This window comes from Leiobunum rupestre, chromosome 9, assembly GCF_980474605.1.
Source record: "Leiobunum rupestre chromosome 9, qqLeiRupe1.1.hap1, whole genome shotgun sequence".
NCBI lineage: Eukaryota > Metazoa > Arthropoda > Arachnida > Opiliones > Sclerosomatidae > Leiobunum > Leiobunum rupestre.
This window is the reverse complement of record NC_143392.1, coordinates 6,405,687-6,548,486: the sequence shown is the minus strand read 5'-3', so window position 1 is coordinate 6,548,486 and position 142,800 is coordinate 6,405,687. Positions and strand designations below refer to the sequence as shown.

The window sequence follows — 142,800 nt, the reverse complement described above, 5'->3', positions numbered from 1 at the left end:
GAACGCAACCCGTCAAAAGTCGTGGATTTTCTTGCGTACAGCTATCATTGGTTGGATACTTTAGCGCCTGCTGCCGTCGGAAGGGGAAAATTCGGAAATTGTCTTCCCCCCAGCCCGTAAAACGTTCAGCATAAAGGTTCGTCCAATGAAATTTGTACACATTACTGCGTAAGCATGTTTAAAGGCTAGCTGCGTTCTCCTTAAGTGGGGTGCTGTGTTTGTTACTCCTAGCTGAAAAGGAGGTGTAAAGGAATAAATCGAATTTTGACGTGTGCTAACCTAAATTTATCCACTTAAAAGGCCACAGGCAGCCATTTTGGAAGAACGTTTTTACTCCGATTCAAACTATTCGCCAGCACAGAATCGGAGTAAAATGACGTCATAGCCTTACTCTTCTTACCTTATTCCGAAATCCCGGAACAAGCGAAAAGAAACGACCTATTGTTGGCCGACCGAGCGAGGCGAGCCAGGACTATTCGAGCTTTTTGCGTCTTGCCGTGAAGCGACCACCGAGGTGGGAAGTCACTCGTAAACATTTCGTACTCCTAACTACTGATTTTTAAAAAAATTCTTGGGATTTCCAGGGATTTAACACAATTTTTATTGAGTTTCTTGAGGTTACTTAAGTAACTTTACGACCTATTCGATAAATAACATTTTAGCAATACCTCAATTGATACATTCGTTTTCTGTTGTATAGCTTTGGTGAAATTCCCAAAATAAATCTGTAGCGTTAAAATTAAATAAAACAATTTAATTGATATTTAATAGTTAGCTTCTTCGTCATTTGTCTAATATAAAAGTGTAGTATTATTCAATCGCAAGCAAAATAGATGACTTAACAAAATATTATTTTAAATTTAATAATAATATTCGTCATTCTTTAAGATCAAAATGTGGTATATTTTCGCAACGACCAAATACATGTAGATGAATTCGTACAAAACAATAGTTGATTTTATAAAATAAAAAGTGGTCTTGCCCAACTTGTTAAAATGTTGCTCTTACGTCACAAGACCCAGCTTAATTAGTGTATTCCTCGCACGAGCGATTTGCACGCGCTCTAGAAAAAGCTATATTCCTCGCGACTGTAGCGCGCGCTCGTAGGCTTGTCAAAGTAAGAGACTGTGACGTAAGAGCAACATTTCAACAAGAAGGCCACGTTAGTTTATAAAAAGAACTATTGGTTTCAAAAGAAATTAATAACCTTCTTCTTCATTTGTCTAAGTTCGAAGTGTAGTATCTTTTCGTTTCGAGTAAAATAAATAACCAACTAAATTAATAAGCTTCTTCGCTATTTGGCTATGACCATAGTGAATAATATCTTATCGAATTACCCCCGAGCTCTTCGGTTTCCCCTTCCATAAAAACTTGTTGAGGTTAACGGTAATAGTTAATGGCTCGATCGCGTGGCATGCAGGGCTTGCCACCACCCTCCTACGAAGTGTAACCCGGCCACTCAAACTCGGGGATTGGTAGACCTTTATGTAACTTGAAAAATCCTAAAGGGAATTTATTCAATGGGCAACCATTTTGCCATGGCAACGAAAAATGTTTTTCACAACAACAAATGGAAATTTTCCCAACAACAAATGGAAATTTTCCCATTGAAAATAACATGGGATTCTGACCGATTCCTAGGAACCCCCTGTGAAAAATTTTAACAAATTTCAAAATTTCGAAAATGCCCAAAATAGAAAAAAATAGATAACAATTGACAAAATAACATCAAAATTGATCAACTTTTGATCAATTTGAGGTCAAAATCCCATGTTATTTTCAATGGGAAAATTTAATATTTTGTGTTGTCAAAAACTTTTTTCGTTGCCATGGCAAAACGGTTGCCCATTGAATAAATTCCCTTTAGGATTATTCATGATACATGAAGGTCTACCAATCCCCGAGTTTGAACAAAATCGGTGGGTTACACTTCGGGATGTCTCCTTGTAAGTTCATCTTTTCGTTTCGAGCAAAATAAATAACCAACTAAATTAATAAGCTTCTTTGTCATTTGGCTATGAGCATAGTGAAATATTACCTGTGAAACGTTGATGTAAATATTTTTCTGACTAGATTCCTGTAAACAAATTTAGACGGAGCGACGAAAAATGATTTTAAGCTTACTCAACTTGTTTCGGGAGCGGCATTCCAGCGGGTTTGAATTGCCATATATTCACGCGCGGTGTATGGAAAAGAATTAGGTGTTTGGGTATTACGAAGTAACCCGTCGTAAAGGTCGCTTCCGAAGTCACTCTTTTCTCTCTCCGGTAAGAAAATAGTTTTAAGGATTCTATCCGCGTCCGCTGCTGCCACGAAATTGATATTCTCTCCTTTCATTTACTTTTCCGCGCTCCCGTGTGAGTCTTCGCCCGCCTAATCCGACGATTTCTGCCCTTTCTATTAGTATGCGACAAAGCGAACCAAAGTTTCATTTTATTCTTTACTCTACAAGAACGTAAATCGTCTTTTACTCACACGACAAAATCTGTGGAACTTTTATCTCTGGTTCGACCTTTACCGAAGCTTATTTTTTGCCTAATCTGTAGGGTTACCGTACACGGCTGTCTTTTGCCATTAAAATATAATATATTAACAAGATTTTATTTTATTCTACTTAGGGAGAATAACAGACCATTTTTAGCGAGGCTCAGTAAACCCATTCCTTCTAAAACAAATGACATCAGCAGGACGGTGGGATGGCGGAGTGGTTAGCACCTTCGCCTCGCGGCAAGAGGAGCCGGGTTCGATCCCAACTTGTGGCACTGGGTGAAAACTCGGAACTACTCCTCCCGGTTTGAGTTTGCAAGTTCTCTCCCCACTCGTTTAAGGGGTTTTCCCCCGAATTGTTCGGTTTCCCCTTCCATAAACATTTGTTGAAGTTGGCTGTTGGCTCGCGTGGCGTAAAGGGCTTGCCACCACCCTCCTACGCATTGTAACCCGGCCACCTGAACTAATGCTTTAAAATTCGCTTGATGACTTAGGACTAAGTTGGTGCCTTGGGTATTATCCTAGATGATGATGATGATTATTATTATCAAAAGTAGCATAAGTCCCAAAAGTGTGTCAGCTGTACCTTCGCGCCTATTAAAATTTCTAGTGAGACCTAATCTCACTATAGACTACATAACCTACTAGTTGGAATAGTACTAGCAACATTATATTTAGTCTATGGTCTGGCGTGATTTTCTCTCTTCGATTTACTCGCCCGTAGACATACGTTCTAAAACACCTCACTAGGCGGCGCTGGAGTACCTCAATTTTGATGACGAATTTTCCGACCCCCCTTCGTTTCCCTTTTTTACTTTGCGACAAACTCTCATTAACTCCTATATCCTTCTGGGTCTTATGCTACTTTTGTGATTATATAATATATTAACATGATTTTATTTAATTCTACTTAGGGAGAATAACTGAGACCATTTTTAGCGTGGCTCAGTAAACCCCTTCCTTCTAAAACAAATCAAATCAGCACGATATCTCGCGGGTGCGACGACGAATAAATATATTCTTGATATTATCTCATACTTTTATTTATCCCTCGTGTAAGTGACAAATTTTTAAAACATTTTGAAATACTGATAAATTCTTTTCAGTATATTTGTGAAGTTAAACTAATTGAATTATCACTGTCTGGGGGGTCTATAGGCGTTACGTTTTAAATTAAAATTTAGAATTTGATACTTTTAAATTTATGGCCTGTTGAGGGGCGTATTTGGATGTCTTTCGAAATCTCGCCTTGACTCGGAGCTAAAGTCAAACAAATACTAAAATAAGCAATTAGGCTTTTCAGACTTTATACATTTTCGTTTTCTAAACAAACTTTTGGTGATTTAAAATATCAAAGTTCGTGCCGATAATCCAGCAGCTAAGTAAGCTATAATCAGCTAGGCTAATACCCAAGGCACCACCTTAGGCCAAAATCATCTAGAGACTTTTAATACCTTAAACCAAGAATGTATTGAAGTTACTAAGAATATTTCAGCATAGCATTAACCCCTGGTACCATCCTCACAGCTTTTGTTCAGAAAGTTCGTCTGCATTTAAGGCGCATTCAAGGTCATACCATATAGCAAACTTGAATGGGAAAGCGGACGAATTTAAGCTACAAAGGCTGCGAGGATGGGAATCAGAATCCTGTAGTTCAATATTCTTAGTCACTTCAATACATTCTTGCTTAAACCGGTGGCCGGGTTACAATGAGGGTGGGGGCAAGCCCTTCATGCCACGCGAGCCAACAGCTCGCAACACTAACTATTACCTTGTACCTTTATGGAAAGGGGAAACTAAAGGACTCTGGGGAAAACCCCTTTAACCAGTGGGGAGAGAACTTGCAAACTCTACGCAGAAAGAGTGGTTCCGAGTTTTCACATAGTGAAAAACTATAAGACTATATATGTCACCCATACTTTTTATTACAGATAAAAAACGCGTCTAATACGGCGGCCATGATCGAAGATACGAAGTCGTAAATTAAATAATAAATAAAGCCATAAATTTATAAATAGTGGATACAATAACTCAGCTGTCTGTTAATTTTGTAACCCGCGCAGGTAAAACACACAAAATGATCCCTAACTTGGTTATTTCCGTACATCTATAGAACGACCTCAACAATAGATCCATTAACCTTCATTCCCGCAGAAAGCCTTTTGTTTAAACCGTCATATTTTCAAATTATCTTTAAAATATTGTAGGTCTCTTACGGGTAAGGATGTTAAATTTCTGCAAAACAAAGACTTCATTTTCGAAGTACTCCCATGTTCGTCGGCATTTTCCGAACGGTATCCCTCCGCCCTTTTCGTCATACAACCGTGAACTCATTTGCTGTAGTATCCCCGTCCTTACAGCGACCGATTCGCAGAAGTGGCACGAGCACAACATATATTCTAAAGTCCTTTTGGAACAAAAAATATAAACTATTCTAGTCCAGACTGGTTTTTTAGGAAACACTATTCTCTTTCCATTAGAAAATATTGCTAGCGTGGCTAAGATTAATGAGGCTTGCAGGGGATGTTCGTAGGAACCAGCATTCGCCGCAGTAGGTCTGTTATGACTTCCTACCCAAATATTTTCTCGAAAAACACGCGAGCTTATATATCTTGACTTGTTGGTAGACGTTTAGAGATTTGTAACCTTCGCGAAATTTTAACGATTTGTAACTGAGAAAGCTTTTACCTCTTTTATTTGGTGAATATACCGTTTCGCAAAAGATTTCGTAAACAGGACATTACCTTTGATATAAATTCTTTCCATGGACATTACTGGTTTTTTTGAGCTGTATTTCTCAACGTCGTAATGTGTGGCCCTTGAGATCCGATTTTTACCATCAGTTCTTCTTTGACTTGGGTGGTAGCCTCAAGAACGCATAGAAGTAAATAAGAACTATGCAGTGGCGTAAATAGCGCCCCCGCAGACCCCGTGGCGCGGGGGGGCCCCCGAGAACTATGATTGAAATTGGTGCTATTTAAAAGGGCCCCGAGTCGTTTTTCGTGGGGGGGCCCCGGAGTTCCTAGTTACGCCACTGGAACTATGAAAATTTTAAATGCTGGCACCTAGGAGCAACCACACAAGGAGAACGCAACCCGTCAAAAGTCGTGCATTTCCTTGTGTACAATTTTCATTGGTTAGACGCTTTAGCACTTGCTGCCGTCGGAAGGGGAAAATTCGGAAATTGTGTTCCCCCCGCCCGTAAAACGTGCAGCGTAAAGGTTCGCCAAATGAAATTTGTACACAACACTGCATTAGCGTGTTTAAAGGCTAGCTGCGTTCTCCTTGTGTTTGTTGCTCCTGCCTGCAGGCTGCAACCATGAAGTTATACTTCTCAAACTCATTATTATTATTATTATTATTATTTCATAATTATAAATTATAGGGAATCTTTTCATATTTGAATCTTCTAGCAGCTCTAGGGGGAAAAGATACTACTTTTGCATTGTCTAGATGGAGCCACAGACAATTTTTAAAGCGTTGCTATTGTGAGAAGAATAACATCATGGCCACAGGGGACAATGTTATCGTTCTTAGTTACTTCTATGCGTTCTTGGTAGACTCGATATAGTGTTCTTCTGTTTAGAAATAACTGTTACGTTTTCTGCCACCAGATGGAGTAAGGACTCCCTTAGCATCGTGCTGTATTGACTATAATTAGGCTAAAATAAATAGTATCGAATAACGCTTCGATACTTTTAAGTAATTCATATCTTGGTCGCAAAGTAAGAAAATTAAACTAATTGTTATTTACTGAGCGTTGATACTGTAATAAATAATAATATAGAATGATATAGAATGATATAGAATGATATAGAATGATATAGAATGATATAGAATGATATAGAATGATATAGAATGATATAGAATGATATAGAATGATATAGAATGATATAGAATGATATAGAATGATATAGAATGATATAGAATGATATAGAATGATATAGAATGATATAGAATGATATAGAATGATATAGAATGATATAGAATGATATAGAATGATATAGAATGATATAGAATGATATATAATGATATAGAATGATATAGAATGATATAGAATGATATAGAATGATATAGAATGATATATAATGATATATAATGATATATAATGATATATAATGATATATAATGATATATAATGATATATAATGATATATAATGATATATAATGATATAGAATAATATAGAAACATCAGCTATCAGGCGCCATGAATAAGTTTGTATTAAACCGCCAATTTAAAAAATAATAATTAAACGTCTAAATTGGAAATGCGCTCTGAACAGAATTGAAATCAATACCTACTTTACAAATGCATCAATAGTTGACAAAATGTATGGTTTTGAGTTGGTTCTTCATGATTAAAATTAAAAAAAAATTACTAATTAGAATTTCGAGAAAACATTTCATAGTTCTATCCCCGGAATAAAAATACTTATTCCATCAAAAACAAAATGTCATAAAAACTGATCCAAAAATATCTTAAATTTGTGACATTTCCCTTAAAGCAAACATTTACTTCTAAAATATTTTGTTTTGTACAAAATTGATGATTTGGAATGGAAATTAGTTTTTTTGAAATTTAATCATTTCGATGCTTGGTTGAGATTAAAGTGTAATATTTATCAGATAACAAACAGACAGTCCAGTATTAAAAGTGGATCTATATAGACGATGAAGAACAGATCGAGGCCGCCGAGAACAAACAAACATAATATTGGGGTGTTGTGACATGATCTGCTACTATTATTCAGGCCTCGCCTACTAAACATTTCGTGGTGCCCTCTGTTGGCAAAAATTGAACTAAAATGTTTTTTACAATTTTAGATATTAAATATTAATATATAATATTAAATGTTTAGTATAAATAATAATTATGTTAAATATTAAGATTTACATAAATAACATTCTAAATATTAATAGATAATATTAAATGTTTAGTATAAATAATAATTATGTTAAATATTAAGATTTACATAAATAACATACTAAATATTAATATATAATATTAAATGTTTAGTATAAATAATAATTATGTTAAATATTAAGATTTACATAAATAACATACTAAATATTAATATATAATATTAAATGTTTAGTATAAATAATAATTATGTTAAATATTAAGATTTACATAAATAACATACTAAATATTAATTATATCACTATTATAATTGTTATTATAAATATTAAAAAAATATATAGTACTTAAAATGTATACTAATTTAAAATATAAATCATATTACTGACTGTTTGAAAATTTCGCGGTTTTATTGGCTCCCAGATGGCGACTATGACGTATTGCTGAATGAAGAGCGTATCGTTTGTTCTCAGTCGCTTCGATGTGTTCTTGACACGATACATACTAGCTCGGAGATTCAACCAAATCCTGGTTTCAGCAACTGAGTGAATTGTATTGAATATAAAGTGAATTTCTCTTATAAATTCCGGCTATTCTATGTTTGAAGTAAGCTTGGGCAAGATTTACTTGAAATTGGAAAAACTGTCTCTTTCGATTCTACAAATCACTGCACCTGCGGACGGACACAAATTGTAAATGCGAGTGGAGGCAATTTAAATTTTTGGAGATGCTCGCCAGGATGTTTATTGATTATACGCGTTGACTTGTTTCGGAGTTCTAGGAAATTAATTTTGAAGCCCTTGTCAATGTTGTTGTCATTCGGTCATTATGAAATTCACTTCTAATTCACTTCAAATATTGACGAAATTTAACTTCATAATTTTCTCGTTGGGAAGACCTTTATATTTGGTCAAGAATTTATTAATTTAGGGAGAGTGACCTATAGGAGCAACAAACACAGCACCCCACACAAGGAGAACGCAACCCGTCAAAAGTCGTGCATTTTCTTGCGTACAGTTTTCATTGGTTAGACGCTTTAGTGCCTGCTGCCGTCGGAAGGGGAAAATTCAGAAATTGTCTTCCCCCCGCCCGTAAAATGTGCAGCCTAAAGGCTCGTCCAATGAAATTTGTACACAACACTGCGTTAGCTTGTTTAAAGGCTAGCGGCGTTCTCCTTGTGTTGGGTGCTGTGTCACTGTGTTTGTTGCTCCTAGGTAGAGACCATACGTGGGAGTCATTGTCTTGGAAATACGTCACTGTTTGGTGCTTCAAACGAATCAGAACCAATAACATAATGATTTGTTTTTTTTTTATTATTCGAGCCTGAGAATTTGGAGAAATATTAAAAATCCTCTCAACATTTTCATTATCCCTAAGTAGAAATAAATAAATTCTTGAAAATTAAAAAATTTAAAAATAGGTTCTAAAATAGTTTCAATTTCGAAAAAATCTAAGCAACCTAAATTTTAAATTTAATTTAGTTAAGATTACATCTAATTTTAGATTATCTAACTGATATTAGCCTGGTATCCATTAGACTCTCGAAAAAAAACATTAATTGTTTAATAATCCACTGAATGTTTCTTTTTGTGATAAGTAAGGTTGAAATTTTAGTATTACACCAATTGATACACCTTTCTTGGCTAAATAGCTTAGGTATATAAATAAAAAAATCAAAATTTAATAACACTCTTATCCAATTTTCTTAATTATATCAGAAGTATACAGAGTGTTTCAAAAGGTTATGCAAAAATTATAAGGAGTTGTAGGTGGTGAGTTGAGAAGTATGCCTGCTTTTTCCCATCTTCCTACGATGAGTTAAAAGAGCGCCAGAGAGCTTCAAAGTGTGGCTTACTAGCCCCTGGAAGTTGACTGCAACCAGCTCGAAACCAAGCAGCAGGGAAATGCAATTTCAGGGGTACGATGAATTTACGAATACGTGGGAATTGAGATAGGCTAAATACAAAAAAAAAACAAATGAGAAAATAAGAAACGTGCAATGAGTTTAATTAAACAAAGTGGGAAAATGTGTATTTTGTACAAGTTTAGTTTTTTACGCGGGTTACCTCGATTTGTTTACAAAGTCCTTTTTTACCTATCACACGAACCCAAACCTTAATGTTTGCATTTCCCTCCTTTTTGATTTTGCGCTTGTTGCAACCTACTTCCAGGGGCTAGTAGGCCCCATTTTTAAGCTCTCTGGCGCTCTTTTAACTCATCGTAGGAAAATGGGGAAAAAACAGGCATACTTCTCAACTCACCCCGTACAACTCCTTTAAGATTTTGCATAACCTTTCGAAACACCCGGTATATTAGCACGGCTCGAGACAAATTCCCGCATATCGGCTTAAATTAAAAATACCACATTGCCTTGGGATATTTACTTATTTATAAGCCTGATTTTTCCGGCGAAATAGTTTTAGAAAATCAATTATTTAAATCCTATTTTGAAAAACAAATCAGCGAGGGTATATGTTTCAAGAGAATAACTATAACAGTTTAGGTAGATAAATACTTATTACTCAGAGTTATAATAGATAGAGGGCTGGCTAAGCCTCTCTATTTTATACTACCCGTTACATTTATACGTATAATAAAAATAATTAGGTTGCATTAGTTGTTAATTTTCAGGAAAAATAAAATGCCGAAAAATTTCCAGAAAATTTTCCGCAAATCGGTAAAATAAAATAATTTAAACATAAATTACTTTCTAAGGGTTTTCAATGTTTTTATGATAAAACTAGTCTAGCGGTTTAGTTTTACTTTTAGATTCGAAAAATGAGGCGAAAATTCCGTTTTATTTAAATTTTCAAACAATGTTAGACTAATCGGTAATAGTTAGTGTAGGGAGCTTTTGGCTCGATCGCGTGGCATGAAGGGCTTGCCACCACTCTCCTATGCATTGTAACCCGGCCACTTGAATTAATGGCTTCAAAAGTCGCTTGATGACTTAGGCCTAAGGTGGTGCCTGGGGTATTAGCCTAGCTTATTATTATTATTATTATTATTGTTATTGTTATTGTTATTATTATTGTTATTGTTATTGTTATTGTTATTATTATTGTTATTGTTATTATTATTGTTATTATTATTATTATTATTATTATTATTATTATTATTATTATTATTATTATTATTATTATTATTATTATTATTAATGAAAACTTTTTTTATTATTTCTTTCGAAAAAATACGGAAAGTTTTCCAGGGAAAAAGGCCTCGGTCATTTACTGGAAAATTTTCCGACTTACAACTCTAGTTTTAAACAACAATAAATTATTCTCAAGTTTACGCGAAAATACGCAACTTCAAATTAAGGAACTTAATTATTAATGAACGTTCGGGTACGTATAAGAGCTATAAGCCTAAGCTTAGCGAACTTGTGATTTCCGCGCGAAAGCGACTCAATTCCCATTAGGATCGCCGAGGACGGAAAGGCACCCGTGTTGAAACGTTTTAGGCAACTATAGTCGAGTGCACGTATCACTTCGCGACAAGAACGAAGGAAGACTGAAATTCACGCGGGCATAAATCCGCGTCCATATCGTAAACAAGGCGTTATTTTCGAGGGTCTGTCGAGTGGAAGCTAGACTGGGCGAGCGAAATTACGAGCATCTCCGGAGTCATCCCTCCTTCGTTGCTTACATTTGGGGAATTGAACGACAAATAAACCGAAGCTTGAAAGCAAGCCGCCCGCTCTTCCGCCCTGGACCCTCGAAAGCGAGAGCGATGCCTCGACCTCGCCTGGTGACCCCCCGGCCCGATGCTGGCCGCGTTTTTTTAGGGGCTAGGAAGCGATCAAAAGCGCCCTCCTAATGTAACGTATTCCGAGAACTACGTCGAAGAGTGCCTAGAGGAAAGATGCAGTTTTTTACCATCCTCGAGGTTGAGATCTTTTAGCCGGCCGCTTACTTAGAATCCCATTGATGGTGGAAATCTATGGATTTCTTTTTCACTTTGCCGGGGCTATTTTGACATGTATACGAGCTGCTCGATTCATGGTTGACCTTTTCGTATCGCGGGGTCAACTCTCCCGGTTTCGTTTTCGTGGCGTCCTACTTCCTCCTTTCAAGCTCTGACTGCTGTTGGTTCTGGTGTAAGAGAACATTCCATTTCGCGTGTAAGATCCGCGCTTCCTAATCTGCCATTTGTTGCTGATGGCCGGATTAATGCGTTACATTTTTTTATGGGAAAAGATGAGTCGTTTAAATGCGTATGTGAAATGAGGAGATTGTGTTCCTGTTTGTGGTTTTAGGGAGATGTTCGCTAGTTTCTGTACATAGGCGCGTCTTAACTGAATTTTTCGCCCTCAAGCATCGAACTTTAGACTTGGGTGCAAAATGGTTTAAAAACTAGTCCCACCGCACCGGCTTCAAAATTAATCCCACCACCCGATTTAATAGCTAGTCCCACCGCACCGGTTTAAAATTTAATCCCACCGCACCGGTTTAAAATTTAATCCCACCGCACCGGTTTAAAATTTAATCCCACCGCACCGGTTTAAAATTTAATCCCACCGCACCGGTTTAAAAATTAATCCAACAACACCGGTTTAAAAATTAATCTTACAACACCGGTTTAAAAATTAATCTTACAACACCGGTTATAAAATGAATCCCAACACACTGGTTTAAAAACTAGTCCCATCGCACCGGCTTATAAACTAGTCCCACCACACCTGTTTTAAAACTGGTTCCATCGCTTCGGTTTAAAAACTAGTCACACACGCACCGGCTTAAAAACTAGTTCCACCGCACCGGTTCTAAAATTAATCCCACCGCACCGGTTCTAAAATTAATCCCACCGCACCGGTTCTAAAATTAATCCCACCGCACCGGTTTTAAAATTAATCCCACCGCACCGGTTTTAAAATTAATCCCACCGCACCGGTTTTAAAATTAATCCCACCGCACCGGTTCTAAAATTAATCCCACCGCACCGGTTTTAAAATTAATCCCACCGCACCGGTTTTAAAATTAATCCCACCGCACCGGTTTTAAAATTAATCCCACCGCACCAGTTTAAAAACTAGTTCCATCGTGCACACGTTTAAAAACTAGTTTCATCACACCAGTTTAAAACTATTAAACTGAACGGGTTTAATATAGACTAGAAGATCAGATTTATTTTTCAATAAGAAAAGTTATATAAACCCGGTTTTAGCAGTGTAAGCCTCATCTGCAAAGTGCATAATAAAAAGACATTTTAAAATGCTTGTTTACATTTGCAACGCTTCGAGCGATATATATCCGTATTTTTAGAACTTTCTTCGATCTGGAATCTGCAAATTTAAGGCTTCATTCAGCGGCTATTTTCAGGGTCAAGCATTGTCATGCTAATAGGCTCTATAGAAATTTCTCTTCACGAGTTCCTACCGAGTTTTCAATACACTTGGTGACAGAATTGACCTATTTAAGTTTTCACCGCACCGGAAGTGGAATCTATTTCCTTCCCAAATCGAGAGCGGAAGTAACCGGAAACGGGTTAATGTAACTTTCCCAATGCTTCGGAGACATTCTTTAGAATAGACATCAACGAATCTTTTACCCACTGAACTGGAAAGCCGTACAAATTTAGACTTCTACATCGATCCTGTCCGCTTGAACACGTTCCCCTTTTGACGAATTTGACCTTGCCACGGATGGAAAACAGATGAAGGTCGAGTGGTATGGTCACCATTTTCCCTAAATTCATCTCGTGGTTACCATTGGCGCCTACTCCCCGAAAGAGCTCTTTTCAGCTTCTGAATCAATACATTCCGTAATTCGAACCTTTCGCCGCGTTTCCTGTAACTCGAGATAGATGGATGATCGAGTCAAACAGTCCTGATATTTCCACGCGGACTCTACCCTATCCCTCACCTTATCTACACTGAAAACTATCCTTTGCGTAAATAAAATCCTTAGATTTGTTATTGGCAAACAAAATAAGATTCGTGGAAAGTGCGTCGCATATTTTTCGCCATTAATATTCCTTTATATTCCTTATTTGCACCCAATGTGTTTTTTTCTATTTTTGCTATCATAATGAAGTATTTCTTTGAAATTTACAGTGTTGATACTGAGTCACAATTTTTATTAAAAAGGAAATGTTTTGAAAATCGGTTACTAAAAAGGAAATGTTTTGAAAATCGGTTTCTAAAAAGGAAATGTTTTTGAAAATCTGTTAGTTTGTCTAATTTGGTTACTAAAAGTCACTATATTTGAAATTTGTTAATTCAAGTTATTGTTTTCGAAATTTGTTAATAATAGTTATTGTTTTTGAAATTTGTTAATAAAAGATATTGTTTTTGAAATTTGTTAATAAAAGTTATTGTTTTTAAAATTTGTTAATAAAAGTTACTATTTTTGAAATTTGTCAATAAAAGTTACTATTTTTGAAATCAGTTACTAAAGGTTACTATTTTGAAATCAGTTACCAAAAATTAAAATTTTGAAATCAGTTACTAAAGATTACTATTTTGAAATCAGTTACTAAAGATTACTATTTTGAAATGAGTTACTAAAGATTACTATTTTGAAATGAGTTACTAAAGATTACTATTTTGAAATGAGTTACTAAAGATTACTATTTTGAAATGAGTTACTAAAGATTACTATTTTGAAATCAGTTACTAAAGATTACTATTTTGAAATCAGTTACTAAAGATTACTATTGGGAAATCAGTTACTAAAGATTACTATTGGGAAATCAGTTACTAAAGATTACTATTGGGAAATCAGTTACTAAAGATTACTATTTTGAAATCAGTTACTAAAGATTACTATTTTGAAATCAGTTACTTAAATTTACTATCTTTGAAAGTTACTATTTATAAAATCGGTTATAAAAAATACTATGTCTAAATTTGTTATTAAAAATTATGATTTATCTACTTTGGTTACTACAAGATAATATATTTTAAATTATTGGATTATTTGTACAGAATGTTTTTCCCCAATTCAAGTTAAATTAATATTTATTATTCTAATGTAATTTGTTATTTTAACTCAAAAATATGGTAACTCGTAGGATCTAAGTTAATTTGGCTACCTTTGAGCTAAGCCTATCTAAAATTAATTTGAATTGTTGACTTAACCTAAATTCTACTCAAATCCAGCTGTTCACGGAAGCTGATAAGAACACACAGAGATAAATTAAAAATAAGATATGTTATCTTCAATTCGGCTATGGTTTTCTTTTGCTTTGGCCAATCTATTTCGTGGAGGAAAGCCAAGAACGCTGTCGTTGTATATAGTCCCAGCATTTGTGTCTCAATTTTGTACCGTCTTAGATTTGGAACGCAAGTTTACGTTTAGTCACCCAGTTTTTGCGTGTTCAGCCTGGCCATTAGATTCTATACTTTTTAGACTTCCGAACCCTTTTCACTTCCGAGTTCCTTCCTCCGAACGCATCGTCAAAATTGCTATAACTCTATCTTGAGCTTCCAGAATAAAATAAACTCAAAGTACAAATAAACATTGATGGGGCTTTGGGGAAAAAGAACTGTATAAAAGGTTGTTTTGAATTTACACACTAAGAAAAAAAGCTGCTTAAGACGCATTAAGGCGTTACGCTGCTGTAGTTACATTAGTCTATAATTATGTTTCACGTAAGTGTGGTAATTTCCTAAATTAATTGCGTGTGAATTTGTTACTGGGAGCCATTCCTAGAATTACCACATTTTTGGTGGTCTTCAGACTAAATCCTTCGGCTTAATACACACTCTTTGCCTCGTAGTCATAATGAGCTATCAGTAATTATTTCGAATCACTAAGACACAGGGCCGTGCTTAGGGGGTGGCGAGCCGGGCGGTCGCCCAGGGCATCTAAAGTTTTACCATAGGGATGTATATACCGGAGGGCCGCTACAATCAGTTTCGCCCATGCATTTCGCCCGGGGCCGCGAGACCTCTAAGCACGGCCCTGCTAAGACACTTATTATATAACGTATTTATACACTTTTGGAACATATTCATACACCTATGGAACATATTCATACACCTATGGAACATATTTATACACCTTTGGAACATATTTATACACCTTTGGAACATATTTATACACCCACGGAACATATTTATACACCCACGGAACATATTTATACACCCACGGAACATATTTATACACCCACGGAACATATTTATACACCCACGGAACATATTTATACACCCACGGAACATATTTATACACCCACGGAACATATTTATACACCCACGGAACATATTTATACACCCACGGAACATATTTATACACCCACGGAACATATTTATACACCCACGGAACATATTTATACACCCACGGAACATATTTATACACCCACGGAACATATTTATACACCCACGGAACATATTTATACACCCACGGAACATATTTATACACCTATTGAACATATTTATACACCTATAAAACTAGGGAACATATTTATAAAACTAGGGAACATATTTATAAAACTAGGGAACATATTTATACACCTATGGAACATATTTTAATTTTACACCTATGGAACATATTTTATTTTTACACCTATGGAACATATTTTATTTACACACCGGTATAGAACATACAGTCATGAAACACACGCATATACAGTCACGAAACACACGCATATACAGTCACGAAACACACGCATATACAGTCACGAAACACACGCATATACAGTCACGAAACACACGCATATACAGTCACGAAACACACGCATATACAGTCACGAAACACACGCATATACAGTCACGAAACACACGCATATACAGTCACGAAACACACGCATATACAGTCACGAAACACACGCATATACAGTCACGAAACCGACGCATACAGTCACGAAACCGACGCATACAGTCACGAAACCGACGCATACAGTCACGAAACCGACGCATACAGTCACGAAACCGACGCATACAGTCACGAAACCGACGCATACAGTCACGAAACCGACGCATACAGTCACGAAACCGACGCATACAGTCACGAAACCGACGCATACAGTCACGAAACACACGCATACAGTCACGAAACACACGCATACACCAAAGAATATAAAGCCCCAGGAATGGAAAGTGTAGCTCCGTCTAGTGGAACTTTGGCGCCTCTCGTTTTTAAAGAGAGACCGGGTTGCGTGAACTGTTTCCGGTTACTCTGATTTGCTCTGCCGGAAGTTTCTAAAGCAACCAAAACACGCGGCCAATAATATCAATCCTTCCATTCCTGGGGCTTTATATTCTTTGCATACACTCGCGGAACATTTAGATACACTTATGGAACATACGCGTACGCTTATGCGCTCTCTGGTTTTTCCTATCCAAGATATTTGTTGGCATACTCTCAACACCAATTAGTTTCTACTTTAATGTATTACTTACGTCAATTACGTCTATAGGACGGAGGTTAAATAAGAATCGTAAAGAGAGGCAGAACGGTGGTATATATTTTCCTTAAATTTAAAGACCTCAAGATGCGGCTAAAAATAAATATGCTCCCGAACAATGAAGAAAGTGACGAGGGATGGGAAATAATAAAACAGATTTTGATGGCTTAGGAGACCTTTAGGCGTATTTCGTTTGCGCTCTCGGAGCACATTTTGAGTACCCATTTGTTATTCAAATTGCGTTACTAGATTCACCTTACAGGGTTCTGGAAAAGGCATGGAATTTCAATTTAATTCAAGGGAAAGTCTAGCGATTTTAGGAAGTAGTCAGGGAAAAGTTATGGAACTTTATTAAATAATCAGATCAAAGTTAGGGAATTTTAAGGAAGTAGTCAGGGAAAAATCAGGGGAATTTTTTAAGGAAGTAGTCAGGGAAAAATCAGGGGAATTTTAAGGAAGTAGTCAGGGAAAAATCAGGGGAATTTTTTTAAGGAAGTAGTCAGGGAAAAACAGGGGAATTTTAAGGAAGTAGTCAGGGGAAAACAGGGGAATTTTAGGGAAGTAGTCAGGGGGAAATCAGGAGAATTTTAAGAAAGTAGTCAGGGGAAAATCAGGGGAATTTTAATAAAGTAGTAAGGGAAAAATCAGGGGAATTTTAAGAAAGTAGTCAGGGGAAAATCAGGGAATTTTAAGAAAGTAGTCAGGGAAAAATCAGGGGAATTTTAGGGAAGTATCCAGGGAAAAATCAGGGGAATTTTAAGAAAGTAGTCAGGGGAAAATCAGGGAATTTTAAGAAAGTAGTCAGGGAAAAATCAGGGGAATTTTAGGGAAGTATCCAGGGAAAAATCAGGGGAATTTTAAGAAAGTAGTCGGGGAAAAATCAGGGGAATTTTAGGGAAGTAGTCGGGGAAAAATCAGGGGAATTTTAGGGAAGTAGTCGGGGAAAAATCAGGGGAATTTTAGGGAAGTAGTCGGGGAAAAATCAGGGGAATTTTAAGAAGTAGGCAAGGAAAAGTCAATTAATTTTAAGAAGTAGTCAGGGAAAAGTCAGGGAATATTATGAAGTATTCATAGAATTTAATTTTAGTTCAAAATAGATAACATTTTCTGAAATATAGCAAAAAACTCGATAAATTTTTCCTTAAAAAAAAGTCTAGGGAATTTGAATCTGGAAAACTGTGGCCAAAGATAAACCATAGCGTTACAAATTCAAAATATAACTCTTTAGTTTTTTGTTTGTAATGTCAGTAAGCTACTGCCTCGGTAGTAATGGATTTTTGGAGTCTGTACATTCTACGCGCTCTTAAACCGCAAAATGTTGTATCAGTGCCAGTATTTTTGAGCGTAGACATTCGTGAGTTTTAAAATAAAAGCAGCCATTCAGAAAATGAAGATGCATAGCTGTGGTGGGAAACACCCTTCCGTCCAACGGCCATCAATGGATGCCATCACTCCTACGGGACAAAAAAAAAGAATAAAAAACGCCTCTTTAAGAGTTAAAAGAATGTAACGTTCGTTTATTCTTAACAGATGCGTAATGTCATAAGTCTATAATATTGTTCCATAAGTTTGTCACTTAGGGGAATATTTTACTGACCTTGTGAGAGCAAGTAACGGAGTGACGTCATCACAATAATAAAATCTCCCCCTAGCGAGGCGCTGTCAAAGGCTACGTGTGACGCGTTAGTAGGCGGACGCAAAACGCCGACGAAGCTCGTAATGCAGTCTGTCTTGTGAATAGCTCTCACAAGGAGACTTCCCCTAGGTGGTTATCTCCGATTTCGTTCAAACTCGGGTGGTAAGTAGACCTTCATGTAACTTAAAAAATCCTAAAGGGAATTTATGCAATGGGCAACGGTTTTGCCATGGCAACGAAAAATGTTTTTGACAACATAAAATAGAAATTTTCCCATTGAAAATAACATGAGATTTGGACCGATAAAAAAAAATGTAAAAAATTGACGAAAAAAATCAAAATTGATCAATTTGAACCAAATGGGTGAAAATGAACCGATATGGCTTAAATAGGAAAAATTTCCATTTTATGTTGTCAAAAACATTTTTCGTTGCCATGGCTAAACCGTTGCAAATTGCATAAATTCCCTTTAGGATTTTTTAAGTTACATGAAGGTCTACTTACCACCAGAGCTTGAACCAAATCGGAGATAACCACCTCGGGTAGTCTCCTTGTCAGTAAAACTTTTCCATGTGAAGAATAGGAAGTGTCACACTTATGTAACAATATTATACACTTATGGTAATGTCTAAAGGTCTTTTCACACCAGCCAACATTTTAACCCCATTTTGTTGGTGCTTGGGCCATGGATTAAATTATTTAAATCAACTTAATTTAAAAAAAGATTTAAATCACCAATTTTACGTTAACGTATTTAGGGAAGTGTACAAAATTAGGCTCTCTAGCAATTTCAATTCAGAAAAAATTAAATTAATTTAATTTTTTAAATTAAATTAATTTGAAATTTAGTTTACTGCCGAATTTATGTTATTAATCATTTTGTCAAGAAAAATAGGCATAACACGTTATAAATTAATGAAAAAAAAAACAATCAGTGCAATTCAGATTTAAATTAAATCGATTTTTTTCGTTTTTATATATAAAAAGAAATCGACAAAACTGGCTGGGACTAATTAATCCAGGGATGTTTAGGGCTTCCCTAAAACCTAGAACACTCTTCTTCCTCCCGAATAAAATATGCGTAACTCGCTTTGCGCATGTGCTAAGATATCGCTACAAGAGGCCATGTTTAAAGGGAGTGTAAACCAAATCAAAAAATCGTTACAGCCGTTTTATGTTATATTAATCACAGGGTTCCTACAGACCTGAAAAACATGTAAATATTAGGGAATTAGATTGTTGATAGAAAAATCTTGGAAATATCAGCGAAATTCCAATTTATTTGAAAAAATCAGGGAAATTTATGATTTTTTAGAAGGTTTGCCTTAGAGAGTACAATTTTACATAAATATTTTTTCTTAATAAATATTTAACTTTATTACTTAAGAAATAAAGTTAAATGGTTCAATATTTTAATATACAGGGTGTTTTAAAATGTTATGGTTTTGTGCTTGTTGCAGCCTACTTCCAGGGGCTAGTAGGCCACGCATTGAAGCTCTATGGCGCTCTTTTATCTCATCGTAGGAAATTGGGAAAAAACAGGCATACTTCTCAACGATTGTAGACCATTGGACCGAAATCCCATTCGTCCGAATGTACCATTCAACCGAATTCCAATCGACCGAAAACCGCATTTTGTGCGGTTTTCATTAAATATACCGTTAGTGATACATATTTATATATCGTAGGTTACGTGACGATAGTATATCTAATTTGGACTAAACTATGTCTTAAATATTTATTATTTCGTACCGACGTGTATTTTTAGACCTTTTTCCCTTGAAATTTGATATTTTCCGGGTTTAATTTTGGTAAATAACCTTGATAAGACCCGACGTTAAAGAGTTGCCTACCATATCTAACCTAACCTAACCTAACCACCCCAACCCAACCCAACCTGAACTAACCTGAACTAACCTAACCTAACCTAACCCAATCTGAACTAACCTACCCGAAGTGAAAACGAACCAGATTTAAATTTCCCATTCAACTGAATCCCGCCATGTTGGGCTATAAACGAAAATACTTTTCGGTTCAATGGGATTCGGTCAAACGGGATTCGGTCCAATAGTATACAACCCTTCTCAACTCACCCTCTACAACTCCTTGAAATTTTTGAATAACCTTTTGAAACACCCTGTATAAAACAATTGTTTTATATATTTTAATACATGTATAATATGGAACCGTGTCAATCATAAAACGAGTAACCCTTACCTCTTAGTTTTAATTGAGGTTAACTATCACACTGAAAAATCAGGGAAATACCAGTGGGAAATCCTGGAAATATCACGAAAATCGGTTTGCCAATAGTTTGTATGAACCCTGAATTAGTCCAAGGTTGGTGAATATACATTTCCACTAGTGCTCGTAAAACTCGATCACCGAAACATGCTAAGATTATAATTATTAAAACAATACATCTCTTTCTATAAAATATGTAAATTTACATTAATAAGGGTATGTAATAATAATATTATTAAGTTTTGCCTAATTAAAAACGTTTGTGCGAAAATTATTAGATTTAAATATTAGAGCTAAGCCTCGGTCAGAAAAACTTGAGGATGTATTTACATGGAGTATCTCGGTTTGCCAAAAAGGTTGTGTCGTGTGAATAGGCCTTTGCATTTGAGGCCAGACAAAGTTCGCTCGCGTGAAATGATTTAAAACAAGCGGGTAAACGGGGTAATATATCGTAGCGTTTACGACTTGAAAGGAAGAAGTGTGGGAGGACGAAACCAATTACGCGTTTTCCCGATTCGTAAATCTCACGCGATTTTTAAATATTGTCTTATAAATATTCATAACCGTCATTTACAACTTTTACGTCCTCTAAGCCCCCGTTTCGCAATGTTTAAAAATATTCTTTTTATACCTCCCTGGTAATTGTAATTGTTGGGGTTTTTCGCATAAATTATGTCTAGTCGTTAAGGCGCTTTTTAGCTCCTCGTGGCTGTGTTGGGCAATTTGACGAACGAGTGGCTTAACTCGCACTCACTAGCTTGATAATCACTCACGCTCTCGAAATTGGTGCTCCTCTCTTTTCGGGCTCATTTTGAGTTACAAAATTGGCACACTTCTTATTTAGCGCTCATTGAGAGACCGAATTGGCGCACCTCTTATTTAGCGCTCATTGAGAGACCGAATTGGCGTACCTCTTATTTAGCGCTCATTGAGAGACCAAATTGGCGCACCTCTTATTTAGCGCTCATTGAGAGACCGAATTGGCGCACCTCTTATTTAGCGCTCATTGAGAGACCGAATTGGCGCACCTCTTATTTAGCGCTCATTGAGAGACCAAATTGGCGCACCTCTTATTTAGCGCTCATCTGAGAGACGAAATTGGTGGTCCTCTTATTTAACGCTCATTTGAGAGACGAAATTGGCGCTCCTATCATTTCGGGCTCAGTTGAGAGCGAGGCGGTCGAGAGCTAAAATCTACACTAATTTATTTTCTATTTATTTTTAAAAAACAGTATTATTAGCTCCATTTAACTTAAAATATCGAACTCCCAAATGAGCTGAACAATGCCCATCACTTTCTTCATCGAATATTTAAAATCGGGTATTCGAGTGTTATTCAAGTAGACAAATTACATAATTGTTTTTTTTTAAATAATAAAAATAATTGAAATAAAAAAATAATGCCTGCTCGATATAATCGCCTTTACAATAGATTCTTGTTACGGTTAATGTTGACGCTTAAGTAGAAAATATTTTTGAAGGGAAATTTATCCGGTTCTTATCGTTATCCGCAGTTCGAGGGGTTTTATATTACGGCATTTCCACGGTAGGAGGCTGCTGAAACGAATTTGGCTAATAGCTCGTACAGCTGGGAGGTGCCTCACAAATTAAGGCTAGATAGGCAGACCAGTTTGATATAAAAATAAAATACTGGTCCGTGATAAGTTTTAGACATGTCAAAGCTAATCAGACACGTATAATGGGAATCGGCGTGGCAGACGATATACGGGACGCCGAAATGTAAACACTCTCTCCGCTGGTAACTGGTATTTCCCATTTTGGGGCCGATTTAAGGGTGCCCGTATTTAACTTCCATTTACTCTCGCAGTAAACACGAATTAAATTACTTTACAGACGGGATACTCTGCCGTATAATGCTTGTTCACATTGCACCCTGGTGACCAAAATAGTCTACACCGGAAATTTTCTGTATTATTGATATACGCGGATGTAAAATAATATTATATACCAGGGTTCGAACAACAAATGGAAACCCGATTTCCCTGATATTTCCCGGTTTTTCCACGGATATTTCCCTGATATTCCCGGTTTTTCAACGAATATTACCCTGATATTACCCGGTTTTTTCACGGATATTTCCTTGTTTTTCAATGGATATTACCCTGATATGTCCCGGTTTTTCCACGGATATTTCCCTGATATTCCCGGTTTTTCAACGGATATTACCCTGATATTTCCCGGTTTTTTCACGGATATTTCCTGGTTTTTCAATGGATATTACCCTGATATTACCCGGTTTTTCCATGGATATTTCCCTGATATTTCCCGTTTTTTCACGGATATTTCCCTGATATTTCCCGGTTTCTTCACGGATATTTCCATGATATTCCCGGTTTTTTCACGGATATTTCCCTGATATTTCCAGGTTTTTCAATGGATATTACCCTGATATTTCTCGGTTTTTCCATGGATATTTCCCTAATTTTTGAAGGTACAAGATAGCCACAATAGACGCTTCAATAAATCCTCCTTCCAGGAAATCGACAAAAATAATGTTTCCGAGAGCCAGGACCTGCAAGTTTGTCTGTTTGTTGACGGGCTAACTCGTACGTTCTCGGTAATCTAAACACGTTCTTTGTCTGTATTTTAATTTCCTGATTTGCATCGGGTAGAAATGGAAATATAATTATCTCTGGCTGTCTGGTTAGAATCAAACTACTGTTAAGATAAAATGTAAGTTAAGATCGATCCCTGTGAGATTGTTCAATCCAGGCCGAAAATTACTTTCCGGATGTTTGCTGGAATATCGAATCTTTTATTGTAAAATTAATACCAGCCAATCATTTCAAAATTGAATTTCTTTTTTAATTCCCAAAATTTCAGAGATTCTCTGTTCCAAATTAGTCGTACCAAAAGTAACATAATTACCAAAAGTGTGTCAACCGGACCTATTTCTTAATGAATGTTACGAGCGAAATACAAGTTGGGAGGGGAGAAAGGAAAGTATACCTTGGGGAGGGAAGGAAGTTTAAACCAACAAATAACGCCTCGTAGTGAGGAACGGAGGAACTAAGTTGCACTGGTCAAAGTTGGTGTATTTTTTGATTTTTCGTCGTTCTGTGGAGATATTATCGCCATCTACCTACGATATAATACCATAGACTAAAAAAATATTAAGAAAGGCGACAATAAAGTCTTTAATAATAATAATAATAATCAGCTAGGCTAATACCCAAAGCACCACCTTAGGCCTAAGTCATCAAGCGACTTTTTGAAGCCTTCAATTCAGGTGGTCGATCTCGAGTCGAGCTTTCATTAAACCTTTAGCATACGAAAGTACAGGGTTTGTCACACTTTTGGTAATTATGTCACTTTTGGTCGTACCTATAGGCAAACCCGATACGCTAAATCGTTAATTTCGTGAAAAAAATTAATTCGGCAATTGATGGTAGCCAGCCTAAGTCAATTTTATTTTTCTCACCAGGATGGTTGTACACGAGGAAACGTTCGATCGTGTGCAGGTTGCATCATCCATTTATCATGGCTGGCTCACGATCAATCGTGGCTTAGCTCGGCGAGAGTACAAGTACAAGAATATATTCGAGTGAACAAAGGATATGCAGCCGCAACTACAACATCTGTGAGGGAAGATATAATAGATATTAGCCGCCTACATGAATTGAGGGCTTGTGATCAAACCGGAATGTCTTCCCCCCTTACCAGTAGAAAAGGGGAAAAGATTACTGGAGAAAAGGTGGAGGGGCGTGGTTATTATCTCGGGAATCATGAGGCAAAACTGCCCACTGCCTGCATATTCTCGGTTCAACATTCTTACCCAATAATGATACGTGAACGGCAAAGGCTTAAATATTTGAAAATCCTCAACGGGCACCACAGTGAAAGGGCGAGATGGAGGGTGAAGTCTATCCCATTTTACGCCGTTGTTATTTTCACTTAGCGCGTAAATGATTGAGAGCTTGAATATTTGAAAATGATCCCCTCGCTTTATTGCAACGCGTATAATGCATTTTACGGGAATTTCTACTACGAATTAAATTTTAAAAGCGCGTGTTTCTGATCTCGTCGGAAAAGGTAGTACCTGGAATTAAATAATTAAGGTTGCCGTTACGCGAGATAGCTTACGCCTTTGGCTAATTATTGAGAAGATTGATAACTTCTTGCAATTCCCGCCACTCTGGGCAGGTGTCTTTGTCCTGCCTGTTAGGACATCCCCGGGATAAAGTCTAAACAGATCTACGCCTAATTACGACCATTTCGAAGTTTAGAAGTCCACGTTATCCACATTCCGGTATCGTATCGCACGCCCATAGAGCCGTTGCTGGGAAGTTGATCACGTACGCCACGCCGTTTAAATTTACATAATTGTTGCGCTGATGCTTCCAGTTGGTTTACAATCGATTTAGTTGGTGCCTACGCCCATAAGTAACGCAAAAACAATAAGTAGGGAATCTTCTATGGTTCTAATGCTAATTTCCTGACCGAACTGACCAAACAATATTTCGACACTGACATTCTTGTCAAGCTCCGACTTGGACTCGCACTCGAATTGAGTAGCGCGCTATAGTCCTTGGTGTATTCCCTTAGGCATACTTAGACACTAGGGGGCTCTGTGCTTTGAAAGTCAGTTCTGGGATAATTTGTTACCACCTTCCTACGTATTGGAACCCGACCACCTGTTTGAGGCATTAAACGATCGCTCGATGACTTGGGACTAAGGTGGTGCCAAGGGTATTAGCCTAGCTGATTATTATTATTATTATTATTATTATTATTATTATTATTATTATTATTATAAGTTGGAAAATTTTCCGTATTTTCTAATATTCCATGATTAGTCTAATATATTATTTGCAAATTTAAATAAAGCGGCATTTTCGCCTCATTTTTTCGAATCTAAAAGTAAAACTAAACCTCTAGACTAGTTTAAACTGATTAACAGTGTAACACTATTAATGTTTTGTAGTATGTTTACTGATATTAGATATTTTATATCGATAAAAAGTTAAAAACCTTTAAAAAGTAATTTGTGTTTCAATTTTATTTTATTTTTCCGGAAAATTAACAACACTAATTATTATTATTATTATCAGGAAACTATATAGGTATACACTTGGAATACCCAAGGAAGATTTTTGGCCGTGATGAAGCTCGTAGAAATGGGCGTGTCTTAAAGCGGCAAAACTCACGAGAAAAACTCTCGCGCCTAGCTACCCTAATTCGACGAAAACTCGTCATTAAGCCTAGTCATGGTTATTATATTATTAGCTTACCTGGTTATCTTTTTTATAACCTTACAAATACCTGAAATTAGGTATCACTACACTTCTTTTGCGAAGAACATTATAATTACTTTAAAATATTAAGTACGATAACAAATTGAGGTTTTTAAATCCATTGTTTTATAAGCCTATTTTGCGCGGGAAGATCGCCTATTTGTTACCATGACAACGCATTCTTTTCGCGTCAAACCTCGAGCCATTGAATTTGAAATGTCGTGTTACGTCTTACACTTGACGTAGTTAAGCCCCGCCTTTTTCTCGACGCGCTTTCGTATCACCGTCCCAATGGAACCTTAGACATTCCAAGTGTATACCTCTATAGTTTCCTGTTATTATTATTGTTATTGCGTTACTTATGCTACGCACCTAATCTGCTTAATATAATAATAAGTACGTTCTATAGAGTGCTTTCGTCTGATAAGATTTTGAAAACTTGTAACGTCACAGCTGTAGTGTTAATAGTGGCCGCCATGACAGTTACCGTTTTTTTATCAATAGGCAAATTACATTGGTGACGTCGTGAGTTTGAAAACACTCTGGTCTCCTAACCCAAATTTCGTAAATGTTAGTCTTTTTAAATTTTTCTTTGGAACTGCCAGGTAACAAATGAGGTTTCGGAGTGGCTAACACCAAAAGAGACTTAAGACCCAAAAGTGTGTCAACTCTACCTTTGAGCCCTTTGAAATATATACTGAGAACTAGTCTCGCAATAGACTACATAGCCTACTAGATGGAATAGTACTAGCAACGATATATTTAGTCTAGGGTTTGGCGCAATTTGCTCTCTGTAGACCCGTTCTAAAACGCCTCACTCGGCGGCGCTGAAGTAGAGAAAATTTCGAATATTGATGAAGTATTTTTAAGCTCTCATTAAAAATACCGTACTGACACACTTTTGGGTCTTATGTCGCTTTTGCTAGAACTTTATCTTCGCAGCCAGGCTCGATCCGAACTTGTACCACAGTGTGAAAACTCCTGAACCGCGGTGAGTTTGCAAGTTATCTCCTCGGTTCTTCGGTTTCCCTTGATGAGCAAATTAAGGGAACTGTTGAAGAGCTTTCCACCCCCTCCTACGCGGTATAACCCTTCCACCTGAATTAATGGCTTTAAACGTCGCTTGATGACGTAGGCCTAAGGTGGCGCCAAGGGTATTAGCCTAGATGTTTATTATTTTTTATTTAATCTGCCAAGGCGAAGTGAAACGCTTTCAAAAGTAAAAATAACTTTAACTTTTATTTCTAGCCATAAAACTAACCGGGTAGTAATGAAATATGGTAGTTCATCGGTAGTGAAAACATTTCTGTGGGGGCACGAGCAATTAATTTTTTATCCAAAAATCCACATACTTAAAACTTAAGCAAGAAAATGTACAGCTCAAAATTTTCGTACTATATATATATATTATTTAAAGTGTTCTTTCTAATATCTCATCCGTCAATGATTACATTGATAACAAAAGTAAGGTTGATATCTTTAGAAAAATATCTGTGTACATGGATAGATAATTAAGCCTTTCTTGGCCAAATTCATTACGAAGGTATTTTAGGTAAAAAAGGGCACACGACGGGGCGATTTTTTGTTAGGACGAATCTAATTATTTGTGGACGGACTTCCTGTACATAAACTAATTTAAAATAAATTTAACCACTATTGCACAGTCAAAACATATTTATTTAATGGCTACTACAGCTGTTTCGGCTCCCTTACCGGAGCCGTCGTCAGGTAAGTGAGCCGAAACAGCTGTAGTAGCCATTAAATAAATATGTTTTGACTGTGCAATAGTGGTTAAATTTATTTTAAATTTGGACGAATCTATCGAAATCAATTTTACGGTTATATCATCTTAATGCTACTCAATCTCAAAATAACTTCTGTAAAAAGACTAAATTCGGACCCAAATAAAGGCAGTGAAATAATAAAATTTTTCCCTGATTGCTATTTTCCTCAATTTTATTTCTGTGGGGGCTCGACCACGGGATCGCCGTCACTGGTCATAACAAGAATTCAACTCTAGGGAAATTATCTATGTTGAGCGTTGCTCCTACAATCCACCTCGCTCGTGACAAGGGGTCCATGTAGCCTAGGGGCCTGTGTAGTTTACGGCCCCATGTATCCTAGGGGTCCGTGTAGCCTAGGGGTCCGTGTAACCTAGGGGTCCGTGTAGCCTAGGGGTCCGTGTAGCCTAGGGGTCCGGGTAACCTAGGGGTCCGGGAATCCTAGGGCCCCGTGTAGCCTAGGGGCCCGGAATTTAACGAAAGAGGTATACTTCTTCCGCGTGTTTCTCTCCGAAAAAGTATCACTATCTCCCGTATTTACGGTTCTTTTGGGGCCCGGATTTTACATTTTTCGGGGCCCGGACCCGATCTCTGACCCATAAGTATACACAAATGCATTCTTGGTATTACACAATGCTTTTAAAAATGGTAAAAAAATCGATAATTTTGAAAATATACGAGCTTTATTTTTCATATTTTAATAACATTCTTGTTCATACTTATGCTTATTACGTTACTTACGATATAACATGGTGAGGTATAGGAGCGCTTTTACGACGCTGCAAGACTTGACGACGCAATCTCTAACAGGAAACGAAGTTTTACCCAGCACTCGTATTATCCTGTCACTTTTCATCTCGCTTATTTCGGCCGTACCTCCCTCCCACCTTCGTTATGAAATCCACCTCACTTTTATACGCACTCACTTTACCCGGTTCCCGCGTTTTTACAAACAGTCTTCTAAAATGTCACAGCGCTAAAATAGCAGTCTATTTTCTGACCTTTAGTTACGCGCAAATATTACTTTACGAAACGCGAAATAACCATCCTGTCAGCTTAACCCAATTTTTAGAGCTTAACTAGATATTAAATTAATTTCAAACATAGCGAAGTATCTCGACCTATATTTTGAATACCTCATATTTTAAATTAAAATTATTCGAAGTTGACCACTTTTAGAGCTCTATAACGTCCATCTTACCTTCATAATTAAATTTATATAAGTTTATTTTTTTATCCTAAAACTAGATATCAAAATGCAATTTCTATATAACGACGCAATGAATGTGGATAGTATAAAGGTCAACATTTTAGCGTAAAATATTGGCCACACAAACGCAAAATTGTTGTTCAAGTATGTGTCTGCACAACTGTTTTTTTTTTCTCAAGAGGTAGTATTTGAAAAATTTAGGATTAATTTCTGTAGACGGTTAACGGGTTGAATCAGTGGGAATGATTGAACGTTGTTAATTAAATTGTTTGAGCGATTTTACTGTTTTGTTTCATATTGGGTATTGATTTGATTGTGAAATATTTTATTTGTAATAATTTTTTTTTTTAAATTGTTGATTGGCTATAATCAGAAGTAAATGAACCGTAGATATTGAAATAGCGCTCAGAATCGGAGGGCTTTTTCCTTATGAAAATGATGAAAAAATCGAGTTAAATCCCTGTCTATGGTTAAATCAAAGCTAATTTCCATCCCCGTCTTTTGACGTGATAAATTGCAAAATTGTGAATTGTTGGTATAGCTATTTATATGTATAAAAAATGGTTTCATAAAAACCAAAACGTTTTTATTTCGGCCGAGGAGCGCGCAAAATTTCAAATTAGAGGTCAAAATATAACTTCATTAGGAAAATGCCTCGAACATGGGGAGTATAGCAGTCTGATAACTTCGGTTCATTTACTTCTGGTATAATGTGATTGTAATTAAGTTGCGAACCAGAGTTGAAACTGTACGCCTATATTCAAAGGTGGGTAAAATTACCGGCTGACCCAGCAAAATTTGAATTTATATGAAACTTCTATTTCGTTACAAGTCGTCTGAAACGCAGACGACTTGTAACGAAAACACGAAACTTCACCAGACACGAAATTCGTCTTCATATAAATCCAAATTTCGTAGGCTGGGTCAACCTTTTTCTCAAACTAAAAGTGTAGTCTTTTTACGATAAAAACGTGTTATTGGCCCGTTCCGGGGCATACCTGAACCATGGATTAAATAACCTTACATAATAATTTAATCCATGCCTGAATGGTCTCGGGCGCACTCTGTCACTCAGTGTTACTCTTCTTACTAGAGTTGCGAGCTGTTGCTGTTGTGAGTCGGAAAATTTCCCGGAAAATGACCGAGGCACTTTTTCCGGGAAATTTTCCACATTTTTCCGAAAAAAAAATAAAGCAGCATTTTCGCCTGATTTTTTCGAATCTAAAAGTAAAACTAAACCTCTAGACTAGTTTTATCATAAAAACATTAAAAACTCTTTAATTTATGTTTCAATTTTTCATTTTTCCGCAATATTTTCTGGAAATTTTTCCGCATTTTATTTTTCCGGAAAATTAACAACTCTACTTCTTTCCTTACTCCAATATCCCAGATCAGGCAGGGCCGTGCAGAGTCATTTTGGGTACGGGGGCAAGTAGGTATAGGGTGGCGGAGGGATTAGCGCTTTTGCCTCGCAGCAAGAGGAGCCGAGTTCGATCCCAACTTGTGGCACTGGGTGAAAACTCGAAACAAGTTCTGCGTAGAGCTTACAAGTTCTCTCCCCACTGGTTAAAGGGGGTTTCCCCCGAATTGTTCGGTTTCCCCTTCCATAAAAACTTGTTGAGGTTAACGGTAATAGTTAGTGTAGGGAGCTGTTGGCTCGCGTGGCATGAAGGGCTTGCCACCACCTTCCTACGCATTGTAACCCGGCCACCTGAATTAATGGCTTCAAAAGTAGCTTGATGACTTGGGCCTAGCTGATTATGATGTAGCGACCCACGGGGATTTTGCCCCCACTGGTAAAATTGTTGGCTCGTGTGAATGCGGCGTTGATACCGCCGATTTGCCTCGTTCCGCCACAGTGACTGAAAACGCCTTTCGTTTCCCTCTTTTAACCCATTTCATAAACAAATCGTAGATCTTACGGTGCTAAATTTTCTCCCAAAACTTCAGGTATATTGTAAACACTGGAAAGTCCCTGTTAATTCTCCGCGCGTCTTCTCATACGTCTAAAAATAGAAGTTGTTTTAGAAATAAATTTTCGAAGGCTAAAGGAAACCTTAGAGAATTGAGTATATTTGGGGTTATTTTGAATCCGCCACGTCATACCAGCGCGCTTTTTTTATCCTGTAAGCCAGCTTTGCATATGTTAAGTTTTTGGGATTTTTTACTCACGCTAGTTCATTTTTCAGTCTTTTAAATTACGGTAGAGAAATAGTCATAAATCTTGGAGCTTTCATGTTCCACTTTCCTTTGTAAATAAAGTTTTAAAATAGTGGAGCCTTTTAAGTGCTCCTAAATAACATTAACTTGGATAATTTTATAAATTATCTATAGCATTAGTTATTATTTTTATGGATATAAATTTTAGATCAGTATCAGCAGGATAGTTTAAATTAAAACCACGTTATTTAAATCGTTATTAAAATCAAATTATTTTAAATATCGACTCTGCTTCTTCAACGAATTTGGTAAAACTGTACGAAAATAGTTTCTGTACCAATGTCAATTACGATCATATTAAATTACAAGTACTAATTAAATTTAATCGAAATAGAGTTAAATTTTAGTTAGTGAACACGTTAAATATTAATCAATTTGTCAAGAAAAATACATAAATGTTTAATCAATTTGTCAAGAAAAATACCTAAATGTTTAATCAATGTCAAGAAAAATATAGAAATGTTTAATCAATATGTCAAGAAAAATACATAAATGTTTAATCAATTAGTCCAGAAAAATACATAAATGTTTAATCAATTTGTAAAGAAAAATACATATATGTTTAATCAATTTGTAAAGAAAAATACATATATGTTTAATCAATTAGTCCAGAAAAATACATATATGTTTAATCAATTAGTCAAGAAAAATATATAAATGTTTAATCAATTGAAATCCCAAAATCATATTTAAATCAAATATATTTTATTCAACAAAATCAACAAACTTTCTAGCACAGTTTAATCATGGACGTAATGTAAGCTTATATTACGTCCATGGTTTAATATACCTGACTACCTGGATAACCTGAAAAACTCAAAATTTCCAAATGGTTCTAAATTTCATTGAATTTTAAGAATAAGTAAATTTAGATTATAAGTAAATATGTCAGGGAAATGTCAGGAAATTTAGTTTTCATAATTATATATTTTATTTCTATTTCTAAACCCATTTTATGGGTAAAATGGTAGCCACGCAGAAAGTATTTATATTATAAATTGATTAGGGTAACTCTGGAAAAGTCGGGGAATTTAAATCTGTGGCAAATTTGAGCTATCGCGGTTATCCGCGGTGAACTTCAACTCGAGAAGTTAATGTTCTTTGATACAATTAATGATCGCTATGTCATCATCTCGTTTTAAATCGGTGTACGACACTGTTTGTAATGTTTTGTTCTTGGGGAGAGCTCCACTCTTCGCCTATGTCTTGTTTTTATTTATAACTCCCGAGAGTTAGCTACCGTGAAAATGCTTTTGTCTAGAGTATTTTTTCGTTGGGCCTCTAAAGGTTTGGTAGGCCCCCCTGCAAGCCGAGTTTATGCCAAAAAAGAATCGCCATGCTCGTGACTCGAAGGGGACGTTTTAAGATGCACTTTCAACCTTTCATTTTGTTGGTACGCGGGAGACAGAATGGAAGAGGAAGACACGGAAGATGATTCTTTACGCCTGAACGCTGTCAGTGTCTCTCTCTCTCGCTCGCAGCATTCACAAAGACATTCTCAGTCTCGTAGTTAACGTATTTCACTCTGGCGCGGAGTTGGATGTATCGCGACCTACCCTCTAGGTTTTACCAAGAATGCATTTGAGTTAACTGAGAATAAGTAACAGCGACTATAGCCTTTGTTTTCATGATACCCGGGATATGTTCCCCGCCCACACGATGAGAAAGCACGCGACTGTACCGTAGTGTCTTCCCCCATTCACGGTAGAAAGGGGGAAAGATTACACTGGGGAAGGCGGAGGGGCGTGGCTTTTCTTCGCGGGGATCACGAGACTAGCAGGGAGCAGGCAGTACATTCTCTGTTCACCCGAGTACATTCATGGTTTCCCATATTGAGTGATCATCCGAGCTATAATACGCCTTCTGTTTGTTAAATTGATAGGCAGGCGGGCGTTTAAAGATATATAGCCCTCTGTCGAGTCGGTGGCGTCATTTTTAGACGATGGGTTAATACGACGTTATTATCCGACGGAGACGCGCTCAAAACAAAGTGCTTTTGCTTTTTATTCAATTTATAAACTGAGACGATGATCCTTTGACGTCTACGATGACGACAATTTTCATGATTGGTTACTACTACCATATGTAACATAATTACTCATAAGTATGCCTCTGTACATCATTTCGATAGTTCACAACATTTCCATAGAAAAAATTTCAATGTTTCACCATGAGCATACAATAGACCCTTCAATAAAACATCCTTAAAGAATAATATTTCCGAGAGCCAGGACCTGCAAGTCACTTTTTATAACTTTTTCTATAATGCTTAGTTGTGGGATTCTTTTTTTTTAATAATCAACTAGGCTAATACCTTAGGCACCACCTTAGGCCTAAGTCATCATTCGACTTTTGAAGCCCTTAATTCAGGTGGCCGGGTTACAATGCGTAGGAGGGTGGTGGCAAGCCCTGCATGCCACGAGATCGAGCCAACAGCTCCCTACACTAACTATTACCGTTAACCTAGACAAGTTTTTATGGAAGGGGAAACCGAAGAACTCGGGGGAAAACCCCTTTAACCAGTGGGGAGAGAACTTGCAAACTCAACGCGGAAGGAGTTGTTCCGAGTTTTCACCCAGTGCCACAAGCTGGGATCGAACCCGGCTCCTCTTGCTGCGAGGCGAAAGTGCTAACCACTCCGCCACCCCACTATTCCTCGACTCATAATATTTTTGGACAATTTCAGAAGTAATACGCGGCACATCTTTTATCGTACGTTTATATCCAATTTCATCATCCATTGCAGCGTTAACATTCATTTTAAATAAAATATACCCGATCAAAACTTCAAAAGGCTAACGAACTAGCAAGTCTTAAACTTTCAGAGCGTCTGCTTAAAAAAAACAGTAAACTTTCAAATCATTGACGTCAGCCACTACTAGCGCCATCTCTTAACAACTTGTGGCATTAAAAAAATTCCGAATAGAATCCTGCCCCTTTGGCTTACTTCCCTGTTAGACTCAAGTAAACTTTCCTATTTATATAACCAGGTAGCTTTTTTGACATAATAAGGTTTAGCAAAAACACGTGTTCTGTTTAGTGTTTGCAGGTGAGAATTTTCCATTATTTCAACAAGCACTATATAAACAGTCCTTGTTGGTCCTGGCAAAAATTCCATAATTATCATAATCCTTGTGATATTGAAAAGGTTACCTTGTAGTCGAAATCACTTGATCGCGTGGCACGAGCCAAACTTTAGATTACAACAAACGCTCGAGAAATTCAATATCTGCTTCACTAACTTCTGTTTCTCTGTTTTCTCATCAGAAAAGCGTTATTCATCACGGAGTTGGAGACATGAATTACGTTATATCCCGTGAACAAGGTTTCATTAAAGAAAATGCCTTTATGGAATATTTATGAACGATGTTACATATATGCTACGACATAAGCACGTATTTTAAGTATGTATTTTGAAACGAAAAATCTGGATTTTAAAATAATAATAATAATAATAATAATAATAATAATTATAATAATAGATGACGCTACAAATCGTATCCAGTGCCTTAATTGGAACCAGGTTGCTCTAGTGCAGAATCTGGATCTATCAAGTACCTTGAGATGTTAGCCGTTGGAACATCCTTTAGCGAAGCTTCTACCGATAAATTTTGAATATTCCTTACATAAAAATTTTCTTAGTAGTTCGTACAAGGCCCCAATTTTAAGTTTCCCGAATTGTCAGCCCTGATTTGACTTTTTGGAAAATGTTACCATGTGTGCCCTTTTTGGTAACAGTGGAAATTGGCAAAGAAAACTGCGAATTGAATCCCGAAAACAGTTTTTATTTCTGTGAATATATTTTTAAGCGTTGTTATATTTTAAATTCGCTAAATTACTTTATGACCACTTTGAACTGGTAATGCCATATGGGGTCTAGTTTGTGCCGATGGTTGGAAATAAGTGGGCGTACTCACAGGGGCGTAGCAAAGTACTTCGCATGGGGGGAGAAGATCAATTTTTGCTAACTCAGAGCATAAAAATTGCTAATTTCATGGAATATATTTTTTACTATCAACCGTCTATATTCATAATAATTTCACCAAAAATAAAAAATCTAATGGATTACGGTAAATATTTGGCTCAGTTTTATCAAAAGTGACATAATTACTACAGCTACTATCTAATAGAGTCAAATTTACTTTGCTTAGAGATCGTAGATACGACCAAAAACAGTTTCAACGATGGCATCTAGGAGCAACAAACACAAGGAGAACGCAGCTAGCCTTTAAACACGCTAACGCAGTGTCGTGTACAAATTTCATTGGACGAACTTTTACGCTGAACGTTTTACGGAAAGGGGGAAGACAATTTCCGAATTTTCCCCTTCCGACGGCAGCAGGCGCTAGAAAATCCACGACTTTTGACGTCTTGCGTTTTCCTTGTGTTTGTTGCTCCTAGATGGCACTACTTCGTCTATGGAAATTAAATTAAACAGCGTTGGGAATTTAGTCGAATAGAGTTGGAAAAAGGCTAAATATATGTTGGGATTTTGGGACCAATGCATCTGGAGGAGCGACACATAATTTAACAACAATTTATATTATATCGTTTTAAATATATTTGAACGAATTGAAGTTTCTTTGAATAACAAAGCAAATACCATATTACTTCGAAATATAGAAATTCTAAGTTTGCCAACTTTAAGATCGAAATGCCTAGTTTGCCAACTCTGAAAAAAGTTGGGGAGGGGGGGGGGGCTGCCTATGACTTATTTTTTTAAGTTATAAAATTAAATACATTTATTAATTTATTTATTTTTATAAGTTATTATAAGTTATTACTTATTTCTTTCGGGAGCTTCTGTTTACCTAAAACAGAGGGCGCTGTTGACAAATGCATGCAAAATCCCTCCTTAACAAAGGTGAGGGGGGGATAAAGTTTGACTTAATTACTGGTATATCGTAGTAATCCAGCCTGGTAGTTCTAAATAACAGTGAAAAAAATTTAAATATTATATAATGGAGTCAGCTTTGTTATTACCAATTTATCTCAAAAGTAACGAGCATTTGGACTTGCTTAACTATCGCTGTTAGACATCGAAATAACGTACTATATTTGAGGGAAAAGGTTGGGGAAATTACCGTGGGTTTTATGTAAAAAATCCAATAGCGGCGTGTGATTCACGCGCCTAATCTAGAATCCCTAGCTACCTGAATTCCCGTTGAAAGGCAACGAAAAGGTACAGCTGACCCCACTCTATCAACAACTTGCAGAATGCGGTTAGGTAAGAGTGGATTCTCTAGACGTTCCCTTTTACGGGCCCATAAATTCGGAGATTTCCCGCTTCCTCGCGCCAAAAGGCCAGCGAACGGAGCCCTTTGAACTTATACGTCCTTTCCTGTAAGAGCCTTGTAAGTGCCTATCCAAAGCCTTCCCTATTGATCTCGCCGTAACGTCTTTTCAAAGTCTCTTTTTATGTTACTGTTCCACTGTTCTTTTTACAAAGAACGTAAACAAAAGAAATTTCTTTCGAAAAACGCTTTTTCTCATCAATTTATTCATTGTAAGTCGTAGCAGTATTGAACAGGCAAATATATTAAAATTTTCTACTTTTTAATTTGTTTTTTAGTGTTTTTAATTCATTCTATTTACGAAGCTTTTAGTCTGAAAGGAGATTATACGTGCCTGCAAATTAATTTCCCTGGTGGTTTAAAATATCCAAATGTTTATCCGCAAAATGTTTACTCAATGGCGTATTAATCAATAGGCGGGATAGGTTTAAGTCTTTGGGAGGGTGAAGTAAAATGTATCCCAATGGTGTAAGAGTGGAGAGCGGATAATACTTACTTTAAACTCGATCTAAAGGCCCGTAATGTCAAATTTTGATCGTTAGTTTAGAGGGCCCGTTTACAAATTACGTAACGCAAAACCAAAACCTGTTTTTCGACGCATTATCCCCAAGACTAACTATACGCTGAAACAAAAATCCATTCCTCTACTTGGCAGATTTTCGTCTCGATGTGGCTAACGGGTTTTTTGACGTCACTATGTTAACTTAACAAACAACAACGTCAGAGGGGAGCGCGCGCAGAGGGGATTTTTTCTCTCGTAGGCGGGGTCAAAGGCGTCAGAGTGATCTTACCATACGCTATACGGCAGGATAAGCATTCCAAGTAGAGGTATGGATTCTGGCTGAAACGAAAAGGCCCACCAAAAGCCGGGGCCCATGTACCAAATGGTACACGAAGCCTAGGGGCCCTGCCATGGGTTAATACGGCACTGTACAACCCACATCCTAACGAAGAGTAACAAATGAAAAGACCCAACCAAATAAATTACATCACAAATAATTTGACCCACTCAATTATTTTAAAAATACCTATAAATACCTATAAACCCTAAAATTAAATTAAATTCAAAATTATGTTAAACATTTATTGAATATAAATCATGCTAAATGAGAAAACAAGTATTAAATTGTTAAAGTCCTTAATAATTTAGATTATATTATAGAATTATGACTATGAAAAATGTGGACGCATTTACTAAAATTACTCCAGAAAAAAATATTTTGTGAAAAGTAAATGATAAAATTTTTGTACTTTTAATTTTTTCGAAACATCTTGGTGCCCCTTGTAGGCTTGGTGCCCTAGGCTCAGGCCTAGTCGGCCTGTTAAAGGGAGTAGAGCCCTCCTTGTTTGGTCGGGTGCGCCATAGCTTCTCTCTTTTCTCGCTCATGACGCTAGTCTAGAACGAGAGTAGAAACGCCTAATTCTTCTATTAGAGGAAGCGTGCCCGCCCTGAAGAGGTTTCCTCAATTGAAACCTTTATTGTTTCATATTTAGTGTTTATTTTTTAAATGCACCCTTAATTAACATATAAACAACAATATCCGAGCTATACATTAATTATTTTCATTATAGTTTGGATATTTATTCAAATGTAATTTCTTAATTATGAGGTACGTGGTTTTAGATTAATGAAACGCTTTCTAGTAGATATGAAAAATTTAAGCACTACCAAAGCGGGAATACTTTTAGTGGAATAATTCCTCGAAAACCACTGTATTTCACACTACACGGGGTTTGAAAAATGAGGGGAGGGAATTATGTATTGCCCCAAATTCCTGAAAAGGTTATACTCCCTTTAAGTTATCCGACCCTGCTCGTCCTAGGGACCATTAAATATTATCCTTAATGCTATAGGAGCAGAAGGGGCGAGGTAATTTCCATTATTTCAACAAGCACTAAATAAACAGTAACTTGCAGGTCCTGGCTTGAAGATGTTTTATTGAAGCGCCTATTAGATTAGGTTTTCTATATTCGTTGACCTGTTTGATGAGACGAGCCGAATTTATTATATTTTCCTTGAGCAGTATTCAATTCGAAAATGAGCGAATGAGGGAGCAGTCACTTTCCTTACGAAAATTGAGATAAGAAAATAGATGAGCTATCAGTATACGCGTTTGATATGTGATATGAGCGGATATGAGAGAGAGATATATTATCTAAACTGCTTTTGAGAAGAGCTTGAGATACAAATATGTCAGGTCAGCAAAATGTACGAGCGCATGGAAAACACATTAAACCTATAATGAATTTAATGACATTTTTAGACATAAATCGGTTTTAATGACATTTTTAGACATAAATCGGTTTTAATGACATTTTTAGACATCGGTTTTATTGACATTTTTAGACAAAAATCTGTTTTATTGACATTTTTAGACGTATATCGGTTTTAATGACATTTTTAGACGTATATCGGTTTTAATGACATTTTTAGACGTATATCGGTTTTAATGACATTTTTAGACGTATATCGATTTTAATGACATTTTTAGACATAAATCGATTTTAATGACATTTTTAGATATAAATCGATTTTAATGACATTTTTAGACGTCAATCGGTTTTAATGACATATTTAGACAAATCGGTTTTAATGACATTTTTAGACATAAATCGGTTTAATGACATTTTTAGACGTCAATCGGTTTTAATGACATATTTAGACATAAATCGGTTTTAATGACATTTTTAGACATAAATCGGTTTTAATGACATTTTTAGACATAAATCGGTTTTAAAGAAATTTTTAGACATAAATCGGTTTTATTGACATTTTTAGACATAAATCGGTTTTATTGACATTTTTAGACAAAAATCTGTTTTATTGACATTTTTAGACAAAAATCTGTTTTATTGACATTTTTAGACAAAAACCGGTTTTATTGACTTTTTAGACATTAAAATAAACCAACCATTTCTAGGAACTTTAAAATTGGATCTGTGGTCTGAAGTATTCGAAGCTATAATAGATTCCACTGAAAAAGCTTCAAATAAGGTGATGTTACTTGACACCACGAGCAATGAAGTAAAAAGATCATGAAAGTAGTTTTGGGAAAACTCAATCATACCAATGTTGTTTGCATTTCGGCTTCAGTGACCTCTAGCTTCAAACTTTGGAACTTAATAAGGGGATTTTAAATCCGACGTTTTAATCAATAAAATATCGAAGTTCCTTTGAACTGTGTTTATTTCAAAACGCATTAATATTTCGCAACGAACAAAAAACAAGCTAATTTTGCACTCCAAATGAGTAAATATTTTATATTAATTTGGAAAATTAATAGGATGAACCGTTACTTTTCCTGTGAAGCTCCAGTTACCAAAAAACTGTATTAAAATTCAATACATTTAGAAGAATTTCTTGAAAGACTAGACCAATAAAGTAATTATTTATTTTCACGAGTCGGAAGGCCTACGTTTTAGGGAAACAATGAATTACCTGGCTAATTTGATATGGATTTGAGATGGATTGAAGATGGATTTTGAGATGGATTTTGAGATGGATTTGATCATTTGAGAAGGATTTGTGATGGATTTCAGATGGATTTGAGATGGATTTTAGATGGATTTGATCATTTGAGATGGATTTGAGATGGATTTGATCATTTGAGATGGATTTGAGATGGATTTGATCATTTGAGATGGATTTGATCATTTGAGATGGATTTGATCATTTGAGATGGATTTGATCATTTGAGATGGATTTGATCATTTGAGATGGATTTGATCATTTGAGATGGATTTGATCATTTGAGATGGATTTGATCATTTGAGATGGATTTGATCATTTGAGATGGATTTGATCATTTGAGATGGATTTGATCATTTGAGATGGATTTGATCATTTGAGATGGATTTGATCATTTGAGATGGATTTGATCATTTGAGATGGATTTGATCATTTGAGATGGATTTGATCATTTGAGATGAATTTGAGATGGATTTGATCATTTGAGATGAATTTGAGATGGATTTGATCATTTGAGATGAATTTGAGATGGATTTGATCATTTGAGATGGATTGGGATCAACAACGATTTAACATGCAAAAATAATCGGTTTTTTCGTATATTTTTTGGATAATTTGCGGTTATGAATAAAAATAAATAATTGGATAATTTGTGGTTATGAATAAAAATAAATAATTGGATAATTTGCGGTTATGAATAAAAATAAATAATTGGATAATTTGCGGTTATGAATAAAAATAAATAATTGGATAATTTGCGGTTATGAATAAAAATAAATAATTGGATAATTTGCGGTTATGAATAAAAATAAATAACTGGATAATTTGCGGTTATGAATAAAAATAAATAATTGGATAATTTGCGGTTATGAATAAAAATAAATAATTGGATAATTTGCGGTTATGAATAAAAATAAATAATTGGATAATTTGCGGTTATGAATAAAAATAAATAATTGGATAATTTGCGGTTATGAATAAAAATAAATAATTGGATAATTTGCGGTTATGAATAAAAATAAATAATTGGATAATTTGCGGTTATGAATAAAAATAAATATTTGGATAATTTGCGGTTATGAATAAAAATAAATAATTGGATAATTTGCGGTTATGAATAAAAATAAATAATTGGATAATTTCTTATTCAAACGCCGACCTCTAGTATAAATAAATTCATTATTTATTTATATGTAATAATAATAATAGTAATAGTAATAATCAGCTAAAATAATACCCAAGAATCACACACGACTAAGTCAACTAGTGACTTGTGAAGCCAATTATCGGTGGCCGGGTTAAATTGCGTAAGAAGGAGGTGGCAAGCCCTTCAAGCCACGCGAACCAACAGCTCCCTACACTTACTATTACCGCTAATCTCAACAAGTTTTTATGGAAAGGGGATACTGAATTGCTCGTGGAAAAACCCCTCTAACCAATAGGGAGAAAACTTACCAATTCAACGCGGAATGAGTGGTATTGCAAGTAAATAAATCTACTTGTAAAACTTCATAAATTGAGCAAAATTGAAAAGTGCAAAAGCATTGACCAAAATTCGTCTCGTCTATAGAGATATTTCAACTCAGATTTTTAAAACGTCATATTGCTGCCATCTAGGGAATTTTTAATATTTCTTTGGGTGCCGCCATATTGTGCAGGTGCACTCGACATTTTTTACTATTAAAAATGAGAAAACATCGCCAGTGTTACATTATTAGGCTCAGCACCTTTGATGATATTAACAATGTAAAAATATGTTCGAGACATTTTTGCTCTGGTATATTGGGAGTTATCATCACTTTCAAAGTCAGATGATAACTGTTTTACCGTATTCATATTTCAACAAACATTAACATGTATTAACCTAATACATAAACACGAGCGAAATAACCAGCACAAAACTGTAGACCGTAAAGAGTAAACTGCTTTTTTATATGTCAAGTACTGCCAACCTTTGCCAGATCAAAGCTGGCCATATATAAGCAGCCAACAAATTTGATACCCCTTTTTCCCCCACTGAAATATCTCTATTGGCTCAAATGGGAGAAAAATGCTTTTCTGTATTTTTCGCGAAAATTTCAAATAATACCATATCTCATGAAAGGAAAGATATAGATTTGATATAAGTGCGGCAGTCGCGTTCAAAAGGTCTTATAGCAAGAACATAACTTGCCTTTTACTGCTAATATTTTACCGCTGTCTTAATGATATATAAAGAAGTTTAGTAAGATGACACTTAGGCCATTAAATTTCACGTGTAATTCAGTTCGAACACGGATTTTGCCTGAACCAAAATATTAGTCTGGGAAATTCCTTAATGAAAGAATCTTATATTTCTATCTAGTGTTGTAAGTCGGAAAATTTCCCACTTGGAAAATTTTCCGGAAAATGACCGTATTTTTCCGAAAAAAATAAAAAGTTTTCATTCCATGATTAGTCTAATATATTGTTCGCAAATTTAAATAAAGCGGCATTTTCGCCTCATTTTTTCGAATCTGAAAGTAAAACTAAACCTCTAGACTAGCTTTAAACTGATTAACAATGTAACACTATATATATTAATGTTTTGTAGTATGTTTACTGTTATTAGACATTTTATATCGATAAAAAGTTAAAAACATTAAAAACTCTTAAAAAGTAATTTATATTTCAATTTTTTATTTTTCTGATTTGCGGAAAATTTTACGGAAATTTTTCCGCATTTCATTTTTCCGCATTTTATTTTTCCGCATTTTATTTTTCCGCATTTCATTTTTCCGCATTTCATTTTTCCGCATTTTATTTTTCCGGAAAACTAACAACACTATTTCTTTAACGCTATAGTGCGACTGCGAGTTTGGACTGGACTGAAATGGCAGTTGGAACCTTCCAGCGTCTGCTCTGGCTGTCGCTCATGGTCTGTCTGAGTGGAGCAGTGACCTACGAACCTCACCTGTCCAACTACGACGAACACGACGAAGACGACACTTTCTTCTTCCATAATTTCCGGCAAGAAATCTTCGACGACAACAAAGTCATCCCGGAAAACGTCGAAGTTAAAGTTTTCGTCTTCAAGGACCAAGTTAAAAGGTAAGTTTTTCTTTCAATTGTGCCTTTTTTTTTGGGACCTGCTTCAGTGGGTTGCCTTATTTACATAATAAAACCAACGTAGTATCAGAAGTATATAGTAACGCTTGCGAGAGAAGTACCAATCTAGGACTCTTCATTATTATGATTATTTAGACACTCACAAAAGATTTAATCGTAATTAAATTCATAGAATCATGAATAAATGAGTAAATCGTGATTATATAATGAAATCGAGATTGAAATGAATAAATGATGAAATCGAGATTGAAATGAATAAATGGTGAAATCGAGATTGAAATGAATAAATGAGGAAATCGAGATTGAAATGAATAAATGATGAAATCGAGATAGAAATGAATAAACGATGAAATCGAGATTGAAATGAATAAATGATGAAATCGAGACTGAAGTGAATAAATGGTGAAATCGAGATTGAAATGAATAAATGGTGAAATCGAGATTGAAATGAATAAATGATGAAATTCAGATTGAAATGAATAAATGATGAAATCGAGATTGAAATGAATAAATGATGAAATCGAGATTGAAATGAATAAATGATGAAATCGAGATTGAAATGAAGAAATGATGAAATCGAGATTGAAATGAATAAATTATTAAATTGAGATTGAAATTTAAATAATTTAATCATGATTATTAGGGTACCCTTCAGTATAGTATCACGTCTCATTACTACACGAAATCGCGTATTTAAATATTTAAAAGTGAGGAGTAATTACTTCCGTATTAACATAAGTCTATAATATTGTTACATAAGTTTGTCACTTTGGGGAATATTTTACTGAGAGCTAGTAACAAAGTGACGTCATCACAAGAAGGAAATATCCCCCTAGCGAGAGGCACTGTCAAAGGCTACGTGTGACGCGGGAGCAAGCGGACGCAAAATGGCGACGAAAGGCGGATGCACACATTAATCTCGCGAGTGAAATTTGAGCGCGCACGTACGCGTCGTATCAAAAACCAAGCTCGCGCACGAGCAAGCGAAGCGTGTGCGAAACTAGGATTTTGTTTAATTTCGCGTCTCATGTGTGCAGCCTTGGACCCGAAACAAATGGCGCGCTTGGTGCTCTTACGGCAGCGCCGCTTGTAGCGCCATGGTGTCAAGAATCGGAAAGATTTATATCCAAATAATAAATACGTGCCCAATATTAGCGGACGACGTTAGGCCTAGCGTTCTTAGCCCGTCACTGTCGTCAAAGCTCACACCTTTATTTCCATTATGACTAGGCATTTTTAAATTAATAATCTAATTAAACTTTCACACAAACTATATATGCAAAAACATGAAAGCGAACTTCCTATTTAAATTAATTAAATCATTACCCTTTCATTTTTATTCCAATACAATTATTACTGAATAATCTAAAGCCTATTAAAATTCCAAAAGCCTCACTTCTATTAAAAACAGCAGAGCAGACGACGGAATGCGGGCTATCTGACATTTTTACGCGCGTGTTTTGTATTTGGATAGAAATATTTCGCGATTCTCTCGGTAGGAGCGCTGACGGGTGATGCTAATTGTTGAACAGGGGATTTTGCTTAGGCTTCGAGTTCATTAATTATTCGTCCAAGGTGCAGCAGCCTGATGCCGGTAATGCAGTCTGTCAGTAAAATTTTTGCTCTTATGTAACAATATTATACACTTATGGTATTAACTATATTTTCCATCTCTATGCTACATATATCTAGAATATTTATAGGGAAAAATATTTATCATATACTTAGAATTGAAGACCAACAGCGGCTATAGTTTATCGTACGCGTATTGCACGAAGCTTTGGAGTTTTTCAAACGAAACGTGACCCTAAAATAGATGCCGTATCTCCCATGGGTGTTTCTTCGTCAAATCCCGGTTCGCGTGGCTCTCATCCGCTGACGTGGCATATTTTTGTCTTCCGTCGAATTTAATTCGCATTTCATTACGCAGGGTCTTCTTTCTGCTGGAGAAGGGTCAGAGCCCTGTGTCCTTGACTGTGACTCCCTGCTTCTCTCCCATCGAATGGAGGCTCCTGATGAGGAACTTTCCCTCGGCGCACAATGACGATGGTATATTCTTTGCTCTGATTTCAGTGGCGTTGCCAGGATATTTATACTCGTAGGCTGAATAATCATAACCCCCTCCTTGACAAAAATGCAACAAAACCTGTTGTCATAAGAATCAAAATTTTGAATTAGGTTAAACAGTAAGTTACCAGAATTTTAACGTTTTTCAAAGTAACAATATTTAGACGAAATAAATTAAATATAACAACTTTATTTACGCAATGATTTACCAACTATAATCAGCACCACCTTAGGCCTTTAAACGACTAGTTTCGCGTCTATTCTAGACATTTTAAATTTTTATATATTTTTAAATTATTGCGTAAATAAAGTTATTTTTGATTTCATTCGTATGATTTTATACGTAAGTAGCTTAATAACCATATTTCATTGAAATATTTTATTAATGTTATCAAAATAGAAAAATTTTATTAATGTTATCAAAATAGAAATATTTTATTAATGTTATCAAAATAGAAATATTTTATTAATGTTATCAAAATAGAAATATTTTATTAATGTTATCAAAATAGAAATATTTTATTAATGTTTTCAAAATAGAAATATTTTATTAATGTTTTCAAAATAGAAATATTTTATTTATGTTTTCAAAATAGAAATATTTTATTAATGTTATCAAAATATCAATATTTTTTTAATGTTTTCAAAATATCAATATTTTTTTAATGTTTTCAAAATATCAATATTTTATTAATGTTTTCAAAATATCAATATTTTATTAATGTTTTCAAAATATCAATATTTTATTAATGTTTTCAAAATATCAATATTTTATTAATGTTTTCAAAATATCAATATTTCATTGAAATATTTTTTTAAATTAAAAATATAAATTACATTCATTATCGCACTTTTACCTTTAATTTAAATATGAAAAATAATTCAATAATTAATTCAATAATTTCAATAAAAAATTAAATATAAAAAAATACTATACGAATTTTCAATATGACTGTTTGTAAGTTTAGTAATATTATTGACCTACAGGAGGGATCTATGACACATTTCCCAATTAAGCTCCACCCTTAAAATTCGAAAAACAGGGTGTCATGGAAACGCGGTGATATCTGTTTGATTGTTCTCAGTGACTTTCATCCGTTCTTGGGAATAATAAGCAAGTAGGTTCTAGCCTATTCAGCCTACCGCCTGGCGGCACCACTGTCTGTTTTTTTTTTGCTTTATCTGAAACGTTTATCTGGATGACCTTATAAGGAAATATATATACTTCGGGTGTAAAAAAAGCTTTTGCCTTTTTTAAACTCTCTCGCGACAGTCGCGCGCGTTTTTTTCGTTCGTGGGTTCTATACCATTATAGGGCCAACTCTGGGGATCAAAAGAGGCCCGTCCCGAATTTATTTTTAGCTTATTTTCGCGGCTAAGCCTAAGCTATGGTTTCTGAACAAACTTCGCACTTGGTTTGGTTTAAGGGCTGTGGTCGAGGGCCCTAACTCAGCACCATTAGTGAGCTACCGCAGACTGGCTAGCTGTCTTTGAAATATTCACTCACTCGCGTCGTATAGAACGTGAGGACGTTTCTAGGGGTTAGTGTCTGGGGAAAATATTAAATCTTCTAAGAGTAATTTCGGGTGGTAGTTACTTAAGTAACCAGGTGTACTAAATTTAAGAAAATAGCTGGGAATTACCGAAATGTTTCGAGCAGTCATTGGAAATCATACAAAGATTTTGATTAATCATTGGAAATCATCCAAAGATTTTGAGTAATCAATGGAAATCATCCAAAGATTTTGAGTAATCAATGGAAATCATCCAAAGATTTCGAGTAATCAAGGGAAATCATATCAAAATTTTGAGTAATCAATGGGAATGTCCAAACCATTTTGAGTAATCAATGGAAATCATCCAAAGATTTTGAGTAATCAATGGAAATCATCAAAAGATTTTGAGTAATCCATGGGAATGTCCTAACCATTTTGAGTAATCCATGGGAATGTCCTAACCATTTTGAGTAATTCATGGGAATGTCCTAACCATGTTGAGTAATCAATGGGAATGTCCTAATCATTTTGAGTTATCAATGGGGATGTCCTAACCGTTTTGAGTAATCCATGGGGATGTCCTAACCATTTTGAGTAATTCATGGGAATGTCCTAACCATTTTGAGTAATTCATGGGAATGTCCTAACCATGTTGAGTAATCAATGGGAATGTCCTAACCATTTTGAGTAATCCATGGGAATGTCCTAACCATTTTGAGTAATCCATGGGAATGTCCTAACCATTTTGAGTAATTCATGGGAATGTCCTAACCATGTTGAGTAATCAATGGGAATGTCCTAATCATTTTGAGTTATCAATGGGGATGTCCTAACCGTTTTGAGTAATCCATGGGGATGTCCTAACCATTTTGAGTAATTCATGGGAATGTCCTAACCATTTTGAGTAATTCATGGGAATGTCCTAACCATTTTGAGTAATCAAAAGGAATGTCCTAATCATTTTGAGTTATCAATGGGGATGTCCTAACCGTTTTGAGTAATCCATGGGGATGTCCTAACCATTTTGAGTAATTCATGGGAATGTCCTAACCATTTTGAGTAATTCATGGGAATGTCCTAACCATGTTGAGTAATCAATGGGAATGTCCTAACCATTTTGAGTAATCAAAAGGAATGTCCTAACCATTTTGATGAATCAATGGAAATTATCAAGTTATTTTGATTCCTGCCCAAACGTTTTAGCAATCAATGGAAATCACATAAAGTTTTCCGGTAATCAATATAAATCACGGAAACCTTTGTGTAATCAATGGTAATCACTTAAATATTTTCGGTAATCAATGGAAATCACCAAATGATTTTCGGGAATCAATGGAAATCACCAAATGATTTTCGGGAATCAATGGAAATCACCAAATGATTTTCGGGAATCAATGGAAATCACCAAATGATTTTCGGGAATCAATGGAAATCACCAAATGATTTTCGGGAATCAATGGAAATCACCAAATGATTTTCGGGAATCAATGGAAATCACCAAATGATTTTCGGGAATCAATGGAAATCACCAAATGATTTTCGGGAATCAATGGAAATCACCAAATGATTTTCGGGAATCAATGGAAATCACCAAATGATTTTCGGGAATCAATGGAAATCACCAAATGATTTTCGGGAATCAATGGAAATCACCAAATGATTTTTGGTAATCAATGGAAATCACCGGAAAATTGTTTAAATTCATTGGAAACCAAAGTTTGTTTAAAAAACCAGTATTAATTTACAAAATCTTTTCGAGTGATTATACCCTCTGAAGTAATTGATGGTAATTGAGAGTTATAATTCATAGGGTAATTGAGAGATAATAATAGCCTATTATAAGTAATCTAGAGGAGATCTAATGTTAATAAAGGTAATTTGATGGGCTCTAAAGATAATTTGATAGAGGACCAATAAATGAATACACAGTGACAAGTAGAGACCAAGAAACTAGGCCATACGTTCACCTCCAATGTCATCGCGCGTCTAGATATAAACTGTCTCGCATTTCATCCGCCTGTTCATTTGACCCCGGCAGCTGTTGACTAACGATAGGGGAAGCAATTAAACTCCATTATAAACTGGTACTTTTATCGCCAAATTAAATCAATTTAATGAATTTCGATCTTTCTTTTTACGACTGTCCCATGATAGTTTTTTATTCGTTCTGAACCGGGGAATTTTACATTATTATACGTATAAATATATCCGGTTTTTATAGTCGTGGCTCTGAATTTAAAAAGCTCGGAAGCGAATTCTACTACGTTCGTAAAAAAAAACTATTTGATAAAAAAGAAGAAAAAAGAAATGTAATAAATCTTTGGGGATTCGCCCGGATTTCGGTTTTTTAGCGTTCGTCTATAGTCGCGACACTCTGGCACATTTTGATTGCAAAAACTCTGGCTGACCGGGGAGAGCCGATATCTTAACGACTTCCAGAGTTTCTCTATTTTCGTTGAGTTCCAACGTTTCTGGATCTTAGAAAGTCCGATCATTTTGGCCCTAATATTAATAAAAAAAATGTAAGCTTAAGTCTCGAACTTTCAAAGCTGGTAGGTTATTTTATTTCTAGGTTTTAGACATTTCCAAAATGTTTCGGGTCAACATTATTTGTCAGTGATTTAGGAGGGCTTAAGCCGTGCTTTTCCAGTAGGTCGCGCACTGCCATTTGAATCTGTCATCGTTGTTATTGTAGGCGGTTTGTAGGCCACGGACGATATCTCTCCTTTTTTTACGATTAGCGTAAAATATTTACCTAGCCCCGAAATTTTTGGTGATGAAACTAATGAAATCGGTAAAATCGTGGAAACCCTAGTCTGTTTTTTTGGACCATTTTAAGCTTATCCAAACCAGTCCAAAAATGTACGCAAAATATTTTAAAGGAATAATTTAGATTTAATAATTTTATAACTATAGCTTACACATCTCCAATCGCGCCAAACCTTAGTAGTCGGCTTCTCCCTGAACACCAGTGTGACGCGGTTGGAACACTTCTACAGGCGCAAAGTAGGTCATTATAGAACTTGATAAATAGGCGAAACTATAAAGTCCAGGGGGGCTGAAAAGATGGTAGACACGGGATTTTGTTAAGAACTGCAGCGCCATCTATCCTAATAAATACGAATTATTATTCATTTGGTTTTGCCAATGGCGGTTAAATTTTGATCTATTCATCTAAATTATCTAATTATTATTATTATTATTATTTAAACCATCTTGTAATAGAAAGGTGGAAGTTAATTAGCTGTCTTTAATATCTGGAAATAATCCATTTTTTCTTTAGCGTCGCACGGCCAACTATGAACGCGAGTTACCGAATTGAAGTTGGCGGTGATATGGTAGTCACGTGATTTTGTTTTCCAATTTTAACAAGTTGGTTAAGATCAAATTTACTTTATAGTTTCGCCTATTGATACATTTATCGCGTGAAACCATTACATCGGAACTTACGAACCTTGTTTCGTAGAATCATTAAACGATTATATTGGGATATAATTCAAAGTTTTGGTCGTAAGTAGTCGTTTAACCCGGAAATAAGCTTTTAATTAACTTCGTCCGGCACTCGAGGATACTGTCTGGACAAACATTGATCTTATCAGTAGTTCAGTACTGAGAAAGTCCGATTTATAACGGCCAATTGAGTCAAGTCGAGCGACAAATCAAAATCTGTAAGAGCCCGAAGCAAAGTGGAAAACAAATTCGCTGTCCGGACGCGGGGTTTCCCTCGAGCGTGCCATGTTTTTCAGACTTTGCTTTTGTAAATGAATGACGGGGTAAGAGAAGCCCTACTTATTTCTGGTCGATTTCCCCGGAAATAAGGTTTCCTCCGCGCGCCACAGCCTACTTGTCAAAGAACTTGACGTCGGTTTTCCCGCGCTTTAATTGCTCCTCTTTTGTTCCGTCGTTTTCACACTTGCCCGGGCGTTTATTTATTACCATCTTCGTTTTTGAAAATTCTTTAGGCCTAATGGATTACGAAGCCACTACACCTTACCATATCCTCGCCTATATTACCCGTTGATTTTTGGATGGAATGGTAGAGTGTCCTTATACAGGGTGTTTTTAATCAAAAGGTTATGTAAATATTTTAAGGAGTTGTAGGAGGTGAGTTGAGAAGTATGCCTGTTTTTTCTCATTTTCCTAGGATGAGTGAAAAGAGCGCCAGGGAGCCTCAAAGTGTGGCCTACTAGCCCCTGGAAGTAGGCTGCAACCAGCGCCAAACCTAGCAGCAGGGAAATGCTATTTCAGGGGTACGATGAATTTGCGAGAAATCGCGGTCCATCACGACTTTAAATACTGAAAATGTGTATTTTGTACAAGTTTACTTTTTACGCTGGTTACTTCGATTTGTTTTCAAAGTCCTTTTTTACCTATCACACGAACCCAAACCTTACTGATCGCGTTTCCCCGCTGCTTAGTTTTGCGTTTGTTGCAGCCTACTTCCAGGGGCTAGTAGGCCACACTTTGAAGCTCTCTGGCGCTCTTTTCACTCATCCTAGGAAAATGAGAAAAAAAAACAGGCATGCTTCTCAACTCACCCCCTACAACTCCTCAAAATGTTTGCATAACCTTTTGAAACACCCTGTATTTCTACGCCCTGCACAAAATTATCTTCCGGCGAAGCTAATGAGCTCAATCCATCACTTTCTCCCCGTCGATTGAAGGCGGGGAGGAATATTTTCAGAGCCACTCTTCAAACCGAAGGTCCATTTTAGATTCTAAAGATGAATATTTTCTATACGCGTATTAATTATATTTCAACCAGAATTCGAGTGTTTTCTCAGACAGAACCATTCTTCTTTTTAATTTGAGGGGCGAAATCTTGGTAGAATTAAAGATTAGTCTAGCGTCTAGACTATCTTGTCAGCTGGTTGGGAGGAATAATTGAAATGTTTTTCGCGTTTCAAAAAGCGGATTAATTTCGGAACGTTTGTAGGTTATTTATTTCCTTATACACCAGGTGCGTCTTACTCGAATTTTCTCTCATTTATTGATCCTCATTTTGGTCCATTTTCTAACAGAGCCTTGGTACAACCAAGTTCCTCTCAACGAGGACCCGCAACAGCCCGCCATCCAGACCAGCTACTTCGGGAGGGAAAGGAAGACTTATTTTCACGGCAAAATGTCCTCGGCTCTTTACGTGCTGGAGTTGGACTCTCACGGCGAAGATACATTGGTCCGTATCTACTTAACGACGAGTCTCGACGCCAAAACGCCCTACCCCGAGCTTCCCGAAGATCAGACGGTCAAGGTCGTTAAAACCCGGAAGGATTCCGTGAGCGTCTCTTGGAAGCCAGTGATTTCCGCCGACATCCGCAACTCGGTCGAGTATTGCGTGTCCATCAATCCGCATCGCCATTATCGAACCGCCTGCGCTTTGGAAGCCGCCATTAAGGGGGAAGCGCCGCCGACGCCGCATCCTTCCGCCGGATTCGGATTCTCGTGGGAGAAAGGCGACCGGAAGAAGCTGATGATCATCAGCCGGGAGATTCGACAATCCAAAGAAAAGGAGGCCGGATCGTTCGCTCTTCACTGCTTAGGACGACGAACTTTGCACGTCTTCAGGAACCTGCAAGAGGGAAAACACTATTTCGTCGACGTCTTTGTCGTCAATCCGGCGAATAACGCCAGCTCTTCCTACACCGGCGTCGTGGCCAAGACTAAAACCACCTTCACGGACCCCAGAGTCAGGTACAACGAAATGGTACAAGTCCGACTCGGCTCCAAGAACGACTACAAACAAATACTGAAATTCGGCGGGTCGTCGCGTCAATCTCAAGCTTGGATTTTCGTCCAGTCCTGTACGGGAGTGGGTCCCGCTAAATTAGTGGTTCTGAAAGGTAACGAAACCATCGTCAGCAGGGTCGTGAAAGACCCACACACTCTAGTCGTACCAGTCACGAAAAACGTCACGTACACGATTGAAATTAGCTCCAATGTGAAAACGGAAAGAAAATTGAGACTGTGGCTGAGCCGCAAGTTTCACAAGTTCCCCTTCCCGACTCTACCGCACGACAGACGCATCACGGTCATCGACTCCATGACGACCTGCGATTCGGTCACTTTGGCTTGGAAGACGACGGACAACGAGAAGGTCAAGTACTGTTTGTACAGGAGAGTGGTGGAGAACGGGGTGGACGTCCCCGTGTCCAGTCCGGACACGTGCGAGCTGAATGGTCAAGTCGATTCCAGGATCAAAAGAGAACGTATCCTCTGCAGACGATACCACCGTTTCAGTCGAAATCGTTTCGGAAACGTCATCATGCAAAAAGTGGCTGACCTCCTTCCTGGTACGTCTTACATCTTCGACATTCACGTCACCAAGTTAAAAGGTCAAACTCTGGCCTACGAATCAGTGTGGGCCACCACGAATGGAAGCTGCCGACGATGAACCATTCAATTTTTCCTCTCGCGTTTACGACTTCTCGAACTTACAAATTTGATAAGCAATACGTGTGTTTGCGCTCTGTCTCATCTTTAAACGAGTTTTCGGCTCGCCTCGATGACCCGCGATGGGACGAAGCGGCTCGTGTTGACTTTCTCCGAGAAGAGGCAACTTGGGGATTTCAGATTTCCCAGTTCTATTTAGGAATCCCGTCTATTTTGTTTCCCCCACTTCTATCTCTCGAAGCACATCGTACGTTTATTAATATCCTTATCGTTTCTGGAACTATAAATATGGTTCGAAGTCGAAGAGCTTTATCAATCATTGGTGGCTCTCTCAGTCAGTTCGCGGTGGCGCTGCTGGTATTACAGAGTTCCTCGAGTGACCGCGTTGGGTCGCTGTGGTTGTGAATGAGTGCAATTTTATTATACCGTTCGCCAGACCATACTCGCGCGTGTTTTATATACTCTCTCAAATTACGCAGTATTTATGTTTGTTGAAAGAACTCTAATCACGTAGTTCATTTCTTTTATTTATTCTGCCAAAAAAACAAACGTTTTAGTCAAAAAATAATGTTATTCGTATGAAAGACTCATTGTACATAGTGCGTTTTTTATTCACCTTAATTACACAATAGTAACCATAGGTTTTTAAAATTTGTAAATATATTTTTCAATGTTTTCATTTCTGTACGCATTTATGATCCGTAATAACAAGAATTAATTTGGATAAAGAGAATATGTTGGCAGCAACCTATTCGCCTCGTGATTCACGGAGAAAAACGACGACCCTCCCCCCATTTCGTGGTTTCCAGAAGAAAAAAACAGTCCCAAAACCACGCCCTTCCGTCTCGTGATTCCCGGGAAATAAACCACGCCACCATGCCTGATGATTCCGGGAATAAAAACCACGCCTCTCCGTCGTGTGGTTTCCGGACCAAAAAAACCTGCCTTAAAACCACGCCCCTCCGTCTCATGATTCCCGGAATATAAACCACGCCCCTCCATCTCGTGATTCCCGGAAGATAAACCACGCCCCTCCATCTCGTGATTCCCGGAATATAAACCACGCCCCTCCATCTCGTGATTCCCGGAAGATAAACCACGCCCCTCCGTCTCGTGATTCCCGGAATATAAACCACGCCCCTCCGTCTCGTGATTCCCGGAAGATAAACCACGCCCCTCCATCTCGTGATTCCCGGAAGATAAACCACGCCCCTCCATCTCGTGATTCCCGGAAGATAAACCACGCCCCTCCGTCTCGTGATTCCCGGAAGATAAACCACGCCCCTCCGTCTCGTGATTCCCGGAAGATAAACCACGCCCCTCCGTCTCGTGATTCCCGGAAGATAAACCACGCCCCTCCGTCTCGTGATTCCTTGAAGATAAACCACGCCCCTCCGTCTCGTGAATCCCGGAAGATAAACCACGCCCATCCGTCTCGTGATTCCCGGATGCTTAACCACGCCTCTCCGTCTCGTGATTCCCGGATGATAAACCACGCCCCTCCATCTCGTGATTCCCGGATGATAAACCACACCCCTCCCCATCGCCTTTCCACGTGTAATAATTCCCTCTTTCTCCCGGTAACGGGGGAAGGCACTCCAGTACGATCGAATTCTATCATAGGAGAATCATGAGGCTTTAATTGCAGCTATATATTCTCTGTTAACCCGTATACATTATTGGTAATATTTTGTGTTTGAGAAATAAAACACTTTTGAAAGCTATAAGCATGTCGTTGAAGTCTATAAAATCATTTTGCTTTTTAATTTTAGATTGTCTCCCTTGGGAGGTTACTCAGAGCAAATAGCCCCCAAAATAGCAACCACGAGCTTCTAAATTAAATGAATCGAGCCGATCAGTTACTCTTTCGACCTTGTAAAATATTTCTAAAGATTGTACCGTATTTGCGGAGAAATGTATACCGGGTGCGGCGTTGCCCCTTTGACCAAGCCGTGCTTCTCCGTAACACGCCAGTGTATAGTAAGTATGCGTCTACGAAGGAGGGGGAAATCCTTTAACCCCGTATCAGCCAGCAAACTGGGCTCGAATATTCGTCCCCCATAGTGAATTCTCATAAACTTACAACATGGGCCAATTATTGGAGTTTTTAAACACCAATGATAATAGCATAACCTACACTACACTATTTTATTTATTTTTAATTTAGTTTATTACTCGAAGATCTATTTGATCCGAGTTTCGCGTTGCTCGAAGACCTATCGGTACGAGTTATTAGTAAGTTTTTAAATTTCTTCAAATTTGTTTAGGATTTAGCTATATTATCCCTTTTAATTATGGACTTATCTACTTTTTCGCGTATTTTATCATCCTTCTCACAGTCCATAGGTGGTCTCTTCTAACTTAACTTATCGTATATACTATTCACCACCACACTCTCCCCTTTTCGGCTTTCCGTTGCTATGCAACGCGTTTTGAAATTTTTAATGTTTAGGCTTAGTTTCTCTTTTCGATTTGATAGTCACCAGCCAGATTTCCCGCACGGTACTGACGAGTTCCAAATAGAACGAAACCGGTCTACCGTTGGAATTTCTGGCTATTTTATTTATTTTTAATTTAGTTTATTACTCGAAGATCTATTTGATCCGAGTTTCGCGTTGCTCGAAGACCTATCGGTACGAGTTATTAGTAAGTTTTTAAATTTCTTCAAATTTGTATAGGATTTAGCTATATTATCCCTTTTAATTATGGACTTATCTACTTTTTCGCGTATTTTATCATCCCTCTACACTACACTAAACTGACGAAACTAGTAAGGAGTCATAACATATTAATTAAAATAACAAACGTTTATTAATTAAAAATATTAATAGTGAATACTGTACAAGATGGTATGACAGAATATATGTGTCACTATAAACGCTGTTGAGCGTATATATATATATATTAGGTTAAAAAATAGTAAACAAGATTAGCAATAATTAAAAAGGAATATCTTATTTACATTAACATTTTAACCTGTTAAAAAAACGAAACGGAAAAAGCCGATATCGTTTTTTATCTTCAACACCAATAAAAGATATCATCTAGAATATTTCTTATCAGAAAAAGTCCCGAATGAAACGAGTTCAGGTGGCGCTGCGGCCTGCAACGGTCAGAATTTCCGAGGTAGGGCCTGTGATTTAGCGTCTGCTATAATAATAATAATAATTTCATTTATCAGGAAAGAAAGTGCTATGCACTTATTGAGTCCCGAATACATACACAAGGATTATACTGTAGTAAATTCAAATAAAACTGGAAACCCAAAAACCAGAAATAAAAAAAAAACAAAAAAAAAAACAAAGAAAATGAAAACAAAAATTAAAATAAAATAAAAAGAAATGAGAAGAAAAATAGGGACTTGGTAGCATGACGTATATAATACGTCACTCATGCATTTTCCAATTGAAAAAAAAGATTACCAGCTTGGCGGCCATAGCCAAAGGTACGGCGTAACGTCATGCTACCAAGTCCCTTTCTCAACTTATAGGCTTCGAGTTTAGGAAATATAGCGCCATCTACCTTAATATCCGTCAACTAAATATGCGAAAAAATAGCAGACGACTTTTGAATTTCTATGTTTTTCGATTGAACTTTCAGCTGTTGTGCAGAGATAATTTTGAACGAGCAGACAGCTTTCATATATTCAATTTTAAACTCGGCCGGTAGGCGTCGATACTTATGACCACTGCCCAAAACCGATCTGCCGATTTCGACAGATCAACCGATTTTTGCGTGTTCCATTTAGATTTGGACCGAGACGCGAAAATTCAAATTACTAGCAGACGAAAAACAACAAAGCGTGGGGATATGCTAATGGCATGTACCAATTGCGGTTTTACTCTAGTCGATTGGGGCGAGATCTATGACGTCAGAGACAGATTTGGAGCGAATCTGTAGAAATGAAATGCAATATGCTATTACCCAAAAAATCCTAAACCTGCTAAATTGTTTCGTGTCACCATGGAGGAAATGCCAAACAGTGCAAAATTAAAATTATGTTATATAATCGTTGAATTTATAAGCGATTTATTTAAAATCACGTACCGTATTTGATATTATTCATTGTTCCTTGCTAAAGGTTGCCGTTAGATGTCACTAAATTCAACCGGTAAAGAGTGTCTGGAGCGTGTATGTAAATTCTCCAGTCCAGTCCACCCTCCATTTCAACCCTTTCTGAAATGGAGAGTTTGGAGACGCGTTTTTACGACAGTAATGTCATGAATTAATACGTTTCGGTGGGGCATGGACCCCTGTGCCCCCCCCCCCCCCGAAACGTATGGCTCGCCTGACACGAAGGGCTTGCCACCACCCTCCTACGCATTGTAACCCGACCACCTGCTTAAAGGCATTAAAAGTCGCTAGATGACTTGGGCCCAATGAGGTAGAATAAATAGAGATCCAAATCCGCCTTCCAGGACCTACCAGGGCATGGACCCCTGTGCCCCCCCCTGGCTACGCCACTGTATAGAGCAAATTTTTTCGGATTTCCCGCAAGAAGTGGGTAGACGCTATACTGATTACGCACGAGGTAGTAATTTCGAATATTATCTTCTATGAATTAAACATCGTTTAGTTAATTAATCCATCTTAATACAATATTTTATTGGAGCATTCTTACAATACACGGGTGTATTACGGGAAAGCAAAAGCGGGTGCGAGGGGCAACGGCGCACCCTGTAGTTGCCTTTTCCGCGATTTGAGCATTTTAAATCGATTGGGTGTCGGCGTCGTCAGCTTCCGAATCTTCGCTGGTTCAACTCAGTCATTCTCCTCCGAGAATCCACAGGACGAGCGCGTGCGACATACACGGACTATTGCCGTCGTGTGCCCGGGCCAACTAAGAGCTCTTCGCGGGACATAAGTAGCTTCTCAATCACTTCACCTGCAGAGTGTCAAGTCTTCCCGTTTGACCCAGTTGCGCGGCATCTCCGCTCGATTTCGGATCCGGATCAGTGTCAACTTATCTTTTCTCTTGGAAACCAAATCTGCCGGTGAGGAATTAAAAGGGGAAGCTTGTCTGTTTTGATTTATTGGATTAAGCCCTGTGTGATAACCAGGGATATGTCGTATTCGCTTTGCCATGAAAAGCTATTTATTTGATCAAGTTTAGTGAGTTTTTACGCGGTTGAACCGGAAGTCCAGGAGTTGCGGGATTCTAAGGTAAAAAGTGCGTTTTATATTTTTTTATTTCTTAAAAATGTGTTCAGTGCGACAACTAGCATAAGCTAGGAAATAATAATTTGAATTTAAGAAATGGACAAAAAACAAGTACATGGCTCATTTCATTGTAATGGAGTATTTTTTGGAATATTTTAAGGTTTTTGGAATATTTGTAGGTAATTTTTTGGATATTTTGAGGTCATTGTAGAATATTTGTTGACTGTTTAGAATATTTTTAGGTCATTGTAGAATGTTTGTGGACTATTTTTATGATAGTTTGAGGTCATTGTAGAATATTTGTTGACTATTTTAGAATATTTTTAGGTCATTGTAGAATGTTTGTGGACTATTTTTATGATAGTTTGAGGTCATTGTAGAATATTTGTTGACTATTTTAGATTATTTATAGGTCATTGTAGAATATTTGTGTACTATGTTTAGAATATTTTTAGGTCATTGTAGAATGTTTGTGGACTATTTTTAGGATAGTTTGAGGTCATTGTATAATATTTGTGGACTATTTTTAGTATATTTTGAGGTCATTGTAGAATATTTGTTGACTAGTTTTAGGTTATTTTGAGGTCATTGTATAATATTTGTTGAATATTTTTAGGATATTTTGAGGTCATTGTAGAATATTTGTTGACTATTTTTAGGATATTTTGAGGTCATTGTAGAATATTTGTTGCCTATTTTTAGCATGTTTTGAGGTCATTGTAGAATATATTTTGACTATTTTTAGGATATTTTGAGGTCATTGTATAATATTTGTTGCCTATTTTTAGCATGTTTTGAGGTCATTGTAGAATATATTTTGACTATTTTTAGGATATTTTGAGGTCATTGTATAATATTTGTTGACTATTTTTAGGTTATTTTGAGGTAATTGTATAATATTTGTTGAATATTTTTAGGATATTTTGAGGTCATTGTATAATATTTGTTTACTATGTTTAGAATATTTTGAGGTCATTGTATAATATTTATTGACTATTTTTAGGATATTTTGAGGTCATTGTAGAATATTTGTTGACTATTTTTAGGATATTTTGAGGTCATTGTAGAATATTTGTTGACTATTTTTAGGATATTTTGAGGTCATTGTAGAATATTGGTTGAAAATGTTTAGAATATTATGTTGACTATGTTTAGCATGTTTTGAGTACATTGAAGTCATTTTTAGGATGTTTTGAGCTCATGCTGTCAGTACTTTGAGGTAAATTTTAGTATATTTTGAGACCATTGTAGAATATTTTATGGCTATTTTTAAGATGTTGTTAGCCCATGTTGCGAGTATTCTGAGTCACTTTTGGGATATTTTGAGGCCCCTCAAAATCTCTATACAGTGGCGTAGCGAGGATATTTGGCGCCCGGGGAAAAACACACAAATTGGTGACCCCCCCCCCGTTGCCTCTGGAAAACCACATTATTTTGATTTATTTAAAAAAAAATACTGTTCAAGTTTTAAAAAAATTAGTTTAATATATAATCCAATAAATCCATTTTACATGTAATACTTTAGGCACCCCTTTGGCGCCCCTCGCTACGCCACTGTTTAACAAGCAGCCTAGCAAAACCTTTGTTAGTTCATTAACTTCTGTTAAAAAATCCAATTAACCTATCTTAACTTTCAACATTGTTTCGGTTACTTCGTTAAAATATAACTGGGTTCTTTGCAGCACTCTGCGCCACTCGATTCCTTTTGGATCTTGTTAAATTCAACCCGGGGGAGAAGAATTAAAAGTAATGAGCCTCAAACGAAGAGAAGATTTTATTTCTTAAAGATTAAATTCTGAAAAGGATTTAATCCCAGTCCCAATCAAGAGAGCTTTTTGGTCCAAATCAAACATTTGAAGACGAAAGGGAAGGAGGTACCTACGAAATAATGATCCACTGAGATGGCTAAATCCAGGCAATGTCCTTGCACGTTGGGAAATGACATTGTTAAACAAGGCTATCTGTATGTCAAACGTCCACCGAGACCATATTGGAGCCGGCTCAAGGTAACGTTTTTCCATTAAATGATCGATGAAAAGTGGAAAACTATCTTTCGATAGAAAACTGTTTAATCGCCTTTAGCACGTGATAAAGTAACTATTGACCTGAAACGGGCGATTTGTTTGTATTGAGGGAGTGGACTCTCATTCTATCCACTGTTTATATCAAGAATTGACGCCTAAATGTGTTGGAAAAGCTTTTGTTACAAAAAGACGTTTATCGTTTTTGTAGGACAGTGATCTAAACGATAAATATAATAGTCATCAAATTTGGCTTTATTTTTAAAATTTTGATGACATAAACATTAAACATATCGATTTGGTTTAAATTTATCATTATATCGCGTGATAGACCTAACATTTACCAACTGCTTCCTGTATATTCGAGATCATACTTAACCAAATTCGCCCCAACCGGGGCTAACTCGATAAGGGTTTTGAAAATCGTTAAACTCCTCGTAGTAGATTCCCCGTAGGTCTTTTTATTGATTCAGCTTGATTGATGAGATTTTACCGCCAAGTTGTTTAAAGTTTGATCTCGCTGAAATTTGAAAGTCTACTTAATTTACTTTATTTTTGGTCAACTTGATGGCGATAAATACATTTTGTAAGGTTCCGTTATAGCAAGATTTATACTTAGTGACAACTAGGAGCAACAAACACAGCACCCCTCACAAGGAGAACGCAACTAGCCTTTAAACACATGCACAAATTTCATTGTACGAGCCTTTACGCTGCAAATTTTACGGAAAGGGGGAAGACAATTTAGGAATTTTCCCCTTCCGACGGCAGCAGGCGCTAAAGAAAATGAAAATTTTACACAAGAAAATTGACGACTTTTGACGGGTTGCGTTCTCCTTGTGTGGGGTGCTGTGTTTGTTGCTCCTAATAATTTTTAGGAGATTACCGTTAGAATGTGAGGTGCATTGGGTGTCACACTAAAAATCGTTTCAACATAGTAATAAACCATTCTATAAAATACTACTTATGTGGCTATTTACTTTTGTGTATAGAGAGGCAGAAGGTTTGCCCCGTTTTTTCATAAACCAGGGAGGCTCAAAAAAGCGTTATCTGGCAAACCTGTCAATCTAGTTGTCTGAATAAATATCGGATTTTTGATCAAAATCCTACTCATTTAACGTTTATAGTTTTATACAAACCATTATAAATAGTTAATTAACTATATCACATTGATTTTGTAAATAATTCAGTAAATGAATTACTATAGTTTAAAACTATCTCCACGTAGGCTACCTTAGCTATATTTTGAAAATCAACCTTATGGGTGACGCTTTACAATATATCAATCAAATAAGACTGAAGTTCAAACCCTAACCAGAAAATAAAAGCCAAAGAATAATTACGTTTGCAAGTCCAACTGAAATAACGTAATGTGTTCTAGGTGAAAGTGCTTGGCCGGTTAAGCTAGGAATTTATAAAAAGGTCTATTCTCCCTAAGTATAAATGAAGATATTCTTGTTTATAGTTACCACTGAATTGGGAATAGTACCGCTAGAATGACAAAGGCGCGTTCGGTAGCCGTGGTTTTGAAAAACAAATTCTGAAATTTCGAGTCAGCGCATTCAGCCGTCAACTCTATCATTATACGGGTGGCGCCATCTATCACTTTCAAAGTACACTAGTACTATGTATTCAATTGTATGGGATATAGCTCCCGCCTAGTGCTCGGCATTCGATTAATTTTTATCCATGAATAAAATAAGCTCGGCGATATTTAAATAATATTTATTTAAATAACCAATAGTTGAATAAAAATTGTAAAATGTTTAAATAATCGAAAGTGGATAAGCCTATTATTTAAATAAAACAAACAATTATTTAAATAAATGGCACTTTTATTGAAATAAATGCTTGGTTGCGTAAAAAACATAATTAAATAAGTTAAAATGATATTCTTTTTACCAACGTTTTTTAAATAAATCGGAAAATTTGGGGATAATGAATAAACAATTCCGAACACTACTCCACCGCTAACAGCGGATGGCACTTCCAACAAATGATAGAGTTCTTAATTTTGCAAAAATTGTTTCGCGGTACTATTCCCAACTCAATGCTAGTTACTATTATAAAAAGGGCAGTTTGGTGACCTGTCCAATTAATTATTGGTCAAGTGTTGTATCGTATTTGTAGGCATGGCACCGACGTTTTATCGTCCTCCGTGACGAGACCCGAGACTGCGGACCTCTCTTGGAGATGTTCGCGTCTCACGAAACTGTCTGCACGAGTCATTGTCACGGAGTGCCTCAAGTCAGTATTGATCTATCCCACGCTGTCCACATTGGTTTCTCGGGGGACTCGATTCGTCATCCGTACGCCGTCTTGGTCATCTGCCAAGGCCGCTCTCCTCTCTTACTGGCCGTGGACGACGAACTAAGTGCCCGATCCTGGTTGCTAGCGCTGGGTTTGATGGCTCGTAAAGGTGGCGAACATTCCTGGAGGGTCAATAGCTACACCAAGACGCCCGAAGCCGCGTCCTGCTGTCACGTTGGAAATTGTTGTTCCGAAGTCTTTTCGCAAGAGCATTCCGTTTGCGAATCCTCTCTCGATACCGGTGTTTATTCTTTGGACGATGGCGAGCTTACTGGCGATGGTACGATTCCAATTCCCCATTTTTAAAAATGTATTCAGGCAAGTATGTATTTATTTCTACTTGGAAAGAATGACTAGGTTGAGACGATTTTTAGCGTTTCTCCCAATCCCCCCTCGCGCTCTAACAGTAAGCTCCGCCCCCTAAAAAATCTGGCATCTCATTGGTTCACTAAAACTGACGTCTTCCGACGCGATTGAAGCTAGGAGGATTCAAGTGTACTTGGAGAAGAAATTTGTATTCCCCCGACCAATGCCTCGCGGCTCGGCTACAGCTGTCGCCTGGTGTGTCAAATACTTGGACATAAAGTTTTTAGCGCCACCTACAATGCTTCAAAGTAACCTAGGAGCTACCAAAATATTCGTCAGCTAGACAGTATTTCGAACTTTAACGGTTTTTAGCTTAGGCCCCGTCGAAGAAATTTGCCCGAAAACTATATAATTTCAAAGAAAGTTGCAATGAATGTTAAGTTTTAAATTTAATTATGGGGAAATATTGTTGCTTTGACAACTGTCGTAGCGATTCTAGGTGCCATAAAAATATAATTTTTTATCCAGTTCCTAAACCACACACGTGGTCATAGTTCACATTTTCCCCACTAGATGGCTTCGTTATAGTTTTATGTCCAAGGGTTTGAGGCTTTGAGCAGCCTCTCCCGTGGCCCCCCGAATTCTTCTCCAGGTACACTTGAATCCTCCTAGATTGAAGCACACGCCGGTGACGTTTTTCCTTCCCCCACTCGTGGCTGGGGGAACCTTCGACCATGATGCCCGCGGATCGTATCAACATTCGCGATCGAAACACAAAACGCGTCTAAATCTCAAATTTGAAAAATAAATACCTTCAGAAACAAGTTATCTTATTTCTAATAGCCAGTTTTACGTCCTGATGAATCATTTTGCAAAGATAAGTGTTAATTTTCAGTTATAAAGCGACAAATGAATAAGCCTTGGCTACGGTGCTAAGGGCTCGCGGGGGAGATTTCTCCCGCGTGGTTCTTGCGAGCATTCATCATGCATTTCGCGAAATTTATTTCAGAAATGCATAGTTGGGGACGTAGTCACTAGGAGGTGCAGATTTTGAATACCTACCTCCAGAAGAAAATAGGGGGAAGTACGCTTCTAGTCAGCATTGGAAAGGCGTCACTTTTCACGAATTTTCGCGCCAGAACGGTTTGGCGGGAAATCGCGGATGAATACATCGTTTAAATAATAAATTTTTATCAAATTGAACAATCGTAACATATTGTCCTTTTCATTATCTGCTAAATGAGCTAAGGCGTCTTTACTCTCGTCGTTTATCGCCGTGTTGAAACAAAACAAAAGTGGAACTACTTTTTCATTTTGGTTAATTATGCGTAAAAAGGTGTTTTCGTGGGTCACACGACGCCTTCTACAGCTCAAAGCTACAGATACGTACTTCCCCTATTTTCTTCTGCTACCTCTTAATAACGGGTATGTGATCGTCAAAATTTGTTCTACATCTTGTAGACCTTTTGCTTATGGGGACCTTATGATAAACTTATACGCTTTTAGTTTTTCCTCATCGTTATTGGTAAATTTGACTTTATAAATAAGGATACATTAATTTTAATATAATTTTGGCATCGTTTGCTTATATTTTGGTAAGATTACTTAATAAAAAGGTTCTTATGACTTTTTAATTTTTCTGTAGCAGACGCTAGATCGTAGGCGCAACCAGGGCTGGACATAAGGCACTAGTCACGATATTTGATTACTAATATAAATGCTCTGACCTTGGAGCAGAGAAGTATTCTGGAGTGCAAAAGTCGGGCGCCACCTGCGGCTTTGTAAAATTCCCATCATGCACTTTTTGGTCGGACGTCATCAAGCCAGAATGATGGCAGATAAAGCTGACGTCCGACCAAAAACCGGGGTAGTCTGGGTAATTCTAACAGCAATAGGCGGGAAAGGACGTTCTTATTACCGCTATGGGATTTTCCACTCCAGAATACTTCTCTTCTCCAAGCTCTGACCAGACTTGGAAATAACGGGAGTCTTGGGGCCAATGGCTCTTTAAAAAAATCAGGTGGCCCTTAAAATAAATCATTCGAACGGGGGTTGCGGGCCACCGTGGCTCCCAAATTAAATAAAAAATATTTATTACAAATATCATGGACATTTCTGGAAATTAATTTTTTTTACGCCGCTTCTGAACCCCCTTGGGCCAGTGGCTCTCAATAAAAATAAAGTTATGGGGGGTCGGGAGCCCGTAGGACCCCTGTTAAAAATATCACTATTTCCAAGTATGGCTCTGACTACTAAAATTAATGGAAATCTGTGGGATCACTAGTCAATTTGACTAGTGAAAAATTTACCTAAATATTAATATAAAATGGCAAAAATGGCGTATTATAAATTCAGCATTCATCAAATCCATTTTTATAAAAGAGTCACATCATGTACCTCAAGTGATTTTTCAATTCAATTCAATGTTTATTTGATATTTATATATAATGGTTACATTAATAGATAATAAACTCTAGACGGGTATAGCCACCTATTGGAATAATGTTTCTATTGCGGAAATACGTCATTTTCGGAACAAAATTAAAAAAAACACGTGACTGGAACTTCTGGAAGGTCTGTGGCGGGAGATATAGTAATATTTTAAACACCGCTAGATGGCACTCAAGAAACCGGAAATTACTGCTGGAATTTGTCCCCAATTTTTTTTTCATCCACTTTTACTCTCCCATCTAAAATGACCGTTTGTTATTTCTACTAGATGTCGGATTTAGTACTCGCGAAGGTAAGGCAGTCATGTCCTGGATTTATCAGTACTTGGCTCATGGTCAGGCTAACTACTAAAAAAAATATCTTTATGTCTAACCCTGGGCGCAACCTCGGAGAAGCTAGTGCCGTTACGCCACGTAGTATCGTTTCGATCGCGAATAGTCATTCTCGCTACAGTAGAAATAAGTGTATTCTTGTTTTAGGTGAGTAGAGAATGCACCCTGTAACCTAGGAGCAACAAACAACACCCCACACAAGGAGAGCGCAACCCGTCAAAAGTCGTGGATTTTCTTGCGTACGTTTTTCATTGGCTAGACGCTTTAGCACCTGCTGTCGTCGGAAGGGGAAAATTCGGAAATTGTCTTCCCCCGCCCGTAAAACGTTCAGTGTAAAGGCTCGTGACGCTCGTCCAATGAAATTCGTACACAACCCTTCGTTAGCGTGTTTAAAGGCTAGCTGCGTTCTCCTTGTGTTTGTTGCTCCTAGCTGTAACTCTTGTGATTACCGGAAGAAAAACTACGCCCTCCGCCTTTTCTGGTGTAATCGTTTTCCCAGTAAGTGAGGAAGATAATCCGGAACCATTACAGGCTCTCTATCTCTACGTGTAAGCGGAGTATATCTTCCGGGAATCACTGATAGCGTTTTCCATTTGATTGTTCGAAATTCGCTTCGAATCTGTCTCAGACGTCATAGATCTCGCCCCAATCGACTAGAGTAAAACCGCAAATGGAACATTCCATTAACATATTCCCGCGCTTTGTTGTTTTTTATCTGCTAGTAATATTAATTTTTGCGTCTTGGTCTGCCATTTTGCCAAAAAATCTAAAATGAACACGCAAAAATTTGCTCCGCTCTCGATCTTGATCCGTTGATCTGTCGAAATCAGCAGATAGGTTTAGCGCCCTTTGTACCACCACTGGACGGGCGAAAATAAGAAATCAGGCGATAGTATCGGCACCTGGTAGAGATAAATTGAAGCTTCTTCCTTCCCCCTTTCTCTCCCTACGCACCTCTCTCTTACCAAAGCAGCTGGCATCATGCATTGCGGGACGCGTTTCGTTTCTCTTTTCCGCCACCGGTTGGATTTAGCGCTGTACCTTCGCCAGCCGTTTGCTTGAACCAACACTGCCTTTCGATTCAAACTTAGGGTTGATAGGCTTATGGTTTAGACGATCTCGGAGCACCCGAGAGCGGGAAATATTTCAAATAGAACACGCGAAACTTGATCGGAGCAGATCCGAGCAGGCAAATGGAACACATGGAGCGATCTACAGCGCTCGAGAGCAGTCAAATGGAAAACGCTATGAATATATTTATATCTATTTATAAATCGAGCTTATTACTGTTTTTATCCTCAACGCAGCGCTTCTGGGTGGTTCCTTAATCGGACAGGTTATTCGCGAGCGATTTCCTGTCATGGTGCATTCGACGGAGGATTCTGACCGAGCTGGTCTTCGAGATGACGCCCAATTGGTTATTTTCAATCACGGAATCGGTGTGGTCAAAGCCGGAGAATCCGAATGCGTGCTCTATTGGCCCGTAGCCGGAATCCGTCAGTACAAACACGAATCCTTGTCTAGAGGAAACCGCCTTCGAACCACGCTTATCACTCTAGAAGTTGGCAGGTTAGGCTTAGTTCAGTAAGAAACAGTGAGGTGCTACTGTTGCTTGATCCACCATTTTGTCTCGTAAATTTACAAAAATTTAATAGATCGATTCCAGTCGATTTGGTTTCACGCCAAAAAATGTATACAATGAAATACTGATGCCACAATGTTGAGTTAAAAATCCCATTTATAATATTGGTATATTTACCTCCCAACTTCCTAAACTTAAGGGAAGTAACGACGCGGGGAAGTTATTAAAGATTGGGGGAAGGTAATTTTAACCCAGCTAATTTCGGAATCGATTTATGGACTGAAATCTTTAGTTCTTGTCCTTGTGTGGTTAGCACTTTCACTTCGCAGCGAGAGGAGCCGGGCTCGATCCCAGTTTGTGGCACCTAGGGGCAACAAACACAGCACGCCACACAAGGATAACGCTACCCGTCGAAAGTCGTGTGTACAAATTTCATTGGTTAGACGCTTTAGCGCCTGCTACCGTCGGAATTGGAAAATTCGGAAATTGTCTTCCCCCCCAAGGTTCGTAAAAAAGGGAACTATAAGGTTGCCTCGATCGCATGGTTTTTTATCAAAATATTACGGGTTTTGCTTTGCTATGTAAAATTGTGACGCCACCCAGATGAGAACGTATTGAAAATCAACGGAAGCTCATCTGGATGACGTCATCAATTTTAATTCGTACAGATATTTTTTCAAACATCTTCTTGATTGAGACCCCCTTGTTCCCCCCTGCCCGTGAAACGTTCAGCGTAAAGGCTCGTTCAATGAAATTTGTACACAAAAATTGCATTAGCATGTTTAAAGGCTAGCTGCGTTCTCCTAGTGTTTGTTGCTCCTAGATGTCACAATGTTGATTTAAAAATCCCATTTATAATATTGGTATATTTACCTCCCAACTTCTTAAACTTAAGGGAAGACGAAGTAACAGACGACGCTATGACGCGGGGGAAGTTAATCAAGATAAATAAATAATCAGCTAGGCTAATACCCAAGGCACAACCTTAGGCCTAAGCCATCAAGCGGGGAAGACAATTTTAACCTACTTAATTTCAGAAATCTTTGGTGTGTGGTTAGCACTCTCGCCTCGCAGCGAGAGTAGCCGGGCTCAATCCCAGTTTGTGGCACTGGGTGACTTGGGCCTAGAGTGGTGCTGATTATTATTATGGTGTGGTTTTGAGGCAAAACCCGGAGAATTGAGCAAGATAGGCCTGAATACACGCAAAATGGTAATTGAATAAAACTTTATCAGACGCTGTTCAACGGGAGAAGGGATATTTCAGTTCAGGACTCAACAAGGCAAAGAAATCATACAAGAAATTCGCCGAATCGTGTCGGCCTGGTCGTCCAAGAAAGTTCCCTTATCAACGGCGACTTACCTAACGCCAAACGTCACGCATCGACATTATAAGCCTTCGGAGCATGGTCGATGCTGCCAGATATCCGCCTTCACCGCCAGAGGCAGCAAAATGAATAATCAATGTAAGAAAGCTTTTCTCAGTTCGAGCCCTTCTTCAAATATTTATAAACGGATCTGGAATCCTTTTTCGAATTTAGGTCGTTCGGCTCCCGCAACGCCTTCTCTATTAACTTCGCGCTTCGGCGCTCCATCCGTGTCCTCAACCAAGATTGGCGAGGAAGTCAACAAGAGGGTTTCTCCGGAAGAGGACCTCAATTATATCATTCCCGTCTTTGACCGGTCGTGCGACTCGGCCGACGAGGACAGCTGCGTGCCGAAGGTGTCGCCTTTGACCCGGAAGAGACCATCCACCCTTTCTCCGCCTTTGGACGAGTATACTTCACCGACGCCTCTAGTCAGGGACAACTCCGATCGTGGTAAAAAAGAAAGCGCCGAAGATAGAGGTTCGTAAATGATCGACGAATTCGAGAGTATTTGACTCGTCCTTCTAAAATTAAATTATTTTAATAGATTACTTGGAGCTTTTGCCTCAGTAAGGCGACTTGAAATTTATGGATCAAAAATGCAGGGTAAATATAAGGAAGCTTGTAAAATGGTACAGCTGGAACATAAAGTATTTTAGCTGTTTATTGTTAGTTTCTCAAGACTTGACGTGGAAAAATTATTTAATGATCGTTAATATAAGTTATTGTTTCAATTTTGTCTACGTTAAGTTTCTAGTTTTGTAAATAAAATTATTCTCAGTAAAATAAGACGTTTTTGAAGTCCAAAAAATTAACTCGTCTTACGCTGCTTGAAAATGGCGGGGTAATTGCTTCTAAGGAAGTCCGCTAGGAGGATACCATACCTTTCGTCGTCTGCTTACAACTGGCAATCAAGTTTGTTATTTTGAATTTTTCTAGCGTATCGCGATGAATACTCTTTTAATTCAGTTAGTGGTTTAAAATATAATATGATTTTCAATTGTCCCATAGAGTTATAAAATTATGGTTTTTAGGTCCTTCAGATGTGTTTCTTCTATGATCAAGGGCACCAAAATAAATAATTGCTTTTACAAATCTATTCGAAGTCAAAGTGGGTTAGTTACGTCGATGAGGTGGACTGATGATACAGATAATGATAATGATAACGTAAATATGTTATTTTAGATTTCCTGGAAAGAAAGTTAACGTAAATGGCACTAATATTCATTACGAAATAGTGGGAAATGGACCCCATTCTCTTTTGTTATTGCCTGGCGCAGTTGGTAAATAATGTTTAAAAGAGTAGGTGTGGAATTTATTAGTAAAATTACCTTAAACACTGAATTTTGACCAAAGGATCAAGTAGAACTGATTTTAGCCCTCAACTTGAAAAACTAAATAAGGAAAAATACACAATTGTTGCCTGGGACCCACCTGGTTATGGCTATAGTCGACCCCCTGACAGAGCTTTCTCCACTGATTTTTATCATGCAGACGCCAAAATGGCTAATGATCTAATGCAGGTAATCATAACCTACATAGAACCATTTCCTTTACTAGCATTTACTAAAACAAAAACATTAAATTAATTATTATTTAGACTATAAAACTCCCCAACTATTCCATCATTGGCTGGAGTGATGGTGGCATAACTGGGTTAATAATGGCATCCCTTTATGCTCAAAATGTTACTAAACTAGTAGCATTTGGAGCGTCAGCTTTTATTACCAAAAGAGATATGGAACTTGTCGCTGGTAATAAACACAATTTAATTGTTAAAGCCTACGTAATAATGTTAATTGATATTTTAGCCACTAGGGATATTTCTAATTGGAGTGATAGAATGAAAGCTCCCTTAATTAAAATATATGGAGAAGACTATTTTAAGACCATGTGGGAAGGATTTTGCGATATTTACGGAGCCATTCATAAAAGAAACGGAGGGGATATTTGTAAGGAGGAATTGAAAAACATTAAATGTCCAACTCTAATTATTCATGGAGACAAAGACCCTATGGTAGATCCAATCCATCCAGAATACTTGAAGGAAAACATACAGAATTCCAGGTTTTAAAATGCTTTTATTTTCAAATAAAGCGCAGTTTCAAATTATTTTTAGTATTTGCGCTTATGTGTAGATAGCGTTAATTACAAAATCTAGTCCCCCCCCCCCCCCTTGCGGAGTCGGTGCTGCCATCTATGATAAGTTCAGAAACTACGTGGAGCCGCGCTCTATTTAAATTGGCAAACACGGGTGCTTTTTTTTTATTCAACTCCTTTATGTTTTAGATTACTAAGATTTCCTGATGGGAAACATAATCTACATCTACGTTACGCTGACGAGTTTAACAAAGCCGTTGAACAATTTCTAAATGAATAAGTATTTTGGAATGCTTTTATTTTAAAACAAGTATGTTTGTTAAGAGAAAATTAAGTACAAATTCCAAAACATATATTATATATCAAATATTAATAAATCCAATTTTAAAACTTCAAAATGAAGTTATTGGATTAGTTTTTTTAATCCGCAATGGGTTGTTCCTCTTCGTCAAAATCACCTTCATCGTCAGCAGTGGCCTCTTGATATTGTTGGTACTCGGATACTAAGTCGTTCATGTTGGATTCGGCTTCGGTGAATTCCATTTCATCCATGCCTTCACCAGTGTACCAATGCAAGAAAGCCTTACGACGGAACATGGCTGTAAAAGAGAACGGAATGTAAATTTCAGGTTTAATTTAACTTTGAACAGCTAATTTTATACCAGTGAATTGTTCGGAGATCCTCTTGAACAGTTCTTGGATGGCAGTGCTGTTTCCAATGAAGGTGGCGGACATCTTTAACCCTCGAGGAGGAATATCACAAACGGCAGTCTTGACGTTGTTGGGGATCCATTCGACGAAGTAGCTGCTGTTCTTGTTTTGTACATTCAACATTTGTTCGTCCACCTCCTTCATGCTCATGCGACCTCTGAAGATGGTAGCGACGGTTAAGTAGCGGCCGTGGCGGGGATCGCAAGCCGCCATCATGTTTTTGGCATCGAACATTTGTTGGGTCAGTTCTGGGACAGTCAGTGCTCTGTACTGTTGGCTGCCTCGTGACGTGAGTGGTGCGAATCCGGGCATGAAGAAGTGGAGTCGAGGAAATGGAACCATGTTGACGGCGAGTTTTCTGAGATCGGCGTTGAGTTGCCCGGGGAACCTCAAGCAGGTGGTGACGCCGGACATGGTGACTGAGACGAGATGGTTGAGATCTCCGTACGTGGGCGTTGTTAGCTTCAAGGTCCTAAAGCAGATGTCGTATAAAGCTTCATTGTCGATGCAATACGTTTCGTCGGTATTCTCCACAAGTTGATGGACGGATAGGGTGGCGTTGTAGGGTTCGACGACAGTGTCTGAAACCTGAGGACATCAGCAGTTAGATTTCGATAAGAGACGCGTCAAAATGTCGCTTTTTTACTTTTGGAGATGGCATGACGCTGAACGTGTTCATGATCCTGTCAGGGTACTCCTCCCTAATTTTGGAGATAAGCAGGGTTCCCATCCCAGAACCGGTGCCGCCGCCCAAAGAGTGGGCGAGTTGAAAACCTTGAAGGCAGTCGCAGCTCTCCGATTCCTTTCGCACAACATCAAGGACGCTGTCTACCAATTCGGCGCCTTCTGTGTAGTGACCTTTCGCCCAGTTGTTTCCAGCACCGCTTTGTCCTACCGAGATATTTTTATTATTTATGTCCACCCATCTTACCATTCTTAAGTACCAGAAGTTTACTAGGCCAATAAAATGGAACATGTGCCTTCGCAGGTTCGAGGCAGTTTTCAATGGGTGCGAATTTTGCGCCAAATCGCGGACGTATTCGCGACCGAAACAAGTCTAGATGGCGTAACGGCGCTAGCTTCTCTGAGGTTGCGCCTATGGTGTAGCGTCTGCTACAGACAAATTAAAAAGTCATAAGAGCGTTTTTTCGTTAAAATAAACATCAAGCCAGGAGTAGTGGCGTACTCCTGTAATCCCAAGCGTCTGGTAGGCAGAGTTTGTGGATGGCCGTGTGAGGACGACCACCAATCCCCCAACGGTGGTCGGAATACTTCCGCCACGGGTGTCCCCACCCCTGTCCCCACGTATCCCCCCGTTGGCGTGGCCGTTACACATATATCGCCCAGATTAATCAAATGGACGAGAGGACTGAATTGTCCCACACGTCACAATCGACTAAAAAAAATAAACATCAAAATATTAGCAAACGATGTAAAATTCATATTAAAAAGCAAGTATTATTATTTATAAATTCAAATTTTCGAATGACGGCGAGTGAAATGTAATAGCGTCTGCTTTAACCGCTACCTAGCTAGGTTTCTATAACGAACCAAAGGGGGCGTAGCGATAGATTTCGGTCGCGAATAAAATTACCTTTTCTATTACTCTTAAGTAAAATCAAAAATAAATAATATTACATATTGTATGTAATATTATAAATTTTTGGTAAAATGTAAAATTTACATAGCATGGTTTATTAATATTATACAGGAATCCATACCTCTACTTGGAATGTTTATCGCGGCAGACTTTCGTTTCGATGTGGCTGACGTTTTTTTTTGACGTCACTATGTTAACTAAACAAACAACAACGTGAGAGGGGAGCGCGCAGAGGGAATTTTTTCTCTCGTAGGCCGTCAGAGTGATCTTACCAAACGCGATACGGCAGGATAAGCATTCCAAGTAGAGGTATGGATTTCTTGTATTATATAATGCCAATCGTGAATTTATTTTAACTTAAGGAGAATTTTGATGTTACTGCAACGTCACGGGTGACGTATCGATGACGTTTTACTACGAAAAGCCCTAAACATAAGACTAAATTCGACGAGGCACCCGGTTTTTAAGCATAAACTGAACTGAACTTACGTATTTCGTCACGAATGAGCTACATAAAAATGAAGTTCACCAAGCGTAGCTTATTTTATGGGAAGGCCTAATATTGACAGTAACACTAAAATTGTCTCAACATAGTCATTATCCGTAAATATAAATAAATACGTAATAGTTATTCGCGACCGAAACGAGTCCAGGTGGCGTAACGGCGCTAGCTTCTCCGAGGCAGCCTTGGAAATAACGGTGGTCAGGTGGTCAAAGACCAGTTAATTAATTGCTCAGACCAGTTTATTTATTCAAAGTTTGGGGGGTCACTGGTCACCGTGTCCAGTTTATTAATTCGAAATAATAACAAAAAATCAGATAATAAGAGATGACCTATTAATTCAAGGTTTATATCAATTTGGATTTCCCTATAGAGTGTTGTTGTCTGATACGATTTTGAAAAATTGTAACGTCACAGCTGTAGTGTTAATAGTGACCGCCATGATAGTTACCGTTTTTTATCAATAGGCAAATTACAATGGTGACGTCGCAGGGTTTCAGACGACAACACTCTATTCACTGGATTTCTATGTACAGCGACTCCTCTTACTACCGCCGGGGCCGCACGTCGAGGTTTTATGTAGAGTCCCTTCGCTCGCATCCCTCGAACGAGTCAAACTGTGTAACCCCCCCCCCCCCCCCCCCTCTGGCCTCAAACCGTGAATCCTCTAGTCTCGCTTTCCCCCGAGTACGGTAGGCTACCTGGCTACGCGGTAACGGACCGGGGGGCGGGGACTCTGGAGTTACGGGGCCTAGAGAAAGAGAGGTAATACGGTAAATTACGAGGGTCTTCTAGGCTCTGGTACTAGTCTTAGGTGAGATAGTACTATATTGTACTATTCTGGTGGTACTCGTAAAATGAAGTTAACTATTTTGAATACGTGTAAAGTTAATGTTACCTAGGAGGAACAAACACAACACCCCACACAAGGAGAACGCAACCCGTCAAAAGTCGTGGATTTTCTTGTGTACGTTTTTCATTGGCTAGACGCTTTAGCGCCTGCTGCCGTCGGAAGGGGAAAATTCGGAAATTGTCTTCCCCCCCGCCCGTAAAACGTTCAGCGTAAAGGCTCGTGACGCTTGTCCAATGAAATTCGTACACAACCCTTCGCGTGTTTAAAGGCTAGCTGCGTTCTCCTTGTGTTTGTTGCTCCTAGATGTTACCAACATAATCTATTTTCTAAACATGTAGTATATGTTTTTTAGGCATATAAATGACATTAAAACATTTTATATAAGACCAGTTTAATAATTCATAAGCTAGGGGGTCACTGGTCATAAGGACTAGTTTAATAATTTATATGCTAGGGGGTCACTGGTCATAAGGACCAGTTTTAAAAAAAAACCTTATTTCCAAGGCTGCTCCGAGGTAGTGCATATGATATAGCGTCTGCTACAGGCAAATTTAAAAGTCAAAGGAACGGTTTTTCTTAAATAAACTTATCAGAATATAAGCAAACGATGCAAAAAAAAATTTAAAATGCAAGTATCATTATTTATAAAATAAAAATTACGAATAACGATGAGGAAAAAGTAATAGCGTCTGCTCTAGCCAGTACCTATCTCGCTTTCAATGACGAAACAAAGGGGGCGTAGCGATAGTTTTCGGTCGCGAATAGAAAATCAGTATATGATATTTCACAACGCACTATTTTTTCTTCGGAAACGCTAAGCGAGGGGGTAGTCACTTACGTAATCAGGACTGTGTACAAATCGTAGGTAATCACGGGAAATCGCTTATGAAAAACACTAGAATTTACGGAGACATTGTGATAAATCACTAGAAATCAGTGGAAATCAACGAATGATTTTCGAAAATTAGTAATCAGGTATACCATTGAGTTGGGAATATTAATCTAGAGTTCCAATCAAATCTGCTCCCCGCGAAACAAGTTTTTGAAAATTACGAATGTGCCGTCTCCTCTTAAATGACGAGAAAGCGTTATCATATGACCCGTGGCGCCATTCATTATTTTTGAAAAAAAAAAAAAAAATTTATCCGGAGAGAGATAGACGGTGCCACGGGTAGAATGATAAAGTTTTCTCGTCATTTGGGAGCAGACGGCAGTATTCTTATTTTTTAAAAACTTGTTTCGCGAAATACTGAAATCCGACGTTTTGATTGGACCTCTAGATTAATATTCCCAACTCAATGAGGTATAGAGTAATGGCACTGTGACGTCCTAGTACGTCACCCATGATCTTTCCTATAGATAAAAAATTTGCGACCAAAATGGCGGCCATGGCCAAAGCTACGGAGTGCTACTACTCTATACAATGATTTTACGAGTGACTACCCCTCGACGCTAAGGCACATGTTTCGATTAGCGCTGAACATAAGCACAACAGGAAGATGGATACATATCTCGTAAGAACTATTTTATATTTCTGATAGTACTAACCGAAAATAAAATTATCTGGCCTAAATAGCTGCCCAAATGGCCCTGATCGCACTGAGTCCATCGTACCAGGTTCCAAGTCCAGAAGAATGGCGCGAGGAACATATTTCCCACCTGCAAGAGATATCGTTACATTAAATTATTCGAGGAACTACTTGTTTCATTAGTGGTAAGTTATTGCTTTATTAGTACTCGATTTCTGGTAACAGGAACTACTTCCGTCTGTAGTTATTAGAAGCGTTGGACCCGACGTATATATGCGTTAAAGGCTGGTTTTCACGAGGGCCAAAACGACACGACAGCGAGCCTCGACGCAAAAACAATTATGTAAAATGCTTGGTTTCCACTAGCGCGCCTAAAGCTTGTTTTCCACTAGCGCGCGCAACGACGCGTTTCTCAGCTTTGAAACGTTCAAACGTTTTTACGCGCGTAAAGAAAATAACATTATGACGCGCGTTAGTGGAAAACAAGCTTCATACTGAATTTTTCTTTACGCGCGTCAAAACCTTTTATTGTCAAAGTTGAGAAACGCACCATTACGGGCTCTAGTGGAAACTAAGCATTAAGCTTGTTTTCCACTAGCGCGCGTCATAATGTTATTATCTTTACGCGCGTAAAAATGTTTGAACGTTTCAAAGCTGAGAAACGCATCGTTGCGCGCGCCAGAGGAAAACAAGCTTTAGTCTCGGTTTCCACTAGCGCGGGTAACGGCGCGTCATTCAACTTTAATGCTTGGTTTCCACTAGCGCGCCTCATAATGCATTTTTTTTACGCGCCTCAAAACCGTTGTACGTCCCAAAGTTGAGTGACGCGTCGTTACGTGAGCTAGTGGAAACCAAGCATTAGCCTTGGTTTCCACTAGCGCTTCTAATAGTGCGTCATCCAACTTTTTGACGCGAGTAAAGAAAAAAAACGTGTCCTAGTGGAAACCAAGCCTAAACCTTGGTTATAATGAGTTTTTCTTTACTCGCGTTAAAACCTTTGTACGTTCCAAAGTTGACCAACCGTTACGCACGCTAGTGGAAACTAAGGCTAAAGCCCCATTTTCATGCTCGCTGGTAGCGGATAAAAATCGTCAAAATTCGCTTCCGCCACTCGCAAGCGTGAAAACAAAGCTAAAATATCTGTTTGAAACAGATCGACGCGGAAAGTGAAAAAATGTGTAGCGGAAGCGGATTTTGTCGATTTTTACCCGCTACCAGCGAGCATGAAAATGGGGCTTTAAGCCGGATGTACACATAAATCTCGCAACTGAATTTTGAGCGGGCGAGCATGCGTCGCTTCAAAAACCAAGTTCGCGCACGAGCAAGTGAAGCGTGTGCGAAACTAGGAATTTTTCTAATTACGCGTCGCGTTGCCGTTGCTCGCTTCGCGTCTGATGAGTGTAGCCGGCTTTAAGCTCGCTTTCCACTAGCGTCCGTCATAATACATTTTTCCTTACGCGCGTGAAAACGTCTGTACGTCCCAAAGTTGAATGACGCTAGTGGAAAGCCAGCTTTAAGCTTGTTTTCCACTAGCGCACGTTGTAATGTATTTTTCTTTACGCGCGTCAAAACGTTGATGCGTCTCAAAGTTCGGTGACGCGCTAATGGAAACCAAGGCTCAAGCTTGTTTTCCACTAGCGCGCTTCATAATGTTATTTTCTTTACGCTCGTAAAAACGTTTGAACGTTTCAAAGCTGAGAAACGCGTCGTTGCGCGCGCCAGTGGAAAACAAGCTTTAAGCTTGGTTTCCACCAGCGCGCGTCAAAAAGCGACACTCAGCTTTGAAACGTGCAAATGTTCTTACGCGGGACAAAAATTAACATTATGACGCGCTCTTACGTGCGTTGGAGGCAGGGCCGTGCTTAGGGGGTGGCGAGCCGGGCGGTCGCCTAGGGCCTCTAAAATTTTACCATAGGGATGTATATACCGGAGGGCCGCTACAATCAGTTTCACCCATGCATTTCGACCGGGGCTGCGAGACCTCTAAGCACGGCCCTGGTTGGTGGAAACCAAGCTTAATGCTTGTTTTCCACTGGCGCGCGCAACGACGCGTTTGTCAGCTTTGAAACGTACAAATGTTTTGGCGCGCGTAAAGAAAAATGCATTATGACGCTAGATAGTGGAAACCAAGCTTTAGGCCTAACGAAATTTTTTTGCGTCGTCGCTCGCCATCATGCCAGATTTTGAAAAGTCAAAGCTAACTTTCTGCCTATTACGGCTTACGAAAGCTAAAGTAAATATCATTAATAACTCGACGTTTGATAGTTATTACCTGATGCTTCGTTATAATACACATTAATCCTTTCCAACTGAAGTTCGGAATCTCCTTGATACGTTCCCGTAGCGTCAATTCCGTGTTCATCGGAAATAACTTCCCAGAACTGCGTAAAAACAACGCTTGGTTAAAAACGTCGGCACTTTTCGCGATTCAAATTACCCGCGTCTTTTTTTTTTAAATTTTTACGCGCATCACTGCTCAAGGTGCAACACAGTTCAAGGTGCGTTCTCAAACGAGACCCAACCGTTTCATAATAAGTAGGATGTAATGAAGATTAATTTATTTCGCGATCGTTTCAGATTAGTATTTTTCTCTAAGATTTCGTCATATTTAGCTTACCTTAGCACCAATTTGGTTGCCGCATTGGCCGGCTTGAATATGTACAATTTCCCTCATTTTCGGTTACTGTGTTTACTAAGTAGTCTTTGATTCCCCGATTAATTTGTTTTGGGCTTTAAGACGACTGACGTCGTCTTCGTAACACGCCGTAAAATGTCTGGCGTACCTGCTGTGGAGACAGTTTTAACCACCTTACAACCCCCCCCCCCCTAAATCTGTCGTGACGTCATTGATCGAAGCTGACCCGATAGTCACGTGACTCCTTGTTTTCCCTTTTTATTGGAAGCAAAAAATCCTTGGCATATCGTTGCTCCGCCCAGCTGGCGCCCCAGGCAGACTAGTCGACTGGCTCATTTGCGTAAAAAAAACAATTCCATTTATGGAATATAAGTCCATGATATAAGCCTCTTTCACTGGTGGCTCGCGTTAATTTGGAGTGCGGGTAAATTTGGAGTCTAGAATATTTTTTTTGGGGCTAATTTGTATAAGGGCATTTAATTTTTTCGCGCTTTCATCCGAAGAACGCGATAATTTAAACTTAACTTCGTGGTTTATCGATTTAAAAGTACCGCGCATAGTTGGGATTCATCCAGTGTCCGAGTGGACTCAAGTACCAGTCATAATGGCGCGGCGTCTGTTTAAAAATAGGTCACATTTTATTACGCACCAATATCTTAACGTAATTTATGAATTAAATTGATAGCGTTCATTTATAGCTAGGAAATCCTTGATATGAAACGGTTGTCATGGAGACGCTGAATAAGAAAAAATATAACAAAACACGGGGGAGCTTATTTCCGATTAAACATGCGCCAAATCGATCTAAATTTACACCTACCCGGCTTAAGACACTGTTCTTGCGGGTATATGACCGAGCCTGCTAAGGCGTCGGTATACGTGAAATTATATAGACACTTTTTAGCAATTTGTAGAGATTTATTATAAATACCTTTCATGAATAATTAATGTTCTCCTCATTACATTACTGGAAATTAATCAAATTAAGTGCTTAATTGTATAGGTAACTAAACTAGGGCGTGGTCCGGTTCATACAGTTTATGAAACCTCTATAATATATTATATTAGATTAAAGTAGATTTATTTTAAATTTCTTTAAATTAAGAACGTTAAAATTTTAACGCAAAAAATATTCGAAAAGTAGCCTGATTTTAAATTACTTTGGTACCCCAACTAGGCCAAATTTTCTGTATAAAAATTAAGATATATAATTAACGATGAAATTATATATTGTTTTGAAACTGGAAACGATATTTTGTCCATTGTTTAAACGTGGTGAGAATAAAAACTTTAGGGCATTTGTAGAGGCAAAATTTTCTTTCCCACACCGCAACTTTTCTGTACATAATAATTTCGACAAAAGTTATCCTTAATGTTCTACGTCTACTTTTTAAGCCAATTTATCTTTTTGAAATTATAATTAATGCCAGACGACATTTCTTAAAGAAGCGTTTCTTCTTTTAATATACTTTCTTATCAGAAGAGGCGTTTTTTCGCCTTAAGGTTGAGGAATAACACCCACTTGAAGATTTTTTCGACGTTTTCCAAGCACTTGAAACTGAGTCATATAGATACATAAACATTAGGAAAGACTATAGCATAAGTAACATAATAACAATAAGTATGGCAATTTACGAGATTTACAACCAAACTGATTTTCATAGTTATTGCGTAATCAAGATGTTTTCTCAGCACAGAGCCCTCTAGTGTCTTAAATATGCGAGACTTCCGCTAAGCTGAAATATCTGGCTTACGATAGATAGGCAGAATATTAGGCTGAAATGATAAAAATTAAAAAAACAATTCTCGGCGCCACGAGCTCATGTTTTTTATCACGCGTGATTCGAACGCGGTCTTCAAAAAAAAGCCAAAGCCCCTCACGACTCCAGAACGTTCTCTCCGATATTAGTCTTAAATTTTTATCGAAATGTAGTCATCCAAAACAGTAAGTCGCGAGTCCAAGTCACAGCTTGAAGAGAGTATCAGTGCCGAAAAAAGGTTCGGTTAGAAAATTAGCATTAAAGCAATAGCTAGAAGTGTCATACTTATAGCTATTATGTTACTTATGACTATAGCTATATCGACCTTTCCAGTTTCGTATGCCCAAAATTGGAAAATGGTTATCCTTGAACCGACAACTTTTACTTTCTTATATTGTATAAATTTTGGGGTTATTTTTCTAATAATATGCATTAAATAGTGAACTTAATCGAGCACAAATTGCGTATCATCTTTGGAAAGGCTTTCGTGTAATCCCACACTATTGTTTTACCGGTGACTGTTCAAGGCCAACCTGCTTGGTAGCATCTATTTGAAGACCCGTATTTTTCAAGTTTTACATAACGGAAATGAATTAAGCAATTTAAGACTGGTTTTACAAGGGTAATAACGCCACGACGGCGACCGTCGACGCAAAAATATTTTGTTAGGCCTAAAGCTGGTTTTCCACTAGCGCGCTTCATAATGCTATTTTCTTTACGCGCGTAAAAACTTTTGAACGTTTCAAAGCTGAGAAACGCGTCGTTGCGCGTGCCAGTGGAAAACAAGCTTAACGGGGATTTTATTTGTGTCAACGCTCACCCTTATTCTGATTTCACGCTTGACCGAAATGCACGCAATAAATTAATTCGTATTTGGTTTACCCGCTGACTAATTTATACACGAAGTTTGTAAACAACCATATGTTCTACACGCATAAAAAGTAGCTTTTATGTACTTTATTTAAAGGCCGACTACATAGTTATTCGGTTTACTCTGCCTTTCACTGGAAGCTGGCTCACTGCACGACACATGTGCTATGCAAGCAGCCGACTTCCAGTGAAAGACAGACTAAACTGAATAAATATGTATTCGGCCTTTAAAAGAAATATAACGTCTTGTATTTCGATCGCCCGCAGTGTTCCAGTATTAGCCGCTACTTCCTTTAACGTTCGACATTTTTGGCGCTGTTTAGTGGTTTGTTATTGGGGTCTTCTATGAGAAAAAAAAGGATGCGTTGAAGGTTACATTCCCTTTAATTTAATGTTATATTATAAGCTTTTATATTAAATAATAAGACTGTTAATAAATCTCTGCCAATAATACTTTTATTTTTCCATTTTTAAATAGTAGAAAAGGAACATAGAGCCGAGATTCAGAGATATTCTTTTAAAGCATTCACATAAACAAAATGCAACATAAGATAAACTTAAACATATAAAAATTTCATAATTTCTTTTTTTTTGGTATAATTGTGTAAGAACTGAGTGGAAAAAAAAAGTATTGTAAATTAATTTCTTTTTTAATCATCAACTTGGCCTTCCTCTTCTTCGAATTCGCCTTCATCATCAGCGGTGGCCTCCTGGTATTGCTGGTATTCGGAGACCAAGTCGTTCATGTTGGATTCGGCTTCGGTGAATTCCATTTCGTCCATGCCTTCACCAGTGTACCAATGCAAGAAAGCTTTTCGTCGGAACATAGCTGTAGAAGAGAATTGTACGTAAATTTGAGGTTTAATATAACTTTCAGCAGCTAATTTTATACCAGTGAATTGTTCGGAGATTCTCTTGAACAGTTCTTGAATGGCAGTGCTGTTCCCGATGAAGGTGGCTGACATCTTCAATCCTCGTGGAGGAATGTCGCAAACGGCGGTCTTGACGTTGTTTGGAATCCATTCGACAAAGTAGCTGCTGTTCTTGTTCTGCACGTTCAACATTTGTTCGTCAACTTCCTTCATGCTCATGCGGCCTCGGAAAACGGCAGCGACGGTGAGATAACGTCCGTGACGTGGATCGCAGGCAGCCATCATGTTCTTGGCGTCGAACATTTGCTGGGTAAGCTCTGGAACAGTCAAGGCTCTGTATTGTTGGCTGCCTCGAGATGTGAGTGGTGCGAATCCAGGCATGAAGAAGTGGAGTCGGGGAAATGGAACCATGTTGACAGCTAGTTTGCGAAGATCGGCGTTGAGTTGACCTGGAAACCTCAAGCAGGTGGTGACTCCGGACATGGTGGCAGATACGAGATGGTTGAGATCTCCGTAGGTGGGGGTGGTCAGTTTCAATGTTCTGAAGCAGATATCGTAGAGGGCTTCGTTATCAATGCAGTAGGTTTCATCAGTATTTTCAACAAGTTGGTGTACAGAGAGTGTGGCGTTGTATGGTTCAACTACTGTATCTGAGACCTAAGGAGACGTACTTAATGTTAATATTAATTTGATAATATTGATAGAATTTATACCTTTGGAGATGGGACAACGCTGTATGTATTCATGATTCTGTCGGGGTATTCTTCGCGGATTTTTGAGATCAATAATGTGCCCATTCCAGAGCCAGTACCACCACCCAGGGAATGTGTCAATTGAAACCCTTGCAAACAATCACATCCTTCCGCTTCTTTTCTGACAACGTCTAATACTGCATCAACCAATTCAGCTCCTTCAGTGTAATGTCCTTTGGCCCAGTTATTTCCAGCTCCACTCTGTCCTGTAAGTAGAGGTATTTTCGCATCCAGTTCACACTATTTTATCATCATTTTCTGCAAAATCGTACCAAAAACGAAGTTATCTGGCCTAAAGAGTTGTCCAAAAGGTCCAGACCTAACAGAGTCCATTGTGCCAGGTTCCAAGTCAACAAGTACCGCTCTTGGTACATATTTGCCTCCTTTGAAATATTAGAAACGATTAATTTAAGTCCATCTAGTCGCGGAATGAGTATTTATACCAGTGGCCTCGTTGTAGTAGACATTAACCCTTTCTAATTGCAAATCTGACTCCCCGTGGTACGTTCCGGTTGGTTCAATTCCGTGTTCATCGGAAATAACTTCCCAGAACTGTAAAAAAACCAAAACGGGCCGTTTTAGGATGAAAAGAGAAGGCCAGTTCGTTTAAACTTAAGACGTGGCTATGTTAATACGCGGAAGACAAGGGGCAGTATATTGTGAATGTTGGGCCACACCTAGATTTTTTCCCAACAGTCTAGAGTTGAACTTCGGGATTTAATTTTTTTCGCTAACACGCGAATAATTGCTAATTTTTACCTTAGCTCCTATTTGGTTGCCGCATTGGCCAGCTTGTATATGTACAATTTCCCTCATTTTGGATTAATAAGTTATTTAAAAAATACTCCGAAGACGGGTAACCTCCGATCCGGCTGTTGTTTCCAAGCCAACTGACAAACCAAGAGCCTGTGCGCTTATATTTTGATCCGAACTTGTTTTGTATTCCTCCGCCACCGGCACTGGCTTCGCTACGCGTTAAGAGTAGAGATGGTGGAAATCTTCTCTTTTATAATCTACCAACCAATCGAAAGAAGCGTATTTGTCTACAAGTACGGATTACCCGCTGTCCCGCAATGCGTCAGCGACTCCTAGTCTGCAAATGAAAAGCCAGCGTTGCCAGATGTACGATCCGAATCGTATTTGTACGATAATTGAACTGGATCGTACGGCAAAAATACGACCTTACGTTAAAAAACTATCCATGTAAAAACTGTTTTCTTTAGAGCGGAAACCTTTATATCTCTAAATATTGCGCGGACCACAGATTTTTAGCAAAGGCTATCCAAGGATTTTATATAATAGAATAATAATAATATAGAAACCTTGGGCTATCTCCTTGATTCCAGACTCCCACTTCCAAACACGATCTTGCGGTTTGGGGGGGCATGATAATGGTCGCCACGAATATATTTTATACATAAATACTTCTCAAAATATCTTATTTTACATAAAGGTGAGCTAAGGTATACGATATAAAAGGTATATTATCATTAATTAAATTTTTGGCTGAAATGGCTTGTTTTCAGCCGTACGATCCATCTTAATCCAGTACGATCCAAATCACAGCTCTATACGATAATCCAGAGCTGGGTATCTGGCAACCCTGAGAAAAGCTTAAGGAGTAACTACCGACGCCCTATTGTGTATATAGGACCGGAAGTCACTGGATAAAGCTAAAAAAAAAGATAACTTTGAAATATAACGCAGGGTAATATATTCATCGCAAATTTCGTTTTAACCGAAGTATTTTTAGATTCTAACACGGTCAAGGTACCCAGACTTCATATTTAGCGTTAAAATATCAAAATATAACAACATATTTACTCCCTCCCTAAAATAATTACTTAATGGTCTATTGGTCTTGCAAAAAATGAATTAAAATTGTGGTCATGACAATGATCTTGCTATTTTGTTTATTTTTAGTTTTGTGTGTTTTTAATTAATATGTTTTTATTCTTTCCAGTATCAAAATATACAGGAAACGTAATGGTACTATTTATTATTGCGTAGTAGACGGTTTTTTAGCCGAAATTTATGGTAAAATAATAGGATGAGTCATGTGATTTCCCAAGTCATCGCACGACTTTGACCCTTTTGCCGCCGATGCACCTGCTACCACCCCTCAACTCCGTAATGGTTACGTTTCGTTGCCATTAGCAACCCCCAATGCTCGCCAAAGCAAGAATGTACCACGTATACTTGGGGAGAATGACTATCAGCGGGTATCACGGTCGAATTTACCAGGATCACGAGGTGGGGAGGGAGGAAAAACGTCACTGGATAAATGGCGTACGTTTCAATCGCGTCTGAAGACGTCAGACTCGTCCTAATGATATATCGGTTTGATTTAGTTTTTTTTTATGAGGAAGTAGTTTACTTTTCGAGCATGAAGGGGTTTGGGAACCACGCTAAAAATCGTTTTAACATTTCCCCTAAGTATAAATCATAGATATAAGAAATGTATATAAAGGTCTAGATAAATTTCGAGGCGTCTAAGCATGGACCATAGATATACGAAATGTATATAAAGGTCTAGATAAATTTCGGGGCGTCTAAGCCTAACATAAAATACGGAATTGACACCTAGCAGACACCGAGGAAGGCACGTGACCAAGAGCGCGAGCTCTCTTAGCATTTTAGTACTAGGTGCTTGACCTTTCCGCAGGCCGTAGTCTTTAGACACCATCTGTTGGTGACTTTTAGTATAATTTTTAAGCAGGAGACAATGGCTCTCGCGACGATAGCACGAGCTTTCTTACCGATAGATAGCGCCTTATAAGGGTAGCCTGCAGAAATTTACGCGTTTCTGCTAGCTGTCACCTCCGTATTCACTCCCTTTGAAATATTTTATCTAGACCTTTATATACGTTTCCTATATCTATGGCATGTACACTGTATACGGAATTGACACCTAGGGCTAGCTGTCAACTCCGTATTCACTCCCTTTGAAATATTTTATCTAGACCTTTATATACGTTTCCATAAGTGGTATTACTCTAAGTACCCAACTTCGAACGGGTTCTATGGGGGCGATGCTTGTCCGTGTGCCAAACTCTCTCTCTCTAAAATAGTACTATCTATACCTGCTACTAAAATGAATGCTAACCATTGCCGTCGTAGGCTTACGCTTCAGTGCTCGGTTACTAGAAAGCCGACGGGGAAGAAAAAACGAACGTCTCTCGAGTTTTCTCTCGATTCCCGAGGCTCGGCTCGATTCGCGGAGAGGGGGATAGTTCTGAATATTATTTCCCCCAAAATATCCTATACAAGAGAAACGGCCTAACCCAAGGTTGGTAAAACTACTGCGTGGGCCTAGCCCTCCGCCCCGTTAATTCCCGTTTGGCACACTAGTGGGCGCCACTAGCAAAAATAAAATTCAAATCTTTCTCTCTTCGATTCTCTCGAGGAGTTTTCGCGCTCGCAACGGCCCCCTGAACCACCTCACGTGCTGACGTCACGAAAAGGGGGAGAACACGTCCCAGAGAACAGCGCGTCTTGGGTACTTAGAGTAATACCACTTATTACGTTTCCTATATCTATGGTATAAATATACTTATTTGATGAAGTTTGAAAATATAGTTTTAAGTTTTGGAATTTGGTATTTTTATAAAGCACTGTGTAATTCTATTTCTAAATAATTTTTATGTAAAATTTACTTTTTTGGTATAGCCCTTTCCATAATATTATGTCTATGGCCCTTTCTTGAGAACTTCCAAAAACCGCCACTTGGGGAAAATAAAAATAATTCCAATTTATAGCCATAGAGATAGAAAAGAAATAGAGGGAAGATTACCGCGTTGCACCCCTGTTTTTGACCGAGAAAATTCATTCCCCCCGCGCATGTATAAAAGCGGAGATGGGCAGAATTTGCAACGCCATCTATCCTTTTTTTGTTTAAATCAGTTTATTTTCAAAAAGGAATAATGTATTTCATTTCATCGCGCGTCGATGGCGCCACGTAATCTGCCCATCTCATGGCTTCCTACATTGGCGAAAAGGGGGTCGGCACTCGCGGTCAACTTCGCCAGATACAATAGTGGCAGTGCCTCTATTTCTTTTCTATCTCTATGTTTATAGCTGCTAAGCGGCGCTAAAATCGTTTTTCCTTTGTCAAATATTTTAGGCCTAAAAGCGGTTGTAGTTACGTTTTGATTCTTTTGAAAAATGACTGGTAATAAAATCGAACCTAAATCTCCCGAATCTGATAAACAAAAAAAATATGACAGACAACTAAGGTAAAAAAATATTTCTTAATGCGCTAATCATAAGAATATCATATGACGTTTAAATTGGGTAAATGTTTACATTGTAGACTATGGGGTGATCATGGGCAAAGCGCTCTGGAAGCTGCCCACATTTGCCTAATAAACGCCACTGCAACGGGAACCGAAATACTCAAAAGCATTGTTCTGCCAGGAATTGGGGCTTTTACGATTGTGGATGGCAATAAAATCAGTGGCGAAGATGTGGGAAATAAGTAGGTTTACGCAATATCACATGTAGTCAATCAGGTTCTAAATATACAAATTTTAATCTCAGCTTTTTCTTGGACAAACAAAGTATTGGAAAGGTAATTGATTGTGCAGTTGTATCATCAGTTATGATAATGTAGCTTCATAGTACTGTTTAATTTGCAGTCAAAAGCCCAAGTTGCTACGCAATTACTTTTAGAATTAAACTCTGATGTTCGAGGAGATTATGTAGATGAGGTGAGTATGTAAAGCTTTGGAAATTATTTTAAATATTATTATTTATCAAGTTTTTAGTCTGCAGAAACACTTTTGGAAGGAAATCCAAGCTACTTTGACAAATTCTCTGCTGTGATTGCCACTAATGTGGTTGAAAAGTAATTAATTTTACTTTTCAAAGAAAGCAAAAAACTAAGTCTAATTTTCCCAAGAACTCTTCTGCTATTAGCTTCCAAATTATGGGAAGCTAATGTTCCATTATTGATATGCAAGTCTTACGGAATGATTGGTTATATAAGATTACAAGTCAGTGAACATTGTGGTAAATAACTTTTTATACGATGTTCCACCTTTGAAGTCTTCAGATTTGTATTTGAAATTATTTCAGTCATTGAAACACACCCTGAGAATGAGTTGGCAGATCTCAGACTTGAGAGGCCATTTTCGGCTCTTTCCGAATACATTGATTCTATTAATTTAGACGAAATGAGTAACAAGGATCACAGCCATACTCCGTATCTTGTAATTTTGATGAAATTCCTTTCAAAGTGGAAAGTTGAGGTATTCTCTATTTCTAAATCTTAGTTTGGTGAAGCTAAAAACTAAAACACCCATTGTTTTAGAATAACAACGCCTCACCTAAAAACTATAAAGAAAAGGAATCATTGAGACAGTTAATTAGAAGTGGTAAGAGTGTAAAAGTTCATTGTAGACGATTATGAGTTTGTAACAAAACCCATAATTTCTCAAAAGGCATTAGAAAAAATAAAAATGATATTCCCGAAGAAGAAGAAAATTTTGAGGAAGCTATTAAAGCAGTTAACACAGCCATTCATCAGGCAATCCTTCCTTTGGGTGTAAAAGATCTTTTTAATGATCCATCTTGTCTTAATATTACCACTGATGTAAGTATTACGTAGGTCTGATAATATTGTGAGATGTTTTAGATAAATTTTTAGGGCTGTGTAATTAGTGGCTTTAGGCAATTAAGTCGGGTATTATTATCGAGTATTTGAGTCTAGTACTTATTTAAAGAAACATTTTCTCTTATTCGAGTTGAGTAACTATAAAGAAAACCTGGAGTCGGGTTATCGAGTACTTGATTATTAGCTGGTTTTATTTGAGTTATGAAATTAAATTTTAAATGAGTATAAAGTAACTTTCAATGCTGAAATATATTCCTTTATTTTAAATCAACCCGTTTTCACAACTTTGTAGGTATCGTTTATTGCCCCCCAAAACATGAAAAACCCCCTCTTTGAACTTTGAAGAAACGAGGATATAAAAAACAAATACTCGATGAGTTTAGACCAGCTTATTCGCGTATTCGGGGACCCGACTATGCAATTTTGTGGTACTCGGTAATCAACGAGTATTCTCCAATCACTTATTAGAGGTCAAGTTATAGTACTCAACATCAAAAAAAGGCCAAGTACTCGCAGAGCCCTAACTTTGAAGCAAAGATGATTAAAAAAAATACTCAACGAGTTTAGAGAGCAGCTTATTTGAGTAATCGGGTATCCGAATGTGAAATTTTTCGGTACTCGGTAATCGAGTATTCTCCAATTACTTATTCGAGGTTGACTTAGAGTACCTGGCCTCAAAAAAGGCAGAGTACTCGCACAGCCCTATAAATTTTGGGAATGATACTTGTACAAAAGCAGTTTTATCTATAAATTAACCTTAACAATCAATTTCAGAGTAAACCATTTTGGATTATGATGAGTGCTTTGAAGGATTTTGTCGAAAATGAGGGAAACGGATCCTTGCCTGTCAGGGGAACCATACCTGACATGATAGCCGACTCTAAAAGTTATATTGAGTTACAGAATGTTTACAGAGCTCAAGCCAACAAAGACTCCGATATAATTATGAACAAAGTTCAACAAATTTTGTCCAACATGGGGAAGGTACAAATTTACCAAATAGTGTTAGATTTTAATGATAATTGCTAAGAAATCTTATTCTGAAGTCGCAGGATGCAATTACCGAAAGTGATGTGAAACAGTTCTGTAAAAATGCTGCCTCTTTAAGAGTGATCCGAGGAAGATCTTTAGTCAAAGAATACGAGGCCCAATCAGTCAATAAGGAAGATATAGGTATATTTCTCTACTTTCCTTCTTTGTTTCCTACGACCTAGTCTTAGAGCTGTGCGAGTATTGGTTTTATGCAATCAAGTTGGATTTAGAGTATTAATAAATTTTTCATCGGATAGTCAAAGTCTAGTATTATTTTGATCGAGTTGGGTTGTCGAGTATTGATTATTTCAAAATTTTCCTTGTTTGTTCGAGTAGTCAAGTCGTCAGAAAAACCTGCTCGGGTACTTGAGTAGCTAGAAAAATTGTTCTTGTATTTGATTAATCGCTGAGTTCTGTTTGGGTAGTCGAGTAATTAAGAAAAATTTAAAATAGCCTACTAGTAACTACTTAATTGGATGTTAGGTAACAGGTAACAACTAACAAATTAAAAAAGATAAAATCATAATCAAAACGCTAAACTAAAGAACATTACTCAGGCACTCATGGCAGAGATAATTCCAAGCTCTCTCAAAACCAAAAACAAAAAACATATACGAATCCAGCCAGCCAATCACTAAAGGTGTTCGTTTGGATTTATTTACCCTGTTTTTCTACCTGGGCGACTCGGACTGGCTATGGCAAAGAGATTATTGTCGAGTACACGAATATTTTCAGTGGGGAAAATAATTTGGTGAGTTTTACAGGTGGCTTATTCGAGTATTTGAGTACCCGATTAAGGCACATTTCTGGTACTCCATAATCGAGGAGTATTTAAAATTTTCTTATTAGAGTTCAAATATCTAACCTCAAAATTCTTCGGATACTCTATGCTAATCGCATACCCACACAGCCCTACCTAGTCTCCTTTCCTAGCACTAAATTTCCAAAATATATATTTTTTAGCCATGCATTTGGATAATCCTGAAAGCGAGATGATTTTCTATGCCATGTTGAGAGCCGTTGATCGTTTTTACACTTCTAATAATCGCTATCCTGGATATTTCAATGATCAAGTGGAAACGGACATAGTTAATTTAAAGGTATAAAATTTTAATTGTTCACACTAGTGCAAAATTGAAATTTCATTTGTTTTTAGAGCTGTCTGAGCAACGTTTTATCCGAATGGGGATGTGGGCCTCTCTCGAAGGATGATTATGTCCATGAAATGTAAGTTTCGAGTATTTTTAAATTTATTAATTAATTTAAGGGTTTATCGTTTTTGTAAGGAAGATAATTTAATGAATAGATCTCTAAATTAATATTGCACTAAAATATGTCGCTGTTAGGGTATAAAAGCAGGTAAATAAGGCTGATAAATCTCATATTACAGAGGTAGTGTCATGCGATGTGAACAAAGAATTTTGAAATTGGTCAATAGTGTTAAATCTAGGAGCAACAACCACAATGAGAACGCAGCTAGCCTTTAAACATGCTAATACAGTGTTGTGTACAAATTTCATTGGACGAGCCTTTACAATGAACATTTTATGGTATGGGGGAAGACAATTTCAAAATTTTCCACTTCCGTGAAAATTCTACATAAGAAAATATACGACTTTTGATGGGTTGGGTTCTCCTTGTGTGGGGGGCTGTGTTTGTTGCTACTAGGTTAAATGTAAAAAGCCTCTAAGCCTTTGCGCTTGGTTAGATCACATCACAGACAACCTACTCCAAGAGGGACATGAATCGCTGGTAGTAATTTACATTATTTTATGTCTCAAATGTTATGCCGCTATTTTAAGAGCACAGCAAGTAGAGGCAGTATTGAAGGTACAAAGACGAGCACGCATGTTAATAAAAAATGTATTGTAGAAGCTGTCTCGCGCATGACTTTTTTTATTTTAATCTCATAAAATAAAGAATTTTCACGCGCTATTTTCTGTTTGCTGTAATAAAAGCTGCATCACTTTTGATGCAAGTCCTTCTAGGGGTAGGTGATCTGTGATCACATCCAGTAACCAATCTCAGCTTTGGGAAGTGGTAGAGTAAATAATCACATTTTTTGGTGCTTGTTTAGATAATATTTCACTAACCAATCAGCTACTGGGTTTGGTGAAATGATAATAATAATTATAATCAGCTAGGCTAATACCAGAAGTAAATGAACTGAAGTTATTGAATTAGAAGGCGTTTTCCTTATGAAAATAATGAGAAAATAGTCAAATAAAAGCTAATTTCCATCCCCATCTTTTGATGTGATAGATGGCTCTTGGGAATTGTGGGTATAGCTATTACTATGTATAAAAAGTAGTTTCTTAAAAACCAAAACTTTTGTGCCTTGGAGTGTGCCAAATTTCAAATTCGAGGCTAAAATGTAACTTTATAAGGAAAACACCTCCAACATGGGGAGTATAGCAGTCTGATAACTTCGGTTCCTTTACTTTTGCTAATACCCAAGGCACTACCTTAGGCCCAATTCATCTAGCGACTTTTAATTCCCCTAAAACTAGGTAGCCGGGTTACAATGCAAACACCCTTCACGCCATGAGAGCAAACAGCTCTCTACACTAACTATTACTGTTACCAATCGCAGCTCCTGGGTTTGGTGATAGCAGCCAATCACAGTTTTTTGAACTTGTGTAGATGGCATTTCACAAACTAATCACAGCTTTTAGGAATTCATTAGATGACATTTTAGTTACACATCAGCTTTCAGGTATTAGATTAAAGGGAATATAACCCTATCAGGGTAGGTCAAACTTCTATCATTACTTCTATATAGTAGTAAATCTCCCAATGATATTTCTATAAACCTCGCAGCAGGATGATGAATTGGAATTTTCTATTACATTCCAGACTCACACAGCACGAGAAAGTTTAGATGAAAGCTTGACTTTCCCTGCTATGCTTATATTCCCTTTAAGATGAAGTTAGAGTAACAATCATTACTTTTGGGATTTTGGCTAGCTAATCACACATTTACTTATTTACCCAAATCCTTTTAATTAGCACCTTAAATTAATGATGGGCAGGGTTGCCACACATCAGGGAAAAGCCAGGGAATTTAAAAAATGGCCGAAAAAGTTAGGGAATTTTAAGAATTTTTAAAAAGTCCTGGAATTCAGTTTAATCTTAACACTTTTTTAAGGTAATTTTACTCTAGACCTATGGCAAATTGTTATTATTATTTAGGTCTTTGAAAGGTTTTTTAAACGTTGAAATAACTTTTGTACTGAAATATAAGTTAATCAAATTTATTAACTTCTGATAAATGTAAAAGTTAAAAACTTGCCTAATTTTGGCCTTAAAAGTCAGGGAATTTGAATCTGAAAATAGTGTGGCAACCTTATGGGCTGAAACTGATATGATATCTATTTCAGTTACTGATATCACGATTTTTCCGTTCAATCAATCTGCGTCTAAATTACCAATTTTACCCGATATTCTCAAAAACAATGGCGCCACTAACCTGAACCTTTGACTTTGTTAATTTATTGGAAAAAATTGGTTACATTTCTATATCAGCCAACATTAATTTAAATTGAAATGTTTAAATTTTGATTTCCCTCAAACGAATTGACTCAAAACCTATATTTTGACATATAAATTTTAATGTAAATATATATTTGTAAAGGTGTCGTTATGGAGCCTGCGAACTACATTCGGTGGCATCATTTATAGGAGGCTGTGCGGCGCAGGAAATCATCAAACTAATAACTGGTCAGTACGTTCCATTTAATAACACCTACATCTATAATGCCATGACTGCAACTTCTTCTACATTTCAACTCTAATGTTATGTTTTAAAAATATTTTCATTTTGTTAACTTATAAATATGGGAGTAAAACTCTTGAAATTTAAACAATATTTCTTTTTTAACGTTGCATTTATTTTACACGTAAAAGTATTAAAGCCATTTTTTAAAAAGGGACAAAATTTAACAAACGATAAAAATTTATATTTAAGGCATTATTTCTTCGGAGTGAAGTTCAATGTTAAACTATTAATGCAAAATCTTTCACCCGTTGGCTCGGGTCCATCATTGAAAACGTGACCCAAATGAGCATCGCACTATTTAAAAGTTGTCATAAAGATTAGATATTATTCACAAGCACAATCAGCCTCGTTATTTTTATTAAATATTTACTTTTTTACAAATAACTTCTGTGCGAGTCATCCCACGAGTATGATCTGGCCTTCTTATAATGTTACTTTTGGATTCGTCTCCATTTACAGCGCCATGAGCTGTGTGAAATGATGGCCACCCACAGCCTGACTGAAATTTTGCTTCAGAGCTAAAGAAAAAAGTCATAAAAAGTTTTTATACAAATGATATCTATTCATTTAGCTGTAGTTTTAATACCTAAAAAGGTCTGAACCACAGCATACGCAAGAGTAAATACCCTTTTCAAAATGGTTGTAGAATTTACCACTAAATGGCTAAAATATAAAGATTTTGCATTAATCAGTCAAGGTCATCAAACTGTTTTAGTAGTATACTGGTTCTGTTCCTCTTTCTCTGCAAACGTAATATTGTTCAGGACTTAGCTTTTTTTCCCATTCCTTATCAGTCATTTTAGCACTCTTCTTTTCTAAATTAACTAAAGAATTCAAAGTTTTAAAAATTGTGCCCAACCATTGACACAGGCCTATCCATAAATTACTGGAGGATATTTGAAGAAATCTCCTATTTCCTACTGCGGAATTCGAACGGGCCAGCGGGGAAATGCGGGAAAGAAGCGCGTTGTTTTGGTTTTTAAACGAAAAGAGTGTATACGATTTCGTCACAGGGAAATAGGTTCTAAGAAACGCGGCGCGCAAAATTATTGCAGTTTTCATTTTGTCCTAAATTCTTGGCAAGTTCCCGGCTTTTTGAACGAAGAAATAATTGTAATATTATAGACAAAAATAGATAAGAACTTTGGATCTTCTTTTTTTCTTATCGAAAATAATACGCCTACTGTAAACTTTTGCTGCCAATTTAATTATTAAAAAACGTATTAACAATTAAATTATAACATATAACTATATAGAGGGTTTTATTTTCTGAAAAACATTAGTTTTGATAAATGTTTTTGAAATTTGGTCTTTGGTTTAAATACCCCGTATGTAAAAAACAGGTTTTTGAACCCTCGCTACTGCACTCCAGAAAATTATCTTCATGCAAACCACCTGCTTTTTCTTCGTAGTATCTAACGGTTTATAGCTTTGATAACGCTGACAAGTTAAAATGGTTGTTTACAAAAGCCCGGGAGAAAACGTCCCCTTAAATCCACCATAGAAACCACTATCCCCAGAAGCCCACGTGACTTCATCGTCTGCTAAATGGTTGAAAATCAGCTGGAATCTATTTAAAAGGCTCCGCGATGAATGAAAATTGACAATATTTCTGCGTGCTTTACGTCAAGCGGTTGGGGACCTTTCTAGCTTCTCTAGAATTCAGATAGGGAGGGATTTTTTTCGTTCAAAATTCGTAGTTAGATTGTTTGAAAGGCGCCTACTACGAACCGACTATTTTAGAGATTACTCTAGTCACAAAACGTTGTCAAGTCTATCTTTAACATGAGTACCGACGCAACTGTAAACGCGGTGTATAAGAGCGTTACGTCAAAAATTGAAAGAGAAAAAGATAAACTAAATGAAATTAGTCAAGAAATTTGGAGCCATCCAGAAACAAATTTTGAAGAGGTTTATGCCCATGAATACTTATCAAATTCGTTAGAAAGCTACGGTTTTGCTGTTGAGAGAAACTACGCAATTCCAACTGGTTTCAAAGCTGAGTTTAGTTCAAAGAAAGGTAAAAATATCATCATTTTATAGAAAAATCTCATTTGCAATTTATTTGAATGGATAGGTGACAAGCCAGTCATAGCATTTTTATGTGAATATGATGCGCTTCCAGGTCTGAATTTATTGTAACCAAAAGTCCTGTATTTTATTTAACTGTCTCTGTACACTTAACAGAAATTGGCCATGCGTGTGGTCATAATTTAATAGCCGAATCTGGCATTGCAGCTGGTTTAGGTCTGAAAGCGGCGTTAGAGTCTGATAATTCTATTCCAGGAAAAGTGAGTTGGCTTGAATGAAACCTAATAATTTAGAGTTAAATATCATTGTTTACTAGGTCATTGTGTTTGGCTGTCCAGCTGAGGAAGGCGGTGGTGGTAAAATTGACCTTATAAAACACGGAGCTTTTAAAGATGTCGATATATGTATGATGGTTCACCCTAGGTTGGTAAATATTTATAAAACTAGAAAGTCTTAAAAACATCTATTCCTTATTCTAAAATTCTTTAAATTTGTTATAGCCCTATGAATCTTGTATTTACCCCATTTATTGGTATAGCCCGGGCAAGTATTGCTTTTGAAAGTGGTTTTGAACTAGGTCATTTCCTGCTATAACTCTGAGAATTTGTTATTCTAGTTCTCAATTAAATTTTCCGGTGTATCGGCTCATGCCTCTGCTTTTCCATGGCAAGGGATAAACGCTCTAGATGCAGCTGTGCAATGCTACAATTCTGTTTCTATGTTAAGGCAACAAATAAAGCCTAGCTGTAGAATACACGGTAAGCGTACATGAAATAAGTAATCCTACACACTGCTTTTTACGGCTGCACAGCTTTAGCTGCAATTTGGTTTTCCCTTAATGGAAAATAGATAAGAAATTCCAATTTCCGATATAATGATTTTCCATTACCTATCAATCTTGCCATTATTATAAGGCAGATGTTTTTTGTATCTGATATGGATTCATTGTACTGACTTAATATTTTTTCTCTTATAATTTATACGTGTTTTTATCCCTAATGTTGTTAGATTTATACTGTTCCATTTTTTTTTAGGTATAATCTCAAATGGCGGTGTTATGCCCAATATTATTCCCTCTGAAGCTGAAATGCAGTTTTACGTAAGAGGCCCATCAACATCGGAGCTAGATAATTTACATAGGAAACTAGAAGCTTGCGTCAAAGCAGCAGCGGATGCTACAGGCTGTAAATATGAATTTGAAGGCTCTCGTGGATATAAAGATTTAATTACGAACTATGTATTGGGAAAACAATTCCAAAAACATGGTGAAGCTTTAGGTGAAAATCTTATTTTTATCTTATCAGTAACTTGTGGGGGTACTCAAGGGCAGGGTAAACTATAATTGGCCATTTTCAGTGTATTTAAAAAAAAATTATCTTAAATCTGATAACAACACCACATTTTTTTTTGGCTGGCTGAGATTTTTTATCCTGTTTTTCTACACTGAATATGGATACACGTTTTTGATGCTTTTTCAACCAATTTTACAAAACCAATTTTTTTAGGAGTTGAATTTCAAGACGAAGATCTCAGTATAGAGAAATTTGTAGCCTCTTCTGACGTTGGCGATGTGTCTCATGAGGTAATTAACTACATTAACAGGTTTTCCACACGTCAGGGAATTTAAAAATAGTCCTAAAAAGTCAAGGAAAGGACCGGTAATTATTTTAGAATTTGTAATAATTCAGGGAAAAGTAAGGGAATTCAATCAGAATCAGTTAATTTACAATCTGGGCCACCACAACTAGTGACCATATATATTCTTTGTTCTATATCTTATTTAATAGTATGTTATGTTTTCATTGTAAATACATTGTACATAACTTTTTCAACCTGTTAATAAACATTATTGTTATTATATAGGTACCAACAATTCAACCTTCATTCTACATTGGCACTCAAGCTCCAAATCATTCACCCGCTTTTAATACAGCTTCGGGTTCAGAGACTGCTCAAAACTACACTCTGACCATGGCCAATTGTATGGCCCTTACGGCTGTTGATTTTATTTTAAATCCAGAGTTGGTAGAGAAGGCCAAAAGAAGACACGAAGCTGATTTGATTCGTGATAAACAATTACAATAATGCTAGTAGAGGTAATAGCGCAGCTAAATATCAAATAGGCCTCTTTTCACTCATATAATGTGATGTTTTAACTTGAAATTGCTCAGCTATCCGAAACTCCTGTGCCTTTTTATATAAGTCAGTTTTGACATTTTTGTAGCAAATTAAGTGAAAATTCTTCTACAAAACTATTATTTGATCTCTTTAAATATCCTAAATTTTATTGCCAAAATGCCTGGGTCTGGGTTTATGAACATTTCTAAAAATCTTCCATAAAATATGCAATAACTACAAAAGTTAGGTTTATCTTATAACATATTTATGTAAGACGAAGGTAAACTTTGGAAATATCATGCAATCAAGTTGTTCACTAAAAGTCTTGGACATTGCAGTAAACCCCAAATAATAAGAAAAAAATCAGGGAAATTTTTAAAGGTTAAAAATATTTCCACTAAATTTCAAAATGGACACTATTCCTGAAGACCTAGGATGTTTTTGCACCTGGGGATCAATTAATAGAGAAATTAGTTTGCGATATTTGATATGAACCTTGCTAAGGCTGCTATATCCTATTTGAGCCTTTGGAAAAACTGTTGATTGTATTTTTTTTCACTATTATAAGGCCAGGTTTACTAATCTCGCGCGTTTGACTGAAACAATGCCTGCTGAATAGATTAGTTCAAAAATTAAGTGCCTATACTAAAGTGCCTATGCTTCATAGCACTAGTAATGTGAGTTGCTGTGAATTCTGTTAAGTTTTTGTATTCAATTGCACATTGCGCACACGTTAAGCAGTGGAGGGTTTTATAGCTTTATACATATTTTACTTAAAATTAAGTTCAATTTTTATATAAATTTTATATGAATTTTTTAATTTTGTGAAGACTTGGTAAATTTAAGTAATTATGTTAAAATTAAAATATATATATATATAAGACAAAGTTAATTTTAAGTTTGTACTCTACCAAATAATGTTGAAAAAAATGTCACAAACATGAATGGCTTAATAAAAATTTATTCTTCAGGATTTTTATCACCTTATTGACATTTTAAAAGGCAAATTTTATCGCGGTGAACTATATGAACGATTTCATTAGAAAAATACAAAACATTTCATATTCATAAGAACAAGAATCCCTAAATTTGAAAGGGTTCTGGTTTTTAATAAGGTATAAATGGACATAGTAAAAATTACACTAAATATATTGTATACACATTTATTTAGAAGACTAGTTTCAGGATTTAATTTTCATGGTAGGAATGAAAACAAATAACTTGTTACTAAAATAAGCAGAATTTGTTAACCTTAGCTCAAAATCTTTTAATTTGTGCTTATTTGCATGATAAATAGTCCCTACTTTCCATAAAGAAAAATTAGAATCTGTTTGGCACGGTCAAAAACAAATAACGATCAATAATTCGAACAAAAAAGTAATTATTTTAAAAATAAATTTAAATAGTTTCAAACAATTATGTAACTCAATCGGCTTTTTGGGAACCCATTCTTGACAATAACTAGGATCAGTTGGGCATAACCAAATTGATGACGTAGTAGTCATGGTAGTACATCAGAATACAGAGAGGTTGGCCAATGATTAGGGATAACCATACTGCCATGTTGCCATACTGATTATGTAGAAATCCTTTGACAAAATGTGCAAATGGAACCTGGAAAGAAACATTTGAGTACGATTTAGGAAATTTTGGGTGGACGGGTGAATATCAACACACCAACGCATATCAGTATTTTTTATATACTTTAGACGATACTGAACATTTCTGTGTCAAAATTATTTTGCAGAAATGAAATTCGCTGATATTTATTTTTGAAAATTAACCAAAATTATCGTTTTCTAGCTTTACTTTTCCATTTGTGCTATAGTAGGGTACACAAAATTTTCAGTTTTGTACAGGGACAAAGTATTTTTTATTTTTTCTTGGTAATATGTCCTCTAGGTCGCGATGCTAGACAGCCCATTGTGATTAGCAAGACTTTGGTGGCTCCTGACGTCCCCAGCACGTTCTTTTAAGCCCATCGCATATCCTACTTCACCTACAACAATTAAGCGGGCCGAATGTTGGCGAAAGGCAACTCTAAAAAACGTTAATTTTCAAAAATTAATACCTCCGCGAATTTTCATTTCCGCAAAATAATTTTGACAGAAATGTTCAGTATCGTCTAAAGTATCCAAAAATAAAAAAAAATTGGACATGCGTTGTGTGTTGATATTTTGCCGAAATGTTTAGCGGCAGAGGTTAAATTTACCTGTAGTAACATGCCTGAAAACGCCCAAACTCTGAACATTTTTAAAGGAACACTCACGAGATACTGCAAATTAATTTTTCATTATTTGGCTGTTTTTAATAACGTTATAATAATAAAAGTTTTACCTCGTGAAAAAATGCAGAAACAAAAAATACCATTATAGAGGCTATTTGTTTGGAGACCCCAAAGCCAAGTAATGGTTTATAAAGGTGCCTCAGACACCACCTGTGAACTGGAATGTTCCAATTGGCCCAAAAATAGTTTACAGTTTCGGCATTCCTTGAAAATAAAAGCAAAATTAACCGGAAATCTTAAAGAGGGAGAATATACACAATCACGTACCACCAATCTTTATAAAATTGCCTATCCGAGAACTTCAAAATCTCAGCCATGGCATTTAAACTCGAATGGAAAAACCAGTAGAAAAATATCAACCAGATAAAATGGTTGGGAATGGAAAGTTTTAACAATCTTTCTAACATTCTCGAGAGATCCATATCCTAAAATTGATAAATATAATTAAAATTACTTAATAATTAAAAATAAGGTTGTTATTATTACTTGTAAAGGTTTTAAAGAGTTATTAATAGCTGGTACCATCCATTGTTGTACCAACGCTAACATTAATTGTAGCAAAAATATAATTTCTACTATTCTTTTGATGAGAAATCTCTTTCTAATTCTTGTCGAGCGTGGGAAATTTAATTCGTAGCACAAAGTCGGTGCGAACATGAAGTAATATAAATCTGAAATGAAATAATTTAGTATTTTATTTTCAAACAAAGAATTACAGCTTTTACCTCCCAAATGTAGATTGTGAGGATAAATTTGTAATTCCTTGGCTGTAGAAATTCCATTTGTATATTTGGAAGTTTTATCACCACCCGATAGTCTGCGTTGTCTGCCACTACCGTTATTATTGCTTTCGCGACACCACAGGTTTACCATATGATAAGAAACTAGCTTTAAAAACACAATACTGACAAATCCAAGAGCGATTGAAGATCCAACTAATTGGAAAAAATTATTTAAAATATAAGCAAATATTTTGGCTAAAATTTTTAACACAGAACGTACCTGGATGACAGTCTGAGCTGGATACTATAATAGGAGGACAAGCTAACACAAGAATCAAATTGGTAACGGTGAATATGAAACCCTTCCTCTCAGTTAATTTGCCCTTTAAAACAATCAAACTATTTCTAACAAGATCAGACAAGATGCCAAAAGGTATTAGTCACGCTTTATAGCCCACAGCTGCTGATTTATGTTGAAACATTTAACCAACAGCTGGAGAGTTCAGGTAATTACTTTTGCCAGTAGTTTCTCTATCCCCATAGAGATGAAAAGGAAAACGTTTAAACCTATGACAAAGCCAAATATGACCAATTAGACTTCTGCTTCAAAATGGAAACAACACACTCAATTTACCTAAAACAATAAGTACTGAAGGCCAATTTGATGGATTAACGAAGAATAATTTCAGCACTTTTATGGGATCTACTAGTATACCATATCTAAAAAATTAGGTAATTTAGGATATTTTCTAAAATTTAACGTAGATAACAAGAAACATATTACTTTATGATATTTTCTAATGCCACTCTTGCATTGGAGAGAGCCTTAAATATTTAAATATAATTAGTTGAAGAAAAGCTATTACTAATGTACAAATTTACTAACTAGTAATACAATACAAAGATTGAGTATTCCCCTATAGTTTGTAAAGCCACTGGAAGAGCTAAATAATGAATCTTGAGGGATGTGTACCCTGAAGTATAAAAACTTTTCGAGTATTTTTTAATAAAACATATGTTACGAAAGTTATATTTACGGATTATCCGGTTGTTCCGCCCTTTCCTTTTTCTCTCTGTTTGTAATATCATGCGCTCTATTTTCACTTTGAGCCCTTGAACGCCTAGAACGCACAGTTTTTAGGTCTACTTTATTAGCTGATTTCAGTGCCATTTTAAAGTTGAAACTGAGTTGGTTTGGTTTATTTAACAAAGTCGTATTATTACTATTGTTCCTTTTATATTGTTGTGACCTTGAATTATTTAATCATATTAACATAAATAAACACATGGCCGTTTCTACGTTTGCATTAACTTTCCCGCATTTACCTTAAATGTCAGTCATTAAAATTGAGGAAAAAGTTACATTAACGGTAGAAAGAGTGGCGTAATATAGTTATCTACTCTATCAAAGTGGTTATCTTTCTGCAAAATTGGGACTGGCACTTCTAGACGGAAAAGGTTACTTATTTTTATTGGCAATCGCGATATGACAATCTTATTAGTCTTTTTCGAGTCTTAGAAACAACCTTCATAATTTATGAATTTTTTGCCTTTGCACGACGGCGGTTTTACTCAAATTACAGTAATCATTCCGTTACACGTCTTTTAAAACAAAAAAACAAATATCTCACGAAATTCGATTGCGTCATCAAAAAAAGAATTTCGACCAATGATATCGAAGAGGCCATTCATTTTCCACAAAAAAATGACGAAAGTGTGTCATTCGAAAGTACTTCCGTCTGTCCCGTTTCCCGGAAGTATATTAACAAAGCCCACCGGCTATAACAAAAAAATATATAATATTCAGAAACTTTATTAGTTCAGAAAATTACAGGACCTTTTAAACTTTTATATAAGAATACGTTTTTTAACAAGTTACATGCACAATTCCTATATATTTCAGCAAATTTTGTACCCAGTTTGTTTTTATATTTCTTAATAACTTGTAATATTATTATTGAGTTACTTATGATAGTTTTTTTATTTTTTTTTAGAACAAACTTATGGTGTCGGCCTTAGACACCAAAACTTGTATTATTATTATTATTATTGAGTTACTTATGACCGTATGAAAGTTAATGACTTATGGTTGTAAATAATATTGGGTTATAATTATCACTAAAAAAATCTTTGGCACAAAAAAGTAAAATAAATTAAGCTTGGAAAATGGCAAAACAAGGATGTGGTGGGGAAAATGTAGTAAAAACAATAATGTATAACAAATCTAAATTACATTATCTTTGGTATCAAATTAAGTAAATTTGGCACAAATAATCAAAATCACGGTGCAAATAAGACCTTTAAAAAATATTTATAATATACAATGATTAGATATGACTAATGACTAGGATAATAAATTTCTTATGTAGCTAATGACTCTGGTATCGTGCAAAATCTGCATATGGTCTGATCCGTTGAATGACTGATGAAAGGTATTTTGGGGCTGATTCAATTTCCACAAGAAGCACCCTTCGAGACTCCTTACATTGACAGTGCCATCGCCATCTCCGTACACTAAATTGGGATTTGCTTGGTCAGGAAAGGTGTCATCAGTGTAAATTACTCTAAAAAAATCAAAAAACGTTAACATATATCTCATTTAATAACGTATTAAGAGAGCAAAAGAAGACTAGGGTTTACTTTTCAATTGTGGGAACACTGACTCCATACAGGCAATGAATTTCAACACCGGGAGGGGTCAAGTTATAAATGGCGTCTTTATTGTCCAGCCACATTTGATATCCAGTTGGCCAGTTGATGTCGTAGAAAAACTCTGATAGGTTGCTGAGGGAGTAATTTTTATTGGGACTGATAATAATATCTTCGGTTTCGGACCAAAATCGGTTGGAAGGCATTAGAAAAGCTGTGCTGGGAGATGATCGCTGCTCAGCTCTAACAGTTAAGGCATTAATAATACTGACACCCAGGTTATCTCCTGATAAATTCAAAAATAACAGGGTCTAGATAGGCATTTCAAAAAAGTAATAAACAAAAGTTTTGTACCGGAAGTGAATGCTTTCATAGCTTTAATGGCGCCACCCCAGGGTGCACCTAACGAGACTATAGACTTGACGTATTTGTCTTTCCACTCCTGGGTTTGACGGTTTAGTAGGTAAAGGGTATTTGGGCATCCCATACTGTGGCATATCAACATCACTCGTTGACCATTGTTTATTGTGTAGGTTTCTTCGATAAGTTGCTTTAGTTTTTCATAAAATTCACCTAATTCATCTGAAGTAAAAATTTAGGGTTAGAGTAACAATCTTTGAGTATTTATGTAAGAAAGGCATTTATACTTGGTGCTTTTCGGAAGTCATAAGGTGCTCCCCTGACTGAAATCCCTCGTTCGTATCCCATTGACATCAGTTCATCCACAATGGTTGTGAAGTATTTACCTATATTTTGGACAGTGGATTGAGGTAGCAACAAATTCAAGCACATGCATTTTTCTTGCTTGTTTAATCTAAATTACTTACTAGGTCGAATTCTGCTTGGATCCAAAAATTCCACTCTGGTTGCTGTTAAAATTAAATTGATATATGAAGTCAGAGCTGAAGATTTTATGATGTTTTATAAAGGATACGTACTGTTCCCAAAGCCTGGTATTCTTATTTCCACTCCAGGTGAGTTGCTGGTCGTTCTTGTTACATTGTCATACACTAACCTTTTTTTTTTTTGCAAAAAAACAATAATTATAATTTTTTTAAATAATTTCTTTTGCATGCTTACCTCATGTTATCAACCCAACAATCCAAAATATATGGCACCATCAGCTCCAAGTTGAGCCATAGATCAAACCAATCACTTGTAGCTTCGCAGAAATAATGCAAGGTTTCTGGCTTGTTTAATTTAGCTTCAAACTGACTTCCACCATCTCCAGGGACTAGTTAAAACGCTTCAATTAATAACTCACTATATAGCCAAAATTTAGAAATATCTTACCTAAAATCACAGGGATTCGAGTTCCATTTCTTATGGGCAGAATTCGGTTGTATTTAAGTCTGGCCGTTCTGTCGTTATCGTTGACGTTATTTGACGTTTCTAGATTAACACTATTATTGTCCAGTGACACAAAACGGTGGACGCTGTTGGGACTTATTGAATTAACTATTCTCGAATCTGCGGTTTGCCAAGTGTGGAAAACAATAGATAAAAAAAGTATTTCCGTGAGTAACCATTTATACGATCGTTTATTCGAAATTTGGCAAGGAAAATACATGATTACTTAAATATAATTTAAACTATCGACACTATAAAAATAAATAAATTATTAATAACGAAATTAGCGACCAAGCTACCGCCGCAAAATAACAACACTGACGTTAGCGACGCACATGCTCAAAATATTCAAGCATATTTTGCCAATGCGGCGCTCGTACGACGAAAAATGTCACGTGGTCTGCGCGATTGTCTTTAATAAGCCAATTGAATACCGCCTTTCCGGACGATAAGAAAAAATACGATACAATATTTTGGCGCTCCGCCTCAAATTGCTGCTTTAGCTAAGGCAATATAATAATTTATTAGTTTTAAATTATTCGTAAACAAACTAAACAGATATATCTTACATAGTATACTTAGAACTTTTGAACTGCACTTTGCAATACCGCGTGTTTGCGAAAAACTGAAAAAAAAAAATGGACTGCGATCAGGGTTTTAATAATTGAGGTCAAGATGAGGTCATATCAACCGGCATCTCTCATTTTCGTTGTTGCTATCGTAATCTAAATCTGCAAACATCGAAACTCCAACAAAACATTTAGAATTATCTCCATCGTTATCAGGTTAACAACGCTATCATGTTTAGCGAGGCATTCATATTTTTATATTGTTTGTAAGCGTATCTTCAGTTGATAAGAGATGTCTTTGTTACGCTTTCTCAAGAGCCACGTTGGGGATTTGGGATTGTGTACGGCCCTGAAGAATTAAATTCAATACTCTCTTGCGAAATACTAACGCAGCAGCTGTTTATGAAATGACGCAAACATGCAGATTAATCTTATGGTCGATATTTATGTCGGTGCCTAAATGAAAGGGCTTCTCGAGCGTACAAAGGAGTGACAATTTATTCATCTTGTCGTTGACATTGCCAGTGCTTCCCAGAGATAAAATTACAACGCGTTCTACTTTGTGCCGTGGGATATTATCCATAATGTTTGTAGTACAGGCCCGTAGCCAGAGGGGACCCCGTACTGGGATTATTTTCACTCGACCTGGCGTTCCCCATTATAGAATAAATTTATATTAATATCTCATGCGCCTGAAGCGTCTCAACTTTAAGCAGGGCCGTTTTAACCCTTCAGTAGGCCTTAGGCTACGGGCCTGTTTGGGTCAAACCACGTGAAATCCTCGCACTTTAAAATTTTAAGGGAATATAACCTCTGGTATTTCTGTCGCCCTCCGAGGGTTCCAATATTGTCTGCTGGCTCTCATGGCTTTTCACACCTGCGGCGCTGATAATCGCTGATTGTGAAGGGAATAAAGTAAATTGATGGGGTCTTCCACAAATAACGCGTTGGAGGAGGTTCTATATAACCTCAAGCCATTCTTTATGGAAGACCCCTAACAATATGTGCAAGAATTCACTAACCAGCTGCAGAAAAATCTAAAGCTATATAATCAAGGACAGTAGATACAGGGACGAGAAAGTGTATTGGCGGCCTCTGTGGGAATATATCACCTAAAACGACCTAAACGCAAGGAGAGTTAGTTGTAAACAAAACAAATGGTCACCTAATTTTAGCGGTTCTTGACGAGGCTTAAGTGTTCAAAACAAATGGGCATTTTTTTTTATTTTTAATTTAACATCAAAATGGTAAAAACTAACTTCAATAATACTGTCCATGGTGAACCACGTCTTAACAATGGCCGCGGTTTGTTTACATCTAACTCCCCGTGAATATGAAGACGTTTAAAATCTAAATTTTTTCCCTGCTTTCTCGTCCCTGTATCTACTGTCCTTGATATAATGGAGCGGCCAATATTGGAAGTGTTGGTGTTCCACGCCAAATACACCTATATTAAAAGGTGGGTTTAAATGTCGACCCACCCTGCCAAATTTGAATATATATGAAAACGAATTTCCTGTCTTGCGCAGTTTCGTGTTTTCGGTTTAAAATCGTCTGCGTTTCAGACGACTTGGTCTTTCATATAAATTCAAACTTAGCTGGGTGGGTCAGCATTTTTACCCACCTTTTAATATAGGAGTATACCCAAGGTTCTATTCCCTTTAAGGACTTTTTTTAAATAAATGTATTTAACATCAGAACTTGGTAAAATAGGAACACTGTTTGTACTACTAGTTCATTTCGAAAAAAATGTCAACGAAACGAGAATCACTGAATCAGATGAAAGTTTAAAAGCAATTATTTTAGCCACGAGAATAGCTTAAAAATATGTTATAATTCAAAGGACGTTATATTCAGGCATATAGAGTAGTAGCACTCCGTAGTTTTGGCCATGGCCACCATTGTGGGCGCGAATTTTTTATGAATAGGAAAAAGCATGGATGACGTCGTGTGACGTAGCACTGCCATTACTCTACTCTAAAGGGTAATTAACTAATTACCACTTCGCTTATTCGCGACCGAAACGAGTCTAGGTGGCGTAACGGCGCTAGCTTCTCCGAAGCTTGAGCTTATGATCTAGCGTCTGCTACAGACAAATTTAGAAGTCATAAGAACGTTTTTATCTTGAATAAACTTATCAAAATATAAGCAAACGATGTAAAAATTACATTAAAATGCAAGTATCATTACTTATAAAGTCAAATGAGGAAAAACTAATAGCGTCTGATTTAGCCGCTACCTATCTAGGTTTCAATGGCGAATCGAAGGAGGCGTAGCGATAGTTTTCGGTCGCCTATAGTGCTAAAAATTGTAAATGCAGCTGTATATCAAATCAACAGAATTTATTTGTAATTTTTTAGAAAACAATTATCTTTTTCTAATTTTGAAAGGCGAAAATTCCTTACATGATTATGTATCCAGTGTCTCACGTGACAAGACGTCACCAAATAGAATCGTCAGAAGGGGCAAAATCCCCGGGTCTAGGCGGAAAAGGGTCATCAAGCAATGTTTTTAGGGGCCCGTTACTAGGAACAACAAACACAGCACCCCACACAAGGAGAACGCAACCCGTCAAAAGTCGTCTATTTTCTTGCGTACAGTTTTCATTGGCTTTAGCGCCTGTTGCCGTCGGAAGGGGAAAATTCGGAAATTGTCTTCCCCCTTTCCGTAAAACTTTCAGCCGCTCGCTTTCAGCGTAAAGGTTCGTCCAATGAAATTTGTACACAACACTGCATTAGCGTATTTACAGGCTAGCTGCGTTCTCCTTGTGTTTGTTGCTCCTAGGCGCCAGCTCGTGTAACAATTTGCGAAAAGGATAATATACAAATATTATAAAACATTTTGATATGAGTTTACCCGAAATGTCCCATTGATATACTACAATAGAGGCGGACTAGCCTCAAACGTTCAGGCCCAAAAGTTTTGCGTCCCTATGCATAAGCCTAGTCAGCGTCTACCGAAACTAAGAGCTCTAGTACAATGCGCTAGAGAAAGCCTACTAGTTAATCCGCTACTTGACAACGGTCTTCAGTCAAATGTATGACATTCGCTGGTGGACATCTCTCGGGTATCGATAATAGGGTATGAGACTTACAAGTTAGAAGTTCCCAATATTGCCACCGGATGGCATTGTTCAAAGCGCCAAAGCTGCGAAATCCACCTTGAATACGCGTGAAGGAAATTCAGGGTTCAATTTAAAAACGATTACCTATTTCTACGACTAAAATGACTTACACCGCGGCAATAAATCATGGAATACGCACTGTTACGTATTACGGCCTAAATACTACACAAAATGTCGCTGTGATTGCGCAATGCCTAATTAATTTTTAACTAGCTTTTTATAATGATCAATTAGACCTAGAAAACGATACAACATCGTGCCGCTTATCTCAACCTCACGCGGATAATTACTTGGAAATATTTCCGTCAGTTTAATTTCGTAAGCTAATTGAGTACCCCGATTTTTTACGAAATAACGGCGAAGTTGAAATGTCAAAGACGGATCGTGACATTTTCCAAACCACGATTTTCTCTTGTTATTGAATCAAGACATGCGTGTAGGCCTCTCGCGCTGGATCGTCTTCTGTCTTCGGGCCAGAATAGAATAACATCGATATTTTTAAGGAGTTTTATCTAAATGAAAAATTGAAGCATTATGTTATCGAGCCAGTATAGACCCTAGTATTTAGGTCAAAAGATGGTACCACGAAACCAGGCGAGGGGGTACCCTGACCTCTGGGTGCCCCTGGGTTTAATCTCGGTTCTTGTTTAAAGCCATTTAGAAGCTCTCTCATTCATTTTATGGGAAGGTTAAAAATTATTGAACTGCAATCTCGGATCATCTGTACGTTGCGAAGGTCTGTCTATAAAGTGGTTTTTCGCTCTGGTGTCTCGCGTTTTTGTTTTGGGTGGTAACAACTTCAAGGCCGAAATCGCCTTTACAGGGGCCCAAAAACACACGACAACTTTTACTCGCGCGGTAATAATTTATATTACGTTTTAGTTGAATCTAAAAGTAAGTTTCGTTTAGATCTAATTTTAATGGTGAACGGGGCGAGATGTTTAGCTGTTGATTAGAAAATATACTACACTTTGATCTTAGCCAAACTACGAGTAACATTATTAAATATAAAATATTTTATACGAAGTCATCTTTTTTGTTGACGCGAAAAGTTACTACACTTTGATCTTAGCCAAACGACGAAGAAGCAGCTTATAATAAAGTTCAAATAATTAAATTATACGAAGTCATCTGTTTTGAAATATACTACACTTTGATCTTAGCCAAACCATGAAGAATTTTATTATTAAATTTACAAAGTCGTCTATTTGCGACCGAAAACTATCGCTACGCCCCCTTTGGTTCGTCATTGAAAGCTAGATAGGTACTGGCTAGAGCAGAATTAGTTATTCGTAAATTTTATTTTATAAATAATGATATTTGTATTTGAAATATAATTTTTGTATCGTTTGCTTCTATTTAATAAGTTTATTTAGGGAAAAAAGTTCTTATCAGTTTTTAATTTGTCTGTAGCAGACGCTAGATCATAGGCGCTACCTCGGAGAAGCTAGCGCCGCGCCGTTACGCCACCTAGACTCGTTTCGGTCGCGAATTTGGTACAACTTTGTGAAAAAAAATCGTTGAATTTAATTTGCATATAAGAGTTTATTATACCTATTATAACTAGCATAGTTTGATCAGCTTTGGTAAAATATATATATTTTTTTAATTTGCAGTTTTATATGTAACATTTGGTTTGTAGTCGAAATAATGTGGAATTTTTTCAAAGAAATTTTATCGGTCATTCAAAAAATGTAAAAAGTTAAATTTAAAAAATTTAACCATTTAACTTTATGCACCATAGTTTGGGACCCACCCCAAAATATTCAATTATTTATTACGAAGGCCCAAAACAAGATTATCATCAGATTCGTCACATTTTACTTCACAAAGTATGATAGTTTCCTGAGAATCTCTTGAAAATCAGGTACTAAATTATAATTTTCGTCCGAGCTTTTGTATTTCCGTGGGGTTTGCTTCAAAATTTTATTTTAATAAAATTTCACCTAAAAATTGCCAAATCTTAGTTTTATAAGCAGATAAACAAGCGTGAAAACTTTTATTATGATTCTTCAACCCGTGGTGGCATATGAAAGGACCCTATTATAGAATTACACAACTTTTCGATCGTTTTGGAAATTTTTTCCATTAGTTAAAACCCGAGGAACAAACACACAAACAGAAAAATAATCATAATATTTTAATTAACACTTTGATATGAGTTAACGAAATTCAAATAATTTCAGACTCACGCAAACTGAATCTTAATTTTAAGGGGGAAGACTACAGTGGCCATTGTCTACTTTCGCGCTATTTCAAGCTGAACTCTTTTAATTTTGTATTTTAACTTATAAAATTAATATTTAAGTGTAGAACAGCCTCTTGTCTAGTGCTTAAAATAATTTTGTCAATTTTAAATTTAAAAGTAATTAGGTTATTACGTTTTAATTCGGACCCCCGGAGCTAAACAAGTTGGGCAAGCGCCCAAACTACCCTTTAGTTAGGACCTTATATCTCGTTAACTATTAATATTAGAATTATAAAAATTATTTTAAGCACCAGAGGAAGGTTCAGCCTAATAAGAAAATTATAATTCAATTATGTAATTGTTAAAACAGAAACGTTCAGCTTGAACGAAAAAGAGGCATTTACTGTATTCTTCCCCCTTAAGCAGTAAGGTTACAGTTCGATGACATCGACTATTTTTGGGTAATTCTAATTATAGGGCAAATTAAATTTATAAATTAAAATTAATGGGTTGTCATTCGGTACCTAATTATATTCATTTTTACGGGTTCGTCATTAACCGTTTCAGAAAAAGTAACTAAACATTTAACAGTACCGGCAATTATAAATATATTAAAAAATGATTTATTTGCTAAATGGCGCCGTTACTAACTGCGAGTCTGTTTTATTTTTTGTACAAAGAAAGTAATGTGATTGCGTATACCATACATTTTTAAAATAGCAAAAAATTGAACGAGCGTTTTTATTTAGAGTCAGGGCTGGAAGGCGTATTTTGGGGAGTAGACATTCAAACACGAAAGCTTCGGTAATGGCATCCATGGTTCCACGCAGAGATAGTTCGTGCTCCGAATCTAGTTATCGCTCAACCCATTTTCGAGACATAAAGAAAACTAGAGCGACGTTGTATTTTTTTTCTTTGAAGGTGAAATAGCTGAGCGTAGTAAACTACTTTCACTTTCCGACTTGGAATGCCGCGTTCATTTCACGGTCACGCTGGTACGGAGAGTGAAAGTTGCATTAATCCTTTTTCGTTGAACCGAGACAAAAAAATCCCTTTTAATCTCTATCAAGATAAGGATACGCACACGTTGATTTACTTTAGTATTTGATACGCGGATCCCATTAACTCAAAGAGTATAGCCTGGCTTTCACTGGGACAAAAACGACGCCTCGGCGCGGGTCGACGCAAAAATTCTTCGTTAGGCCTAATCGATTTTTTTTGCGTCAACCATCGTAGCGAAAACCAGCCTTATCGGTTTAAAGCCGCAGTTGCTTTCTGAGCTTCGACGTTGGCCATTTATATCTCGAAGAGATGAAATTATACGCCAGGTGGATGTTTTTCTATCGGATTGGATATAATCTGAGTTATTGCCTCAATCCGGGATATTCGTCATCGAGGTTCTAGGTAATGGGAATGAGGGGCACATTTTTGTACAGTTGAATGGGCAAAGAGTTTTTCCATTTGGTTATTAATCCGGTGAATAACACGTAGTCGAGCTTTTTCTATTTTGAGAGAATCTACCACCTTCTGAAGAAATATACAACATGAAACGAATAGACGCTTCAATAAAACATCTTCAATGAAATTGCCAAGAAGTAATATTTCCGAGAGCCAGGACCTGCAATTTACTGTTTATGTAGTGCTTGTTGAAATAATGGAAACTTTTCACTTGTAGAGTATGCAAAACGTGTTTCCTTTTAACCAGGTATCTTTTTTTGTCGTATTAATGCTTAATAAAAACACAGGTGAAAAGTTACCATTATTGGAACAAGCAGTATATAAACAGAGACTAGCAGGTCCTGGCTCTTGGTAATTTCTTTGAAGAGGTTTTATTGAAGCGCGTATTAAGAAACTGGGACGTTACAACGTTTCCTAAATTGGAGCGTATTACTCAATAATCGACGTGTTTTCTTTATTAATGATTATTAACTGACGAAATGTCTTAAGAAGCAATACCAAACTTTTCTTCTGACTTTACAAAATAGGAACAATGAGTATATAATCAAGATATAATTTCGTGTACCTAATAATATGTGGCAATAGCATACCCCTCTGGCATACTTTGTAGTGAAAGTTCGTCAGCTTTTTAATCCCAAAACGTAAACATAGATGGAAATCGTTTGTGCGAAAGAGTGTAATGAAAAATTAATGCAGATGAACTGTCACTACAAAGTATGCTAGGGTGGGGTTTAGAATGTCTGCAGTCAAATCTTCATAGGTACTTGATCTCATTCTTCGTAAAATTGAATTGACGCATTAAACCCGAGTAGACCTAACATTATGAACTTTGACCCGAACTTAATCAACTTCTGCTTTGACCTCCAACATCTAAGGTCACAGTTCTAACATAAAAATTCCTCGTAAATTCTGTATGTATGCACAGTTTCATTACAGTTGCTTTGACAGCATTTCAAAATACGCAATAGGCACTTCAATACAAATAAATATTCAAGAAAATCGCCAAGAAGTAATGTTTCCGAGAGCCGGGACCTGCAAGTTACTGTTTATGTAGTGCTTGTTGTAATAATGTAAACTTTTCACCTGTAGGGTATGCAACAAGTGTTTCCTTTTAACCAGGTAGCTTTTTTTGACGTATTAATGCTTAGCAAAAACACGGCGTTCTGTTAACAGGTGAAAAGTTTCCATTATTTCAACAAGCACTATATAAACAGTAACTTGCAGGTCCTGGCTCTCAGATATTTTAACTATTGGCGATTTCCTTGAAGAGGTTTTATTGAAGCGCCTATTTGAGTTGCTCCAACTATAAGTAATTTTATTACATGCACTGAAATATTATCCTGTAATTTATAACCCTAAAAAGTTTTGAAACTTCTGTGTTATTAATTTAATCACTACAGACGTGTCTATCGCGTCAGTGAATTTAATCACAATTTGATAGACAAATATTTTCTCTGTTGTAACCGATCAGTCTCGTGAAGTTACGTCAAATGGTCTGATGAGAGAGGGAATCGACCCGCTTCGTATGCTAATCTGATCCAAAGTTCTCTGAACTCGGATATCGTCTTGGTCTTATTGAGAAGGCGAAAACCCTATCTTCGAAAACGCGTGAATTCGAATATAAAACCCCGTGGGAAAAGTCATACATCTTTCCCCAGTTAGTAAGCGAGCACCAGCACCTGCGCTTTGTGGCTGTGGTCGCACCAGAATCATCTTATAAATAATTACACGCTATGGAATTCCCCTAATGAGACGCAAAATTGTTGGAATTTGAGAAATAGGTCTTGAAAAATTCTACTGTTTTCAATTTTCCGGAAAAATGAAATGAGGAAAAATTTCCAGAAAATTTTCCGTAAATTGGAAAAATAAAAATTTTAAACATAAATTTCTTTTTAAGGGTTTTTAATTTTTTTAACTTTTCATAGATATAAATTGTCTAATAACAGTAAACATACTACTACATTACATTGTTAATCAGTTTAAAGCTAGTCCAGAGGTTTAGTTTTACTTTTAGATTCGAAAAAATACCGCTTTATTTAAACAATACTAGACTAATCATGGAATGAAAACTTTTTTATTCTTTTCGGAAAAATACGGAAAAAAGGCCTTGGTCTTACAACACTAAAAAATTCTAATTTATCGTTCGAATCTGGTAGCACGTGGTACTTACCTGAAATTAGGGCTGAATTCTTCAAATTAGTAAAGGGATCAAATTCCCCTTCTATAAAAACTTGTTGAGGTTAACGTTAATAGTTAGTGTAGGCCCTACACTAACTATTAACGTTAACCTCAAAGGGAGCTGTTGGCTGGCGTGACATGAAGGGCTTTCCACCACCCTCCTACGCGTTGTAACCCGGCCACCTGAATTAATGGCGTTAAAAGTCGCTTGATGACTTAGGCCTAAGGTGGGGCCTTGGGTATTAGCCTAGCTGATTATTATTATTATTATTATTATTATTATTATTATTATTATTATTATTATTATTATTATATACAGATTCGGTAAAATTCAATACAGTGGAAGCTACGACATTGTCCTTAATAGGAACACGCAGTTCTATATTTATGGTCGATCACATAATTTAAATCTTCGTCCATTATATTTCAGAAAGGTAGTTTGGTACCTTACAAGTCGTAGACAATTTTTCGATTGAAAATATCCTATTTGAAATACTTTATTTCTCAAGGAAAGCTAATGTGACCGTCACTCCCGTAACTCGAGTTCGTAAATTCTTGTGGAAACCCTGCTCATGTAAAGATAAGGTCTTATCCAACCTGTTTGATACATCGGGCCAACGCCACTCGCGAATCAAGGTTACGGCAAATTTCACTTTCACCTCTCTGGGTTCCTCTCCATTAAACGATATTTTACCCACCACTTCATCCCCAATTTTTTGTCGCGTTTTTTGATATACACGTAATTGAATTTAATTATTACTTCATGACGCTTTCACGAGATATATTCATGTTAGTAATTATACGCGACACCATGGTTTTAATATCCAAATTGCCCCTTCTCGAGCAAGTCGTACGTCTACCCGAATTTAATTTGTTGATTTCTTTTTTCATAAAGTATAATTTTTTTTCGGTTTTTCTTTTGAAATGATTTTTTATTATTTATTTGTTACTTACGAAAGTGTGTTAGGAGTTCCAAAATTTTTAGGTTAGTATCTTTACGAAAATGTGTTTTGATGTCTAGGCTTTTACCGACTCATTTCAGAAACGATATTTCTTAATTATAGACTTTATTTTTTAATATATTTTATACGTAATTATTTTTTTAAACATGAAAAAGAGTTTGAGAAATGCTATCAAAATTCCACAATGGATATTGTTTCCACGACGTAAAAAAATATATATATTTTTTTTAATTTAGTAATTTTCCAACAAATAGGAATGGTTGATAAAAATTAAAACCAGGCTCATTTTTATTTGGGTTTATTTGAAAGTTGGAATTTGGTTTGGGATGAGCATAAATTATATTTTATCAACGGTAGATAATGTTTTCATGTCTAATAGTTATGTATTTCAATAAATATTTCATTAAATGTTATACTTTTATTAAATGAAATTGTTAAACCGAAATTACTATGAGAATTATATTTTGAGCTCAATTTAAGTTTTTATTAGGGATGCACCGATATGGTTAAAGCCGATATATCGGCTATTCGTGGCCGATAATATCACACGATATTAACAATGTTATAATCTATCATAAGAGTAGTGTATATGATAAAATCATTGTAAAAGACGGTGCAGTGCACTGTCGTACCATTTTATTATAATTTTTCATGAAAAAAAGTTTGCAAGAGCATATCCGAATATGTTTCTTTTCATTTTACGTAATACATATTTTTTATCACAAATCCGATATCGTTGTTTTGTATTTGTTTACTCCCGTAACCCCCTGTCTAAAAAAGGTATGATCTAGCTTCTGAAGTCTGGCGTCTGTGGCGCGGCCAATCAAATAAAATATTATCATTAGTTAGTTAATAGATAATTTTTTTTTAAATGATTTTCTGAAAATATTTTTCTAATATCGGTATCGGCCAACATCGGCTTCGCTTAAGCCGATATTGGTCGATACCGACATTAGAAAAATAAGCCGATATATCGGTGCATCCCTATTTTTTAGTAGTTCTAGAAAACTTTAAAAAAGTGCTTTGCCTGAAATTTGTATTTATAAAATACTACTTATGTGGTTACTTTGTTTGGTGTATAGAGAGGATGAGGGTTTTGCCCAATTTTTCATGAACCAGGGCGGCTCATTATTATATGTTATCTGGTAAACATGCAACACCGGTTGGCTGCAAGGTTGGTAAAATACTGCGTATGGGTTGGCTGGTCCAAGATAATCTATACCTACGTACCCGGCTGGTCGATATAAAATATAACTAAATAAATGTAATATGTCTAGCCCGAATAAGGACGGAACATAAGCCAAATCATTAAAACCAAAGAATAATGAAATTTGCCAGTCCTACAGCAATAGCTTTAAAGTCTTTGCCAAAGGTTTGGCTCGTTTAGCTTTAGCTTGAATTTTATAGAATGGTCTTATTGTAATTCACAAAAATATATTATATCAAAGGAAACATATGCCATAGCCGAATATTAGATATTCAACTTAAATAGGCTCATTTAACCATAATTTAAAATGGAACTAGATTCTTTTACATCTCAGTGAAATTCCAGTATTTAATAAGTAATTTATGATATTTCAGCTTGAACTATACGTTAAAAATAGCACACGTTATCTTCCCTCGAAGCCTATTAACTTGTCAAGTTGCTATTCACTTTGCGGAATAGTCAAACCTCGTGTTGTACAAGAAATTCAATTTTCAAGTATAATTTATTTAAAACGTCGCTATGTTTTGCTAGCTCATTTATTACTTCTTTATATATTTTATCTCTATTGAGACAAAAAGAGAAACTCGTGGAAATAACCAGTCGGAGAGTTACCCTTTAACCATTTGACGTTTATATATTGTCCATTAACCGGGGAGTCGTTTAAACGGTTAAATTTCCCCAACCCGGTCCTCATTTATTAAAACGCGAGACACGACGGCTAAGGAAACACGCGGCATACCTTCACCTTCGCCGCTGAACCCGCCATCCGTTATCGGTCATCGTGCCCCTATTGGGGTCCCTAGACCGCCACCCGCGATTCGTTATCCCAGCAGGCGGTCTGCACTTTTCTCTAGGCCTTTGAGGCCGAAAATTGCTTCGTCATTTTGTAAAGTTGCCTTAATGGTGATGGTCATCCGGGGTATGTCTGGTCGGGATAGACTTTGGTTCGCCATTGCAGCTCGCCTAGTAATGATTGTATGTGCAGATCGTTTGGTCGGACATTTACATTTTGGGTTACGGGATTTTGGATTTTTTTGTTTTCCAATTTGACAATGTCCGAACCCTCGGTGCCGAATTGCAAAATGAATCCAATGTTCCGACCTGTGCTTCCACTCTGGGAAATTGAAAATTCCCTTTTTCTATATTAGGTAACCAAAAATATTCCCTATTTTCCCCTTTTTCATGTAGGAAATTCCCTCAATATTTCCCTTTTGATTTCTAACATAATATAAGATAAATATAATATTTTCACCTAATATTTAAGTCAAGGAATATTTCAAATAAATTTATTTTATTACCCTTTTTTCTCAAATAAAAATTCCTTCTCTAATTTTTAAAGTCGAAAATTCCCTACAAAGGGAGAAATTAACTACAAGTGGAAGCGCTGGTTCCGACTGTCCTCCTACACGTTTTCAATGTAGGGTCGAAGGTTTTCCCTATTTTTAAAAATTAGTCCGAAACCATACTCATTATAGGCGAAATTTTTAAAACAAACTTTTTTATACAATGAAATACCAATATCTTATTGGTTGTGTTAATATTCGAGTTAATATTCCATATACAATAATTTAAAAAATACGCTAGTCACGTAGGTCACCTTAGCTCAATACCAAAAGTCGACTTTCTGACTGGTCATGACAATTTAAATGATACTCTTCCAGCTGTAATTAGGTTCAAAGAAAATTACTGCTTTCCTAAAACAGTAGCGGACTGTGAATATAACTATTGGTTGGTATTATGCCAAGGGTCCCACCCAGCAGTATAAGACTGTTATTTAGTTTGAATTAAGTGAGGGGCAGATACCTCTTCTTTCGGGTGCATCTCGAATAAATTTTTAAACCGATTAAATCGTGTTAATCTGGATTACATTTTTAATCCGATTTAATCTTTTAATCTGGATTTAATCTTTTTATCTTGATTTAATCTATTTAATCTTAATTTTGATGTTATCTTTTAAATCTTGATTTTATCTTTTCAATCTTGTATTGATCACAAATTAATCTGTTTAATCACGATCTAATCTTTTAATCGTGGTATAATCGACTTAATCATGATTAAATCGATTTATTCACGATCCATTTTTTGGAACATATTTATTTTTTATCACGATTTAATCGGCTTAATCGTGATTTAATCTTTTAATCATGATTTAATCGGCTTAATCGTGATTTAATCTTTTAATCGTGATTTAAACGGCTTAATCGTGATTTAATCTTTTAATCGTGATTTAATCGGCTTAATCGTGATTTAATCTTTTAATCGTGATTTAATCGGCTTAATCGCGATTTAATCGGCTTAATCGTGATTTAATCGGCTTAATCGTGATTTAATCAACTTAATCGTGATTTAATCTTTTCATCGTGATTTAATCGGCTTAATCGTTATTTAATCTTTTAATCGTGATTTAATCGGCTTAATCGTGATTTAATCAACTTAATCGTGATTTAATCTTTTAATCGTGATTTATTCTTTAAATCGTGATTTAATCGGCTTAATCGTGATTTAATCAACTTAATCGTGATTTAATCATCTTAATCGTGATTTAATCAACTTAATCGTGATTTAATCAACTTAATCGTGATTTAATCATCTTAATCGTGATTTAATCAACTTAATCGTGATTTAATCAACTTAATCGTGATTTAATCAACTTAATCGTGATTTAATAATCTTAATCGTGATATAATGGGCCTGATCATTAGCTCGATTTAATCGTAATTTAAACTTAATCATCAAAGTGAAATGTCCCTCGGAATAATGTCTAATATTTACGAGAGCCCACTTCAGTAGAAGGCGACCGGGCCCACTGGCCATCGGGAAAGGCCACCCTAATACGATTATTCGTCACCCAAGATGGATTGTCGTTTTAGTAGAAATTGCGATAGTTTTCCGTTCTATAAACTTTACCCTTTTCTGAGGTTTCGTTTAAGCTGACAGGATGAACTCGCGGTTTTAATTAAAGGTCCACAGAATCATTTGTAAAACTCGGCCCTAATTAAATTCGTACCTAATTGTGATTTCAAATGCAACGAATGATAATTGGGCATTTTTCAAGCGTTATTTCCCAAATTTAGTGTTGTAAGTCGGAAAATTTTCAATCCATGATTAGTCTAATATATTGTGTGCAAATTTAAATGAAGCGGCATTTTCGCCTCATTTTTTCGAATCTAAAAGTAAAACTAAACCTCTAGACTAGTTTAAACTGAAATGTAACACTATTAATGTTTTGTAGTATGTTTACTGATATTAGACATTTTATATCGATAAACTTTTTTCGGAAAATTAACAACACTACCCAAATTCAAACCGTTCTGTGACCAGTGGTGGATTATATGTTCTCATAAGGCCTATAAATTAATCTTTTTTTAATTTTATTGTTAACAATGTTGGCACTTTTTGAGTTTTTTTTTATAAAAATGAAATAAATCGATTTTTTTATTTAAATCTAAATTTTTTTGATTTTGTTGAATTTATTGATTTTTATACAATTAATGGCTCTTTTTCTGTACCATTATCAGATGTTTTACTTTTATCAGTAAGCTAATCTTTAATTATATGAAATCTTAAATTTAATTACTATTTAATCAATGATCTTAAAATAATTACGATTTAAATCTTGATTTAAATCAGCCAACCCTGATTTTTAAGGTCCCTCCATATTAAGCCCTAGGTGCTCGCCTAGTGCATGGAGTGCATCTATTAGGCCATCCACCACTATTGGCTTCTAGATTTTTCTAAGGCCGGTGTGTGGCAGTTTAAAGTGGGAGAATAGTAATAATTAGATCTTGTCTTTTTTTACTCGTTCGCGGTGATTTTTCGCGACTGCAGTCGTATAATTGGGATAGTGGCCGCCGACCAAATGAACCCATTTTTTACTTTCAAGGTTTACCGCTTTCCCTTTTTGCTTCACGAGTTATTTATTTTTTGAATTGGGCAAAAAAAATCGCGGTTTGATTTATGACTCGGGTGAATCCTTTTATTCTTTTAATTGTAGCCAATAGCTCAATGTTTCATCGTCTGTAAATGGTCGAAGTTAAAATTGACAGTGTAATTAAATTTATAATTTCAATACCACACATTGGCAGTTGCTTTTAAATTAATAAAATTTTTAACGAGCATTTTAAAAATTTAAATGAAATATTTATTTGCAAGACCATAAATTAACAAATAAAATATGAAAAATCAGACTTTTTATAAAAAAAATTTAAATATGGTCGAAAGTACAAATTTTTATCATTAAGTTTCTTTAGTTCCCAAATAGCTTCTCACTTTTCTCGCTCATGGCGCTAGTCTAGAACGATAGCAGAAACACCCAATTCTTCAATTAGAGGAAGCGTGCCCGCCCTGAAGAGGTTTCCTCAATTGAAACCTTTATTGTTTCATATTTAGTGTTTATTTTTTAAATGCACCCTTAATTAACATATAAACAACAATATCCGAGCTATAAATTAATTATTTTCAGTATAGTTTGGATATTTATTAAAATATAATTTCTTAATAATGAGGTACGTGGTTTTAGATTCACGAAACGCGTTCTAGTAGATATGAGAAATTAAAGCATTATCAAAGCGGTGATAAATTCCTCAAAAACAACTGTATTACACACTGCGTATCACACGTGGTTAGAAATATGAGGGGAGGGAATTATGTATTGCCCCAAATTCCTGAAAAGGTTATACTCCCTTTAATGTCTATTTTAAAATTCTTGATAAAATATTTAATTGCAAAAGTAATAAACTAAAAAATTTACAACAAAATATTTCATATTTTCGTTGCAAAAGTAATAAACTAAAAAAATTTACAACAAAATATTTCATATTTTCGTTGCAAAAGTAATAAACTAAAAAAATTTACAACAAAATATTTCATATTTTCGTTGCAAAAGTAAAAAATTTACAACAAAATATTTCCTATTTTCGTTGCAAAAGTAAAAAATTTACAACAAAATATTTCATATTTTCGTTGCAAAAGCAATAAACTAAAAAAAATTACAACAAAACATATATCTGTGGTCGAAAGTACAAATCTGTACTGAGTACCTAAAGCTATTACGGTTGATAACTAAGAAATCGACCAAGAAAACCCACTTTAGTTGTAATTAGTAAGCTAATAGGATGGGTTTTTACTTAAAGACTTGAGTGAATTATTATTCATTTGAAAGTGAAGACGAATGGCCCACTTTTAATTACTTGGTTAATTCAAGCGAGTATGCCGTCGAAGATCAATGTCTTTTCCATCCTGAAACTGAGAAATGGTACAAAACGTTAACAGCTTGTTGATAATGTTCCGTCTTTTACACCGTAATAATACCGATATTAGGTTGACCCTCGTGACGACCTTTGACTAAAAAGCCAATATTTCATAATGCATTCCGGATAGCCTTGTCACGTCAAAAAGGAAACAACCAGATTTGCCTGAATTGAAAACGGTCCACATGAATCGTAAATCTAAGCATCCCGTTCATTCTAGTTTTCATTGCGGTGATTTGAAGAAGATGATAGCGAAGATTAGTTGCCGAGTCTCGAGGCCATTTAAATTGGGATGAAATTAGAATTTCCATAGCGGGTTTTAACAATTTGGTCAAACCAGTGCCATTTCTGTACCGAAAGGTTTCAATTGAAAATTCTGAATTTCAATGTTTCCTTAGAAAAATTTATAATCTAAGCATTTATGATTTGTTATTTGGTTTGGTAATAGAGTGCTAGTACGCCTGTTCTACCATTACAAAAAGGTAGTACCAGCAGGGCCGGCTCAAGAAATATTTTTCACCCGGGCAAGGGGGATTTTTGGCGCCCCTCTTATTTTGAGACTAAATAAATTATAAATTTACCGTTTTCCTAACAATAAATAACCCCTTTAATCCCTTTCTAATTACTTTGTGTAAACGTATTTAATACCTTCTTTATGGTACAGAGTCATTTTACATGGAGCTTAAAACACTAGGTAAGGTGGCAAGACTAGTATACCTTAAGTACATTAATTATTATGTCCATACTGAATAGTATCACGGTTAATATGTGAAATAAATGAATTAAGTTTACGAAGAACCCGTGAGTTAAAGATAAAAATAATCCCTGGATATTTTTATTTTTAACTCACGGATTGCTCTTAGTAAACTTAATTCTTTTATTCATTACATTAATTGCTTTAACAACTTAATTAAGAAACTTTTTACGGATTTTTTTAAGACCTACACTTATGAACTTTTTAAAAGCTGTCGCTTGCTTTTCTGCTTTAACGACTGCTCTTAATTTACTTTTTTTTTATAAAAAGAACCAGAATGCTTCTATTTCTCGGACATCTTAATTCAATTCAACGTGACTCTAATTAATATCTATCTAACAAAAATTATTTAACTGAAAGTAATAAATGGCTTTCAGCGCGTGCGCGTAAAATAGAAGAGACTAACGGTAACCACGGACACACGACAGATTAAATCGTACCGATAGACTGCTTAAGAACTAGCCATCGAAAACGATTTAAATGCATTTTAAAATATTAAATGCAGGTTCATAATAGTCTAAGAAACAAATAGAATTATTGAAAATGGCCTGCTAGTTTATTTATCATAAAGCTGGATAAATGACCACGAAATAGCAAGCAAGTACATAGAAGTACTGTATTACTTTGGGCTTCGTTCTATTCTTGTGGCCCTAAATTGGTTAGAGTGTGCAATAACTGGTGGGTTTACCGGGGAGTCGGGGTCCGGCTCTTGTAACCCATAAGGGCGGTGGCGCACTGGGAGATGTTAGCTCTGATCAAATGGTCCTATCTCCACCTCCGACTTTGGCCAGAAACTGAGCTTCGACTCAGGCTAACGGAGAGGGTCCGTGTAAACTAGCCGCCTCGGCGGATTGGGTAGCCTGCTGTGGGGTGGCGGGCCTCCGTGTGAGGGCACGTTAGTCCTGTTTCCCGGCCTTATGGAGTCACACCGTGATCTCCGTGGCCAGCTGTGCCAGGTTATGTGGACCGCTGTGTCCCGTCGTTCCCCTTTAGGAGCTCTCTACAAATGGTATGACTCTATACCTACGTAGGTAGGGTGTCGGAAGGAGTTGCTATAGCATCCACTCTTACTCGCACGGCTGTGTGCGAAATGAGAATTGGTCCACAAATTGCTGCACCTTCTGCTGGGTTGAGTGGCTTGCGTCAAAGGTGCGACCATAAGTAGTAGGGTACTACTACCCTAGGGGCTATCGACTTCCCGTAATCGGTGTACACCCTAACTGTAATGATTACGTATTCTTCTGTAATCTTTTGTACTTATTTTTAATCCCTTTATCATTTGTAATCACCGTAATCATTATGAAATAACGCGTACTCATCTGTAATCACGTGTAATCATCTTTAAAGTGCGTAATCATCTGTAATCACGCTTATTCATTGGAATTATCCTGTACTCAATTACTCATCTGTAACAATTTTAAAGTTTTGGGTTGCCTGTGTACTCATCGTAATCATTATGTACTCCTCGTAATCATTCTGTACTCATCGTAATCATCTGAACTCATTAATGATAACGTAATCGGTGTACAGGCAAATTCTTACTGGCTAGCATCACGCTACTACCCATGCTGGATTTGTCACCTGTCCGGGCTTGGGGACGCTGGTGTAGGGCACTATGATGATAGGCCTCCGGTGATATGCCCCCTGTTGCTAGGTACACCGGGCTAAAAAATCTGACACATTCTATTCTTGTAGTATCGCCCAACCACTTTTTCTTCTTTATATTATATACCCTGGTTTATAATGAAAATACCAGGAAAATGCTTTATCCGTCAGAACTATGCACCGTAATTTTATGGTTTATTTACTATTTTAAAATAAATAGTCGCAAAAAAAAACGATCATCGACGATGTTGGACATTTTGGTTGGGAAAACGGTTTGTATTTCTAATAAGCTCAAGATTTTTCAAATTATGTTATGCTTTCTTTAAAAATTTTGTAAACAAATCCAATTCTTGGTAAACTAAAAAGGCGCACAACTCAATTTTGGCGCCCCTTTCAAAACGGCGCCCCGGGCAGTTGCCCGGGTTGCCCGGCCCTTAAGCCGCCCCTGAGTACCAGAAGTATATAAAACTCCAGAGAGAAGTATCCATCTTTATAAACTAGAGTTGTTAATTTTCTGGAAAAGTGAATTGCGGAAAATTTTCCGAAAATCGGAAAAATGAAAAATTGAAACATAAATTACTTTTTAATGGTTTTTAATATTTTTATCGATATAAAATCTCTAATAACAGTAAACATACTACAAAACATTAATATATATAGTGTTACATTGTTAATCAGTTTAAACTAGTCTAGAGGTTTAGTTTTACTTTTAGATTCGAAAAAAGGAGGTGAAAATGCCGCTTTATTTAAATTGCAAACAATATATTAGACTAATCATGGAATGAAAACTTTTTTACTTTTTTTCGGTAAATTTTCCGAGCGACTTACAACACTACTATATACTGATAATGAAATTTATTTTAAACGTGTTGTACCTTCGCAGGTTCCCCCTGATTGTTCAAAATACTTTTTGGAAGCAAAGAAAATGATGATTAATAAATAATAATTATAGTGACTTTTAAAAGCGGAACTTGTTTTTATGTAACTCATTCGTTACGAAATACGTAAAAGTTCAGTTCAGTTTATGCTTTCAAACAGGGTGCCTCGTCGAATTTACTCTTATGTCCAGGGCTTTTCGTAGTAAAACGTCATCGATACGTCACCCGTGACGCAGTAGCAACATCAAAACAAGAAGGCCAATGTTACTTTATGGAAAGGCCTATTATACAGGGCAAATATGTTTTATAAATATGTAGAATTTTTAGAAATTTGCTCCTATTGAAAACTACCTAGAGCCTGCAAAAGTGTTTCACTTTGATGTTCAGCTGGATACGTCTCACGAAAGAGCTACTTCTGATATAAATTAAGAAATATTTAACTTATTGTGAAGCACCTATACAGGGTGCAAAAATTTGAAGGAGTTGTAGAGGGTGAGTTGAGAAGTATGCCTGTTTTTGTCCCATTTTCCTACGATGAATTAAAAGAGCGCCAGAGAGCTTCAAAGTGTGGCCCCCTGGAAGTAGGCTGCAGCAACCGCAAAACCCAGCAGCAGGGAAATGCTATTTCAGGGGTACGATGAATTTGCGAGAATTCGCGGTCCATCACGACTTTAAATACTGTTTAAGTTTACTTTTTTACGCTGGTTACCTCGATTTGTTTACAAAGTCCTTTTTTATTTATCACTCGAACCAAAACCTTAATGTTCGCGTTTCGCTGCTGCTTGGGTTGGCGCTTGTTGCAGCCTACTTCCAGGGGCTAGTAGGCCACACTTTGAAGCTCTCTGGCGCTCTTTTCACTTATCGTAGGGAAATGGGGGAAAAACAGGCATACTTCTCAACTCACCACCTACAACTACTTAAAATTTTTGCATCACCTTTTGAAACACCCTGTGTAGCAGCACCATTAATAGAGCAAACCCTATTGGACCCCTAAACCTTGTACAGCGATCATAAAAGGACCACAAAGTGTCTCTTACCACTCTTACAATACCCAAATACATTACCTTTATACCTTTTCAATGAAAAGGTGAATCTAAAAATGAAAGTAGTGAAGTATGGAATGTGTTCCCGATCGTTACTTGTTAAGTAACAAAACGGATTTTAAGTGATGGTGGACTTCATCCGGTTTTACCACTTGGCGGAAAAAGATGGGTTACTGGATGAACCGGCGCCAAAGCCACCACAAACTGCGAAACCAGATTTGTATTCCTTTTATATCTACACGAAATCGTTCACCGTTGATTGGCAACTTCTGACCCTTAATTATAACGGTAGGAACGGGAGTCTGGGATGTTTCGTACGCATTTCCAAGAAGGCATTTATGGGTCCTTCGAAGGGCGCCGGTCGACCCCAATAAGGCCAATTTTGAAGCACGCGTTCATCCACCTGTTATTCTCGCTTAAAATCGAAGAGATTTCAATCGCAAAACCAGCGTATCGGGATGAATTTTAATCAGCTATCGATATTATGACGGTGGTTAAGTGTTGGTGATATTTCCATAGTAACTTTACCCTCTTCCCGCTTTCGTTGCCACTGTCACGCGGACATGGTTGCTGATATTTTGAATGTAATGTCGCGTCGAAAATGATCGTGTGTTTTTGTAATTAGCTATAGAGATGGACTCGAGTATGTTCATGCTTGATTGAGGTGCGTCGTCTGTTCCGGTTGTCATTTTTCCTGTCTGTTATTAAGGATGGTCGAGGTCATGCCCTTTATCGCGTAGATTCTTAACTCGTGTCTTTAAACCTTGTTTTTCCAAATTTTAAACGTATTATTAGTCTTTTTACCGAGTTACTTTGGGCTTGAAAACTCCAACGCAACGAGCAAGGTTTGATATAGTAGACTCAAAATCTTTCTTTGTGTGATGTTTCCTGACGTGATAAAAGGTTGAGATTTTAGCAGTATCTTTTTATATTCAAATATGTTATGATGTACAAAATTGAAGACTTCGTGTATTTCATATTTTTGTTGTACTGGAATAATTATCTTCTTTGACATTTGACTAAGATGAAAGTGTAGTATGTTTTCGCATCAAGTAAAAAATAATTTTTTGAAATTGAATAATATAAGTTTCTTTTTCGTTTGACTAAGATCAAAGTGTAGTATCTTTTGGCGTCACTAAAATAGATTACTTTTGTTATTTTTTTAATTTATTTATTATTATATTATTGGGATTTTAACTAAGATCAAAGTGTAGTATGCATAGTATCTTTTAGCATCAACGAAACAGATGACTGTATAATATAAATTTTTTTGAAATTTAATAAAAAGCTTCTTTGTCTTTTGACTAAGATCAAAGTGTAGTATCTATAGTATCTTTTAACAACAAAATATGCGACGTCGTATAAAATGTATTTTTATTTTTTTATGGCTAAGATCAAAGTGTAGTATCTAAATTATCTTTTAGCATCAACCAAATATATGATTTGGTATAATAAAAGTTTTTTTTTTAATTTAATAATCAGCTTCTTTTTTGTTTTACTATGATCAAAGTGTAGTATCTATAGTATCTTTTAACATCAACAAAATGTATGGCTTCGTATAATAAAAGGATTTCTTTAATTTAATAATCTGTTTATTTTTCTGCTTAACTAAGACCAAAGTGTAGTATTTATAGTATATTTTAGCATCAACAAAATATTCGACGTCGTACAAAATGTTTTTTTTTTAACTAAGATCAAAGTTTAGTATCTATAGTATCTTTTAACATCAACAAAATACATGACTTCGTATAATAAAAGTTTTTTTTTAATTTAATAATCAGCTTCTTTTCGGTTTGGCTAAGATCAAAGTGAAGTATCTTAGGGCAGCAGTCTATAAACATACTTCTAAATAGTGTTGTAAGTCAGAAAATGGCCTAGGTCTTTTTTCCGGAAAATTTTCCGTATTTTTCCGAAAAAAATAAAAAAATGTTTTCATTCCGTGATTAGTCTAATATATTGTTTGCAAATTGAAATAAAGCGGTATTTTCGCCTCAATTTTTCGAATCTGAAAGTAAAACTAAACCTCTAGACTAGTTTAAACTGATTAACAATGTAACGCTATTAATGTTTTGTAGTATGGTTACTGATATTAGACATTTCATATCGTTAAAAAGTTAAAAACATTAAAAACCCTTAAAAGGTAATTTATGTTTCAAATTTTGGTTTTTCCGATTTGCGGAAAATTTTCCGCATTTTATTTTTCCGGAAAATTAACAACACTACTTCTAAATAAAATAAATAATAACCAGCTACGCTAATACCCAGGGCACCACCTTAGTCCCAAGTCATCGAGCGACTTTTAAGCCTTTAAAGCATTAAAAATTAGATACATACAATGTCCTAAAATATTCAGTCTATCATTTCCCTCACAAATGAAATTACAAATGCAAATATAAATATTTTTTCTCGGCGCGGTGGTCCCTCAACGCAGTCACCGAAAATATTCAGCCGATCATTTAGCCAAATTTTTCAATTTTGCGGAAAATGTTGGAGGCACGCTTTTCAAATTAGGGCATATTTAAGCAGAAGCGACGGCGCGTTGCGCCTCCGACTCCTCCCGGGCGTAAAAGTCACCCAATCGTTAGAAGATTTCAAGGTAAATTGCGTTGACTCTCTGTCAAGTTGGCGACAAAATACACTCCAAATTGGGGGTGGAATATCGCGTCACTCTCCGTATTTGCTCCGTGTAATATGAGGTTCGAGATGCATTGATGTCAAGGCTCGCTCCGCCAAGAGAGGTTTTTTTTACCATCTTCGCTATTAATTTACTTGTCACCCCCGCGGGGCCCAGCTAGTGTTTTTACCAAATTAAGGAATTCAGTTCATCCTCTCGCGAGCAGCACCCGCCCGTTTAATTTACTCGCGTTTTTTTTACGAAATAGTCTTGAGAGCAAGCGCTAGAAAAAAGTCGTTATAATTGTGATGGTTTTTACTATTATTATTTTGGTTATTATTCCCTTCCAAGAGGCAGATAATGTTCCGATTTCGTAATTAAATGTAAATTTGGCACTTTGTATACATAGTTTGTAAGGCGTTATTCGCTTTTAGTAAATGAACTTGGAGGTGTTCTCTTAACTCTCCTAAAAACATTTAGATTATTTTTTTCTTTCAAGACGGTAAAGTAAGAATAAGGGAATAAATAGACGCTAAAATAAAATATATTGAAGGAAATCACCAAGAAGTTATATATCCGAGAGCCAGGACCTGCAAGTTATTGTTTATTTAGTGGTTGTTGAAATAATTGAAACTTTTCACCTGTAATCAGAACTTCGTGTTTTTGCTAATACGTAAAAAAAATTTGTTGAGCAGATCATCTTCTGAAGATGATCTGCTAAGCAGATCGAAACCGAGTAAGACAAGGCTTAATGCCTTTTTAATTAAAAATTTCATATATGCAAATTTAACGAAGTTTTTTTATTCTCAACATATTTTAACAACGCATATAGAATTGCTATCTAATTTTATTCCTAATACGTAAAAAAAGTTACCTGGTTAAAAGGAAACACTTGTTGCATACCGTACACGTGAAAAGTTTTCATTATTTCAATAAGTCCTATACAGGGGGTTTCAAAGTTTATGCAAAAATGTGAAGTAGTTGTAGGGGATGAGTTGATAAGTATGCCTGTTTTTTTTTCATTTTCCTACGATGAGTGAAAAGAGTGCCAGAGAGCTTCAAAGTGTGGCCTACTAGCCCCTGGAAGTAGGCTGCAACAAGCGCCAAACCAAGCAGCAGGGAAACGCGAACATTAAGGTTTGGGTTCGTGTGATAGGTAAAAAAGGACTTTGTAAACCAATCGAGGTAGCCAGCGTAAAAAATAAACTTAAAGGGATATAACCCCTCTTGTTTGGTAGGGTGCACTTAGACTGTACCGGGTATCTTCCACAAGCCTTCCTAGCGAGGGGTGGATAGAAGTTAGTTTGATCGGGTTTTACCCCCAAATTCCCAAAAAGTGTATACACCCTAACTAAAGTAACTCCTTGCCATCCCTCGCTAGAAAGGCTTGTGGAAGCTATTCGGTAAAGTCTAAGCACACCCTACCAAACAAGAGGGGTTATACTCCCTTTAAACAGTAATCTCCTTCCCCCTAAAAATTCAAATCTGTCCGGTGTAATATATAAAAAAGGAATATTTTCAAATAAATTCATTTTATTACTCTTTTTTTTCAAATAAAAATCCCTTCTTTAATTTTTAAAGTCGAAAAATCCCTACAAAGGGAGAAATTAACTACAAGTGGAAGCACTGGTTCCGACTGTCTTCCTACACGCTTTCAATGTAGGGTCGAAGGTTTTCCCTATTTTTAAAAATTAGTCCGAAACCATACTCATTATAGGCGAAATTTTTAAAACAAACTTTTTTATACAATGAAATACCAATATCTTATTGATTGTGTTAATATTCCATATACAATATCGCTATAATTTCAAAAAAAGCTAGTCACGTAGGTCACCTTAGCTCAATACCAAAAGTCGACTTTCTGACTGGTCATGGCAATTTAAATGATACTCTTCCAGCTGTAACTAGGTGCAAAGAAAATATACTGATTTCCTAAAAACAGTAGCGGACTGTGACCAAAATTATTGGTTGCCATTAGACCAATGGGCACACCCAGAAGTATAAGACTATTTTATAGTTTGAATAAAGCGAGGGGCAGATACCTCTTCTTTCGGGTGCATCTCGATTAAATTTTTAAACCGATTAAATCGTGTTAATCTGGATTACATTTTTAAACCGTTTTGATCACGATTTAATCTTTTAATATTGATTTTATCTTTTTAATCTGGATTTTATCTTTTTAATCTGGATTTAATCTTTTTATCTTGATTTTATCTTTTTAATCTGGATTTAATCTTTTTATCTTGATTTAATCTTTTTATCTTGATTTTATCTTTTTATCTTGATTTTATCTTTTTATCTTGATTTTATCTTTTTAATCTGGATATATATTCCGGTTTTTAATAGGCAGAACATTGTGTTTTTTCTAAGCCTTAGTATGTCAAAAAAAGCTACTTGGTTAAAAGGAAACACTTGTTGCATACCGTAAAGGTGAAAAGTTACCATTATCTCAACAAGCACCATATAAACAGTAAATTGCAGGTCCTGGCTCTCGGAAACATTACCTCTTTTCGATTTTCTTGAAGATGTTTTATTGAAGCATCTATTGCACAAAATTTTAAGAAAAAACAATAATTTTAATATGAAATTTGTCCTATCATAAGTAACATAATATATATAAGTATGGCACTTTCTATTCTTCAAACGCTAATTTTCTAATGTCGGTCCGTTTCGCCAATGACCATATAATCGACTGAAAAGTCTCTGATAGTTATTACTAGTCTTTGGAAGTGTTAGGTAACTATGCCCGAGAAATAGTCCCACCCGCAATTTATACAGATGAGCCAAGTCCTAGTGAATAAAACTTACTTTGACAAAATAATTATGAATTGTTAAATCATAACATCAGATTGTTATGTTTTAGATCATATTTATCAGGATCAAACTAAGCTGACAATAATTTTTCCAATGGAATAATATCGTGTGACAAATTTCTTGTACCGGAATCTTCCGATTACGCCATCACTCCGTGTCATACTTATGTTTATTAAGTTACTTATGGTTAAATTATATCAGAATGACGTAAAATAACAATAAAGGTTCGATCAGTGTTCTACTTCTGTTTATTACGTTACTTTTGGTAAAATTATATTTGAATGCAGTATAATAATCAAACGTTCGATCAGTGTCATACTTATGTTTATTACGTTACTTTTGGTAAAATTATATTTGAATGACGTATAATAATCAAACGTTCGATCAGTGTCATACTTATGTTTAGTACGTAACTTTTGGTAAAATTATATCTGAATGACGTATAATAATCAAACGTTCGATCAGTGTCATACTTATGTTTATTACGTTACTTTTGGTAAAATTATACCTGAATAACGTAAAATATCAAACGTGAGTTTCCTCAATATATGCATTATGTTACTTATGACCCTACAAATAATATATAAAATTATTAAAAATATAAAATTGATGTTTCAAAACTTAATCTAAACGAGACCATAAATTAATTCCGATAATTGAACAACCCATTCTAATCAGCGAATGTTAAGGACAAATTCACTGAACATTCAATTCATGAAGTGCAAATATTGTCGATTTGGGAAGGTGTTGCTTTGGTCCGCAAATATTAGCCGTGAATCCTTTCGGTATAGTATTGTTTTGTCATTGCATTGTTTAGATTTGGACAGAGATTGAGGTTAATGATGTTATACGCACTCCATAATCGGAAAAAGACTTAGCATTGAAATTGCGCTATATAAAAGTTTATTTCTGCTGCGCCCCTAAAAAGGAAAATTTATCATTTTTACACCTGCTTCTTCTCTATAAGCGAGACAGCGAGCCTACCCATCTCGATTATATTGACCGGTTTGATGACATTCCACGTTAATTTCATCCTAAAACTTCAATGTTAAAATAATCTGATATTTAAAATTGAAGATTATTTTCCAAGATGACCTTAAAATTATTTTCGTTCGTTATTCTGTAATTCTATTCGTTATATCAATAATTTGTCCTAGCGAATTTATTGAAGTGGGTCTATTAATTTTTCTTATTTACATATCGACGTTAATTTCATTCGGAATCTTCAATGTTAAAGGGAATATAACCTCAAGTCGTTTTTTATGTTTTTTATGCCTTTTTATGTAAGCAATTTTGGTGGGAAGTCACTAAACAGCGCCAAAAATATCTAAAGTCATAGGAGGGAGCGGGAAATGGTCGAAGCTTGGTGTTCCACACCTAAAACCTGAGGTTATATTCCCTTTAATATAGTTAAATGTTAAAAATTGATGAATCTTTGATCTCAAAATAAACTTCGTCGTTATTCGAATGGTTTTAACAATAATTAGTTTTAAAAATAAATTGATGAAATGAAATGAAAATTAATGGTGTGTTTAATGTGTACAACAACAGTGACAAGTCGAACCTACAAGGTTGTACACAATAAAAAAAATTGATTAAAGTATCACAAATTTAGTACAAGGAATATATAGATTATTTACAAATATTTACGTGTATGAGGGAAAAGTTATTTTTTTTTCGACAGTTTTGAAAAATGGCGAGAAATTAATGGAAAAAATAATAAACAATCAGAATACTTATCATAAGTTATTTGCATAAGTGAAATTAGGGATATTTTGTACAAGGAATATGTTGAACATTTATAACTATTTACATATATGTGGGAAAAGTTATCCGTTTTCGACCATTTTGAATATTTGCGAGAATTTACAGGAAAAAATATCTAAACAATCAGAATACTTATTATAAGTTAATTGCATATGTGAAATTGGTGATATTATAGGGTTGTTACAAAAAGTTAATTTCTGCCGCGTATTGTAACTAGGTACTTGAAACATTAGTGAGCTCGTTAGGCCCGCGCATTGAGAGTTGACTATGGTTTTTTTAAAAAACCTGATTTCACGTTTATTATAATAGAGTTTTATCGTATCCATGCCCAAACAATTCAGTAAGTATGTGTATATATATGGCTGTTTTTTTAGGAAGTGGGTGTGGGCAAGCTCCACGATGAATTTGTTCTTAAAGTTAATTTGTTAAAACCTCTCTTTCAAATTGTATTATACACTAAACTATATTATTTTAAAACATACCTTTTTTCACATTTTGTTTCAACTACTATATTATTACCCAAATCCTTTTTAACGACTACTTTTTTTTTGTCCTCAAAATGGCTGCATACAAGCTACACCTAGCTTAGCAGCTATGAATTTTTACTAAATAAATAAATAAATAAATAAATAAAGTAAAGTGCTGATTGGTAACTACCACGTTCAGGAATAAGCAGGCCCGGACTGGCTCCTTTGGGGGCCCTCGGCTAGAGACTGAAGAGGGGCCCTCTTACCGGGCGGTGTGGGGGTATGGAGTAAAAATCTATTTATAAGTAAAATTTATTATAAGCAATTTGGGGCCCCCTTGAGCCAAGGGCCCTCGGCGATCGCCGACCAGTCGCTATGGCCAGTCCGGGCCTGGGAAGAAGCGAATTTACAGAAGTAGGCCTAATTATTTTTCTTATTTACATAACAATACGAACTCCTGTAAAATTTGAAAGCAATTATTTAAAAATAAATGAATCCGGTTCCCTGTATTAGTGTCATTGCTTTATATTATAAAGTGTTTGAACGAGCCAAATTTCGATAATAACAAAACAAAATCCCCTTCATTACAAATATCAAAGCAATAAATCACAACTAAAAATTCAAATTCTTTAATTTACGAGAAGAATAACGTGTTGTAATCCGTCTCGGATATTACGTAGACAGTTTAATGTATACCGGTGAATTAACATCGTAAATATCAAATTTTCCTGGTACTGAACTTAAAAAAAAATATCTTGGCAAGCGAAGTACATTGGCCCGCAGGCCAAGATTTATATTAAAAGGATACGATAACAAATTTTAACCAAATACAAAAAGTAAAATCAAAATTTCCCCTTTCACTTTTCGATACCCGCGGAGGCGGTTGCCAGGGCGAATTAAATTTATTTGATTCTATTGCACTTTCACTTTCATCCGAGACATAGGAGGGGTACGTTTCTTCCGAAATGTATAACGGAGGCTCCTATCCCGTACAAACTAGACCCGACCCCCTGGTGTTCGCGGCGCGGTCTTCTAACGTGGTCCTCCACCCTATGTCTCCGTGTTAGTTTAGGTGGGGAAGCTCATTACCTACCCGCTCAGCGTCTATGCCAGAACTAGTTTTTCGCCCTACCGCTAGGGGGTGTTAATACGCGGCCAAAGGCGTATTGAGAGGAGTCGCATCTTTTACCTCATCCTCTCACTGACATACTTCTCCCAATGGTTGAGATTTTTTTCCAACTTTTCTTTCTTATTACCAAATGCTTAATCTTTTGCTGAAATGATGAAAAAAGTTTAAAAAAATGTCTCGTAGGGGGGGAGGGGCTTCTCGGAGGGGGGCGAAATGGTAGTGATTGGTTTCTGACCCCTATGACGTCTTCAGGTGTCGGGTGGGACCCTGGGTTAAGATGGGTATAAAAGGGAATATGGTTGCATCCAAGGAATCAGAGTTTGTACCTGCTCCCGACTTAGTAGACCTCCTGTAGTCCTGTTCCCAGACTGTAAGGTAAGGATGTTACTGTTACGTTTGCTAACTACCTTTCGATATACCGTTGAATTTTGTTCAAAAGTATTTAAGTTAAAAGGAACCACCTATGGTCTGAATTTAATTTAATTTAGTTTTCCACTCGAAGATCTATTTGCTCCGAGTTTCACATCTTTTTGTTTGCCTTAAAAAGTATTTTAGATTACTTTAAAAATTAACATTTTTTTAACTTTATTATATATTTTTTTAATTTAAAATTAACCATTATGGTAAAATAGATACTACCGTTTATTTATCAATTTGAAAGTTAATAAATTTTAATCCGCTTTAATTACGGCATCATTAGGAACTGATTTAGTTTTAATTAACGGTAAGTCTATGGTAATTTTAATTTAAAATTACTGGTACGGCAGAATCAATTTTACCGTTTTGAAAGTTAATAAATTTTATTCCGTTTTAATTACGGCATCATTAAGAACAGATTTAATTTTAAAATTAATTAACGGTGAATCGTTAAATCTTTGTTAGGCTACTTTAATATAAAATCGTTTTAATTTTCAATTAGAAAATTATAAGCCATGAAGTCCGTTATTGCGTTAGGTAAGTTGAAATCGTGTTGATATTAATTAAAATTTTAATTAATTTCAATTAATGTATGTTATACTTAGCCTTGTTCGCTGTTTTGGCCGTTAGCGCAGCTCCAGGCAAAAGAGTAAGAATTTATATTTCATCTTCTTTCGGTTTCTGAATCTCATTATCTCGATTTAAATTATCGCCCAATCGATAGCTTTATCCTTGAATCTCTCCGTTTGGTAATGCTGTCCCGTGAATTTAGGAATTTTTACTGGCCACGTTTCAAGAATCTGTTTTTCCCCTCCCCCTCTCGCCCCCTCCTCTGAAATCAGTGTTTAAAAAGAGATAAACCACTTGTTGAACATTGCGAAGAATGTTTCCCAAAAACAAAAACAATTTGAAGTGGTTTTCAGATAAGAAACTTTTGTTTTTTAGAGTTCTGTAAACATTAGTTTCGGATATATTTCGTACGATCCAAATAGATTAGATTGTAAAATTCGCCTTCGTGGAACACTAAGTCACTTGACTCCGAAGCGCGCGGGCGAAGATAACAAATATTTAGAAGGGGCGCTTTTATGTCGAGTTAAATCGGAATTTTAAATTTTAAAGGCTACTAACCTTGCGTTTTAAAATATCGAAGAGTTTCCTAAGGTGGGCGATAAAGGGGTTATACAGGCCATAAAGAAACGGAAGTTCCAAGTGTTTTTATCGCTGAAGACCTTCCTTTGATAGCGATGGAACTATTTAGCGATAGGATATAAAAGCCCCGATACGCGAAGGAATTGGCCGACAAAGAGAGGTTTCTGTTTGAAAGGAAATTTTGGTCTTATCCCAGGAAGACATTAAATAAGGGAAAGACCGCGGGCGTATAGTAAATAAAGCGCGTCTGAATGGGATGCTTTCGAAGCCCTCTTTTGGCCCCTTTCATCGAAAACCAGATTCCCTTTCTGAGGAGGTCATTTGCCTGTCGCTTTTCCGTACTCTTTTAAACGCGTCTTTATTAATAATAAACCTAATGCTAATATAGACCAAGAGGGCGGCTTACGATCTTCCCGACGGAGCCGATTTGCTGTTGGGCGGCTACAGTACCACCTTCGCTTGCCAGCAAGACGGTTACTACGCCGACGTGGATAATAACTGCCAAATCTTCCACATCTGCACCACCACCCAAACGGAATCGGGCCCTCAAGTCGACCAGCACAGTTTCATCTGCGGCAACCAGACCGTCTTCAGCCAGTTGACCTTAACGTGCAATCATCCTGAAGATGCCATTCCTTGCGGCAGCTCGCCGGACTTCTACAGGCTAAACTCCAACATCGGACAAGAAGACGCTCTCTTCTTGCAAGAGGACGACGTCGTGCAGGGCGAGCAGTTGAAGGCCCAAGCCGGAGCGGGTAGCAACCGCGTGGCTCCAGCGGCCCAACCATCGGGACGCCGAGGACCCACCAGGTACCAAGGATAAACGAACCAGGATCAAACACTCTCCGCCCAAACCCCTCGATGATAACCCGCACTCTGATTTTAATATCCGATCATCTCGTCATTCTCTTCTAATCCTAGCATTTTTTAATGTCAATTTCGCGATTTTATCAAAAAAAAGTCATTGTTTACGTTCCTCCTTGTTTTCACGACGGCAAATACGTGTAGAACTATTTTTCCTTTCTGATGTCTCCACGTTTAACTCTCCCACTACTTTCAAAACTCGCGATTATTTTTGTTTTAAAAAAAATTACGTCATTAACAGTTAACACGCTCAAATTTTTGAAGTTCTTTGGTAGCCATTGTAAGCTGTTGTAAATAGCTCCCGAATTGGTTTCACTTGCCCCATTTTGTTACGTTCGTCAAGTCTGTTGAGTTTCGTCTCATATTTGGTGTGTTCGATGAAAAAAGGAAGCTAATTATGTATAGCTCAAGTGTCAAATGCCAACTGTAGTTATTGTCATATTAGCTTTTTCGTTATAGTTTTTAGAAAGTCTGTTGAAAATTTTGTTTTTCTGTTGTTTAATATTTTCCTTAGACGAAAAAAAAAAAGAATTGAAAAATAAAATCGCGAGTTGCTGTGTATATACACGTTAATTAAAAGTTTTTTTAAATAAAAATCGTTGAATTTCATTTCAAATTTTCTTATTTCAATTTAACACATACAAGTTAGTAAAGTACCTATAATTAAATTTAGACATTATATTACTTTTAAAATGAAATATTTTAAAATCATTTTTCAAATAAATCATTCATTTAAATACCATATTATTAAAGGTGTATGATGTTTTACGTTCAAAGCTAGGCGAGTCAATGGTACCATTTTCTATAACGCGTTTTTTAACTTTCGAAGATTATGCAAATTTTTCGAATACTACGAAAGGGAAACTGTAAAATATTTCATATTTATTGGTGGCTATTAAGAAAATATGAGGTTTTTCCACTTCTCGTTAAATATTCTATTTTGGAGGATAAAATATTGAATCTGAATAGTGGTTTTTATTATTCTATCGTAAATCAAATCGGTGTGTCATTGGTTGTCTAAAACCTAGGCCTTCCGACTCAATTACGTATAAAATTTATTTTATAGCAAGAGATGAAATCGAGACGTATCAGCCTTGTAATTCTTTCGTCTTTGACAATTTTGAAATTTTTGGCATCCTAACCCGGATATGCCTCAAATCGAAACCAGTATGAAGCTTGCTAAATACGCGAAAAATTTTATTTTCACGTAATTATTTAAATGGGGTATTTTCTTTGACCGTGAAGAGATATATTTTGGCACGACTTTGGGTTTTAAGCCATCGAACTGATTACGTAGTTCACTCATATTCCGCAAACGAATATGGCGCTGTGCTTAACAACGATTAGAAATATCCTTCGCTAGCTAATTTTTCGCTTCGGATCAAGGTCAAATGAAAGTTTAAGCGCTTTCTAAGGGTCAAAAAACGATGACTTATATCAGTCGCTTGATGACTTAGGCTTAAGGTGGTGCCTTGGGTATTAGCCTAGCTGATTATTATTATTATCGAATCTGAAACTCTGATCTATCAATTTAGATCTAGACAATCACTTGACCATGAATGTCCGACGGTCTTGCCATACCAGTGGCGTAGCCAGAAATCCTTCAAGGGAGGGATTCAAACTTTGTAGGGGTGAAATTTTAGTACAGCCATAGTTACACGGAAACTCTCCCCTTGTTTACGCCACTGTAACCTACGTACTATCTGAAGTTCGCAAGATGCTTGGCTTTTGATAATTGTTTTTTCTTCAGGTGTCCCCGTACCTGGAATAAATTGGCCGCTGACATCCGGGATAATTCCTCTCATCTTTCAATCCAATAATTTCATTCGATGGTTTCGGAATGCTGATTTGCTGATTGGATTGTTCAAAATTCTTAATTTAATTTAATTTTTTTATTGATTGATTTCTTATTGCTTAAAACGTTTTCTCTTAACTTAACTTAATTTAATTTTACTTTTATTGTTATTTAATATATGTTTATAAATGTCCTGATAACCAACCGTAACAAACTGTGGTTGCATGCAAAGTGTTTGCGAAATAAATATTATTATTATTGAATTACCAACACTCTGTTAGTTGCTAGAAATTTGAGACTGAAAACGTTTTTTCTCTGCTGTAACTATATTTTTATCGTAACTAGCGCCAATCCTCCCTAGCTTCTGTTAAACTTGGTGGCAGTTTACATCCTATCATGTCCTTAACTACTAGTTCTAAAAACCTAGTAACAATATCTGAAAAATTCTAGACAGAAATATTTTGAAATAAACAACGTAAGCCTACTCCGTAGAATCTGTAAAAGTTGGGATGATTTTTGGCAAAGGTCAAATGGGGGATTATGGGGCCTTCTTCAAACCTCTGACCCCCATAAAGAAGAGAGCGAAACTGAAAAAACGCCGGTAACAGGAAAGAATTTAGGTCGATGGAAGATCCCGATCTCAGCTCGGGTTTTAGCCAATTTAATAGCGCGACGATGTCAAGATATTGTATTTCTACGAAACGTTGCGTTGTACAAAATCCGTAAAACGTCTTCGTATCAAGTCCTTCTTTATCTTCAAATATTTAATAGTTATGAAACAAAAAAATTCACTAAATCGTTGTCCAGCCTACGTGACGAAATGCACGAAAAAAATATATTTTATTTTAAAAAAGTCGAGATTACACGCTTTCGCTTTCAAAACCGGGAACGTGCCTCGACTTTTGAGCAGACGAAAATAACCCCTTTCTCTCGCCTTCTGCTAGTTTCGCTGCTGGCCGAAAATGGTAACGTTATTTAATAGCTTTAATAAACTATACCGTAATGGACCGCTCATTTTAGCTAAAGGCTAACTTTCACCTTTCTTAGAATATTTAATTCGAGAACGAGTCGTTGCTACTGACATTAGACGAGGTAAACCACCCTTCGATGTCCATTAGCAGTTTCGCCTCGCACTTTCCAGATTGTGGTACATACCGTACATAGGAGCAACAAACACAAGGAGAACGCAGCTAGCCTTTAAACACGCTAACGCAGTGTTGTGTACAAATTTCATTGGACGAGCCTTTTCGCTGATCGTTTTACGAGCGAGGGGGAAGACAATTTACGAATTTTCCCCTTCCGACGGCAGCAGGCGCTAAAGCGTCTAACCAATGAAAAATGTACGCAAGAAAATACTCGACTTTTGACGGGCTACGTTCTCCTCGTATGGAGTGCTGTGTTTGTTGCTCCTAGCTGGCACTGGGTGAAAACTCGGAACCACTCCTTCTGCGTAGAGTTTGCAAATTCTCTCCCCACTGGTTAAAGGGGTTTTCTGAGCTCTTCGGTTTCCATAAAATCTTGTTGAGGTTAACAGTAATAGTCCCGGCAACCTGATGTTAAAAGTCGCTAGATAACTTGGGTCTAAGGTGGTGCCTTGGGTATTAGCCTAGCTCGTACTTAATTTAAGGGCAAATTTATAAATCTGTTTCGTATTGGCTTCTATAAGTCCAACTCTCAAATGACGAGCTATTTCATATCGGTGGATTTCACGGACAGACATAGACATTCATGGTGTAAGATGGTGTATAATTCGGAGAACGTGGGTTGGGATGGTAGACCGTTCCCACCCTATAGACCATTTTTAGCTGACAAAAATAATTAATGCGCTTAAGTTTTTTTACGTGTGAAATTGCCTGTTAATGTTAGCTAAAGGGGTGAATACACTCGTCTCCGAAGAACGGTGTGAAGGACCGACCTTGCGCAGCCAGTCACGTGGCTTTTAAATCAATTTCTTGACCAATCATATTGCCGGAAAAAATGGTCAGTTAAAATCAGTCTACCGATAGCCTCCAACGAAGAAATATTCTCTATTTAAACGCATCTGTTGTAAATATTTTGACTTTCAAATATTGAAACGCATCCTTTTGAAATATTTGGATTTTGATATATTTAAACGCATCATTTTGAAGTATTTTGACTTTCAAATATTTAAACGCATCATTTTGAAATATTTTGATTTTGATATATTTAAACGCATCATTTTGAAATATTTTGACTTTCAAATATTGAAACGCATCCTTTTGAAATATTTTGACTTTGATATATTTAAACGCATCATTTTGAAATATTTTGACTTTCAAATATTGAAACGCATCCTTTTGAAATATTTGGATTTTGATATATTTAAACGCATCATTTTGAAGTATTTTGACTTTCAAATATTTAAACGCATCCTTTGGAAATATTTTGACTTTCAAATATTGAAACGCATCCTTTTGAAATATTTTGATTTTGATATATTTAAACGCATCATTTTGAAATATTTTGACTTTCAAATATTGAAACGCATCATTTTGAAATATTTTGACTTTCAAATTTTGAAACGCATCATTTTGAAATATTTGGATTTTGATATATTTAAACGCATCATTTCGAAATATTTTGACTTTCAAATATTTAAACGCATCCTTTGGAAATATTTTGACTTTCAAATTTTGAAACGCATCCTTTTGAAATATTTGGATTTTGATATATTTAAACGCATCATTTTGAAATATTTTGACTTTGATATATTTAAACGCATCATTTTGAAATATTTTGATTTTGATATATTTAAACGCATCATTTTGAAATATTTTGACTTTCAAATATTGAAACGCATCATTTTGAAATATTTTGACTTTCAAATATTGAAACGCATCATTTTGAAATATTTTGACTTTCAAATTTTGAAACGCATCATTTTGAAATATTTGGATTTTGATATATTTAAACGCATCATTTCGAAATATTTTGACTTTCAAATATTTAAACGCATCCTTTGGAAATATTTTGACTTTCAAATTTTGAAACGCATCCTTTTGAAATATTTGGATTTTGATATATTTAAACGCATCATTTCGAAATATTTTGACTTTCAAATATTGAAACGCATCATTTTGAAATATTTTGACTTTCAAATATTTAAACGCATCATTTTGAAATATTTTGACTTTGATATATTTAAACGCATCCTTTGGAAATATTTTGACTTTGAAATATTTAAACGCATCCTTTGGAAATATTTTGACTTTCAAATATTGAAACGCATCCTTTTGAAATATTTGGATTTTGATATATTTAAACGCATCATTTTGAAGTATTTTGACTTTCAAATATTTAAACGCATCATTTTGAAAAATTTTGACTTTGATATATTTAAACGCATCATTTTGAAATATTTTGACTTTCAAATATTGAAACGCATCCTTTTGAAATATTTTGATTTTGATATATTTAAACGCATCATTTTGAAATATTTTGACTTTCAAATATTGAAACGCATCATTTTGAAATATTTTGACTTTCAAATATTGAAACGCATCATTTTGAAATATTTTGACTTTGATATATTTAAACGCATCATTTTGAAATATTTTGACTTTCAAATATTTAAACGCATCATTTTGAAATATTTTGATTTTGATATATTTAAACGCATCATTTTGAAATATTTTGACTTTCAAATATTGAAACGCATCATTTTGAAATATTTTGACTTTCAAATTTTGAAACGCATCATTTTGAAATATTTGGATTTTGATATATTTAAACGCATCATTTCGAAATATTTTGACTTTCAAATATTTAAACGCATCCTTTGGAAATATTTTGACTTTCAAATTTTGAAACGCATCCTTTTGAAATATTTGGATTTTGATATATTTAAACGCATCATTTCGAAATATTTTGACTTTCAAATATTTAAACGCATCATTTTGAAATATTTTGACTTTGATATATTTAAACGCATCCTTTGGAAATATTTTGACTTTGAAATATTTAAACGCATCATTTGGAAATATTTTGACTTTCAAATTTTCATCCATATTACGGATCCCTGAGATGTTCGCGCGTATTTTGACTGTCACAAATAGGAGTGACAAGAATGTTAGTGATGTAACACCCTCGGTAATCTCGTGGTAATTACGCGTCATATTCGGTACTTATTGAACCTTCCATCAGGATTTTAACGATAATTCTGTTAATGGCTTTTATTTTATGCAAATGTAGGCGGTGGTTTTGGGGGAATGAGACACATTTTTGGGGTGAGGGGTGATTAAGGGGCGCCGTGCCCGCATATCGCTCCGATCCAAAGGTCACCTTCGCGCGGTGGCCCCTGGGATGGGATGTGTCCTTTCTGGCAAATCTATCTTTCGTCTTTCTCCTGACAACCGTCTTCGGATTTTTCCCACTCTCCAGAATGGCGGAACGAATCATCTCTTTGTCCTTGGCCCCT

General features: G+C 36.4%; 11 protein-coding genes across 17 annotated transcripts; 6 read left to right on the top strand and 5 right to left on the bottom strand.

Moving 5' to 3' along the window:
* The first annotated feature begins 34,554 nt into the window (after window positions 1–34,554).
* LOC149926387 (protein NDNF-like) lies at window positions 34,555–54,567 on the top strand. Its single transcript, XM_090159130.1, has 4 exons — window positions 34,555–34,591; window positions 42,624–42,869; window positions 44,818–44,936; window positions 51,472–54,567. Exons 2-4 carry the CDS (start codon window positions 42,652–42,654, stop codon window positions 52,839–52,841), a joined length of 1,707 nt encoding a protein of 568 aa, XP_090015256.1. The 5' UTR covers window positions 34,555–34,591; window positions 42,624–42,651; the 3' UTR covers window positions 52,842–54,567.
* A 3,083-nt stretch (window positions 54,568–57,650) lies between these two features.
* LOC149926386 (docking protein 2-like) lies at window positions 57,651–69,055 on the top strand. 3 transcript variants are annotated; one of them, XM_090158725.1, is made up of 8 exons: window positions 57,651–58,003; window positions 59,187–59,219; window positions 59,683–60,006; window positions 62,152–62,611; window positions 66,728–66,989; window positions 68,236–68,465; window positions 68,541–68,846; window positions 68,914–69,055. In XM_090158725.1, exons 3-8 carry the CDS (start codon window positions 59,902–59,904, stop codon window positions 68,937–68,939), a joined length of 1,389 nt encoding a protein of 462 aa, XP_090014851.1. In that variant the 5' UTR covers window positions 57,651–58,003; window positions 59,187–59,219; window positions 59,683–59,901; the 3' UTR covers window positions 68,940–69,055. The 3 variants fall into 3 exon arrangements, with proteins under 3 accessions (XP_090014851.1, XP_090014849.1, XP_090014850.1); XM_090158723.1 differs by having other exon boundaries at window positions 66,728–67,004; XM_090158724.1 differs by lacking the exon at window positions 59,187–59,219 and having other exon boundaries at window positions 66,728–67,004.
* A 246-nt stretch (window positions 69,056–69,301) lies between these two features.
* On the top strand, window positions 69,302–70,795 carry LOC149926385 (serine hydrolase BPHL). Of its 2 annotated transcripts, XM_090159074.1 has the most exons (7): window positions 69,317–69,334; window positions 69,401–69,481; window positions 69,552–69,649; window positions 69,723–69,889; window positions 69,967–70,120; window positions 70,178–70,433; window positions 70,656–70,795. In XM_090159074.1, exons 2-7 carry the CDS (start codon window positions 69,423–69,425, stop codon window positions 70,744–70,746), a joined length of 825 nt encoding a protein of 274 aa, XP_090015200.1. In that variant the 5' UTR covers window positions 69,317–69,334; window positions 69,401–69,422; the 3' UTR covers window positions 70,747–70,795. The 2 variants fall into 2 exon arrangements, with proteins under 2 accessions (XP_090015201.1, XP_090015200.1); XM_090159075.1 differs by having other exon boundaries at window positions 69,302–69,481.
* On the bottom strand, window positions 70,744–78,439 carry LOC149926384 (tubulin beta chain-like). The gene is made up of 6 exons (XM_090159073.1): window positions 78,279–78,439; window positions 77,934–78,042; window positions 75,681–75,791; window positions 71,824–72,068; window positions 71,129–71,765; window positions 70,744–71,065 (listed from the first exon to the last, which is right to left on the bottom strand). Exons 1-6 carry the CDS (start codon window positions 78,333–78,335, stop codon window positions 70,887–70,889), a joined length of 1,338 nt encoding a protein of 445 aa, XP_090015199.1. The 5' UTR covers window positions 78,336–78,439; the 3' UTR covers window positions 70,744–70,886.
* A 2,921-nt stretch (window positions 78,440–81,360) lies between these two features.
* LOC149926383 (tubulin beta-4B chain) lies at window positions 81,361–83,536 on the bottom strand. Its single transcript, XM_090159198.1, has 6 exons — window positions 83,310–83,536; window positions 82,994–83,102; window positions 82,823–82,933; window positions 82,512–82,756; window positions 81,819–82,455; window positions 81,361–81,755 (listed from the first exon to the last, which is right to left on the bottom strand). Exons 1-6 carry the CDS (start codon window positions 83,364–83,366, stop codon window positions 81,577–81,579), a joined length of 1,338 nt encoding a protein of 445 aa, XP_090015324.1. The 5' UTR covers window positions 83,367–83,536; the 3' UTR covers window positions 81,361–81,576.
* Window positions 83,537–86,609: 3,073 nt separating this feature from the next.
* On the top strand, window positions 86,610–93,090 carry APP-BP1 (Nedd8-activating enzyme E1 regulatory subunit APP-BP1). 3 transcript variants are annotated; one of them, XR_016473739.1, is made up of 14 exons: window positions 86,610–86,785; window positions 86,863–87,027; window positions 87,090–87,120; window positions 87,188–87,259; window positions 87,317–87,396; window positions 87,451–87,560; window positions 87,627–87,799; window positions 87,862–87,925; window positions 87,992–88,143; window positions 88,939–89,148; window positions 89,211–89,337; window positions 89,754–89,947; window positions 90,160–90,296; window positions 90,353–90,423. XR_016473739.1 is itself a non-coding variant. In XM_090158213.1 (14 exons), the coding sequence occupies exons 1-14, from the start codon at window positions 86,715–86,717 to the stop codon at window positions 92,988–92,990; spliced, it is 1,617 nt and encodes a 538-aa protein (XP_090014339.1). In that variant the 5' UTR covers window positions 86,613–86,714; the 3' UTR covers window positions 92,991–93,090. The 3 variants fall into 3 exon arrangements, 2 of the variants coding, with proteins under 2 accessions (XP_090014339.1, XP_090014338.1); XM_090158213.1 differs by lacking the exon at window positions 89,754–89,947 and adding an exon at window positions 92,831–93,090 and having other exon boundaries at window positions 86,613–86,785; window positions 89,217–89,337; XM_090158212.1 differs by lacking the exon at window positions 89,754–89,947 and adding an exon at window positions 92,831–93,090 and having other exon boundaries at window positions 86,613–86,785.
* LOC149926381 (uncharacterized) lies at window positions 93,065–94,088 on the bottom strand. The gene is made up of 5 exons (XM_090158217.1): window positions 93,862–94,088; window positions 93,698–93,798; window positions 93,561–93,637; window positions 93,345–93,492; window positions 93,065–93,268 (listed from the first exon to the last, which is right to left on the bottom strand). Exons 1-5 carry the CDS (start codon window positions 94,034–94,036, stop codon window positions 93,167–93,169), a joined length of 603 nt encoding a protein of 200 aa, XP_090014343.1. The 5' UTR covers window positions 94,037–94,088; the 3' UTR covers window positions 93,065–93,166.
* Window positions 94,089–94,238: 150 nt separating this feature from the next.
* Window positions 94,239–98,096, top strand: LOC149926380 (xaa-Arg dipeptidase-like). The gene is made up of 9 exons (XM_090158216.1): window positions 94,239–94,994; window positions 95,052–95,099; window positions 95,162–95,265; window positions 95,322–95,428; window positions 95,506–95,548; window positions 95,622–95,763; window positions 96,040–96,282; window positions 96,511–96,587; window positions 96,869–98,096. The coding sequence occupies exons 1-9, from the start codon at window positions 94,760–94,762 to the stop codon at window positions 97,088–97,090; spliced, it is 1,221 nt and encodes a 406-aa protein (XP_090014342.1). The 5' UTR covers window positions 94,239–94,759; the 3' UTR covers window positions 97,091–98,096.
* Window positions 98,097–98,199: 103 nt separating this feature from the next.
* On the bottom strand, window positions 98,200–101,466 carry mdy (diacylglycerol O-acyltransferase; the record flags this gene model as incomplete). Its single annotated transcript, XM_090157690.1, has 13 exons — window positions 98,200–98,737; window positions 99,336–99,398; window positions 99,461–99,614; window positions 99,678–99,835; window positions 99,897–100,081; window positions 100,136–100,345; window positions 100,413–100,515; window positions 100,647–100,699; window positions 100,767–100,852; window positions 100,917–100,957; window positions 101,019–101,106; window positions 101,170–101,253; window positions 101,459–101,466. Coding segments are annotated over 13 exons (1,380 nt in total), but the record flags the coding sequence as incomplete, so codon positions are not given.
* A 490-nt stretch (window positions 101,467–101,956) lies between these two features.
* On the bottom strand, window positions 101,957–104,572 carry LOC149926378 (lysosomal phospholipase A and acyltransferase-like). 2 transcript variants are annotated; one of them, XM_090158214.1, is made up of 8 exons: window positions 104,075–104,572; window positions 103,862–104,015; window positions 103,720–103,796; window positions 103,609–103,650; window positions 103,429–103,539; window positions 103,136–103,363; window positions 102,773–103,067; window positions 101,957–102,696 (listed from the first exon to the last, which is right to left on the bottom strand). In XM_090158214.1, the coding sequence occupies exons 1-8, from the start codon at window positions 104,349–104,351 to the stop codon at window positions 102,477–102,479; spliced, it is 1,404 nt and encodes a 467-aa protein (XP_090014340.1). In that variant the 5' UTR covers window positions 104,352–104,572; the 3' UTR covers window positions 101,957–102,476. The 2 variants fall into 2 exon arrangements, with proteins under 2 accessions (XP_090014340.1, XP_090014341.1); XM_090158215.1 differs by having other exon boundaries at window positions 103,429–103,527.
* Window positions 104,573–134,442: 29,870 nt separating this feature from the next.
* LOC149926377 (uncharacterized) lies at window positions 134,443–137,129 on the top strand. The gene is made up of 4 exons (XM_090158258.1): window positions 134,443–134,512; window positions 135,057–135,091; window positions 135,160–135,203; window positions 136,092–137,129. Exons 2-4 carry the CDS (start codon window positions 135,070–135,072, stop codon window positions 136,524–136,526), a joined length of 501 nt encoding a protein of 166 aa, XP_090014384.1. The 5' UTR covers window positions 134,443–134,512; window positions 135,057–135,069; the 3' UTR covers window positions 136,527–137,129.
* Window positions 137,130–142,800: the final 5,671 nt, after the last annotated feature.

Coding starts and splice junctions, on each gene's coding strand:
- LOC149926380 (XM_090158216.1), top strand. CDS start 94,760: ATGAGTACCGACGCAACTGTAAACGCGGTGTATAAGAGCGTTACGTCA. Junction 94,995..95,051: donor TGAGTTTAGTTCAAAGAAAG/GTAAAAATATCA, acceptor TTGAATGGATAG/GTGACAAGCCAGTCATAGCA. Junction 95,100..95,161: donor TGAATATGATGCGCTTCCAG/GTCTGAATTTAT, acceptor TACACTTAACAG/AAATTGGCCATGCGTGTGGT.
- LOC149926385 (XM_090159075.1), top strand. CDS start 69,390: ATGGTTTTTAGGTCCTTCAGATGTGTTTCTTCTATGATCAAGGGCACC. Junction 69,650..69,722: donor GTTATTGCCTGGCGCAGTTG/GTAAATAATGTT, acceptor TTTTGACCAAAG/GATCAAGTAGAACTGATTTT. Junction 69,890..69,966: donor TGGCTAATGATCTAATGCAG/GTAATCATAACC, acceptor ATTATTATTTAG/ACTATAAAACTCCCCAACTA.
- LOC149926377 (XM_090158258.1), top strand. CDS start 135,070: ATGAAGTCCGTTATTGCGTTAG. Junction 135,092..135,159: donor GAAGTCCGTTATTGCGTTAG/GTAAGTTGAAAT, acceptor TGTTATACTTAG/CCTTGTTCGCTGTTTTGGCC. Junction 135,204..136,091: donor GCGCAGCTCCAGGCAAAAGA/GTAAGAATTTAT, acceptor ATGCTAATATAG/ACCAAGAGGGCGGCTTACGA.
- LOC149926383 (XM_090159198.1), bottom strand. CDS start 83,366: ATGAGGGAAATTGTACATATACAAGCTGGCCAATGCGGCAACCAAATA. Junction 82,456..82,511: donor GCGTTGTCCCATCTCCAAAG/GTATAAATTCTA, acceptor ACGTCTCCTTAG/GTCTCAGATACAGTAGTTGA. Junction 81,756..81,818: donor AATCTCCGAACAATTCACTG/GTATAAAATTAG, acceptor TCTCTTCTACAG/CTATGTTCCGACGAAAAGCT.
- LOC149926381 (XM_090158217.1), bottom strand. CDS start 94,036: ATGAAAACTGCAATAATTTTGCGCGCCGCGTTTCTTAGAACCTATTTC. Junction 93,638..93,697: donor GAGAAAGAGGAACAGAACCA/GTATACTACTAA, acceptor TTTATATTTTAG/CCATTTAGTGGTAAATTCTA. Junction 93,493..93,560: donor TGTGGTTCAGACCTTTTTAG/GTATTAAAACTA, acceptor TTTTTTCTTTAG/CTCTGAAGCAAAATTTCAGT.
- LOC149926378 (XM_090158214.1), bottom strand. CDS start 104,351: ATGTATTTTCCTTGCCAAATTTCGAATAAACGATCGTATAAATGGTTA. Junction 103,540..103,608: donor TCCAAGCAGAATTCGACCTA/GTAAGTAATTTA, acceptor CTCAATCCACTG/TCCAAAATATAGGTAAATAC. Junction 103,068..103,135: donor TATGAAAGCATTCACTTCCG/GTACAAAACTTT, acceptor TGAATTTATCAG/GAGATAACCTGGGTGTCAGT.
- LOC149926384 (XM_090159073.1), bottom strand. CDS start 78,335: ATGAGGGAAATTGTACATATTCAAGCCGGCCAATGCGGCAACCAAATT. Junction 75,792..77,933: donor GTATTATAACGAAGCATCAG/GTAATAACTATC, acceptor TATCTCTTGCAG/GTGGGAAATATGTTCCTCGC. Junction 72,069..75,680: donor GCCAGATAATTTTATTTTCG/GTTAGTACTATC, acceptor ATATCTCGGTAG/GACAAAGCGGTGCTGGAAAC.
- LOC149926386 (XM_090158724.1), top strand. CDS start 59,902: ATGGCTAAATCCAGGCAATGTCCTTGCACGTTGGGAAATGACATTGTT. Junction 67,005..68,235: donor GGCAGGTTAGGCTTAGTTCA/GTAAGAAACAGT, acceptor AAACTTTATCAG/ACGCTGTTCAACGGGAGAAG. Junction 68,466..68,540: donor CAGCAAAATGAATAATCAAT/GTAAGAAAGCTT, acceptor TTTCGAATTTAG/GTCGTTCGGCTCCCGCAACG.
- LOC149926387 (XM_090159130.1), top strand. CDS start 42,652: ATGGCAGTTGGAACCTTCCAGCGTCTGCTCTGGCTGTCGCTCATGGTC. Junction 42,870..44,817: donor TTCAAGGACCAAGTTAAAAG/GTAAGTTTTTCT, acceptor TTCATTACGCAG/GGTCTTCTTTCTGCTGGAGA. Junction 44,937..51,471: donor CTCGGCGCACAATGACGATG/GTATATTCTTTG, acceptor ATTTTCTAACAG/AGCCTTGGTACAACCAAGTT.
- APP-BP1 (XM_090158212.1), top strand. CDS start 86,715: ATGACTGGTAATAAAATCGAACCTAAATCTCCCGAATCTGATAAACAA. Junction 87,028..87,089: donor GGCGAAGATGTGGGAAATAA/GTAGGTTTACGC, acceptor TTTTAATCTCAG/CTTTTTCTTGGACAAACAAA. Junction 90,424..92,830: donor GATGATTATGTCCATGAAAT/GTAAGTTTCGAG, acceptor ATATTTGTAAAG/GTGTCGTTATGGAGCCTGCG.